The 142,360-nt window shown below is 40.5% G+C and overlaps 6 protein-coding genes across 6 annotated transcripts in view; all 6 read left to right on the top strand.

Annotated features, from left to right (window-relative positions):
- Window positions 1-2,547, top strand: part of LOC307243188 (myosin heavy chain, fast skeletal muscle-like) — a 10,525-nt gene extending 7,978 nt beyond the window's left edge. Inside the window, exons 32-41 of the mRNA XM_080017855.1 lie at window positions 108-273; window positions 419-543; window positions 633-941; window positions 1,034-1,237; window positions 1,328-1,453; window positions 1,563-1,733; window positions 1,833-1,937; window positions 2,077-2,172; window positions 2,248-2,379; window positions 2,472-2,547. Of these exons, the coding sequence (XP_079873981.1) occupies window positions 108-273; window positions 419-543; window positions 633-941; window positions 1,034-1,237; window positions 1,328-1,453; window positions 1,563-1,733; window positions 1,833-1,937; window positions 2,077-2,172; window positions 2,248-2,379; window positions 2,472-2,492 (1,455 nt within the window). The 3' untranslated portion in view covers window positions 2,493-2,547. The remainder of the gene's footprint in view (window positions 1-107; window positions 274-418; window positions 544-632; window positions 942-1,033; window positions 1,238-1,327; window positions 1,454-1,562; window positions 1,734-1,832; window positions 1,938-2,076; window positions 2,173-2,247; window positions 2,380-2,471) is intronic.
- A 20,297-nt stretch (window positions 2,548-22,844) lies between these two features.
- On the top strand, window positions 22,845-36,451 carry LOC307243186 (myosin heavy chain, fast skeletal muscle-like). The gene is made up of 41 exons (XM_080017853.1): window positions 22,845-22,871; window positions 23,520-23,557; window positions 23,680-23,894; window positions 23,981-24,124; window positions 24,224-24,380; window positions 24,472-24,499; window positions 25,203-25,317; window positions 26,129-26,221; window positions 26,323-26,386; window positions 26,472-26,570; window positions 26,734-26,837; window positions 26,935-27,073; window positions 27,197-27,315; window positions 28,385-28,534; window positions 28,642-28,812; window positions 28,905-29,208; window positions 29,494-29,558; window positions 29,662-29,749; window positions 29,878-29,995; window positions 30,077-30,200; window positions 30,303-30,439; window positions 30,526-30,781; window positions 30,878-31,120; window positions 31,205-31,381; window positions 31,471-31,616; window positions 31,705-31,795; window positions 31,902-32,291; window positions 32,376-32,502; window positions 32,675-32,793; window positions 32,961-33,157; window positions 33,229-33,412; window positions 33,502-33,667; window positions 33,821-33,945; window positions 34,091-34,399; window positions 34,734-34,937; window positions 35,091-35,216; window positions 35,424-35,594; window positions 35,694-35,798; window positions 35,910-36,005; window positions 36,109-36,240; window positions 36,347-36,451. The coding sequence occupies exons 3-41, from the start codon at window positions 23,688-23,690 to the stop codon at window positions 36,365-36,367; spliced, it is 5,811 nt and encodes a 1,936-aa protein (XP_079873979.1). The 5' UTR covers window positions 22,845-22,871; window positions 23,520-23,557; window positions 23,680-23,687; the 3' UTR covers window positions 36,368-36,451.
- Window positions 36,452-49,554: 13,103 nt separating this feature from the next.
- Window positions 49,555-64,118, top strand: LOC307243185 (myosin heavy chain, fast skeletal muscle-like). Its single transcript, XM_080017852.1, has 41 exons — window positions 49,555-49,581; window positions 50,110-50,147; window positions 50,271-50,489; window positions 50,578-50,721; window positions 50,821-50,977; window positions 51,089-51,116; window positions 51,586-51,700; window positions 52,577-52,669; window positions 52,771-52,834; window positions 52,920-53,018; window positions 54,345-54,448; window positions 54,546-54,684; window positions 54,810-54,928; window positions 55,892-56,041; window positions 56,153-56,323; window positions 56,416-56,719; window positions 57,005-57,069; window positions 57,173-57,260; window positions 57,389-57,506; window positions 57,588-57,711; window positions 57,814-57,950; window positions 58,037-58,292; window positions 58,389-58,631; window positions 58,716-58,892; window positions 58,982-59,127; window positions 59,216-59,306; window positions 59,413-59,802; window positions 59,887-60,013; window positions 60,186-60,304; window positions 60,472-60,668; window positions 60,740-60,923; window positions 61,013-61,178; window positions 61,332-61,456; window positions 61,611-61,919; window positions 62,237-62,440; window positions 62,721-62,846; window positions 63,092-63,262; window positions 63,362-63,466; window positions 63,579-63,674; window positions 63,776-63,907; window positions 64,014-64,118. Exons 3-41 carry the CDS (start codon window positions 50,283-50,285, stop codon window positions 64,032-64,034), a joined length of 5,811 nt encoding a protein of 1,936 aa, XP_079873978.1. The 5' UTR covers window positions 49,555-49,581; window positions 50,110-50,147; window positions 50,271-50,282; the 3' UTR covers window positions 64,035-64,118.
- A 14,491-nt stretch (window positions 64,119-78,609) lies between these two features.
- Window positions 78,610-94,171, top strand: LOC307243184 (myosin heavy chain, fast skeletal muscle-like). The gene is made up of 41 exons (XM_080017851.1): window positions 78,610-78,676; window positions 79,326-79,363; window positions 79,487-79,705; window positions 79,792-79,935; window positions 80,035-80,191; window positions 81,127-81,154; window positions 81,790-81,904; window positions 82,783-82,875; window positions 82,978-83,041; window positions 83,127-83,225; window positions 83,440-83,543; window positions 83,641-83,779; window positions 83,907-84,025; window positions 85,510-85,659; window positions 85,771-85,941; window positions 86,034-86,337; window positions 86,623-86,687; window positions 86,784-86,871; window positions 87,000-87,117; window positions 87,199-87,322; window positions 87,429-87,565; window positions 87,653-87,908; window positions 88,005-88,247; window positions 88,331-88,507; window positions 88,596-88,741; window positions 88,831-88,921; window positions 89,027-89,416; window positions 89,501-89,627; window positions 89,800-89,918; window positions 90,086-90,282; window positions 90,352-90,535; window positions 90,625-90,790; window positions 90,944-91,068; window positions 91,182-91,490; window positions 92,083-92,286; window positions 92,637-92,762; window positions 92,855-93,025; window positions 93,122-93,226; window positions 93,344-93,439; window positions 93,540-93,671; window positions 93,782-94,171. The coding sequence occupies exons 3-41, from the start codon at window positions 79,499-79,501 to the stop codon at window positions 93,800-93,802; spliced, it is 5,811 nt and encodes a 1,936-aa protein (XP_079873977.1). The 5' UTR covers window positions 78,610-78,676; window positions 79,326-79,363; window positions 79,487-79,498; the 3' UTR covers window positions 93,803-94,171.
- Window positions 94,172-101,840: 7,669 nt separating this feature from the next.
- LOC307243112 (myosin heavy chain, fast skeletal muscle-like) lies at window positions 101,841-114,305 on the top strand. The gene is made up of 41 exons (XM_080017764.1): window positions 101,841-101,868; window positions 102,224-102,270; window positions 102,381-102,599; window positions 102,684-102,827; window positions 102,927-103,083; window positions 103,174-103,201; window positions 103,281-103,395; window positions 103,943-104,035; window positions 104,136-104,199; window positions 104,285-104,383; window positions 104,967-105,070; window positions 105,168-105,306; window positions 105,430-105,548; window positions 105,821-105,970; window positions 106,259-106,429; window positions 106,518-106,821; window positions 107,091-107,155; window positions 107,255-107,342; window positions 107,471-107,588; window positions 107,670-107,793; window positions 107,896-108,032; window positions 108,119-108,374; window positions 108,471-108,713; window positions 108,798-108,974; window positions 109,064-109,209; window positions 109,298-109,388; window positions 109,525-109,914; window positions 110,001-110,127; window positions 110,299-110,417; window positions 110,585-110,781; window positions 110,852-111,035; window positions 111,126-111,291; window positions 111,445-111,569; window positions 111,683-111,991; window positions 112,510-112,713; window positions 113,063-113,188; window positions 113,281-113,451; window positions 113,548-113,652; window positions 113,766-113,861; window positions 113,960-114,091; window positions 114,202-114,305. Exons 3-41 carry the CDS (start codon window positions 102,393-102,395, stop codon window positions 114,220-114,222), a joined length of 5,811 nt encoding a protein of 1,936 aa, XP_079873890.1. The 5' UTR covers window positions 101,841-101,868; window positions 102,224-102,270; window positions 102,381-102,392; the 3' UTR covers window positions 114,223-114,305.
- A 7,677-nt stretch (window positions 114,306-121,982) lies between these two features.
- LOC307243624 (myosin heavy chain, fast skeletal muscle-like) lies at window positions 121,983-134,149 on the top strand. Its single transcript, XM_080018491.1, has 41 exons — window positions 121,983-122,010; window positions 122,365-122,411; window positions 122,522-122,740; window positions 122,825-122,968; window positions 123,068-123,224; window positions 123,315-123,342; window positions 123,423-123,537; window positions 123,929-124,021; window positions 124,122-124,185; window positions 124,271-124,369; window positions 124,933-125,036; window positions 125,134-125,272; window positions 125,400-125,518; window positions 125,790-125,939; window positions 126,227-126,397; window positions 126,486-126,789; window positions 127,072-127,136; window positions 127,238-127,325; window positions 127,454-127,571; window positions 127,653-127,776; window positions 127,879-128,015; window positions 128,102-128,357; window positions 128,454-128,696; window positions 128,781-128,957; window positions 129,047-129,192; window positions 129,281-129,371; window positions 129,500-129,889; window positions 129,975-130,101; window positions 130,273-130,391; window positions 130,553-130,749; window positions 130,821-131,004; window positions 131,096-131,261; window positions 131,415-131,539; window positions 131,652-131,960; window positions 132,361-132,564; window positions 132,914-133,039; window positions 133,132-133,302; window positions 133,399-133,503; window positions 133,617-133,712; window positions 133,811-133,942; window positions 134,046-134,149. The coding sequence occupies exons 3-41, from the start codon at window positions 122,534-122,536 to the stop codon at window positions 134,064-134,066; spliced, it is 5,811 nt and encodes a 1,936-aa protein (XP_079874617.1). The 5' UTR covers window positions 121,983-122,010; window positions 122,365-122,411; window positions 122,522-122,533; the 3' UTR covers window positions 134,067-134,149.
- The last annotated feature ends 8,211 nt before the right edge of the window (window positions 134,150-142,360 follow it).

The following is a 142,360-nucleotide window of genomic DNA, read 5'->3' on the forward strand; positions in this document are numbered from 1 at the left end:
TGATTAATTATCATGACTTCATGGAAACTTATAGTTGTAGATCCAGAAAATTGGCGATTCACTTCCAGTTGCTGAACATTTGTGACTTAAAATTTTTTTTTCTACAGGTTCTGTCAGAATGGAAGCAGAAATATGAGGAGGGTCAGGCAGAGCTTGAGGGAGCTCAGAAAGAGGCTCGTTCTCTCAGCACTGAGCTGTTCAAGATGAAGAACTCCTATGAAGAAGCTCTGGATCAGCTGGAAACCCTGAAACGTGAAAACAAGAACCTTCAACGTGAGTTGATTATTCATGATTTAAGCACAATATGTATTATTTTTAATTTGACACATCATATTTATTTTGGATGGTAGAAATCAACAACATTGCAAGGCCTACTCATGGCTTGCAAATTAATTACAATGTTCAACCCTCAATGCAGAGGAGATCTCCGACCTGACTGAACAAATTGGTGAGACTGGAAAGAGCATCCATGAGCTGGAGAAGTCCAAGAAGCAGGTGGAGACAGAGAAGTCTGAGATCCAGACTGCTCTGGAGGAAGCTGAGGTGAAATAAAGAATTACAAATTCCACGTGCACATATGTCAAAATACACTTGAACAGTCAACCATGGAGTCTAACATTTTTTATCTAAAGGGAACTCTGGAACATGAAGAGTCCAAGATTCTGCGTGTCCAGTTGGAGCTCAACACGATCAAGGGTGAGGTTGACAGGAAGCTGGCTGAGAAGGATGAGGAGATGGAGCAGATCAAGAGGAACAGCCAGAGAGTGACTGACTCCATGCAGAGCACTCTCGACTCTGAGGTCAGGAGCAGGAATGATGCCCTGAGAATCAAGAAGAAGATGGAGGGAGACTTGAATGAGATGGAGATTCAGCTGAGTCATGCCAACCGCCAGGCTGCTGAAGCCCAGAAGCAGCTAAGGAATGTCCAGGGACAACTCAAGGTATGGCACAAAGCAGTTGCACACACCAATGCGTGTGACCCAACAAACAGGTCTATGAGTGACATTTCCCTTACGCAATTTCTCCACATCAGGATGCCCAACTGCACCTTGACGATGCTGTTAGAGCGCAGGAAGACCTCAAGGAGCAGGCTGCCATGGTGGAGCGTAGAAACGGTCTCATGGTGGCTGAAATTGAGGAGCTGAGGGTAGCTCTGGAACAGACAGAGCGAGGCCGCAAAGTGGCTGAGCAGGAGCTGGTGGATGCTAGTGAACGTGTCGGACTGCTGCACTCTCAGGTAAACAAATATAATCTTACCCCCAGTAATTCTCCAGTCAATTACATTTTTTGCATTATTATGTTCATGTCATGATTTTAATTATTTTAGAACACCAGCCTTCTGAACACAAAGAAGAAGCTTGAGACAGACCTGGTCCAAGTCCAAAGTGAAGTCGACGACACTGTTCAAGAAGCCAGGAATGCAGAGGAAAAGGCCAAGAAGGCCATCACTGATGTAAGCTTAATGTTATTTTTTATAATTTTGCAAATCATGCTGCACATCTCAAACAGTTGTGAAACAGATGTGATGTTTTCCTATTTTTTTAATACAATTTCAAATTAAGGCTGCCATGATGGCTGAAGAATTGAAGAAAGAGCAGGACACTAGCTCTCACCTGGAAAGGATGAAGAAGAACCTGGAGGTCACAGTGAAGGACCTTCAGCATCGTCTGGATGAGGCTGAGAACCTGGCCATGAAGGGAGGCAAGAAGCAGCTCCAGAAACTGGAGTCAAGGGTAAAATAATGGAGCTGATCTATACATTACACATTTCTTAGCTGATGTATAGATCTTAATGATTTCATGGGAAACTTAATTCCTCATTCTGCTCTGAAGGTTCGTGAGCTAGAGACAGAAGTTGAGGCTGAACAGAGACGTGGAGTAGATGCTGTTAAAGGTGTCCGCAAATATGAGAGGAGAGTGAAGGAACTCACTTACCAGGTAAGGTACCACACATTTACGATTTACAATAGCCCCATTGGGTGTAAGTGATTAATACTAAATATCAAATGCTTAAGATGATTGATCTTAAACACGATGATGAAGTTAATCTAAATTTGTCTTTTGAAATGTACATTAGACTGAGGAGGACAAGAAGAACGGTGCCAGGCTGCAGGATCTGGTAGACAAGCTGCAGCTGAAGGTGAAGGCCTACAAGAGGCAGGCTGAGGAAGCGGTAAGTTTAAATTAAATAACATTGATTTATTTCATTTATTTCAGTATCAGAATTAATAATGTTCTTATTCAACAGGAGGAACAGGCCAACTCTTACCTGTCCAAGTGCAGGAAGGTTCAGCATGAACTGGAGGAGGCTGAGGAACGGGCTGACATTGCTGAGACTCAGGTCAACAAACTAAGGGCTAAGAGCCGGGACTCTGGAAAGGTAAATGCATTTTAAGTCAATCAAATTTTATATAAATGTACAAAAAACATATTTCCTTTGTATTTTAACTCATTTTTGTGTTTGTTCCCCAGGGAAAAGAAGCTGCTGAATAAGAGTTTACTTTGTTTAACATATTAAAATCATAAAATATGACATTTGAGTTGCAATAAATTCAAGAAATTATTTCTTATCATTTTTCTCTGTCTGTTTTATTCCTGTGATCGGCTGAACGTTATAAGAATACTTTTTGTCAACAAAATTGATTTGCTTAATGTTAAACTTCCCAAAATAATCTTACTTTCCTGTGTCATAGTAATCCATGTTCACCTCATGTATAGTGTAAAGTAATGTTTAAAGTAACCTGCGATGCAATTTTAGTTTCGCAGTATAGCATTATCGCAATCAAGACTACCAGAAACACTTTTAAGCTAAATCTCCTTTTTCTCTTTATCTTTTTTTTTTTTTAATCTTTTATCCTTTTTTTCATGCCAAGTAATTATCATCAGAAAATTTGAAATTGTGAAATTTCAAACAGGTCATTAATTAAAACCATACTCCACAAGACATCAATAAAATAATCAGGGACTTTAATATAAAGTTATATCACTGTGGTGTGGGGATGGTATGATTTGAGCAGCCACACCTGACCTGGTCCTAGACAATTGGGAACCCAGGCTCAAAGTTATTGCATACCTGTTGCTCGTTGGTTGGTCTAACGAACAACAGGAAAAAACTCCATCCCCACACACACTCAGGAGAGGAGCCCTTGTCATTCCACTATGCTCCTGGGCTTATTCCAACTAGCCCACTCTCTACAATAAACTGCTGTATCTACAACCCTGCTGTCTGTGTCTCTGTGCTGGAAGTCCCTGAAAACGTCACTTGGATGGCTGGTGGTAGGCAAAACTGCCACAATCACTCAGATAATGAAAACAATAACTTTAACATTAGCTTATTTTTCGATAGCATCAACCTCCCAAGATTATCCAAATGACAGTGGAACAACCCATGACCTCAAAAGAACTGAGGGAAGCTCTCTTTTCAGTGGTTAGAGCGACGCCAACTGCTATTCACGTAGAGGGAAGCACCACATGGTATCATCTTAACCACTGTACTAAGGTACTGCAAAGGGACATTATACCAGACCATGAGGAGGGACCAGACCCGGACCCTGGCCGCCCGTGGATGGGGAGACTCAAAGAACCCGGAGAAACCGCGGACAGGGAGCTCCCGGAGCCCGTTGAAGGGAGGCATGAGGTGGAACAAACCCTGTCTCCAGACTCTTTGGTTACTCAGGTTGCTGTTGAGGTCAGCTGTTAACCATGACGAATCATGCTGGCTCAAGGGAAAAACGTAGAGGAAGCTGGAATGGGGACCTCACCACCGTCAACTTGGACGACATCCTGGCTTAACAACCAACCGTCACAAAAGAAGGGTAACTATGAGACACATGGCAGCATAATATAACCAGAAAAGGAACAGCTATCTAGACCGAAGAGTGCATTGGAGTTTATAGCAGACAACATAGCCCAAGTGGAAGCCCAAGTGGATATACTCATCTTACAACACATACCGAATTTCCATCAATGGCTCATGGGAATGAAAGACACGAAAATGGACAATTGGCTGCTTGTGGAAGTATAGCACCTGACAAGGGAAATACTGTCTAAAACTCACAATGAGTGCAATCTCACCTTGACAAAATTTGCAGGACATATGAGAGTGGAGAGTGGAATTGGGAACTATATGGAAGGACATATATGTATAGAAATACAGAGATTAGAAGAGGAAGGTGTCACACATCCCCCACCAATCAAAATAGAGTGAGATGTAATAATGTAACTAATGCACCTAAAACTGGGTCTGCGTCCGACTCCGTCCCCCTCAGTGAAAACCACCCCAAAAACCCAAAAGGTTGAAGTTCAAACAGGTGTTGTGGGATGAGTTAAGATTCCAGTTGTTTCAGGAGAACTGACTTGGTTCAGGGTGTTTGAACAGAACAAGTGATCACATCCAAATTGGAAACTGACATTGTTAGTGATAAAAGGACTGTAGAGCAGATGGTGGTTAGTATGCTTATACCAATGTTGTGGTAAATTATTAACCCACATGAAAAGAAACTGATTACATGTTATACCAAACCTCAAATATTCAAGGTATATATATAAAAAACATTTTAAAATTGTATGCTATAAACCCCCAAAAAAGGAAGTCATAAAATAACAGAAATAACTTAAGTGTTCTACAAAAACAGGCCCAAAAAAGAGAAAATCCAATTACAGTTGAGACAAAGAAAACAGGCCATTGTCATATGACCATATATAGCGCATATGACCTTGGCCTGTTTATGAGTTCTAGGAACCATAGAAAAAACTGCAATTGCAAAAATAGAAAAGAAAATTGCAATTGGTTATTTGGAAACTACCCCCAAAAAAGAGAACATCCATGGTAACAAAGCTAGGATTGGTTCCAGGCGCTGAAAGGGGCAGAACACGGGCATTTGAGAAAGTCCAAAAAGATTGGTTAGTTAGTTAGACCACTGAGTCTGTCTCACTGTTTTTTGCTGTACTTGGCGCTCAGACACACATTCAACTTTTTCACATCAGACTTGTTCAGTTCCAGTGTTTTTCTCCCAAGTTTTGTGGCCAGAATAGATCGAAACGTCATCCAGACTTCTTACGAGCCCAGGTCTGGACCTATTTGGTCACAACAATTTTGCGAGCTAGCCAGGAGAGAACGACAACCAGGATCGAGACCGAAGACCTGGGAAAGATCAACCTGCACCTCAGAGATGCTACTGGCCACAAAATTTGAAGGTATGCAGAGCCTTTTTTTCTCGCTTTGTGTCTGAGTGCAGGACTCCTTTCCAGGTTGCAGGTATCGAAAAAGTCTATTCTCCAACGAACCTCAATTATTAACCGAGTTAAAGATTACTATAATTATGAATTGAATCAGAAAAGGGAACTTAAACAGTGGCTGATGCAAATAATCTATGTGCATGTGTGTTTATGAAAAACGATGGTGTGGAACATATGAGTGATCCTCTGTGGAATTTTGCTGTAATCGGTTGGTGTTTGGTTTGTCTTGTGTACGCTGGAGGATTGGTTTGGCTCACACAAACCGCTGCTGAACATGCAGCAGAACCATATGGAAGAGGTGTTAGAGGTCTAGTCACATTTAAAGCACTGAGAAGAAAAGTTTCTTGTGTATGTAGAGTTATATACAAATGTTTGTTATATAAGGTTCAAGAGGAATTTAAGTCGACAAGACTACTGTGGGTATCGCTCTTCGTCCTGTGTGAAGGAGAGGACTGTCCCAACAGCTCTGTCAGCCTGTGGAGATTCCTCAAACAAAGTGGTCATACACTTTCTCCAAACAACTTCACGGCAATCTAGCACAACCCAGACTTTCTGGTTAAAAACAGATCAATAATCTTCAGGTCTTGAAAAAGAAAGGAATTACTAATCTGGAACACATTTTTGAAAACAATTCACTTATATCCTTCCCAACCTTAACCCAAAGGTATAATATTGGTGGCCACAGCTTCCTTCAATTCCTTCAAATAGAGCAGTCTCTAGAAATTTAAATCAAGTTGACGAACAACATTCTACAACCACCTCCAATGACTGAACTCATATTGGTCATTTAAGAAATCGCTTTTCCAGAATTTACAAACTTTTGTTAAAAACAGATGACACTTTACCTAGAATGGAATGTAAAAGATACCCTGCTGTTCCCACCGATATCAACCTGTGGAAGCTTATTTGCAACAACACCTTTTCTATGACACGCAGCTCCAAAATGCAACTCATCCAACATAAGATTCTTAACAGAGTTCATATGACTGAACACAAAATGTTCAAAATGGGATTGTGGATGAAGACGTTTGTGCTCACTGTTCCCTTAATACCAGAGATTACTACTTTCATGTGTTCTGGCTTTGCCCACATGTCCTAGCATTCTGGACCAACATCACCAAGAAGCTATCAACCCTTCTGGGTCGCAGCATTCCAGTCTCCCTGACTATATGTCTCCTCGGTGACCTCTCCTCAGTTCACCCACCACTTAATCACCACCAACCCATTTTGATCGCCTTAACAATTGCCAAAAAAATAATATTACTCAATTGGAAAAACAGAGATAATCTCACCACATCCCAGTGGTTAAATGTATTAATAGAATACATCTCAATGGAAAAACAATTGGGAATATCCAAAAACAATGTTGATTCATTTAATGAAATATGGGCTACTTTTATCACTTTTTATTTTTACTCTAGAAGTTATGTCGACCTGACATTGAATAAGGTAGCTGTTGATATACAGTATAAAACTTAGCAAGTAGGTTAACAGAGAGGGATTTGTTTTGTTTTGTACACTGGAGAGGTAATGGAATGTGTGCGTTCGCTTACTAAAAATTGAAACACTAAAATACTGTGAATGTGAAATCCTTTCGCCGTTTCAATGGCTTTTTATTTGGGCATCCCGAAACTTAAAGTTTTAATTTGAAAATATCTTGTGAATCGATTAATGTTTTAATTGTGTATTGATGGATATTAACCAACCAATTTAGCGTTATATTGCCGCAGTTTTAAGCATTTGAACAGGAATCCACTGGGCAGCAGTTTGACTTTTGACCAGTATAGATGTGACTGCATCTGATTGTGAAGACCTAAAGGATTGACCACAGGTTTGATCAAAAATAATTGCTCTACAACTGAGTAAGGCCATAACATGTCCAGCATTCAAAGGTCCTTGTAAATTATTGATATTATTTCTATTTGTGTCAGGATCCTGCCGTGCTCTTGCATTCTATCTGTCTCTTGCGGTCTCCCTCTAGCTCTCTCTGACTCCCTCTGTCTGTCTCTAGGTTGCTCTGTTCCTTTTTGGCTCCCTCTGTCTGTCTCTAGGTTCCTCGGTCCCTCTCTAGCTCCATCTGTGTGTCTGTGTCTGGTTTCACGTCCCTGCCACTGCACATCTGTCCCCAGTCAGTACTTTCCCCATCTGTCTTCACCTTCCTCGTCACTCCAATTGTATTTAACTGGGTCCCCATTCACTCTGTTGGTGTCAGATCATTGTGTGTGTCTGTGTGGGTCTCTGTGCCTCTTGAACTCGTGGTCCTGTCTACGGTCCTGATTCCTTGCCTGTTCCCTGTTCCTGATTCCCTGCCTGTATCCTGTTCCCGATTCCCTGCCTGTTTCCTTTTCCTGATTCCCTGCCTGTTCCTGGACCCTGATTCCCTATCTATCCCTTGACCCTGATCCTTTGCCCCCACAATGAACCTTACACCTACTCCCAAATCCATTTTGTGTCCTGCATTTAAGTTCACCAGACCGCATCCTTAACAGAACAATCTGAAAGAATTATGAACCTAGTGGACAAGGTTTTTGTAACATTCAGGCAGTTCCTCATCAGGGACCAACTTGGTGATTAAACTGCTAGCCACCAGCCTGCTAGCTATAGGCCTGCTGGTCGCCAGCATGCTTCCCAGCCTGAACGTCCCCTTCAGACACCACGGACTGCTCGCCCCCGCCTGCACTCCCATCAATTAGATGCTGGCTTGTGAGCTGGGTCCTGATTCCCTGCCTGTTTCTGGTCCTGATTCCCTGCCTGGTCCTGGTCCTGATTCCCTGTTTGTCCCTGGACCCTGATTCCCTGTCTATCCCTGGACCCTGATCCTTCGTCTGTCTCAACATTAAACCTTGCACCTAATCCCAAAAACGTTTTGTATCCTGCATTTGTGTTCACCAGACCGCATCCATAACAATTTGTTTTCAACTGATTTGCAAATACGATTTTTTATTAGGCTCAATTGGAATTATTCTGAGATGAAACGCATGCAAGCATATAAATGGAAAGACCTTGACTCAATTTAGCTCTATACCTAATACTGAGTTCCGCCATAAAAAAATAGTTGAGATATTATATTAGATATTATAGAGTGCCCTATAAAACCAGAATAATTTTGATTAGTTCTTATTTAAATGTGAAATCTCGGAAATGTACCTAGTTATTGAAGCAATGTTGAGAAGTTTCGGTAATGGTTACCGTGATGTCACCTCGAGACATTGTTGTCATAGAACCCTGGAGTGAATTTCTTTATGACACTTCCTGTTACTGTGGTAGACCTCTTCCTTCATCGTCTGACAATGTTTGCAGCAAGCATATTAAGTGCCCCGGGGCCCAAAGGGCATTCCAATTCGCCTGATATTCTGCTGGGAGACACTCTACTCCTGCATTGCCGAGAAGGTCTGTATAGACCTTGTGTACAGAGATGCAGTTTGGCCAACATCAGGCTGAATAACTTAGGACATTTTCTGAAGAACGAACAAAGTTCTGTTATAGGAAATGAAATACAAGCGTTGACTTCTGCTCCTCCCCTCCACCCATGAACACAAAGTGTTTGGCCTCCGAGTGCAACAAACGCACAATTGAAAAGCGTGTTCTGCACAGTTGGGGACCCTATGGGCCAACTATGCTCCTCTGGACCTGTATTCTGTGAATTTTATTTTATTATTTTTTTAAATATACCTTTATCAGTCCCACAACGGGAAAATTTGCAATTTTTCTGCATTTACCCATCCTAGTATCTGACATATCTAGGAGCAGTGGGCTGCCATAAAGAGGCGCCTGGGGAGCAGTTAGGGGGCTATGTCACTGCATCAGACAAAACGTCGAACTGGATGACGGCAATCTGGATTTCTTTCTGCTCCAATTGGAAGCTGTGGGATGATTGATCGCCTCAAGTCTTGCTGGAAATTCTATCTTTTTTTTTTTTACCTGTTCTGTCAGCATGTTGGGAATACAACACGTAGAATTTGTATGCTATTGCATCCAGGACAGAGTGGACAAATGGAATTCAAGTTCTCAACCTGCAATGCAACTTTTTATTAATTCTTAAATTGTCAAGAACTGCTGCAATAAGTCTGTCCTGTGGACAACCTGGAGGATGACAAGGGCACATTTTTTCATTGTACAGAACCACCACCAATCCCCTCTTTGGTGATTTATTTTACCATGTTTGGGTCTATAAACAACTAATCACTACTCCAAGAGGGGGAGAATCGCCACAGGTGAGACAAATAAACATACCAAACAACGACATGTACATGGAAAAACATGAACATAGAAACAAACAACAACATGTACCAAATTTACATTGGACAACATTTATTGAAAAAACAGAGTTAATTAGGTGGAACAGCAATTGGGCACGTGGCCTCCTACTGTCATAGTTATGGCAGTAAAGTAGATGCAAGTGACGTGCCTGTGAGGAGACAGCCTGTGTGTGTGTGTGTGTGTGTGTGTGTGTGTGTGTGTGTGTGTGTGTGTGTGTGTGTGTGTGTGTGTGTGTGTGTGTGTGTGTGTGTGTGTGTGTGTGTGTGTGTGTGTGTTTGTGTGTGTGTGTGTGTGTGTGTGTGTATATATTGTGTGTGTGTTTAAGCAATGTATATATTATGAAACCTGATTGACACCTAACAGTATCCACCGATGAGTGTACAGGACTTATCCCAATTGGTTCTGGTGTATGAGGTTGGTATTATGTTGTGGCGCCTGCAAGCAGCGGAAAGAGCCCCGAAGCCACCCCTGAATACCGCAGATGAAGGAAAGCCCCAAGCACCCTGCCCTGAAGCCACAGAAGACCCCTCGGTGCTGGGAGAAGCCGGAAACCTGCGGAGCAACCCCCATGCCTGACCCTGAGGAGCATAACCCAGTCCCAGGCAGCACAAGGAGACCCCGCATCCCTGAGGCGCACACATACATCCCACGTGCAGGCACAAGATGCAGGCAAAGAACCCGGGCCGTGGGTGCCAGGGGCGCAGACCAGGAGCCAATAGGAGCCAGACAGACTCTCACCCCTCCTGAACCGCCTGCCCCACACGCGAGCTAGAGTAACACAGGACCCCGCAAATTATGTCTTTGTGATCCCCAGGGGTCGCTTTTGTGTGTGTTCGCAGCTGTTGTTTAGTTGATCTGTCTATCCTGATAGAACACAGAATTTTAAATTGACCAACCGCAGCGAATCTCACATTGTCACGCATTTCTAAAATCTCCACAAGCCGCCAAATTTTGTTGAAAGTTAAAAGTTGAAAAAACCTTTTTAGAAGAAAAATTAGATTTTTCCAGATTTGTGTTCCCTTGTGGTTTTTTTTTTATCTCTCAACTTATATTCAAAACAAAGTTTGATTTAAAAATAGTAGATAATTGTTAAACTGTCGAGTTAAATATTCCCGTTAGATCACATGGGAAAACAGAGTTCACTTACCAAGATGCTGAACAGTGCGAATGCCCATCTGTCGTTTCCCTTAAAGCAACTGTCCAGGTGAAAATCATTCCTTCATATTTCATGTGATGTGAAGTCACAATGTGAAACCGTTTTGATAGAGTTTAACCTTTAACTCTTACTAGTTTTACACACACCTGATTACATTGTTGTGTAGGTGGCGTAAGCCGCAACGAAGAAAAGCTGACATTGCTTCCGTAAACAGAAGACGAGGACCCTTCAGTTTCAATTGTCTGTGAATACTTTCATCTCCGTGTTGTTATGGATGACAGGGCAGGTGGCAGAAGCTATAAATTATATTGCGGACCTTAATCTGACCTGTGTGATCCAAGTCAGTGTAAGCAGCGTGTACTGGACTTAATTTTCCCCAATGATAGCCAGTTCTTCGACAGCGACGCAGAGTACAACCTTGTTGCTGAATCTGATATCGCTGTTATCACAACCTGAATGTAATGGTGAAACTGAATATTTTCAAGAACCACCAGAGGAGACCGACGCCTGTCACTATTACAACGGAAGAAGTTGATCACATGATGAAGTCCGCTGAGGTTGGTGATGCAGATTATGAACAAGTAGCAATGGATCAGAATAAAAAATGTAAAACTGATAGATACATTTATATATTAAATGAGACACCGAGATTGATGCAGAGACTAATGTGACCCACTGCAGCAAAACCCTCTATCTTATGTATTTCTAAAATCGCCAGGATCAGCCAAATAAGTTGAAAAAACCTTTATAGAAGGGAAATTCTATTTTTCCAGATTTGTGTTCCTTTGTGGGGTTTTTTTTTTATCTCTCAATGCATTTCCTAAAGTGAGTTTGATTTATAAATAGTAGATAAATGCTAAACCATGGAGTTAGATATTCCCGTTAGATTACATGGGGACACACAGTTTACTTACCGAGACGCAGAATAGAACTGAACAACGCAGATCGATCAATTCCTTTAAAGCGACCGTCCAGGTGAAGATCATTCCTCCATATCCCATGTGATGTGAAGTCACAAACTGAAACCGTTTTGATAGAGTTCAACCTTTAAATCATACTACTTTTACACACACACGGAGACATCATTGTGGAGAGGGCGTGTATCAAGATATATCATCGAAGAAGTCACGCTGACATCACTTCCGTAAACAAGCCGGGGATCCGGCTATTTTGTCCGTGAAAACTTTTGTCTCCGTGTTGTTATGGATTATGAGAAGCCGGTGGCTGAAGATATAAATCATATCGCCGACCTTAATCTGACCAGTGCAATAGATACAACGCAGAGAACAACAGCGATGCTGAAACTGATACCGGTGTTATCCCGGACTTTGAAAAAAAATTCAAACAGCGGATTTCAACCTGAATGTGACGATGAAAAAGAATATTTTCAAGAACCACCGGAGGAGACCGACGACATGCCCGTTGTTGTAACAACCGAAGAAGTTGAAGATGTGATGAAGTCCAATGAGGTTGGTGATGCATCTTATGAACAAGTAGTAATGCACAAGATTTTCAAGTTTACCCGCAAATGCAGCCAGAGGTGAAAAGAAAATTAAAAGAGGCACAAACAGGCTCTCAGAGTGTAGCTGGGGTAGGGTTGGGGTTAGTCCACAAAAAAACTCCAACAACTTTGAAATATTTGGCATACGCACATTAATATATTGAAATGACACCAAGGCTGATATACAGAGATTCATGTTATTGATAGACTCTACATTTTGTTGTGTTGGCCTCACTTTTAAACTCCTAAATAATTCCACTTTTCTAAAACATGTATATTCTTACTGTTAATTAAAAGCCTTTTTAAAAACAAAACATGTGATGTGTCGATGACGCTGTTTCATTCACATTCCCTCAAAACACAAGAACAATGCAGAGATTGTCCCATTCATCAGGGTGTCAATTGGCCATGTGACTGTGTTGGTCCTCCAACCATTTGCGTTCTGGAAGCTGACTGGATGAAGCCAAGTGTGGGGAAAACTTTGAAGGTGATTATCTCAGAATCACAGTTTGCCACACCCTTGTCATTAACAAGTCATAGTTTTAAAAATATTTGCTTGATTTGCACAAGTGACATCTTGTTTTGAAGCTCTGTTTCTTCACTCCCAAATGATGCAAAAAAAGTCAAAAGCCACAAAATGTACCTAAAGTCTGCAGTGGGTTACATATTATTGACAGATTATTTGTGACAGAATTCCACTTTTATAAAACAGGTATATTCTTACTTTTAGATAAAAGCTTTTTTAAAAACAAAGATGTTGTTTGTCAAGGACACTGTTCAACATTCTCTATACCATTCAGCATGGTGTCAAGTGGCCATGTGGCAAGTAGCCATGTGGCTTTGTTGGTCCTCCAACACATTTGCATTCTGGGAACTGGCTGAATGGGTCCAAATGTTGGAGAAACTTTGAGGGTGATTATCTCAGAAACACAGTTTGCCGCACCCTTGTCATTAATAAGTGACAGCTTATTAATGACGAGCTTATCAGCTTTAAAAATATTTGCCTGATTTGCACAAGTGACACATTGTTTTGAAGCTCTGATTCTTCATTTTCAAATTATGTGGAAAATAAGTCAAAGGGTAGCAAAAGTACTGGTTTCACTGAGTTGTAGATTTACGTTTACGTAAGTGTTGAACTGTGACCTATGCATGTGACCAGATGGGCTAAGTCTTATATTTCGTTTGAGAGAGAATCCATCCGGCTCGGTTCTCTCCTGGACGTCCCAGGCAAGTCTGGTTTGATGCTGATTTGTGTAATAAAACTATTATTTTAATCAAGTCAGCGTCAGCGGTCACTCCTTCTTCATCAACACATCAAAATCATCCAGAAACTACAAAGTGGCGTCACAAACAGGATCTGTTGGGCCTCAACTGCCACTGTCGCCCCGCTTTAGAAGATACCACTTTAACGCTTCAAGGGTGAGTTTTTACTTACAATACGATCTGTTATGTGGTCTGAAGCGGTTGTGTTTTGTGTGGGTAGGCTGCACTGACAAGAGAAGATTGTGCGGAGATGGAGATGATGTGTTGATGTGTGAAGTGAGTTTCTGTCTAAATTGGGGTTTATTAAGTTGTAAAAGACTTTTGGCTAGCCTCATTGGAGTCCCAGCTATGGAAGAGATTCTGCAGGCAGCAGGCCTTAACAGATACATGGCAACTGTGGTGTATGATCCAGAATTGTTTGCTGCAAGTAGAGGTCGGATGTGGAGAGCATTGAAAGATGCATTTCCAACAAACGTACACCCGGACAACATCTGTATTGAGGCATTGGGCCCACAGGAAAATCCAAGAGCTTATGTGTCAAGAACTCATCAAGTGTGGAGAAATGTCACAGGAAATGATCCAGATTTGAATCAAATGGAGAAATCAATTCTCTGAGCCAAAATACAGAAGGGGCTGCCTCTACAAGTGAGGAGCAAATTGGCAGAAGTGGTTGGTCTTGGAAGCATGACCAAAGGTGTTTATACGGACCACATAGCGCATCAAGTGGAGCTATATCGGAAAAAGGAGCATGACCAGAAGGAACAGGACCAGGAGACTCTCAGAAAACTCAACCAAATACAGTTGGTGGATAATAAGAAGAAGGAAAAGAAACAAGCTGTGGTTATGCAGAGCCAGTAACAACTAAATCAATTACCACCACAACCACAACAAGAACAGATTCAGGTTCTACCACCTGTGGTCCTCACTGCCTCCTTTCCACAGCCAGTTTTTGACCAACCACAAAAATAGAGAGGAAGAGGTCAAGGAAATTTAGGAAGAGGAGGAAATTTCCAACAGTCTTAAGGAGCGTGTCATAATTGTGGATAACTAGGTCATTTTGCACGTGACTGCTACAAGTTCAGAGGAGGCTTCAGAGGAGGCTTCAGAGTACAACCACGGACACACAGGGGACCGGCGAATCCTTACAGGAGTCCGGAACGTGGTTTCTAGGGGTGCCCGGAAGACTCGAAAGGGAGGTGTCAGCTGTCAGTATCAGGGCCGGAGCAAGATCCAAAAATAGAGGTGAAAATAAATGATAAGCCATTGGAAGTAATGGCAGATTGTGGAGCAGGTTTCACCTGTGTTCGGCCTGAAGATGCTATACATCTCCCCATGTCTGACCAATTGGTACGGACAATCGGGTTTGAGGGTGTGAAACAGCTGATTCTTCTCACAAAACCAATTGAGCTCTGCTATAAAAATCGGAAAACACACTACCTATTTTGGTGTCAGAACATACGCCCATTGCACTCTTGGGAAGAGATGCTATGTGTAAACTAAATTGTACAAAACAGTGTACACCGGACGGCTGTCTGGTGGATGTGCCACCTAATGTCTACCACCAATTATTTATCGCACCAGAGACCGAGACTTCTTCAGTATATTGGATTGGAAATCTTAGTCCAGAGCTATTAGAGCCACCCAAGATGTGGGAGAAGTTCATTGTGGCAAATATGCCTGATGATTAGCCCCCTGAGTATCCACATCAGTGCATGCTGAAATATTTCAAGAAAGCTGACCAATTGGATCCGGAAGAATGGTTGAGTAGTCAACCCAAGCCTGTTCAGCTGACCTCGTGCTGCATAATTGTGGGACCACAAGGAGCAGCTATGAAGATAAACACGAATGAGTATCTCCAGAAAGAGTACGACATTGATAAAAGTGTGCCACATGTGACTTTAATGGTGGCTGAGGGATTTGAGCAGAAGCATATAGGAGAAATGATGGCAGAAGCTGAGGAAGCCATTTTTTCACCAATAAAGGAGAATCTTGCTATCTGGATAAGTGAAGAACAGAAGTTCATGAAAATCATGATTTCAGATCAAGGACAAGGACAATCACAAGTGATACAGATGACACATGAGTCAATGTTCAGCACTAAATTGGACTCATGAGGGAGAAGATGCTGCAACAAATTCCAGAATGTTTGTGGTCACGACATAGTACTGACATTGGACTTGTGAAGTCAGCCCAACCGGTGAGAATTGAACTGAGACCAGGAACCAAACCTCCTTGGAAGAACCAATACCCACTAAAGGAGGAGGCAATCAAAGGGATTGAACCACAAATTGAAGGACTGTTAAAAGGAGGTGTAGTGGAAATATATTTGGATCCTCAGAGCAATACGCCTATATTGCCTTTAAAGAAACCAGATGAGTTCTATCGTTTGGTACATGATTTAAGAGCGATAAATGAAGTGGTGCAGGATTTTCCAGCGGATGTACCAGATCCACATACCTTGGGTCAAACAATAACCCATGGACACAGACGCATCTCAGAGAGTCATTTGGAAGCCATTCGAACGGCACCAAAACCTAGAACAGTCAGAGATGTGATGACATTTCTTGGCATTGCGTGTTAATTAACAATACTGATGCACAAAACTTGGACACATCCTCAGTGTTTCCTGGATTCACTGGGTGTTTCGGGTCTTACAACAGACACCCTCCTCCAGGCGACCCGACCGGGGTGTTCAAATCCCCGGCCTGTCTCCAAGGGGCATGCTACACCCACTGCAACCACTGATCTCCCCTTTTCAATCAGAGCCATCTGGAGGCTTGTTCTGCTGCCTCCACGTTGTTGCCTATGGCCTTTCTCCGGTTGGCACCTGTTATGCCTAGTGTGCCGTAGGCTTTGCTCAGGGAGTGGCTCGCGAATCCCCGACTGCCAACCTCCACTGGCATGCACCTGGTCTTCCACCCGTTCCTCCGACAATCCTCCACCAGCTCCTGGTACTTCTCCCTCTTTCTTTCTTGCGGGATATTCTTCAGCCTGGGTAGACAATTATGCATGCCTAACAGGGCCTTTGAGAGCCATGATAAAAGAGACCGGGAATGCTCAACTCCATTGTAACCTCACCTGGACACAGGAAGGTCTTATGGCATTTGAAACGATCAAACAAAGGCTACAAGAAGCTGCAGCGCTAGCGCTGCCAGACTACTCTAAGAACTTTTTGCTGTATGTGGCCACGTCCACTAGAGGCAAATATGCATGTGCAGTTCTTTGTCAGCCCACAGTTACAGGGACAAGTCCTCAACCTGTTTCGTATTATTCTACTGCCTATTCAGAAGTAGAATTGGGGCTACCACAGTGCAACAGAGCAATGGTGGGAGTTCATCTAATGTATGAGAAAGCATCATCAGTAACTATGGTTACCCAGTGACAATTCTTACCCATCATAGTTTCAGAAATCTTTTGAACATTGGTAAATGTACATTGACTATGTCTAGGCTAAGAGACTATCATAGGCTCTTAGAACAGGAAGATGTCACCTTAGTAAGGTGCGTCACGGTAATCCAGCTGAGAATTTGCCAACACCAGAGGATTGAGAGCCACATGATTGTGTTCAGGAAGTAGAGAGAAATGCAAAGCTCAGATCAGACTTGCAAACTTTCCCACTGCATGTATCAGAAGTGGAGTATTGGACTGATGGGTCCCGCTATCAAATAGGAGACACATTGAGTGCTGGTTATGCAGTAGTCAAAGCCCATGGAACTGAATTTGTTGTTGAGAAAGCAGAAGTAATACCACAACTGGCTACTGCACAGCTTGCTGAGCTTGTGGGCCTGACTGAAGCTTGTCTATTGGCCGAAGGCAAGCAAGAGACAATATAAACAGATTCTGCATATGCACATAATGTGTGTCATTTATTTGGATCGGTGTGGAAAAATTGAGGATTTAAGAAAACCGATGGTTCTACGATACAGCATCATGCCCAGATAATGAAATTGTTGCATGCAATGATGAAACCAAAGGAAATAGCTGTAGCTAAGTGTGCAGCACACAAAATGGACACGTCAAGTGTCACACAAGGTAACAAAGCGGCTGATGAGGCTTTAAAAGCAGTTACAGGAGCAAATAAATCAGGCAAGTTTCTTCTGGTCACCCATGAAGTGGACTTGGAAGATAAAATCACACTCAGAGATGTGATCGCGATGCAAGAAGCGGCGTCAGCCATAGATAAACAATTATGGTTGGACCGAGGACCCACACAAGATTCTGCTTGTCTGTGGAGAAATCATGAAGGACTGATGGTAGCACCCCCTGAACTACTAGGTCTGATGATTCAGGAACCACATGGGTTAGCTCATGTTGCAAGGGGGGAGGTAAGAAGAAAAATCACGAAAGAGAATGGTTTTTGGGCACCGTACTTGCCTGAGCAAACTGATTATGTCATAGGCAGATGCACAATCTGTCTTAAAAATAATGTTCAGAGGGGTGTGATGAGTCCCCCCGGTCACATTCCAACTCCAAAAGGTCCTATGCGTAAGTTGGTTGTGGATTTTGTTGATGATAAGACCAATAGGAGGTAAAAGATACATGTTAGTCGTGGTGGATAGATTTTCACGGTGGCCTAAGGCATGTCCAACCAAGCGTAAAGATGCTCAGTCAGTTGCCAAGTTCTTGTGTCGTGAGGTCATAAGCAGGTGGGGACTTCCAGATCGCATATCCTCAGATAATGGGAAAGAGTTCGTGGATAGAACAGTAAAATCAGGAATTAAACAACGTTTAGGAGCTGTTTATCATCTGCAAAGCCAAGGTGTTTGTGAAAAAATGAATGATGTGCTGAAAAATCGCATTGTTAAAATCTGTCAGCACACAGGTCTGAATTGGGTAGATGCGCTAATGCATGGACAAAGGGGGGGAAAGGAAAATGTTAATCATATATTCGAATAATGTTAACGTATAATGCAAAAGTGAAATTATTATACTGAATTTGATGTTTGTGCAAGATACTTGCTGGTGATTCTTTCTTTCAGGATCAGTCAGAGGGTGGCTGTGTCCAGAGATCTTATCAGCCTGATGGACTTGAACACCCAAACATGGACACTCGAAAATGGAGGATGAAAATGGACGGCGGACCCTGAATGAGGACATCATGATCAGATATGTGTCCTGAATGTTTTTATAATATTGGAGTTTGTTTATCACAATGTAACCTGTATTATTGATGAATATCCTGTACGCTACAATAGATATTTTTAGCAAGAAATATTACTTTGATTTGCTATTGGTTTCTTTGAGTTGTCTGTAATAGGATGAAGTGAATACATTGGGACCTCAGGTATTTTCTTTTTTTGCGGATTTTGAGGGACATTGGTGATAGGCAGGGAAAGGTCCACTGGAAGGTCCCATGGGTCGACCAGCCTGACTTTGGACACATTTATTTATTTATTTCTGAGGTTCTAAATGTATGCATTTATATGTAACATCCTATACAGTTTTCTAAACCCTTGGGCTTTTCTGTTAATTTATTTGGAGTACCATAGGTGGTTGCCTGGGGCAGAGGGACCGTGAGAGAATTTTCCTGTCTTGATTGTTTGCTGGATGTTCTAAGAAAGGAAGCTGCTAGATGGGTTTTTCGCTCTCACACTCCACAAATTTGCTGTATTGCTACGACCAAGTATGGTCAGAAGGGTATATTATAACCAATTGTGTTTGTTATTAAGTGATTTCTATTAAGCCAATTAACATCGTATGTTCAATTACTCTTCTCTCTGTCGAGACTTTGTATAATCTCGAAGGGGGGAATATGAGGTGTCTGGAAGGTTTGAGGTGAATAGGTCACTGAGCTCCCAAAGCTGAGATATAGTGCGGTAATAATATTAATGTATGTTACTCTAGATTTATTGCTGCCATGTCATACGGAGAACGGAAATAACAACGGGTCTATTCAGAGACCCTATGGGAGAGGAACTGTGTTGATGCTTCCAGCCTGCCAGAGGAGGAAATGTGTAGATTTACACTGGACAAGTGCTGAACTGTGACCTATGCATGTGACCAGATGGGCTACATGATCCCCATACTTGTATAAAGGACAAGTCTTTTATTTCGTTCGAGAGAGAATCCATCCAGCTCGGTTCTCTCCTGGACGTCCAGGTCAAGTCTGGTTTGATGCTGATTTGTGTAATAAAACTATTATTTTAATCAAGTCCGCGTCAGCGGTCACTCCTTCATCAACACATCAAAATCATCCAGAAACTGCAGAGATTCACACGATTGCTTGGCAGCGATAGCCGTTGTGGCTCCGATCTGGCAAAGCTGTTTTCCTTGACCAGCCCAGTCACCACAAAAGCATAAGTTAAAAAGTTATTTGTTTGAAACGTTAAATGTATATATACTGTATAACAACTTTTTAGCCTCTCATGAATCACCATGTGGTGTCATGACCTTTACCACATGCTAGTACCATTCTAGGGTACAGGGTTGACGAAAAATGTTATTGGCAAACATTACTAGCCAACCACTAGCCATCTAGGATTTCACAGAGTTCTGCGCTGTTATTATCAGGGGTACAACTGATTGCATCTAAGGGGGCATAGAAGATACAACATTAGGCCAAACATGTTCAATAGATGCTTTAATTGTGATGTTATTTCAATATCCTGTCTCTAAAATATATATATTGAATGAGGTTTATGAATGTCCAATAACTGTAACTTGAACAAGCAGTATAACCAATATAGTTGTCAACCCTGTGACTGAAGTGTCAGCCCTGATACTTGTACAGTATTGTAATATAATTTAAAAATGAAAAGACAAATGTAAAATCAACTTATTTTATACAGTATGTTAAGTAAAAGAGACCAATAATAAACTCAAATAAATTTGGGTAATATTATTTTGTTTCCATAACTTTTTTCTTAAAACATAAGATAGTGTGAAAGTGTCACTTGTAAATGAGCATAATGAATATTATCCATCCATGGATAAAATATTAAATATTCTCACTTTCCAAGTGTAAGTGTGAGTGTAAGACGGGGGATTTTATATATCATAGTAAATCAGATAGGTTCTAAATATGTATTTAAAAACTTTTCAAACAGCAATTGTTACGTTGCTAATAGGGTTGAAGAAATACATAGATGCATGTTGTTTATTTGGAAAAAAAAAAAATGAAAATAAGATGAGATGGCAGAGCACATTTTTCTGAGACGTAGGAATCGACTTCATCCAAAAAGGGGCTTAAAGACTTTTAAAACAGTACTTTGATATATTCGATCTGTACTCACTTCCAACTTTTCGAGAGATCACAGCATGCTCCCTTGAGATCTGCTCCGCATGCTCCCTTGAGATCTGCTCTGCTCTGGCACATTTCCGTATAATGACCCACATTGAATTAAATTAATCGTGTGTAAAATGAAGTGAGGTTTCTGTTAATTGCACATACTTAATGTAAATAAACCATATTTCAGGTAAATCACATTTACAGGAATTGATTGCCTTTAAGAGTCTCGTGATTATGAGAAAGTGGCGCCGAGATTTGTATGTGATAAACTGACACATAAATGAGGTTGTGCATCCAATTGTTGCTATTGTAGATGTAGACGTTTCTTTTAGCTGAGAATCTAGATATGAGATACTGTACCTGTGAGAAAATTTAGAGAACTCACACAGTGAGCACTGTGAGACTGTGCACAAAACCTGCTGGTGAAATGAAGATTATTTTCTGAACATTTACATTTACATTTCGTCATTTAGCAGACGCTTTTATCCAAAGCGACTTACAATTGTTCAAACACCGACGGACGCAGCCATCAGGAGCAATTAGGGGTTAAGTGTCTTGCTCAAGGACACTACAGCATGCTAGCAGGAGGAGCCTGGGATCGAACCAGCAACCTTTAGATCACTAGACCACCAGCTCTACCGCCTGAGCTACCATCCCCCAAGTTGCAATATTACAATACGAGCAGTGATACACTACACAGCAACCTCAGCACTAGAGCTCGACTCAGAGTTAGTTTGTAGTGCAGGGTATTTATCCCTGTCCAGCGGAAGGAGGACACGCCCAGAAAGTTAGACAAAGGGTTTACTGATTAGAGGGAGTTGCTTGGCTCACACCCTTGCTGATGGCTGAGCAGTTAGCAGCAGATATGCCGGTACTACCCTGAAACCAGCTAGGACAAAGTAAGTGCCAAATAAGACTGAACCAGCAATAATAACAAGAAAAACAACAGCAAGGGACAACAACAAACGACAACAATAAAACAGATTTAGTCAGTAATGCACTTCTATTTGACGTGCAGAGGTAGACGTGCGTCTTTACACAGAGCGTCTTCACACGAGAGCGACTACAAATGGGCCAACGCTTGAAGCTAACGCTTCAAGGGCAGGACCATAAATAGGTGATAGAATACAGCTGCTCGTGTGATTAGGGTTGCACCTGGCTAAGAGCACGCCCACATAAGAGAGGACTTACCTGAATAGGGGGTGTGTCTGGAACACAAGCTTGTTGGCAGATCAGCAAATAGCAGTGAAATGTACAGAGTCAATCCAGTAGTCCAAGTTGCAATATTACAATACGAGCAGTGATACACTACACAGCAACCTCAGCACTAGAGCTCGACTCTGAAATAGCAATAGCACAGAAAAATGGATTTGACGTGGTTGTCTTGATGTCTGCTATAGGCCTACAGTGGCTCCTTTAACTATGAAAGTTACAGTGAGGGTTCATGTTCATGTTCTTGTTAAAAGCTCACATTATTTGCAGCAACATTTTTTTAAACATTACACTGAACTTAGCAACTGAAATTTACACAAATAAAACAAGTTTTAGCAATTAAAAAGTGTTGTAAAAGTAACCCAAGTACATTATAAATACATGCAATACAACACCCCCAGTCTAATATCAAATCCTCAAGCATGAAGTCATTAAAGTTTATAAGTACTTGCATGTCCAAAGAGCTTTGGAAGGTTATGGTTGCGATGTTGGAAACCCATTAATAAACAATGATCTCATTTATTTATAGATAGAACCTTTTTGAACCATAAAATTGAACTAACATTGATTAAAACATGCATGTTTGTAATGAAAGTCTGTGTTTAAAATATATATTTATACTTTAATTGCAATATACTGTATATTGTGTTCAAAAATTCTGATGTTTAACAATGTTGAATATGTAACGGTGAAAAATATACTGTTTAATCATAGCTACAATTTTAGGATTATTTATTAACTTAAATATTGGTCGTAGTAATAGTATTCCTTTATTTTACACCGAAATTAGGAAAGAAAAGAGCAACATCAGTCATATTGGATTACCTATTAGGACGCCTTACATGGCTCAACATGTGTGCCAATGAAACACCCAATGCAGATCAAAATGCATTTGAGCCCTTTGAAGACATGCCCATGTTGAGTTTGTGCCTGCTCTGCACAATTTCCTCTATATAAGAACGCCCAAGTGGAAATGTAGAGGCTGCAGGGGATTTCAGAGAGTTACAACTGCTGGTAAGTCAAGTGGATGCTTCAGCTGCCATTTTCAGGAAAATTTAATATAGATTGTTGTTCAATATTTTCTTCTGTAATTTGTAAAATTGTCATGAAAAAGGTCAATCGATTCAAGCAAATAAGTAAGCTTTCAGTCAAGGTAAAAACAAATAGTGGTTATGTAATGACAATGAAAATAAAATGAGAAAAGATAACTATTAGTGTTATACTAGAATTGGATAGCTGCTCCCCAATGAGCGCTCATGTTGATGATTTTTTGTGTCCACAACACAATCAATCTTCCGTAGAAGAAGCAGCACTTCTTAATCTTATTTCTAAATTCAAAATTTTATATTTGATTTATTATTTTCTTTGAATTATCCTGCTTTTTGTTATGGTTATTCTGTGCACATGTATCATCTTGAATTTGAAGCATATTTAGGCTGCCATTCATGAGCTGTGCATGCAATTATTTAAATTAGTTTGTTTTCCTTTCATCCCATTTTAATATGAAGCAATTTCAACTGCATTTCATGTATGAAAGGTACTATATAAATAAAATTGGTTATTCTAATTATTGATATTTTTACAGTTATATCATTTTAATGTCGATACTTAAATAGTGGTTAATACTAAAAATATTTACATTAGAAATGTTTTTTTCTTCAGGGGTAACACACGAAAGTTCCCGTAACTGGGTAGGAAAGGTGAGTTTCTGATATTTAATTTTAAGAAATTGCGTGACTCTTAAAATGCTCAGGGATTTTGGAAGGATCAGAGAATACATCCATCTCATGAAAAGAGGTTCATTCTTTCTGTTTCCTTTAAGCCGCCACCATGAGCACAGACGCAGAAATGTCCGTCTATGGCAAAGCTGCCATTTACCTCCGTAAGCCAGAAAGGGAGAGGATTGAGGCTCAAAGCAAACCATTTGATGCCAAAAGTGCTGCATATGTGGCTGATGTTAAGGAGCTGTATCTCAAATGTACTATCACAAAGAAAGACGGTGCCAAAGTCACTGTGAAATTGCTTGATACACAAGAGGTAGGCTGTAGTTGATTTATTAAGAAAATCATAGTCATGCGGTAGGTTTCACCTATCAAAAATAATAATGTAATTCATTTTTTTAGGAGAGAACAGTCAAGGAGGATGATGTTACCCCCATGAATCCTCCCAAGTACGACAAAATTGAGGACATGGCCATGATGACCCATCTCAATGAAGCCTCTGTGCTGTATAACCTCAAAGAGCGTTATGCAGCATGGATGATCTACGTAAGAAAGTCTACCTTCCTACTGATTTATGTGGAATAGTATTTAAATACAGCAACAACAGAAGAGTTGAAATTATCTTTTTGATCCCATCCTTTTCAGACCTACTCTGGCCTGTTCTGTGCCACTGTGAACCCCTACAAGTGGCTCCCAGTGTACGACTCTGAGGTTGTGAATGCCTACAGAGGCAAGAAGCGTATGGAGGCTCCACCCCACATCTTCTCCGTCTCTGACAACGCCTATCAGTTCATGGCCACTGGTATGGCTGTCATGACCAAGTAAATATATATATATATACATATTTGTTTTATGTTCTATAGATAATAACTTCTTAATCTGTTCCTTTACAGATAGAGAGAACCAGTCTGTCTTGATCACGTAAGTTTTGCTTCTGTTGACTAAATGATAGCAAAGCGATATAATTCATACATAATTCAACTGAGGATAGGCTAGACTACACAACTTTCAAAATCCTAAAGTCACTGTGTCACACACTGCACTAAACCTTTTCTACACAACCCTTTTTCCCCAATACTCCCTGTCTCATGCAAAAATCAAATGCGCAATTGGCTATTTCTTTGTTATATAATTTTGCCAAAAATAACAGAGATGGAGTTTAACGTGACATTTTTTTGACAGCTTGCTGTTATTGTTGTGTGGGTGAAAATAAAGAAGAGTACAATATGCTTAATTTGGAGGAGAGAATGGTTGAGGAGATGCAGACTGCATGGTTTGTCACTTCTGCAGAGTTGGAGGTAAATTATAATTATTTAATTTTTAAAATTACAAGTCCTTAATAGTGAAGTGCAATAAAAAATTACATAATCTTCTATACATTCCATCCATAAACAGGCACATATTACTCCTCCTGCTCCTGGTTTCCTTGAGCACAATCATTGGCTATTGCTGATCTTGAAACTTGTCATCACACATCTCAAACTACAAGATCTTGAGTAAAATCGGGACGTCAAGGGTGGCTCAAAAACATTGCTTAGCTGCTCAGACTTAGCAGGTCAATGAACTAAAGTTTTCGAGTCTGAGCCCATCTTAACCATGTTTGAATTTGTATTTATATACCCAGTGGAGAATCCGGTGCTGGAAAGACTGTGAATACCAAGCGTGTCATCCAGTACTTTGCAACAATCTCAGTGGCAGGAGGAGAGAAGAAGAAGGAGCAAGCACCTGGAAAGATGCAGGTACGGTTTCGTAATAATAGTAGTAATCTGTAAATAGATAATATTCCAAAAACCATCATATTTACTTTATAGCCTTTCTGAATATATTATATGTACATATTTTTATTTAATTTTAATTGCTTTACCAGCCCACATTACGTAATGGGAAATTAGTTGACATACCCAGCAGTTAAGCCTGTTTGAAAAGAATGGATGTCATGAAACCTTTGTTCTGGAAAAAATGCAGGAAATCTTCAGGAGGTTATAGAAAGAGGGACATTCCCATGGTTGTGGGTAATGGATAGGCAGTATACAAAATAATTTTTATTAAAGAAAACGTCACAATGAATGTGAATAGGATACAGGCATGTGTAGAGACGTTAAGAGGGGCAGGTGCTCAAAAAAAAAAGACGCATGATGAACCACCTCTGGTTCTAGCGATTTTGCCCTCTGAGAGGGGGATAAGACATCGAGTGAAGAAGTGTCCCTGTTACACACAGTGTTCTTTTGTTTCGTTCAATAAGAAAACGATGCGGCACAGGGATGCACAGCAGAGGGCAGATCAGGGTCTTCCTCATGAATATAAAGAAAATCATAAGGGTCAGGTGCTCGGTGACCCTCCGCCCCCTCCCCTCACCTGCACGTACCTGATAGGATACATAGTATAAAGCATCACATACAACCGCTTATTATCCATACAGCATAATGCCAGTTGAAAATACACAAGAACAGTAGTGCGTTGAAACTGCTTTCAAGGCCAACCAAGTTCTAACAAAATGTTATGTAAACAAACATAATTTGTTTACAGCAGTGTTGAATTTTTAAATTATAGGGTTCACTGGAGGATCAGATTATTGCAGCCAATCCCCTGCTGGAGGCCTACGGAAATGCCAAGACTGTGAGGAATGACAACTCATCTCGCTTTGTAAGTGTGAAATTATTTCACTGTATCTGTTAGTAATCTGTGATGATGTAATAACTCATTAAATAAAAATACAAGATAAAAATGTTTACTATGCAAAACAGGGTAAATTCATCAGAATCCATTTTGGCGCAACTGGTAAATTGGCTAGTGCTGATATTGAGACATGTAAGTATCCAATTCTAGCCATGAATCAATTTTATCCTGATGGTGAGTGAAATAGATTTCAGTTGACCATGAACCATTCTTACAGATCTGCTGGAGAAGTCCAGAGTGACATTCCAGCTTCCTGATGAGAGAGGCTACCACATCTTCTACCAGATGATGACCAACCACAAACCTGAGATTATTGGTGAGATGAGGTTAATTACTAATGACTGTGCAGTGGACTCCCCACACACACACACAGCCCTTTGGTTTTTCCCTTGAGAATGGGGAAATATCTAAACATTGACTAAACATCTGCATTCACAAAATGTATGCGATTAATACATGTTAATGTGTTTAATCCTCAGAAATGACACTCATCACTACCAACCCCTACGACTTCCCCATGTGCAGTCAGGGTCAGATCACTGTGGCCAGTATTGATGACAAAGAGGAGTTGGTTGCTACTGATGTCAGTCATTCTGATCGTTTTTTATCACACATTTGATAAGCTATCACAGTTTTTGATTTTTTTATTGTAAATATGATATGCAAATTATTCCATACAGACTGCCATTGACATTTTGGGCTTCAGCAATGAAGAGAAGATGGGCATCTATAAGTTTACTGGTGCTGTGCTTCACCATTGTAACATGAAGTTCAAGCAGAAGCAGCGTGAGGAGCAGGCTGAACCAGAGGGCAACGAGGGTGAGTTTTGTGTATTTCCAGACCGTGCATGAGTTTGGTTTGATTTAGCATGCAAGTGTATACATACAGGTTTCAACAAACGCTTTCCAAATGTGTTAAATATTTTACAAATTTCTTTGTCAGATGCTGACAAGATTTCCTACCTGCTGGGCTTGAACTCAGCTGACATGCTGAAGGCTCTTTGCTACCCCAGAGTGAAGGTCGGAAATGAGTACGTCACCAAGGGACAGACTGTAGCTCAGGTATGTAAGAAAATTTCGATTTCAATGAATTAAAGAAGTTAATGTTTTTTACAATAGCCAACCAGTTTCAAACAAATGTTAATATACTGTACCTCCATAACTGACATAAGTAATTTAGATCGTTAGATGAGTATTGGATTTTAATAGTTCAATGTTTATCAAAAGGGCCAATGGGTACATAGGGGTATTGCAGGTGGTACTTTGGGGCACTGCAGGTGGTTATCCAAAAATGTAAAAAAAGAAAAAGTGTTGAAAATAAATATATTGGTTATATATAATGTTTAAGAAAACACATAAGACACACATACACTACATCATTTATGTTCATTTTCTTTTTCTTTCTCCCAATAACAGTGAATGGGGTACTTGGTGGAAGAAAAGACCTTAGAGAGGGTACACTTCAAAGAAAAGTTGGAGAACAACTGTACTCGTACATGCCCGTTCAAAATTCAAGACTTTCTTAGAAATTGTAATGGCACAGTTAAACACAATGCAAGTACAACTTTGCTGAAACAAAGCACCAAATGTGAAAGAATAGGCATATTAGAACTTCAGGAGGATCAGTCGAGCCCAGGTTTCTTATGTCAATGATTCAGTCCTGTTTATGCGGACTATAAATCATTTTTCTCCTCAAAACCCCTTCATAAACAACATTGCTGAGAAAGTGTAGCATTTTGAAGACATTTTTGTGACTTTGGGCCCTGAAGCCCCACTCCGGTACTTCACAGAGCTGAGCGGTCTCTTGTTAATAATTAATTTACACATGTCGCGCGCCTATATCGCACCAAATATGACATGCACGTCCTTCGTTCCCCAGCAATAGAGCCGCCAAGTGTAATGTAGATGAACGGTTGTCGATATAATCGAATGAAATATAGACAGACAGACTTACAGTCAGAGAGACAGACAGACAGACAGACAGACAGACAGACAGAGATTCCTTCCTTTATAGTCAGATGATTGAAATATCATTTCAACAAGATTCCTCTCATTTCATAGATTGAAAGAGACAAAATGAAACCACTAACACACTTTCTGACAATATTTTTCATGTATATATTTTTCTCAGGTCTATAACTCAGTTAATGCCCTGGCTAAATCCATCTATGAGAGGATGTTCTTGTGGATGGTCATCCGCATCAACCAGATGTTGGACACCAAGCAGGCGAGGCAGTACTTCATCGGTGTGCTGGACATTGCTGGTTTTGAGATTTTTGATGTAGGTATCAATATTAGTATTGCTAATATTCAAAAATTTCAATCTAATATATTTATGATATTTATTTTAAAAGCCAATAAAAATAATAATCCTATGGCAATGTCCAGTACAACAGCATGGAGCAACTGTGCATCAACTTCACCAATGAGAAATTGCAACAGTTCTTCAACCACCACATGTTTGTCCTGGAGCAAGAGGAGTACAAGAAGGAGGGCATCATCTGGGAGTTCATTGACTTTGGCATGGACTTGGCTGCCTGTATTGAGCTTATTGAGAAGGTACTACTAATGATTAGATATAATGTTACAATTCATTATGTCATTCAAATTATTATTTTATAATATTTCCCTGTAAATTTGCTCCTATTAAGCCAATGGGCATCTTCTCCATCCTTGAAGAGGAGTGCATGTTCCCCAAGGCTTCAGACGTTACTTTCAAGAACAAGCTGTATGACCAACATCTTGGTAAAACCAAAGCCTTTGAGAAGCCCAAGCCTGCCAAGGGCAAAGCTGAGGCCCACTTCTCTCTGGTGCACTATGCTGGAACTGTGGACTATAACGTTTCTGGTTGGCTGGACAAGAACAAGGATCCCCTGAATGACTCTGTTGTACAGCTGTACCAGAAATCTTCAGTTAAGCTGCTGCCTGTCCTCTATCCAGCTGCACCTCCTGAGGGTATGACACAAATTTGGAAGTTTAACTCGGGAAATCATTATTCTATTTACCAGGTAGAATTATTGAAAGTCATTGAAAATTGCTGGAAGAATACAACATATTGAAAACAAAGCATCTAAATCACTAACTGAATAATCCATGAAAATTTAACATCAGCTTTAAAGTCAATTTAACGAATGGCAATCTCCTGTGACTTCCTTTTGTTAAGATATTTTGTGTTATGTTGTTTTCCATCAATGCCTCCAAAACAAACTTTTTAACCTTGAGAAAAATACGATTTTACAGAGGCTGGCAAGAAGGGTGGCAAGAAGAAGGGCGGTTCCATGCAAACTGTGTCGTCACAATTCAGGGTAAGATCAAAGTACACACATACACAATACTTTGCAAAATGTAACTGTTCTACAAAGCAGCTAAAAGAAACAACATGGGTTTTTTTTCATTATGTACCTATAGGAGAACTTGGGGAAGCTGATGACCAACTTGAGGAGCACTCATCCTCACTTTGTGCGTTGCCTGATTCCCAATGAGTCCAAGACTCCAGGTCCAGTGAAAACATATAATATAGAGCTGACTAAAGATGGGCTTTGTTGATTTCATATTACTGAGATGTCATAAATGATGAAAAAAATGATAATAATTACATCATTACTTACATGTATCTCTTCACAGGTCTGATGGAGAACTTCCTTGTTATCCACCAGCTGAGGTGTAATGGTGTACTGGAGGGTATCAGAATCTGCAGAAAGGGTTTCCCCAGCAGAATCCTCTACGGTGACTTCAAGCAAAGGTATTAATAAAATTACCACAGAACATTACGTTCATAGTTGTGAAAATTAGGTTATTAATTCCACAAACTTCCTCATTAAAGGTACAAAGTACTGAATGCCAGCGTCATCCCTGAAGGCCAGTTCATTGACAACAAGAAGGCTGCTGAGAAACTGCTTGGATCAATTGATGTGCCTCATGATGAGTACAAATTTGGACACACCAAGGTAATCAAATCCAAGCACAGATGTTGTACTCATGATATTGCTGGATATTAATTGTATGTATCTTATAAACAAAAGTACCATGATTTCTTTGGGCATTTTCAGGTGTTCTTCAAAGCTGGTCTGCTGGGTCTGCTTGAGGAGATGCGAGATGAAAAGCTTGCTACTCTGGTAACAATGACTCAGGCTCTCTGCCGTGGCTATGTCATGAGGAAGGAGTTTGTGAAGATGATGGAGAGGAGGTACATTTAGTGCAATGAAATCTAAAAGAGCCAAATGTTAAGTGATGCAAAAGTTACTGATTTATTTCAAATGTTTTCTTTCATAGGGAAGCAATTTTCACCATCCAGTACAACGTTCGCTCATTCATGAATGTCAAACACTGGCCATGGATGAAGGTGTACTACAAGGTCAAGCCTCTTCTGAAGAGTGCTGAGACTGAGAAGGAGCTGGCCCAGATGAAGGACAACTATGACAAGATGAAATCAGACCTGGCTGCTGCCCTCGCCAAGAAGAAGGAACTGGAAGAGAAGATGGTTTCTGTTCTGCAGGAGAAGAATGATCTGCAGCTCCAAGTGGCATCTGTAAGTAACTAAAAACCATAGAACTTTGAAGGATAAAGAAGTATTTCCATAGCAAATGTACAACGACCTTCTCCTGCAATTTAAAACATAAACCAGGAATCAGAGAATCTGTCAGATGCTGAGGAGAGATGTGAGGGACTCATCAAGAGTAAGATCCAGATGGAGGCCAAACTCAAAGAGACAACTGAAAGGCTGGAGGATGAGGAGGAAATCAATGCTGAGCTGACTGCAAAGAAGAGGAAACTAGAGGATGAATGCTCTGAGCTCAAGAAGGACATTGATGACCTGGAGCTTACCCTGGCCAAAGTGGAGAAGGAGAAACATGCCACTGAGAACAAGGCAAATTAAGTGTCAATGTCATCATGATCACATAATGGTAACACAATCGAACAATCACAAAAACATATTTTTTTGGACATTTAGGTGAAGAACCTGACTGAGGAGATGGCCTCTCAGGATGAGAGCATTGCTAAGCTGACAAAGGAAAAGAAGGCCCTCCAAGAGGCCCATCAGCAGACTCTTGATGACCTGCAGGCAGAGGAAGACAAAGTCAACACTCTGACCAAGGCCAAGACCAAGCTGGAGCAGCAAGTGGATGATGTGAGTTCAACAAATCTATCACGTCAAAATATGTACATTTATGGAATTATATGCATCATATATTTACAAGCAAAATTATAAAAATGCAGCTTGAAGGTTCTTTGGAGCAAGAGAAAAAGCTTCGTATGGACCTTGAGAGAGCCAAGAGGAAGCTTGAGGGTGATCTGAAACTGGCTCAGGAATCCGTCATGGATCTGGAGAATGACAAGCAGCAGTCCGATGAAAAAATCAAGAAGTAATGTAATACTAAGGAAATTCTCTTTTGTGAGTAAAATATCAGAAAAATATTATTATTAAATGTTATTCCGTAATTCAATCATCAGGAAGGACTTTGAGACAAGCCAGCTGTTGAGTAAGATTGAAGATGAACAATCTTTGGGTGCTCAGTTGCAGAAGAAAATCAAAGAGCTCCAGGTGTGTAATGCTTGCTCTAAAATACCACATATGTGAACATCATGGATACAGACAATTTAATGGTTATATAAATATATGAATCTCATCAATATTATATTTCACAAAGGCTCGTATTGAGGAACTGGAGGAAGAGATTGAGGCTGAGCGAGCCGCTCGTGCCAAGGTTGAGAAGCTGAGAGCTGACCTCTCCAGGGAACTTGAAGAGATCAGTGAGAGGCTTGAGGAGGCTGGAGGAGCCACTGCTGCTCAGATTGAGATGAACAAGAAGCGTGAGGCTGAGTTCCAGAAGCTGCGACGTGACCTTGAGGAGTCCACCCTGCAGCATGAATCCACTGCCTCAGCTCTCCGTAAGAAGCAGGCTGACAGTGTTGCAGAGCTGGGAGAACAGATCGACAACCTCCAGCGTGTCAAGCAGAAGCTTGAAAAGGAGAAGAGTGAATACAAGATGGAGATCGATGACCTCTCCAGCAACATGGAAGCTGTTGCCAAGTCCAAGGTAGAGCCATTACATTTAAAGCAAATTATGTGTAGTGAATATTCTCAAGAAAAAACCCCTAATAAATTAAGCAATTATTCACAGGGAAATCTTGAGAAGATGTGCCGCACCCTTGAGGACCAGCTTGGTGAACTCAAGGCTAAGAATGACGAGAATGTTCGCCAGATAAATGACATCAGTGGTCAGAGGGCAAGATTGTTGACTGAAAATGGCAAGTCTTTATACTTTTTAGCTTCTACCTCAATCAAAAAAAAGTGCAATTCCAGTTTATATAAAACTGTATTTTTGTATATGGTTGTTTGTATATCAATGAGAATGTGGATTATCCCTTTAGTTGTTCTTTTTCAACCAAAGTTATTGAAAATTTAAAAACAATCCATTAGGTGAGAATACTCGTCAACTTGAGGAGAAAGAAGCTCTTGTGTCCCAACTGACCAGAGGAAAGCAGGCCTTCACACAGCAGATTGAAGAATTTAAGAGACAGATTGAGGAAGAAGTGAAGGTAACAAAGAGGTTAAAATATGGTGTTTTCCTATTCAATTGCTCATAAAAAATTAATATTAATTTTACATTTTTTGTGTGTCTGCGTTTACAGTGAGAAAGACGTTCATAGATCAGTTCAGTTTGTTAAGTTTCTCTTCAAAACAACTGTCTCTGGGTGTCTCTTAGGCCAAAAATGCCCTGGCTCATGGTGTGCAATCAGCCCGCCATGACTGTGATCTCCTGAGGGAGCAGTTTGAGGAGGAGCAGGAGGCCAAGGCTGAACTGCAGCGAGGAATGTCTAAGGCCAACAGTGAGGTGTCTCAGTGGAGGAGCAAGTATGAAACTGATGCTATCCAGCGCACAGAGGAGCTCGAGGAGGCCAAGTAAGCTTCTTTCTAAGAGCACAGGATTTGTTTTCAAAGTAAAATACTTAAACTTTGCAATTCATTAACAGGAAAAAGCTTGCCCAGCGCCTTCAGGAGGCTGAGGAGCAGATTGAGGCTGTGAATTCCAAATGTGCCTCTCTGGAGAAGACCAAACAGAGACTCCAGGGTGAGGTTGAGGATCTCATGATTGATGTGGAGAGAGCCAATGGACTGGCTGCCAACCTTGACAAGAAGCAGAGGAACTTTGACAAAGTGTGTTGATGTTGATCATGACATATAGCAAACATTCTAAAATGTTGCAGTCGTAACATATTTATATTGTAAAAATCATTTTTCTACAGGTTCTTGCAGAGTGGAAGCAGAAATATGAGGAGGGTCAGGCAGAGCTTGAGGGAGCTCAGAAAGAGGCTCGTTCTCTCAGCACTGAGCTGTTCAAGATGAAGAACTCCTATGAAGAAGCTCTGGATCATCTGGAAACCATGAAACGTGAAAACAAGAACCTGCAACGTGAGTTCTAATAAGATCCCCTTTGAACAATGACATTTTAAAGACACAAATGTATTAAAAACTTAAAATTGATATTGGTTATCAGGCAAACTGTCAATAAACAAAGTTTACTGACTGGCATATGTGATTTGTAATGTTCTACCCTCAATGCAGAGGAGATCTCCGACCTGACTGAACAGATTGGTGAGACTGGAAAGAGCATCCATGAGCTGGAGAAGTCCAAGAAGCAGGTGGAGACAGAGAAGTCTGAGATCCAGAGTGCACTTGAGGAAGCTGAGGTGAAAAAAGAGAAAGCTTATATATACATGGCCATTCCCTGCATGAACTATAAATATTAAATTGAACTATAAATAATTCATTTAATATTCATTTATAAAAAAAAACATAACCATTAAAATATACATTTTGCAAAAAAAATATTAGGGAACGCTGGAACATGAAGAGTCCAAGATTCTGCGTGTCCAGCTGGAGCTCAACCAGATTAAGGGTGAGGTGGACAGGAAGCTGGCTGAGAAGGATGAGGAGATGGAGCAGATCAAGAGGAACAGCCAGAGGGTGATTGATTCCATGCAGACCACTCTGGACTCTGAGGTCAGGAGCAGGAATGATGCCCTGAGAATCAAGAAGAAGATGGAGGGAGACTTGAATGAGATGGAGATTCAGCTGAGTCATTCCAACCGCCAGGCTGCTGAAGCCCAGAAGCAGCTGAGGAATGTCCAGGGACAACTCAAGGTGTGGCACAAAGCAACTACATGCACCAATATACAATACTGTGCAAAGGTTTTCGGCGTTTTAGAAGTTTCACAAAAACATTTGTCTCACACAGTTATTTTTTGTCTTCTGCATGAGTGTGTCAGGCACACGGTGGTCACACCAAATATTGGTTATATTTTTTATTTCCTTAGTATCGCACTTTGTATGCTGTAAATTAATTGAAATAAATACTATTCATGGCATTAATGATTGAAAGGATCCCCACTTTAGAGCATTTTTAAGCAAGTGCCTAAATCTTTTGCGCAGTACTGTGTATTTGTCCTGTATTTACCTTTCACAATGCCCACATCAGGATGCCCAACTGCACCTTGATGACGCCCTTAGAGCCCAGGAGGACCTCAAGGAGCAGGCTGCCATGGTGGAGCGTAGGAACTGTCTCATGGTGGCTGAAATTGATGAGCTGAGAGTCGGTCTGGAACAGACAGAGAGAGGCCGCAAAGTGGCTGAGCAGGAGCTGGTGGATGCTAGTGAACGTGTCGGACTGCTGCACTCTCAGGTATATTAATAAAGTTTTACATTAATGTATCTTAGAAGGTAAAGAAAAAATAGATGCTAGAGCGGTATTAATCTCAGTAATTCTACAGTGTATTTATTTTGCAATTACATGCACATATGATCCTCTTAATTTCTGAAACAAATTTTCTTTTAGAATACCAGCCTTCTGAACACAAAGAAGAAGCTTGAGTCGGACCTGGTCCAAGTCCAGGGTGAAGTGGACGACACTGTTCAGGAAGCCAGGAATGCAGAGGAGAAGGCTAAGAAGGCCATCACTGATGTCTGTCTTAATTCATATATTCATATATATATATATATATATATATATATATATATATATATATATATATATATATATATATATATATATATATATATTCATATACTGTCTATTCATAAATGTACTTCATGTCGATATGTACTTCATGTCAATAGAAACATTTCTTTTGTGATATTTATAAATATTTTTTTGTATCATAATTTGTAGGCTGCCATGATGGCGGAGGAACTGAAGAAAGAGCAGGACACTAGTTCTCATCTGGAGAGGATGAAGAAGAACCTGGAGGTCACAGTGAAGGACCTTCAGCATCGTCTGGATGAGGCTGAGAACCTGGCCATGAAGGGAGGCAAGAAGCAGCTCCAGAAACTGGAGTCCAGGGTAAATTAATGGAGCTGACCTTATACATTACACTCTGTTTAATTCAGCTGATGTTAATGATTTGATTGGATATCTTAATTTCCATGTTTTGCTCTGAAGGTTCGTGAGCTGGAGACAGAAGTTGAGGCTGAACAGAGACGTGGAGTAGATGCTGTTAAAGGTGTCCGCAAATATGAGAGGAGAGTGAAGGAACTCACCTACCAGGTAGAGTGCAACACTTTTATTATATATGGTATTTACTTTACCTTTGTCAATTTAAAAATATTGAACTCTGCTTTGAAAGTCCATTTAATTTATGATTTGATATCCCACTAGACTGAAGAGGATAAGAAGAACAGCACCAGGCTGCAGGATCTGGTAGACAAGCTGCAGCTGAAGGTCAAGTCCTACAAGAGGCAGGCTGAGGAAGCGGTACGTTTAAATTAATTGCTATTAAATACTTTTTTAAATGTTATTTGTTATTGTTAGTAGTTGACTTTTTTGTCTCACCTTTTTTTAATACAACTTATTACAGGAGGAACAGGCCAACTCTTACCTTTCCAAGAACAGGAAGGTTCAACATGAACTGGAAGAGGCTGAGGAACGTGCTGACATTGCTGAGTCTCAGGTCAACAAGATGAGGGCTAAGAGCCGTGACTCTGGAAAGGTAAATGAATGTTTTTCGTTCCAACTTTCCCAAACATTAACATCTGAACATTTGAATTAACCCATGAACTTTAATTTCTGATTTTATATTTATTTATCTTTCACAGGGAAAGGAATCTGCTGAATAATGTCTCTGATTCAAATAATCTCACAAAGTCATTAAATGCGCTAAAGTTGTGAATTATATTGAATAAATACAAATTCAACCACTATTTTTTTTTTCATTCATTTGTTCAAGAAAGTAATAGCAATGATAAAAGCTTCAGCTGTCCAGGCTATCAAAAACACATGTCCAAATGCTGCTCTGTTTTTGCATCCATCAACACAGCTGCAGTCAAAATATGAACTCCCTGAGCCCCTGACAGCTTTGGTGGACCCAATCATCGGGTGACCTAAAATAATACTGGAAAACGTGCTATGAAAACGCTATGATATGGCTATTCACAATGGAGCGAAATTGACAAGATGTTACTAAAGAGAAGGCAAAATATTATTATTACTATGAATAATAATAATAATAATAATAATAATTATAATAATAATAATAATCCACCCTGTGGCCCCACCACCTGCAGGGATAGGCGTTGGGGTAGGGTGCAATGCCAGCCGGGTGGTGGGCAACGGTGGGGGCCTGGGCCTGCTGATCCTTGGCATCGCAGACTAGTTCTGGGAACGTGGAATGTCACCTCTCTGGCGGGGAAGGAGCCAGAGCTGTTGTGGGAGGTGGAGCGGTACCAACTAGATATACTGTATTTGGGCTCACCTCTACGCACAGCTCTGGCTCTGGAACCAAACTCCTGGAGAGGGGCCGGACTCTCTCCTTTCCTGGAGTTGCCCAGGGTGAGAGGCGCCGGGTGGGTGTGGGGATACTCACGAACCAGATCACATTAGGTCAAACGACTCAGAAAGGGAATGCAGGGCTTGGCTGAGGCTGTGTTCAGCCCGGGAGGAGAACTGCTGACCCGGACTGGGGATATTGTTGGGTGGTGGAAAGAGCACTTTGAGGAACTCCTGAACCCGACCAATACATCCTCAGGGAAAGAGGCAGAGTCTGAAGACTCGGGGGATGTCTCGTCCATATGCCTGGCAGAGGTCTCTGAGGCAGTTAAAAAGCTCCTCGGGGGCAAGGCGCCGGGGGTTGATGAGATTTGCCCTAAGATGCTGAAGGCTCTGGACATTGTTGGGCTGTCTTGGTTGACACACCTCTTCAGTGTCGTGTGGATGTCGGGTACAGTACCTGTGGAGTGGCAGACCAGGGTGGTGGTTCCCATTTTTAAAAAGGGGGACCGAAGCGTGTGCTCCAATTATAGGGGTATTACACTGCTCAGCCTCCCCGGGAAAGTTCACTTTAGGGTGCTGGAAAGGAGGCTCCGGCCGATTGTCGAGCCTCAGATTCAGGAGGAGCAATGCGGATTCCGTCCTAGACATGGAACAGTGGCCCAGCTCTTTACCCTCGCAGTGTTGCTGGGGCGGTCATGGGAGTTTTCCCATCCAGTCTACATGTTTTTTGTGGACCTGGAGAAGGCTTTCGACCGTGTCCCTCGGGGGATCCTGTGGGGGGTACTGAGGGAGTATGGGGTATCGGGGCCGTTGGTACGAGCCATCCGGGCCTTGTACAACCAAAGTGAGAGCTGTGTTCATATTTTCGGCACAAAGTCAAACACGTTTTCAGTGGGTGTTGGACTCCGCCAAAGTTGACCCTTGTCCCCGATTCTGGTTGTGATGCGGGGGTTGTACCGGACCGTTGTGGTGAAGAGGGAGCTGAGCCGGAAGACCCTCATTTATGGTCATGAGCTTTGGGTAGTGACCGAAAGAACGAGATTGCAAATACAAGTGGCCGAAATGAGTTTCCTCCATAGGGTGGCTCGGTTCAGTCTTAGAGATAGGGTGAGGAGTTCGGACATCCGGAGGGAGCTCGGAGTAGAGCCGCTGCTCCTTCGCATCGAAGGAGCCAGTTGAGGTGGTTCAGACATCTGATCAGGATGCCTCCTGGGCGCGTTCCTTTGGAGGTTTTCCAGGCACATCCAACTGGTAGGAGACCACAGGGTAGACCCAGAACACGCTGGAGGATTACATATCCCAGCTGGCCTGGAAAACACCTCGGGGTCCCCCAGGAGGAACTGGAAATTGTTGCCGGGGAGAAGGGGGAGCTCCTTGCTCAGTCTGCTGCCACCGCGACCCATCCCCAGATAAGCGGAGGGAAATAAATGGATGGAAATGGGTGATAATAATAATAATAGCTTTATTTATATAGCACCTTTAAAAACATAGTTTATATAGTGCTTTGACAGATTATATAAAGAGTGCTCAGATCATGAATTTAAAAGGCAAAGGAACATTAATAAACAGTAATTGAATTAATTAATTAAATTGAAAGAAACTGATAAAGAAACAATAAAAATAAATGAATACAAGATAACAATAAGAAATACAAATAAATAGATAAATCAATAAATAGTTTAATAAACAAATAAATACATAAATACATGAATAAATACATAAATTAATTAATTAATATACAACATGGAACATACAAAGAGTTGGACACAAAGAGTGGGACGCATGACGAGTCTTCTTCTTTTGGCTGCTCTCGTTAGGGGTCACCACAGTGGATCATCTGCCCCCAGTACCTTCCGTTCTGCGCATCGTCCTCCCTTACACCAACCGCCTGCATGTCCTCCCTCACCACATCCATAAATCTTCTCTTTGGCATTTCTCTTTTCCTCTTGCCTGACAACTCCATCCTCAGCATCCTTCTTCCAATGTAACTGTCATCTCTCCTACACGTGTCCAAACCATTTCAATCTCGCCTCTCTCACTTTCTCACCAAACTGTCCAGCCTGAGCTGTCCCTCTAATGTATTTATTCTTAATCATGTCCATCCTTGTCACTCCCAATGAAAATCTCAACATCTTCAACTTTGCCACCTCCAGTTCAGCCACCTGCCTCTTTGTCAGTGCCGCCGCCTCTAAATCGTACAACATAGCTGATCCAACTACTGTTCTGTAGACCTTCCCCTTCACTCTTGCAGGAACCCTACTGTCACAGATCACTCCGGACACTGTTCTCCACCCACTCGACCCTGCCTGTACTCTCTTCTTCAGCTCTCTCCTGCACTCCCCGCTGCTTTGGATGGTCAACCCCAAGTACTTGAACTCATCCACCTTCTCCACCTCCACCCCTTGCATTCTCAGCTTTTCGCCACCCTATCTCCCATTCAGGCACATGTATTTAAAAGAAACCACTCGACAGTTGAAAGCGTTGTTCACACGAGAACTGCAGGGGGTTTTATTTCACTAAACAGCTGACAGTTACACTGAGCTGCATCTGAATCATTTTGTCCTGACTGATGGGCCGCTAATGCAGCAAATAAAGAATGAATCCACAGAACTCACTGATCCAAAGAACATGCAAAAGGTACCAGGATGACATACTACATTAAGTGAAATTATCAGATAATGCGATAATTATTGCGATAATGCTAATTCGTCATGACAACAACCAACAATGGTGGAAGGTTGCTATTAAAGTAAGTGTTGCCATCAACCTGCTAAGCTACGTTAGCTTACATTCAAGTCTTTGAATGCGTGCTTGAAACAGGATTTGTTTGGGACTATTAATAAGTGGTAGACACCATGTGCTACAAATATTGTTGCTTGGTTAGTCCCGCTGTTCGGCACACCTTGGTCACATCAATAATATTGGTGTGACAGGGAGAATTGCCATATTATGGGCAATTGCTACCTCCCAGGTTATTCTCACATTGATTTTCGTTGATTCTGAACACTATCGGGCAGGGGACTCATTTTCACCGAGGGCCACATCAGCCTAATGGTTGCCCTCAAAGGGCCAGATGTAACTTTGAGGCAGTATAAATGTAGCTAAATGTAATGTAAAATAAATGCAACTACTCCTTAATGTTAAATAACTCTGGATTTGTATTATTCAACTTCCAAATATTACATATATATATGCATAAATGTAAAAAGAAATGTTTCCTTGTTGCTCTGTTATAACATAAATCCTTTTAATTTGTCAGCTTATGAAACTCACATTACTCCATCAATCAACAATTAAACTATCCAAGTGAATAAGGATAAATAACAAGTTATGACATTAACTTTGTTCAAAACTTTTTTGTCATAGTTGAGAGGGGCAGAATAACGGTCCAACCAACAATTGTGAGCTGCTAAGAACATGTGTGACAGGTGTAGCATTTTACATAAACAAATGGCTGCACACAGCCTTGCAGGGGGATACATCCAACAAATGAGAGATGGTTTGATTACAGTGAACATTTGTCTGCATAAACACATAAACCTGCAAACACTAAATACATTGCTACACATATAACTTAGTATATGTAATAAACTCAAAATAACAACACAAGGGTTGTCTCATTTCACAACTATATTGGTCAAGTTTTAAGGTGAAGTTGATGAGGAGATGCTGCATGTCCTTTAACACACCACATGGATCCCCTCTCCACCATCCTCATCCATTGATCATGTTCTGAAAATAACAAACACAAAGCAAAATGCAAGCACAATCATTAAATTGCACAGTTTAAACTATTCTTGTTCTTGGTTGAAATACATTTTATTATATTTTAATTAGGTTTTTAAAAATGCTTACCTATGTGTTTTCTGACCAGATGTCTGACACCTTTTTTCCATGGCCAGTGTGTCAATGTCTGGTTTTAGGTCTTGTGCTGAGGCAATCCGTAGAACAGCATGGAGGTTGTCATCAGTGATGCATGATCTGTGCTTGGTCTTGTTTAGATTCATGATTGAAAACATCTGCTCGCACAGATAGGTGCTCCCAAACATAGACAGAACACGGGCAGCATGAAGTCGAAGCTGTGGCATCAAACCAGGGGGCAGTTGACGGTAAAAGTCCTGGATTGCAGCATCCTGGAACTTTGCTCTCAGGCCACTATCGCTTTGAAGCTCTATTAACTTGATCTGAAGATGTTGGGGTGCAGTGCCGATATCAGTGGTGAAAGGATTGGCAAGGATGGCAAAGCCTGAGTGCTGTGCTCTAAAGTCAGAGAAGCGACGATCAAACTCATTTATTAACCGGCTCAGTTTGGTAGCTAGCTGAGTACATGAAAAAGTACCAGGAAATGCGGCTGAGATGCTCTGACAAACAGGAAAGTGGGCAAGATTGTCCTGTTTCACTTGATACATCCATAGATCAAGTTTACGCTGGAAAGCTGTGATCATGTTGGACATCTGCATGATGACTTGTTTGCATCCCTGCAGCTTTTGATTCAGTTAGGCGAGATGGTCAGTTATGTCACACAACATAGCAAAGTCACACAGCCAGTTTGGATCTGACAGTTCAGACAAGGGTTTTCCTTTACTCTGCATGAAAAGAGCAATATCTTCCCTAAGCTCAAAAAATCGTTTGAGGACTTTGCTCCTACTCAGCCACCCTACTTCTGTATGGTACAGCACGTCACCGTGCTCTGAGCCCATCTCCTGCAAGAACAGCTGGAACTGACAATGAGGCCACGTGCCTGAATGAAGTTCACTGTTTTCATGACTGTGGTCACTATATCATTCATCACCAGCACCTTCCCACACAAAACTTCTTGATGGATAATGCAATGATACGTTATCAGAGGCGTGTGACAGACACTTTTTTGCATTTTCTCCTTCATTCGTCCAACAAAGCCTGCTTTTTCTCCACACATTGCAGGTGCACCGTCTGTAGTTAATCCCACCAACTTTTCCCAGGGCAATGCATTTTTATTTACGGACTTTGCTCTAGCTTTTTCTTATTCATTTCTACTGAAACTCCCATTTTTAGGAAACCCCAGTATGACCCATTTCTGCAGTTCCTACACCGATTCCAGACCATATTTCCCGGCCAGAAAGTCCCACCCAGTTTACCAGTCAGTTTAATAATATGTTGTGATTAACTGTGTCAAATGCAACACTGAGATCCAGTAATACTAAGACTGATTCAAGAATGCATAGTATGTGTGGAGAGATTGAGGTGGAACTATTGTGCAGTATGCATAGTAGAACTTCAAGTAGTTTTGTGTTCTCACCTTTAACGTGAGTACTTTGTTTTGGGATCGTGTATTGAAGAATCCAGGACAGTCGGTCTGTTCAAATGCTTTCGTCTCGCTTCACTCCTCCAGATTATGGATTTGGTGACAAGGAGGTAAAGCTCCTGAGATTCGACTTCACAGCTGTGCACAGTTTTCGTACGGGAAAGAAAGATAATGAAAAAACATCAAGTTTACGATCCCATCCTCCAAGACTTTTCGTGGAAATTCAACAGCAAACATCTATCTGTACATTCAGCATGCTAATCTACCCAATTGTGAGATAAATCACATAAATATTGTTTACACAACAACTTCTTGTCTTAAGCCTTTATTTTAGATGGTTGCAATCATCGAAGACAGTCCACTCAAAGAGGTGCACCAGAGTGTCTCAGGGAGATCAAGTTAACATACAGCATTTATTGTTCCTCCTTCACGATATGACCTTGAGCGGCTAGACACTGTGTGTCCCTTTTCAGTGAGAAACAGGACTTTACTGTTCATTTTATCTGTTGAAGATTCTGGCTATTCAATAAGATTTCTGGCTATTCCAAGGCGATATCTATAAATTGCAATCACACTAAAATTTCTAAAATTATATTAAATGTTGCAAATAATCTTTAATATAAGTCTATAGGATTCTTTCAAAATATTTTGTCTGAATTTAAACATTATATATTTTAGATATTAAAAGTTAATATACTCTAATTTTCACTAATATTGTTAGGAGTAGTAGTTGTGTAACAATATATCTAAATCCATGTAATCACATAAACATATATGCACACACATAATGAAGAACACAATTTCTTGTAGCTTCCAGTCACACACTTTTATTTCAGCACACAGGGTTAATTCTTTCACAAAAGTTTTAGATTGTGTCCTCCCTTTGGTTCCTGCCAGAATGCTTTCCCCATCCTCAAAGCTTGCCTTATCTTGGCCTGACCAATTATTTTCTGCACCTGTGATGTCAAGCTGACTGTATATTCTCTGTATCCGTAACGTCGAATTGACTATATATTCTCTGGCTCCCTGAAAATAAACTGTTCATCTCAGAGAGCTGTTTCTTAGCACCACTCTGTCCGACCCTTGATTAAGTGAAAACCAACGTCTGTCTTCCTCTTTATTTAAAACCATCGACTGACAAACTGCAGATTAAAGCGACCCTTTAATTTCTGTAACAGTTGTATTACTTCATTTCACATGGAGAAAAATCCTCATTCATCTAGTTAAATCTATTAAACAGCCTTACATGGTGCAACATTTTGCATTACAACATCTGTGCCAATGAAACACCCAATGCAGATCAAAATGCATTTGAGCCTTTTCAAGTTCAAGTTCAAGTTGAAGTTCAAGTTCAAGAGATTATCTTTTGTGGACATGGTCATGTCGAGTTTGCTCTACCCTCTGAATAAGTTAGTCCAGGCAGAGATTTAGAGGCTGCAGGGGATTTGTTACTAGCAGGTAACTCCTGCAGTTGTAACTCCTGAAGGGGAGTTACAACTGGTAACGATGGAACTACACCAGGGACGTTGGCACAGCATACAGGTGCAGGGCGGAGCATGGTTATTTACCTGCTAATTTAGGCTGCTAAGTTATAACAATGAAATTAATCTACTATGAGGCAAAGTTTACTTTCTTCAACTGTCCGTTGTTCACACCATTGTTCATACCGCTGCAATATTGCTCGCGCGAGCAGAGATATTCTGCACGCGGGCACTGTCTGTGAGAGCTCGCATATGCCTCCGCAGCTGTTTGAGTTGCGCGCGCGGCCCCCCTACATCCACGCGCGCTTACAGATGTTGCCACTGATATGCCATCATAAGATCGCTTAGGAAAAGATTGTCGTCCGCCTTCTCATGGCCCGATGGCCTGCACTAACAGAATATGGAATCCGTCTCAGCTTAATAGAATGATTTTGAAATCGCCAAATTACTTGCTTTAACACATTGTTTTGGTTATACAATAAAGAATTGTCAAATATCACTTCAATTAGGCTGTTCTCGGCAGACAGATCATAGGCAATGAATGTTGCCGTGATCTCGACTCTAAAACGCAGTGATGTCTTAAATGACAATCACAAATAAAAAATATTTCATTCAATTTATTTAATATAAACAATTATATCTTAAATTGAATCTTGTGGCAGAAGTAATTTTGTTCTTTGCTTAAAATATTGACAAAGTTCCTGTGACTGGGTAGAAAAGGTGAAATTCTGATATTTGTGGAGTGGTGGAGTGGAGTGACCACTTTTGAAGCCAGATTGAAGTGTATAGAGAAGGTTGTTTCTTGACAGGTATTCTGTAACCTGTCTAGAGACCGCTCTCTCTATGGTTTTGGAAAGGAAAGGGAGGAGTGAGACCGGCCAATAGTTTTCTACTTGAGTGGGATCGAGTGAAGGTTTTTTGAGCAGTGGTGCGACCCTAGCCACTTTGAAAGCAGAGGGGAAAGTGCCGGAAGTTAGGGAAGAATTAATCATATGTGTGATTGCCTGGGTGACAGTCGGTGATATGGCTTGAAGGAGGTTAGATGGGATCGGATCTAGTGGACAGGTATTAGGATGGCTACATGTTAGTAGTTTAGATACCTCACTTTCAGCGAGGGGGGTAAGACCAGGGAACGATGAGCCTAGGGCTGGAGAAGACAGGTTGTGTGTAAGCTGTTTAGTTAAATGGCTGTTGATGGCTGCCACTTTGTTAGTAAAAAAGGAGGCAAGGCAATCAGCAGTGAGGTTAGTAGCTGGAGGAGGTGGTGGAGGGTAAAGCAGAGACTTGAAGGTGGAGAATAACTTACGTGTGTCTGTGGCATCGTTGATCCTATCATTGAAGAAAGCCTTCTTTGCAGTAGTGATGCTGGAGGAGAAGGAGGACAGCAGTGTCTGGTAGCTTGCAAGATCTTCAGTTGTTTTGGATTTGTGCCATTTCCTCTCGGCTGCTCTGAGGTCAGTGCGCGTTGTCCGGAGGGTGTCAGTCAGCTAAGGGTGCGACTGGGTTGATCAAGCAGGTCTGGTGGATAGTGAACACAGGCTATCCAGACATGAGCTCAAAGTGGAGCAGAGAGAATCAGTGGCATCATTAACCTGCAGAGAGGAGAAAGTGCCGTGAGGCGGAAGACAAGAGGAGAGCACAGAGGAGAAGTGGGTGGGAGACAGGTTGCGGAGATTGCGGCGGATGGTAACCATGGGTGGGGAGGTAGGGGGTTGTTTTGGTAGCTGGACATTGAAGTGGATGAAGAAGTGGTCTGAGAGATGAAGAGGGGTGACCCTTAGGTTGTCCATGGTGCAGCTCCGAGCAAGAATGAGATCAAGCTCTTTGCCAGCCTTGTGAGTCGGTGGAGTCGGGACCTGTCTTAGGTCGAATGAGCGAACCAAAGACAGGAAGTCAAACGAGCTCGCACTGTCCAAGTGGATGTTCATGTCTCCGAGGACGACACTCATGCTCAGGAATTGATGACAGCAGGGTGTTAAGCTCATGTAGGAAGTCACCTAGTTGTCCTGGTGGACGGTAGATGACGACCACATAGGCTTTCACCGGAGCAGTCACCAAGACGGCGTGATATTCAAAGGAGACAAAGTTGTTTAAAGGCAGCGGTAGACGTGCGTCTTCACACGAGAGCGAATACAAATGGGCTAACACCTGAAGCTAACGCTTCCTTGGCCGGACCATAAATGTAGCATGACCGGTGATAGAATACAGCTGCTCTCATGATTAGGACTTGCACCTGGATAAAAGCCAGCCCACATAAGAGAGGACTTACCTGAATAGGGGGTGTGTCTGGAAACACAACCTTGTTGGCAGATCAGCAAATAGCAGTGAAATGTGCAGAGTCAAACCAGTAGTCCTAAGTTACAAAGTAACAATACTGCAATACTAGATAGCATAAACAGAGCACTAATACACTACACAGCAACCTCAGCACTAGAGCTTGTCTGAAGAGAGAGTTCCAAAGTCACTGTGAAAGTGCTTCACTCACAAGTGGTAGGCAGGAATTGATTTATTAAAAATTCAAGTACAAGGTATACAGAAGGTTTCACTGTTTAAGACAAAAACTGTGTTTCCATTTTCATAACAGACATGATGATGTTACCCTTGTGAATCCTCCTAAGTATGACAAAATTGAGGACATGGCCATGACCCATCTCAACGAAGCCTCTGTGGTGGAGGTATGGAGGCTCCACCCCACATCTTACACCTACCAGTTCATGGTCACTGGTATGACTACGTCATTAACAAGTAAACAAATATAGTTTAGGTGTATGTTCCATAAAGATTTGTATTATAATAACTTCTTTCATTTCCTTTACATATAGAGAGAACCAGTCACCAACTCCAACAGAAGGCAAGGGATAGGTAGGAGGGAGTAACAATTCTTATTTCTAATACACACTCAAAGAATACTAAATATAAAAAACTGAACTAAAAAATTTCAACCATAATGTCCCATCCTGGCGTCACACGCTTGCTCCTTGGGACACCGGTCGCTCCTCCTGCCGTTCACCACACACCTTGCAGAAGGCAGCTGTGAAGTGGGGGAAAACCAAAACAAAAAGAAATCGTTAATGTCAGCGTTGTTAAACATGCACACTGCCGCCCAAATAACAATCACCTCCCTTTATGAGAGTAGAGGAAAGAATACCAAATGTGCACGGTCCGGTCATGTAGGTCCTTGAAGCAGGGAGATGGAGAGGGGACGCTATCCGGATTCAACCTAAGCCTTTTTGTGAACAGGAAAGTCTACAATCAGCAAATGACATTATAGAAAAGTGGGTAGGAGGTGTAGGTAGTAAAGTGTTCATGTACAGATGTCAATGAACTATAGGACATGGACAATAGCCCATACAAATCAAAACATGAGAATCAAACACAGCTCCGAGAGGTGTTCTCCGTCTGGTTACTGCACAAAATAAGGATTCGGGCTGTGCCTAAATAGTCGACCGTACTTTAGTGGAGGGGGAAAAAAATCCATTCAGGCTATATAGCTATGCCTCTATGGCTTGACCCATTTATGAAACGCTAGAGGGCTTTTAATTTGAAACCAATTTTGACAAAAATAAATGTTCAGTTTCCTTGCTGTTTGACATTCAGAAAAATAATTACAGCTTTTTCTGAGCAGCTTTTGCCAATTATTAACATAGCGTGCGCACCGTGCAGTGCTTGTAAATAAAATTTATATTTTAAAAGCTTGTTATAAGTAATTGTGTTTGTGTTACTGATAAATTAACAAAATGTCCAGTCCCCTTTCTGGTTGTTCCGACACATTCAGAATATATTTATTAAAAAAAATATATATATATATTCAAAAAAATATTGCATATATTTGGGAGTCATTTGAAACCGTTAATCACATCCTTCAATCACCAAATTGTATTTCAAATGTCCCAACGGACTGGGCGGAGGCCGGCGTGTGGTGCGCCCGAGCACCGGGGGGCTAGGGACAGGGAAGGTGCAGCAAGTAAGCGAGTCTGTGGCCCCGGGAAGAGGCAAGGTGGGGGCGGAGTAAAGCCTGTGGCCTGGAATCTCGCCAGGCTGGATGTCCATGACAACCACACAACGGGACTTTCCCAGAAACTGGTTTCTACATTACACTACGCCCCATAACGGGATCAGATCGTCTGTGTCTGTTGCTGAGTCTGTCTTCTTTTTTTTCGCTGGATTATTGCAGTCCTGATCGTCTTCCATGACGTACTCGTTATAAAAAAAATTGATATGATCCTCGAGGTCTGCTTAGTTAATTTGCTTAGTTATTTGTCTGAGTTGGAGGGAATTGTCGATGTTTGAGTGTTTAAGCAGGGTGCCGCCATATTCAATCTGTACTCACTTCCAACTTCTCGAGAGATCACAGCATGCTCCCTTGAGATCTGCTCCGTATGCTCCAGTGAGATCTGCTCTGCTCTGGCACGTTTTCGTAAAATGACCCACATTGAATTTAATTAATCGTGTGTGAAATGAAGTGAAGGTTCTTTCAATTGCACATACTTGATGTAAATTAGCCATATTTCAGGTAAATCACATTTACAGGAATTGATTGCCTTTAAGAGTCTCCTGATTATGGAAACGTGGTGCTGAGATTTGTATGTGATAACCTGACACATAATTGAGGTAGTGCATCCAATTGTTGATATCATATTGGGACTCAATTGAAAGCTTGCACTACGCTATTTTTTCTTTTAGTTAACAATCTAGATATGACACACCTGTGAGAAAATGTTCAGAACTCACACAGGGAGCACTGTGAGACTCTGTGTACAAAATCTCTCTTTGGTCTTGACTATTGCAATTTTTTGTTGAGGATATGTAAATGTGACATAAAGGAGATCTCATCTTGAATTTTCCTTTGCTATGCGTTTTTCCTCCACAACCCTCTTGTGAAATGAAGCATCCTTTCTGAAATAGCAATAGTACAGCAAAATGGATTTGACATGCCTTGTCTTGGTGTCTGCTATAGGCCTACAGTGGCTCCTTTAACCATGAAAGTAACGGTTTGGGTTCATCTTCATGGGGGTTCTTGTTGAAAGTTCACATTATTTGCAGCAACATTTTTGTTTTTAAACATTACACTGAAGTTAGCAACTTTTTAGAACTTTTTAGAAGTTGTAGAATTAAAACATATTGTAAAGGTAACCCAAGTACATTATAAATATATGCAACACTACACCCTCAGTCTAATATCAAATCCTCAGGCATGAAGTCATTAAGTTTGTTAGTACTTGCATGTCCAAAGAGCTTTGCCAGTTATGGTTGCAATGTTGGAAACCCATTAATAAACACTGATCTAATTTATTTATAGATAGAACATTTTTGAATCTTACAAATGAAACTAACATTGATTAAAACATGCATGTTTGAAATGAAAAAGGGTGCTTAAATATATATGTATATTTATTTATTTTTTTAACATTGCAATAAACTGTATATTGTGTCCTAAAAATTCTGATGTTGAACAATGTTGAATATGTAACGGTGAAAAATATACTGTTTAATCATAGCTACAATTTTAGGATCATTTATTAACTTAAATATTGGTCGTAGTAATAGTATTCCTTTATTTTCCACAGAAGTAAGGAAAGAAATTAACATCATCAGTCATATTGGATTACCTATTAGGATGCCTTACATGGCTCAACATGTCTGCCAATGAAACGCCCAATGCAGGTCAAAATGCATTTGAGCCTTTTGAAGACATGCCCATGTTGAGTTTGTGCCTGCTCTGCACAATGTCCTCTATATAAGAAGGCCCAAGTGGAAATGTGAGGCTGCAGGGGATTTCAGAGAGTTACAACTGCTGGTAAGTCTTATGGATGCTTCAGCTGCCATTTTAGGAAAATAGATTAAAGATTGTTGTTCAATATTTTCTTCTGTAATTTGTAAACTTGTAATAAAATAGTCTAATTAATTCAAGCAAATAAGTAAGCTTTCAGTCAAAGTAAAAACCAATTGTGGTTATGTAACAACAATGAAAAGAGAATGAGAAAAAAATAACTATTAGTGTTGTGCTAGAGCTGTATAGATGCTCCCCAATGAGCACTCATGTCCCCTGTTGCTGACTTTCAGTGTCCACAACACCATCAATCTTGTTTAGAAGTAGCAGCACTTCTTAATCTTCTTTATTTATTTATTTTACTTTTTATATTTCATTTATTCTTTCCTTTGCATTATCCTGCTTATTTTTATGCTTATTCTGTGCATATGTATCATCTGTTGAATTTGAAGCATATTTAGGCTGCCATTCATAAACTATGCATGCAATTATTTAAATTAGTTTATATTCGGTTCATACTAAAAATATTTACATTACAAATGTTTTTTTCTTCAGGGGTAACACAAGAAAGTTCCGGTGACTGGGTAGAAAAAGTGAGTTTCTGATATTTAATTTTTTAGAAATAGCATGGCTCTTTAAATGCTCAGGGATTTTGGAAGGATCAGGGAATACATTCATCTCATAGAGAAACGTTCATTCTTTCTGACTCCCTTCAGTAAGCCGCCATCATGAGCACAGATGCAGAAATGGCCGTCTATGGCAAAGCTGCCATTTATCTTCGTAAGCCAGAGAGGGAGAGGATTGAGGCTCAAAGCAAACCATTTGATGCCAAGAGTGCTGCATATGTGGCTGATGTTAAGGAGCTGTATCTCAAATGTACTATCACAAAGAAAGACGGTGCCAAAGTCACTGTCAAAGTGCTTGATACACAAGAGGTAGGCTGTACTTGATTTATTAAGAAAATCATAGTCACGCAGCAGGTTTCACTTGTAAAAAATAAAGATGTAATTCATTTTTTTTTAGGAGAGAACAGTCAAGGAGGACGATGTTACCCCCATGAATCCTCCCAAGTACGACAAAATTGAGGACATGGCCATGATGACCCATCTCAATGAAGCCTCTGTGCTGTATAACCTCAAAGAGCGTTATGCAGCATGGATGATCTACGTAAGAAAGTCTACCTTCCTACTGATTCATGTGGAATAGTATTTAAATACAGCATCAACAGAAGAGTTGAAATGCTCTTTTTGATCCCATCCTATTCAGACCTACTCTGGCCTGTTCTGTGCCACTGTGAACCCCTACAAGTGGCTCCCAGTGTACGATCAATCAGTTGTGAATGCCTACAGAGGCAAGAAGCGTATGGAGGCTCCACCCCACATCTTCTCCGTCTCTGACAACGCCTATCAGTTCATGGCCACTGGTAAGCTGTCATGAACAAGTAAAAAAAAAAAAAAAATATATATATATATATATAGATATATATTAGTTTTATGTTCTATAGATAATAATGACTTAATTTCTTCCTTTACAGATAGAGAGAACCAGTCTGTCTTGATCACGTAAGTTTTGCATCTGCTGACTAAATGATAGCAGAGCAATATAATTATAATAATTCAACCGAGGATAGGTTAGACTACACAACTTTCAAAAAACTGCACAAAACCTTTTCTACACAACCCTTTTCCCCAATAATCCCTATCTCTTGCAAAAATAAAAAGTAAACAGAGATGAAGTTTAACATGACAATTTGACAGCTTGCTGTTATTTTTGTGTGGGTGAAAATAAAGAAGAGTACAATATGCTTAATTTGGAGGAGAGAATAGTTGAGGAGATGCAGACTGCATGGTTTTTCACTTCTGCAGAGTTGGAAGTAAATTATAAGTCCTTAATAGTGAAGTGCAATGAAAACATTTTAAATATAATATTACTCCTCCGTCCGGGACGTCAAGGACTTAGCAGGTCAATGAGGTAAAGTTGTCTAGTCTGGGCCCGTCTTAACTATGTTTAAATTTGTATTTATATACCCAGTGGAGAATCCGGTGCTGGAAAGACTGTGAATACCAAGCGTGTCATCCAGTACTTTGCAACAATCTCTGTGGCAGGAGGAGAGAAGAAGAAGGAGCAAGCACCTGGAAAGATGCAGGTACAGTGTCGCAATATTAATAGTAATCTGTAAAAGGATAATATTCTAAAAACCATCATATTTACTTTATAGTCTCTCTGAATATATTATATGAACATATTTTATTTTATCTAAATTGCTTTACCAGCCCACATTACATAATGGGAAATTAGTTGACATCTCCAGCAGTTAAGCCTGTTGGAAAAGAATGAATGTCATGAAACCTTTGTTGAAGGAAATCTTCAGGAGGTTATAGAAAGAGGGACATTCCCATGGTTGTGGTAATGGATCGGCAGTATACAAAATAATTATTAAAGAAAACTTCACAATGAATCTAAATAGGATTCAGGCATGTGATCGATCCAAGAGGACGCTTGAGACGTTAAGAGGGGCAAGTGCTGAAAAAAAAAAAAAGGCACGTGGAAGCAGTTTTGTTTCTAGAGATTTTGCTGCTGGAGAGCGGGGTAAGACAGTGAGTGAGGAAGTATCCCTGTTACACACAGTGTTCTTTAGTTTCGTTCAAAAGGAAACAGAGCGGCACAGGGATGCACAACAGAGTACAGATCAGGGGGTTCCTCATGAATATACTTATCTTGCCCAGAAATTCCGTTGCCTCGATGTCCATTCACGCTTAGAAAAAAAATGCGCCTGATAAAAAAGCCACCATGGACATCAGGGTCAGGTGGTTGGGAACCCTCCGCCCCCCCCCTCATCTGCACGTGGCTGATAGGATTCATTGGATAATGCATCACATACAATCCATACAGCATAATGCCAGTTGAACATACACAAGGGTGGTAGTGCGCTGAAACTTCTGTCAAGTCCAACCTAGTTCTAACTAAAAATGATGAAAACAAATGTAATTTGTTTACAGCAGTGTGGATTTTAAAATTATAGGGTTCACTGGAGGATCAGATTATTGCGGCCAATCCCCTGCTGGAAGCCTACGGAAATGCCAAGACTGTGAGGAATGACAACTCATCTCGCTTTGTAAGTGTGAAATTATTTCACTGTATCTGTTAGTAATCCGTGATGATGTAATAACTCTTTAGATAAAAATATAAGATAGAAATGTTTACTATGCATAACAGGGTAAATTCATCAGAATCCATTTCGGCGCAACTGGTAAACTGGCTAGTGCTGATATTGAGACATGTGAGTATCTAGTTCTAGCTATGAATCAATTTAACCCTGATGGTGAGTGAAATAGATTTCAATTGACCATGAACCATTCATACAGATCTGCTGGAGAAGTCCAGAGTGACATTCCAGCTTCCTGATGAGAGAGGCTACCACATCTTCTACCAGATGATGACCAACCACAAACCTGAGATTATTGGTGAGATGAGTAACAAAAGACAGGGGTGTAACATGATGGTGATAGGACACGGTGCACATATATTTTTGGACCCTCCCCTCCCCACACACACACCGAACCTTTTTGATTGTCCCTTGACAAGGGGCATTTCTGTGGGAAATATCGCTATCGAAATACGCTTTGAACCTCGCAGCTTAAATAATGACGCGGCTAATTTAGGGATTTTTCCCGCTTTCACAAGCTTAAAAAAAACCGAGCAAAAAACACATTATGTGATGGTGCTCAGTTTTTTGGCGGCATGTAGCTTTCATTAGACCAATGAAATTACCGAATGGGTTAAGGTGAAATAATGTAACTGTTTAGTTTACTGTTTAGATTAAATCGAGCGCTCTTAAACTTCCCATCATTTACAGTAGTAAATGACACAAAGAAATGCATATGATGCAGCTTTCAAGTTGAAGGCGATCGATCTGGCTGTTGGAAAAGGAAATAGAACTGCTGCATGGTAGCTTGGCCTGAATAAGTCGATGATAAGATGTTGGAAACAGCAGCGTTAGGAACTGACTCAGTGCAAAAAGACAACAAAAGCTTTCAGAGGGAAAAAAGCAGATGGTCCGAACTGGAAAATGAGCTCGAAGACTGGGTCAACACACAGAGAGCAGACGGCCGAGGTGTTTCAACTGTGCATATCCGACTGAAAGCCAAAACAATCGCCACCACAATGAAGTTTGAGGATTTTAGAGGTGGACCATCGTGGTGTCTACCAGTGGGTCCTGACAGCGTGGAGCACTGTCAAAAAATCCACTCTCATCAACGGGTTTCTAAGGGTGGACTGCTGCGTGTTGAAGAGGGCAGCATGAGCTCAGCGGGGAATTTGCCTCCGGATGAAAGTGACGAGAGCGACAGTGAAAACGATCCAACATCGGATGAAGCAATCCTGAGGCTATTCAACTCCGACACTGAAGGAGATTAATTCAGTGGTTTGAGTGTGCAGGATGAGGAAGATAGTGACCAATGACTTTCTTGGTAGGCTACTGTTTACGGCAATTTTTTTATTTTTGTTACAAGCCGTGTTTCGTTAAAGCCTTTTTATTTTTGTTACAAGCCGTGTTTCGTTAAAGCCTGTGTGAAGTTCATTTGTTTCAATGTACTGGTAGGCACCTGCGGCTTATAGAAATGTGCGGCTTATCTATGTTCAAAATAATTATTTTTTTCAAATTCAGTGGATGCGGCTTATATTCAGGTGCGCTTAATAGTCTGGAAATTACGGTAAACATTGACTAAACATCTGCATTCACAAAATCCATTTAATTAATACATGTCAATGTATTAATAAATAATCCTCAGAAATGACGCTCATCACCACCAACCCCTACGACTTCCCCATGTGCAGTCAGGGTCAGATCACTGTGGCCAGTATTGATGACAAGGAGGAGCTGGATGCTACTGATGTTAGTCATTATTATCCTTCCTTTTCACACATTTCATAAGCTATCACAGTTTTTGAAATTTTTATCTTAAATATGATTTCCAAATCTTTCCATACAGACTGCCATTGACATTTTGGGCTTCAGCAATGAAGAGAAGATGGGCATCTATAAGTTTACTGGTGCTGTGCTTCACCATTGTAACATGAAGTTCAAGCAGAAGCAACGTGAGGAGCAGGCTGAACCAGAAGGCAACGAGGGTGAGTTATATGTTTTTCCAAACAGTGTGTGTTTGGCTTAATTTAGCATGCAAGTGTATCCATAGATTCTAGTTTCCACAAACACTTTCCAAATGTGTTAAATATTTTCCAAATTACTTCGTCAGATGCTGACAAGATTTCCTACCTGCTGGGCCTGAATTCAGCTGACATGCTGAAGGCTCTTTGCTACCCCAGAGTGAAGGTCGGAAATGAGTACGTCACCAAGGGACAGACTGTACCACAGGTAAATAAGAAACATTTTGATTTCAATTAATTAAAGAAGCTAACGTTTTTTACTATAGCCAACCAGTTTCAATCAAATGTTTATATACTGTACCTCCATAACTGACAGAATTAATTGAGATTGTTGGTGAGTATTGGATTTTAATAGTGCAGTGTCTCTCAAATGGGCCAAGGGGTACTTGGGGGTACTGCAGGTGGTACTTTGGGACACTGCAGGTGCTACTCGAAATGTTAAAAAGAAGTGTTGAAAATACTTGGTTGAAGAAAAGACCTTAGAGAGGGTGCACTTCAAAGAAAAGTTGGAGAACCATTGTACTCGTACATGCCCATTCAAAATTCAAGACTTTCTTAGAAATTGTAATGGCACAGTTAAACACAATGTAAGGACAACTTTACAGAAACAAAGCACCAAATGTGAAAGAATAGGTATATTAGAACTTCAGGAGGATCAGTCGAGTCCAGGTTTCTAATGTCAATGATTCAGTCCAGTTTATGCAGACGGTAAATCCTTTATCTCCTCAAAACCACTTCATAAACAACATTGCTGAGAAAGTGTAGCTTCTTGAAGACATTTTTTGTGACTTTGGGCCCTGAAGCCCAACTCCAGTTCTCCACAGAGCTGAGCTGTCTCTTGTTGTTAATTAATTTACACATGTCGCGCGTCTATATCGCACCAAATTCAACATTGCACATCCTTCGTTCCCCAGCAATACAGCCGGCAAGTGTAATGTAGATCAGATTAATGGTTATCGAGATAATCTAATGAAATATAGACAGACAGACTTACAGACAGAGAGACAGACAGACAGACAGACAGACAGACAGACAGAGATTCCTTCCATTATAGTCAGATGATTGAAATATAATTTCAACAAGATTCCTCTCATTTCATAGATTGAAAGAGACAAAATGAAACCACTAACACACTTTCTGACAATATTTTTCATGTATATATTTTTCTCAGGTCTATAACTCAGTTAATGCCCTGGCTAAATCCATCTATGAGAGGATGTTCTTGTGGATGGTCATACGTATCAACCAGATGTTGGACACCAAGCAGGCGAGGCAGTACTTCATCGGTGTGCTGGACATTGCTGGTTTTGAGATTTTTGATGTAGGTATCAATATTAGTATTGCTAATATTCAAAAGGTTATTTCAATCTAATATATTTATGATATTTATTTTAAAAGCCAATAAAAATAATAATCCTATTGCCATGTCCAGTACAACAGCATGGAGCAACTGTGCATCAACTTCACCAATGAGAAATTGCAACAGTTCTTCAACCACCACATGTTTGTCCTGGAGCAAGAGGAGTACAAGAAGGAGGGCATCATCTGGGAGTTCATTGACTTTGGCATGGACTTGGCTGCCTGTATTGAGCTTATTGAGAAGGTACTACTAATGATTAGATATAATGTTACAATTCATTATGTTATTCAAATTATTATTTTATAATATTTCCCTGTAAATTTGCTTCTATCAAGCCAATGGGTATCTTCTCCATCCTTGAAGAGGAGTGCATGTTCCCCAAGGCTTCAGACGTTACTTTCAAGAACAAGCTGTATGATCAACATCTTGGTAAAACCAAAGCCTTTGAGAAGCCCAAGCCTGCCAAGGGCAAAGCTGAGGCCCACTTCTCCCTGGTGCACTATGCTGGAACTGTGGACTATAACGTTGCTGGTTGGCTGGACAAGAACAAGGATCCCCTGAATGACTCTGTTGTACAGCTGTACCAGAAATCTTCAGTTAAGCTGCTGCCTGTCCTCTATCCAGCTGCACCTCCTGAGGGTATGACACAAATCTGGAAGTTTAACTCAGAAAATCTTTATTTTATTTACCAGGTAGAATTATTGAAAGTTATTGAAAATTACTGGAAGAATACAACATATTGAAAACAAAGCATCTAAATCACTCACGGAATAATCCATGAAAATTAAACAACAGCTTTAAAGTTAATTTAACGAATGGCAATTCCCTGTGCTGTCCTTTTGTTAAGATATTTTGTGTTATGTTGTTTTCCATTAATGCCTCCAAAACAAGCTTTTTAACCTTGAGAAAAATACAATTTTACAGAGGCTGGCAAGAAGGGAGGCAAGAAGAAGGGCGGTTCCATGCAAACTGTGTCATCACAATTCAGGGTAAGATCAAAGTACACACATACACAATACTTTGCAAAATGTAACTGTTCTACAAAGCAGCTAAAAGAAACAACATGGGGTTTTTTTCATTATGTACCTATAGGAGAACTTGGGGAAGCTGATGACCAACTTGAGGAGCACTCATCCTCACTTTGTGCGTTGCCTGATTCCCAATGAGTCCAAGACTCCAGGTCCAGTGAAAACATATAATATAGAGCTGACTGAAGATGGGCTTTGTTGATTTCATATTACTGAGATGTCATAAATGATGAAAAAAATGATAATAATTACATCATTACTTACATGTATCTCTTCACAGGTCTGATGGAGAACTTCCTTGTTATCCACCAGCTGAGGTGTAATGGTGTACTGGAGGGTATCAGAATCTGCAGAAAGGGTTTCCCCAGCAGAATCCTCTACGGTGACTTCAAGCAAAGGTATTAATAAAATTACCACAGAACATTACGTTCATAGTTGTGAAAATTAGGTTGTTAATTCCACAAACTTCCTCATTAAAGGTACAAAGTACTGAATGCCAGCGTCATCCCTGAGGGCCAGTTCATTGACAACAAGAAGGCTGCTGAGAAACTGCTTGGATCAATTGATGTGCCTCATGATGAGTACAAATTTGGACACACCAAGGTAACCAAATCCAAGCACAGATGTTGTACTCATGATATTGCTGGATATTAATTGTATGTATCTTATAAACAAAAGTACCATGATTTCTTTGGGCATTTTCAGGTGTTCTTCAAAGCTGGTCTGCTGGGTCTGCTTGAGGAGATGCGAGATGAAAAGCTTGCTACTCTGGTAACAATGACTCAGGCTCTCTGCCGTGGCTATGTCATGAGGAAGGAGTTTGTGAAGATGATGGAGAGGAGGTACATTTAGTGCAATGAAATCTAAAAGAGCCAAATGTTAAGTGATGCAAAAGTTACTGATTTATTTCAAATGTTTTCTTTCATAGGGAAGCAATTTTCACCATCCAGTACAACGTTCGCTCATTCATGAATGTCAAACACTGGCCATGGATGAAGGTGTACTACAAGGTCAAGCCTCTTCTGAAGAGTGCTGAGACTGAGAAGGAGCTGGCCCAGATGAAGGACAACTATGACAAGATGAAATCAGACCTGGCTGCTGCCCTCGCCAAGAAGAAGGAACTGGAAGAGAAGATGGTTTCTGTTCTGCAGGAGAAGAATGATCTGCAGCTCCAAGTGGCATCTGTAAGTAAATAAAAACAATAGAACTTTAAAGTATAAAGAAGTATTTCCATAGCAAATGTACAACGACCTTCTCCTGCAATTTAAAACATAAACCAGGAATCAGAGAATCTGTCAGATGCTGAGGAGAGATGTGAGGGACTCATCAAGAGTAAGATCCAGATGGAGGCCAAACTCAAAGAGACAACTGAAAGGCTGGAGGATGAAGAGGAAATCAATGCTGAGCTGACGGCAAAGAAGAGGAAACTAGAGGATGAATGCTCTGAGCTCAAGAAGGACATTGATGACCTGGAGCTTACCCTGGCCAAAGTGGAGAAGGAGAAACATGCCACTGAGAACAAGGTAAATAAAGAGTCAAAGTCATCGTTATCACATAATGGTAGAACAATCGAACAATCACAAAAACTTATTTTTTTGGACATTTAGGTGAAGAACCTGACTGAGGAGATGGCCTCTCAGGATGAGAGCATTGCTAAGCTGACAAAGGAGAAGAAGGCCCTCCAAGAGGCCCATCAGCAGACTCTTGATGACCTGCAGGCAGAGGAAGACAAAGTCAACACTTTGACCAAGGCCAAGACCAAGCTGGAGCAGCAAGTGGATGATGTGAGTTCAACAAATCTATCATGTCAAAATAGGTACATTTATGGAATTATATGCATCATATATTTACAAGCAAAATTATGAAAATGCAGCTTGAAGGTTCTCTGGAGCAAGAGAAAAAGCTTCGTATGGACCTTGAGAGATCCAAGAGGAAGCTTGAGGGTGATCTGAAACTGGCTCAGGAATCCATCATGGACCTGGAGAATGACAAGCAGCAGTCCGATGAAAAAATCAAGAAGTAATGTAATACTAAGGAAATTCTCTTTTGTGAGTAAAATATCAGAAATATATTATTCTTGAATGTTTTTCTGTAATTAAATCATCAGAAAGGACTTTGAGACAAGCCAGCTGTTGAGTAAGATTGAAGATGAACAATCTTTGGGTGCTCAGTTGCAGAAGAAAATCAAAGAGCTCCAGGTGTGTAATGCTTGCTCTAAAATACCACAGAAGTGATTATCATGAATACAGAAAATTTAATAGTTATATAAATATATGAATCTCTTGAATATTATATTTTACAAAGGCTCGTATTGAGGAACTGGAGGAAGAGATCGAGGCTGAGCGAGCCGCTCGTGCCAAGGTTGAGAAGCTTAGAGCTGACCTCTCCAGGGAACTTGAAGAGATCAGTGAGAGGCTTGAGGAGGCTGGAGGAGCCACTGCTGCTCAGATTGAGATGAACAAGAAGCGTGAGGCTGAGTTCCAGAAGATGCGTCGTGACCTTGAGGAGTCCACCCTGCAGCATGAATCCACTGCTTCTGCTCTCCGTAAGAAGCAGGCTGACAGTGTTGCAGAGCTGGGAGAACAGATCGACAACCTCCAGCGTGTCAAGCAGAAGCTTGAAAAAGAGAAGAGTGAATACAAGATGGAGATCGATGACCTCTCCAGCAACATGGAAGCTGTTGCCAAGTCCAAGGTAGAGCCATTACATTTAAAGCTAATTATGTGTAGTGAATATTCTCAAGAAAAAAACCCTCACTAATTAAGTAATCATTCACAGGGAAATCTTGAGAAGACGTGCCGCACCCTTGAGGACCAGCTTGGTGAACTCAAGGCTAAGAATGACGAGAATGTTCGCCAGATAAATGACATCAGTGGTCAGAGGGCAAGATTGTTGACTGAAAATGGCAAGTCTTTATACTTTTTAGCTTCTACCTCAATCAAAAAAAAGTGCAATTCCAGTTTATTTAAAACTGTATTTTTGTATATAGTTGTTTGTATATTAATGAGAATGTGGATTATCCCTTTAGTTGTTCTTTTTCAACCAAAGTTATTGAAAATTTGAAAACAATCCATTAGGTGAGTATACTCGTCAACTTGAGGAGAAAGAAGCTCTTGTGTCCCAACTGACCAGAGGAAAGCAGGCCTTCACACAGCAGATTGAAGAATTTAAGAGACAGATTGAGGAAGAAGTAAAGGTAAGGAAGAGGTTAAAAAATGGTGTTTTCCTATTCAATTGTTCATAAATAAGAAATATTTATTTTACATTATTTGTGTGTCTGCGTTTACAGTGAGAAAGACGTTCATAGATCAGTTCAATTTGTTAAGTCTCTCTTCAAAACAACTTTCTCTGGGCGTCTCTTAGGCCAAAAATGCTCTGGCTCATGGTGTGCAATCAGCCCGCCATGACTGTGATCTCCTGAGGGAGCAGTTTGAGGAGGAGCAGGAGGCCAAGGCTGAACTGCAGCGGGGAATGTCTAAGGCCAACAGTGAGGTGTCTCAGTGGAGGAGCAAGTATGAAACTGATGCTATCCAGCGCACAGAGGAGCTCGAGGAGGCCAAGTAAGCTTCTTTCTATGAGCATTGGATTTGTTTTCAAAGTACAACACTTAAACTTTGCAATTCATTAACAGGAAAAAGCTTGCCCAGCGCCTTCAGGAGGCTGAGGAGCAGATTGAGGCTGTGAATTCCAAATGTGCCTCTCTGGAGAAGACCAAACAGAGACTCCAGGGTGAGGTTGAGGATCTCATGATTGATGTGGAGAGAGCGAACGGACTGGCTGCCAACCTTGACAAGAAGCAGAGGAACTTTGACAAAGTGTGTTGATGTTGATCATGACATATAGCAAACATTCTAAAAAGTGGCGATCATAATATATTCATATTGTAAAAATTATTTTTCTACAGGTTCTTGCAGAGTGGAAGCAGAAATATGAGGAGGGTCAGGCAGAGCTTGAAGGGGCTCAGAAAGAGGCTCGTTCTCTCAGCACTGAGCTGTTCAAGATGAAGAACTCCTATGAAGAAGCTCTGGATCATCTGGAAACCATGAAACGTGAAAACAAGAACCTGCAACGTAAGTTCTAATAAGATCCCCTTTGAACAATGACATTTTAAAGACACAAATGTATTGATAATTTAAAATTGATATTGGTTATCAGGCAAACTGTCAATAAACAAATTTTACTGACTGGCATATGTGATTTGTAATGTTCTACCCTCAATGCAGAGGAGATCTCCGACCTGACTGAACAGATTGGTGAGACTGGAAAGAGCATCCATGAGCTGGAGAAGACCAAGAAGCAGGTGGAGACAGAGAAGTCTGAGATCCAGAGTGCACTTGAGGAAGCTGAGGTGAAAAAGATTAGAAAGCTAATATATACATGGCCATTCCCTGCATGAACTATAAATACTAAACTGAACTATAAATAATTCATTTAATATTAATTTTTTTTTAAAAACATAACCATTAAAATATACATTTTGCAAAAATGGGAACGGATATTAGGGAACGCTGGAACATGAAGAGTCCAAGATTCTGCGTGTCCAGCTGGAGCTCAACCAGATTAAGGGTGAGGTGGACAGGAAGCTGGCTGAGAAGGATGAGGAGATGGAGCAGATCAAGAGGAACAGCCAGAGGGTGATTGACTCCATGCAGACCACTCTGGACTCTGAGGTCAGGAGCAGGAATGATGCCCTGAGAATCAAGAAGAAGATGGAGGGAGACTTGAATGAGATGGAAATTCAGCTGAGTCATTCCAACCGCCAGGCTTCTGAAGCCCAGAAGCAGCTGAGGAATATCCAGGGACAACTCAAGGTATTGCACAAAGCAACTACATACACCAATATATAGTACTGTGCAAAGGTTTTCGGCGTTTTATAAGTTTCACAAAGTTATTTTTTGTCTTCTACATGAGTGTGTCAGGCATACGGTGGTCACACCAAATATTGGTTATATTTTTTATTTCCTTAGTACCACACTTTGTCCGTCCTAAATTAATTGAAATAAATACTATTCATGGCATTAATGATTGAAAGGATCCCCACTTTACAGCATTTTTTCACAAGTGCCTAAATCTTTTGCGCAGTACTGTGTATTTGTCCTGTATTTACCTTTCACAATGCCCACATCAGGATGCCCAACTGCACCTTGATGACGCTCTTAGAGCCCAGGAAGACCTCAAGGAACAGGCTGCCATGGTGGAGCGCAGGAACGGTCTCATGGTGGCTGAAATTGATGAGCTGAGAGTCGGTCTGGAACAGACAGAGAGAGGCCGCAAAGTGGCTGAGCAGGAGCTGGTGGATGCTAGTGAACGTGTTGGACTGCTGCACTCTCAGGTATATTAATAAAGGTCCAAAGCGACTTGCAATAAGCACGATTGTCCCAGTCTCAAACCAACTGTATGTCACAGTCACAGCCAAGTAAACATTCTCTAGAAACTAGTAGTATTAGTAGAGTTAGAGAGAGCTTTATTTTTTATTTGTATGAACGTATCTTAGAAGGTAAAGAGAAAATAGATGCTAGAGTGGATTTAATCTCAGTAATTCTCCAGTGTATTTATTTTGCAATTACATCCACATACGATCCCCTTAATTTCTGAAACAAACTTTCTTTTAGAATACCAGCCTTCTGAACACAAAGAAGAAGCTTGAGTCGGACCTGGTCCAAGTCCAGGGTGAAGTGGATGACACTGTTCAGGAAGCCAGGAATGCAGAGGAGAAGGCCAAGAAGGCCATCACTGATGTATGTCTAAATCAGAATCAGAAATACTTTAATAATCCCAGGGGGAAATTACTTAAATTATTTAAATTCAAATATTCATATATATATATATATATATATATATATATATATATATATATATTCATATACTGTATATTCATATACTGTATATTCATATATGTACTTCATGTTGATATGTGCCTTATGTCAATAGAAACATTCCTTTTGTGATATTTATAAATATTTTTTTGTATCATAATCTGTAGGCTGCCATGATGGCTGAGGAACTGAAGAAAGAGCAGGATACTAGTTCTCATCTGGAGAGGATGAAGAAGAACCTGGAGGTCACAGTGAAGGACCTGCAGCACCGTCTGGATGAGGCTGAGAACCTGGCCATGAAGGGAGGCAAGAAGCAGCTCCAGAAATTGGAGTCCAGGGTAAATTAATGGAGCTGACCTTATACATTACACTCTGTTTAATTCAGCTGATGTTAATGATTTGATTGGATATCTTAATTTCCGTGTTTTGCTCTGAAGGTTCGTGAGCTGGAGACAGAAGTTGAGGCTGAACAGAGACGTGGAGTAGATGCTGTTAAAGGTGTCCGCAAATATGAGAGGAGAGTGAAGGAACTCACCTACCAGGTAGAGTGCAACACATTTATTATATATGGTATTTACTTAAACTTTGTCAATATAAAAATGTTAAAGTCGGCTTTTGAAAGTCCATTTAATTTATGATTTGATATCCCACTAGACTGAAGAGGATAAGAAGAACAGCGCCAGGCTGCAGGATCTGGTAGACAAGCTGCAGCTGAAGGTCAAGTCCTACAAGAGGCAGGCTGAGGAAGCGGTACGTTTCAATTAATTGCTATTAAATACTTTTTTAAATGTTATTTGTTATTGTTAAAAGTTGATATTTTTGTCTCAACATTTTAATGCAACTTATTACAGGAGGAACAGGCCAACTCCTACCTGTCCAAGAACAGGAAGGTTCAACATGAACTGGAAGAGGCTGAGGAACGTGCTGACATTGCAGAGTCTCAGGTCAACAAGATGAGGGCTAAGAGCCGTGACTCTGGAAAGGTAAATGCATCTTTTTCGTTACAATTTCCCCAAACATTAACATCTGAACATTTGAATTAACTCATAAACTTTAATATCTGATTTTATATTTATTTATCTTTCACAGGGAAAGGAATCTGCTGAATAATGTCTCTGATTCAAATAATCTCACAAAGTCATAAAATGTGCTAAAATTGTGAATTATATTGAATAAATACAAATTCAACCACTATTTTTTTTCATTCATTTGTTCAAGAAAGTAATGGCAATGATAAAAGCTTCAGCTGTCCAGGCTATCAAAAACACATGTTGCTGCTCTGTTTTTGCATCCATCAACACAGCTGCAGACTCAGTCACAGGTGCAACATAAGAAGCAAAATATGAACTCCCTGAGCCCCTGACAGCTTTGGAGGATCCAATCATCGGGTGACCTAAAATAATACTGGAAAACGTGCTATGAAAACACTATGATAAGGCTATTCACAAAGGAGCGAAATTGACAAGATGTTACTAAAGAGCAGGCACAATAATAATAATGGTAAAAATAATAATAATAATAATAGCTTTATTTATATAGCACCTTTTAAAAGAGACAATAAATATAAATAAATACAAGATAACAATAAGAAATAAAAATAAATAAATAAATAAATAAATAAATAAATAAATAAATAAATAAATAAATAAATAAATAAATAAATAAATAGATAAATAGATAAATACATAAATAAAATGCATGAACAAATAAATAAATAAATAAATATACAACATGGAACATACAAAGAGTGGGACACAAAGAGTGGGACATATGATGAGCCTTCTTCTTTCGGCTGCTCCCGTTAGGGGTCGCCACAGCAGATCATCTGCCCCCAATGCATCCTTCTCCCAATGTAACTCTCATCTCTCCTCCACACGTGTCCAAACCATCTCAATCTTACCCCGCTCACTTTTTCACCAAACTGTCCAACCTGAGCGGTCCCTCTAATGTACTCATTGTTAATCATGTCCATCCTTGTCACTCCCAATGAAAATCTCAACATCTCAACTCTGCCACCTCCAGTTCAGCCACCTGCCTCTTTGTCAGTGCCACCGCCTCTAAATCGTACAACATAGCTGATCTCACTACTGTTCTGTAGACCTTCCCCTTCACTCTTGCTGGAACCCTTCTGTCACAGATCACTCTGGACACTCTTCTCCACCCACTCCAACCTGCCTTTGCTCTCTTCTTCACCTCTCTCCCACACTCTCCGCTGCATTGGATGGTCGACCCCAAGTACTTGAACTCATTCGCCGTCCCCACCTACACTTCTTGCATTCTCAGCTTTTTGCCACCCTCCCTCCCAATCAGGCAGATGTATATAAAAGAAACCACTCGACAGTTGAAAGTGTTCTTCACATGAGAAATGCAGGGGGTTTTATTTCACTAAACAGCTGACAGTTACACTGAGCTGCATCTGAATCATTTTGTCCTGATCGATGGGCCGCTAGTTCAGCAAATATAGAATGAATCCACAGATCTCACTGATCCAAATCGCATGCAAAATGTACCAGGATGACATACTACATTCAGTGAAATGATCCGATAATGCGATTATTATTGTGATAATACTTATTTGCCATGACAACAACCAACAATGGTGGAAGGTTGCAACTAAAGTAAGTGTTGCCATCAACCTGCAAAGTTCTTAAAGAAAGTGAGGCAGTGTCAGAAAGGCCATTGTTCTCTTTACTAACATATTCAAGCATCGCATTTTGGGAGGATGAAGTGCAAAAACTTTTCAACTACACAACTAAGAACCAATTGTCATACAGAGCCATACTTTTGTTTGAAGTTGAATTTATTTTCTTTTTATTATTTGTTTTTGGTCCAATAAAAGGCCCATCCATAACATTGAGAACAAGAGAGTCCACTGACCAACAGTGTATACATGTCCATGTAGACAATATGAGGATGAGCTAAGACAATACTGATACCTCAATTAAAAAACAATGTTCACTGCACTGATTCATTATCAACTCCATCATGCAAACATTTTGTTGTTTTATTTTTCGCAACAATAGGTTAAGTTGTCTTTTCATAAATTACATTGAAGTAAGTAATTTAAGCAATTTACACAACGTAAACTAGTTTGAGAAATTATACCATATAGTGGAGGTAACCCAAGTAAATTATGAATATGAAACACTACACCCCCAGTGTAATATCAAATACTCAGGCATGAAGTCATTAAAGTTTATACATACTGTATAACTGCCCAAAGAGCTTTGCCAGTTATGGTTGCAATGCTGGAAACACATTCATGAACACTGATCTAACTTATTTATAGATAGAACCTTTTTGAATGCAATACATTTGAGTAGCTTTGATTAAAGTATGTGTGATTGTAATCAAATTGTGTGTAGCACACATCTGTTAAAATTTTCAAATTGATAGATAAATTGCATATTAATGTGGAAATTTCACAGCATGCTTCTGAATTTATACTAATGGATCCAAGTGTGATAGACATATACATATACATATTGATTACACAACAAATTCTTGACTTAAGCCTAAGTTTACTTTAAATTGCTGCATTCATCAAAGACACTGCAATCGAAGAGGTACACCAAAGTGTCTCAGGGAGACCAAGTTAACATATAGCTTTTATAGTTGCTCCTTCTCAAGATGACCTTGAGTGGCTAGACACTGTGTGCTCTTGTTCTTTGGGAAACAGGTCTTCCTTAGGAGGATTCCTTTCGGGTTTAAGAGTGGCAACAAGCGGTATCGTCACACCAAAACAGTCTAGTAATTTTCCATTTATACTTGGTTAAAGGTACTGTGTGTGTTTTCCTATCCAGCAGGAAAACGCAAAGGCAGAGTTTTATTGGTAATGGCAGTATTACTGGATTTTCCAAGCCAATGTCTATAAATTGCCATCACATTCCCCCCCTTTGATCATTCTAATGATCAAAAAATACAATAAAACACATCATCAATATAGTCCATAAAACAGTTCATATTATCCTTAAACATCCATAATTATACATTTCAATAATCACCATAGTTGCGTTATTAATATGCAACACATTAACAGAAATCACTTAAGTAATTGTTTCATCATCATCATCATCACTGGCATTACCTGTAAGGCTACATTTGCAGAGTCTTTGTATGCGTGCTTCTACCAGGATTTGTTTGGGCCTATTATTAGTGGTTGACACCATGTGCTATAAATATTGTTGCTTGGTTTGTCCCGCTGTTCGGCACACCTTGGTCTGATTCTCCCTGTCATATCAATAATATTTGGTGTGACAGGGAGAACTGCCATATTATGGTCAATTGCTACCTCCCAGGTTATTCTCACATGCATTTTTGTTGATTCTGAACACTATAGGGAAACACAATAACCTTACAGGGGCGGAACAGGAAACCTTTTAGTCAACCTACTTTGTTCAAATTGTTGCCAATCAGTCTCTTTGGTGATCGTTTTCAAAGTGCAGTTTCCTTTAGCACAGTATTGTGGTGGGCAGTCAAAACCCCTGAAACCTCTGTCGCTGAGCTGCTGTCATTGTCTCTGCAGCTGTGGTGACAGCACAGGTGATGTGATCATGGTGTTACCTTGTGGTGCATCAGGAGACTCATGTTGTGTTTCTCGTGATACTATACCGGGGCAGGACGGTGAGCAGGGAGATACCAAGCAGCACACAAAGCAATCCCCTCATGCCCCCGGGCATTTGACAGAACGGGGACCAGGGTCTTCATTTCCTACCTTGGAGGGGCAAAGCAGCTGAGCAGAGTCGGGTCTTCAATTGTCACTACAGGGGACAGTAATGCCGGTAAGAAGAGTGGTTCTAGATGGGGTTTTCGTGGGCCTTCTATGCTTCAGGTTTTCACTTCTTGTGGCAGACAGGAAAAATAAGTGCAAAAATTGGAGGAAATCCTTGGAGGGGCTGCGCTTGTGCTATGCCAAATCCTGACAGGGGGGGTTTCGTGGGACACCTGATGACCCCCGGCAGCCGATAAAGCCACACAATCGCTTTGTGAATTCACCCCCTTAAGTTTTCTTTGAGGGCGGCATTAAAAGCTGCTGGGGACTCAGTGTAGGCTTCGGGCATTTATGTCCACATGTAATGCTTCCCTTAAAGGGTGAATGCAAACTAATACTGAGATTCCTTTTCTGCCCGTATGCTGAAACCAAAAAATAAAAGTGTTGGCCAAAAAATATTTTCATTCACCCGGGACCTGTGAGAGTACAGTGATTGGATTAGGTATTTGGTGGATGGGATGGCTTGAGCAGCCACACCTGTCGCTCATTGGTTGGGCTAACGAGCGGCAGGTTGAAAAACCTCATCCACACACTCAGTCAGGATAGGAGCCCTGTCATGACATGTATCATGACATCCATCTGCACCTGGCTAATTCCACCTAGCCTCATCTCTACAATAAACTGTTGTTTACAACTCCCCGTCGTCTGTGTCTCTGTGCCGGAGGGCCCTGGAAACACCACTTGGCTGGCATGTGGCGGCAAAGCTGACACAGTGGCGCCCAATGTGGGGATCTAGCATTGGAAAGGGACACAGACGGGCCATCCAAAGACATCCTGGAGCCACCAGCGGTTCCCTACTGCCAACCCTCTCCCTACTGGCAGCAGCAGCCTCCAGGGGGTCCGGCGGAGGACCGGGGGGGAAGCAGTGCAGCAACCACCACAGGTAACCGCTGGCAGCTAGCTTCTCCGCCCTGCAGCCATCACCGGGATCATCCAGCAGCCCAGCAGCCAGGCCACCCCTCCAAGTATCCCCCGCAGCAGCCAAGTCTCCTCTTGTACAAGATTAAATACTTTATTAACCTAATGTATTTGTCTCCGATTTCCTCTGTAACGATTAGTCCGTCCATGAACAAAGTTTATAACAATTAAACTTTAACAATCCGGATCGTTCACTACCATCTGGTTGGCGTTCTCAGTGGATCGTAAACAATTTGCAGTGGAATGATAACAATGTTCTACCCACATACCAACGCTCTCCCAAGTTGTACAAGGGTCTTTGCAGAGTGAAATGTGGGAAATGCCGCCTGGCATGTTAAAGAACCGCTGCGCACATTCAGACAAACACACAGACAATGCATAGTAATTCCCCTGAGATAGATTCTGTATATTGTCAAATTGTCCCTGCATTAAATCTACCTATTTCCCCTTTTCAAACCATCTTTTCTCATAATCTGTATCTGGTGTGGCTACAGTTTTTTGGTGACCAGTTAGGAGCATGACATCAGGGTTATATCCCTACAGAGTGTGGGCTTTATCTAACAGGTCTTGAGAAATGTAGTGGGGGCCCTCGGGAATCAAATCTCACACATAGTAATACACTAGTTCACCTTTACAGTATGTTACTCATTGTCACGATGACCCCGTCTGTGCGGATCATGCACCATCTTTCCAGACATTGTCTTCGTTCAGCCTTTTTACCCTTCTCATATTGCTCTAGCTATTTCTCATTGATTTCTACTAAAACTCCCATCTTTAGGAAACCCCAGTATGTCCCATTTCTGCAGTTCTTCCACCGATTACAGACCATATTTCATGACCATGCATTTTGCTGGTCCTTGCCAAATGGAAGGGTCTTTCTTACTCATTTTGGAACCCATTTTATCAAACTCTAAATTTATGGATTATGTTTTTATGTGGTCTGTACAATTAGTTTTAACACACTGTACTCCTCTGGTTTTTATCCTGTTATCACTATGGTATTTTCTATCGTTCTTAGTAATTACCCCGCCTATCTGAAAGGCGTTCACGATGGTTTTATTTTTTAACAATTATTATGCCTATTCCAAGAATATCATTTTACCTTGTCAAGGCGATATCCTAGCCCCGGAGAACCGGTCTGGAGATCTTTTCCTAGCGCTCTAAGTGTCCCAAATACTTCAAGGCAAGGCAAGGCAAGTTCATTTGTATAGCACATTTTAACAACAAGACAATTCAAAGTGCTTTACATAAAAGATAAAAAGCATCAAGACAAAGTGCCGAGAAACATTAGGACATAGAATAAAAAGTAAAAAAATAGAATACATAGAATTTGTAGTGCAAAAGAAACACATTGTAAAAGGAAGAACACATTCAAAAGTTAAGAAATAGAATACATTAAATCAAGTGAAAGTGACAGAGCAATGTAAGAAATTTATATTTGGCTCAATGAAAAGCAGCGGTAAACATAAAAGCCTCCAGCCTTGATTTAAAAGAGATGAGAGTTGCAGCAGACCTGCAGTTTTATCGGAGTTTGTTTCAGATACGGGGTGCATAAAAACTGAATGCTGCTTCTCCATGTTTAGTTTTGACTCTGGGGACAGAAAGCAGATCTGTGTAATTACCTATAGACAGAAAGAAGTCCCTGTCCTTAAATTCGGATTTAAACCAGTTTAGTACTGTGCCAGAACATCCCACCCAGTTTAATAATATGTTGTGGTTAACTGTGTCAAATGCAGCACTGAGATCCAGTAATACTAAGACTGACTCAAGAATGCAGCACTGAGATCCAGTAATACTAAGACTGATACAAGAATGCAGCACTGAGATCCAGTAATACTAAGACTGATACAAGAATGCAGCATTGAGATCCAGTAATACTAAGACTGATACAAGAATGCAGCACTGAGATCCAGTAATACTAAGACTGATTCAAGAATGCGTAGTTGCTTAGTAGAACTTCAAGTAGTTTTGTGTTCTCACCTTTTAACATGAGTACTTTGTTTTGGGATCCTGTACAGCCGGTCCGTTCAGACGCCTTTGTCTCGCTTCGCTCCTCCGGTTATGGATTTTGTAAGAAGGAGGTAGAGCTCCTGAGATTCGAGATCCCAGCTGTGCACAGTTTTCCTACAGGAAAGACAGATAATGAAAAAACATCAAGTTTACGATCCCATCCTCGTCAAGACATCTGTAAGTTCAGCTCTCTAATGTACCCAATTGTGAGATAAATCACATAAATACTGTTTACACAACAACTTCTTGTCTTAAGCCTTTATTTTAAATGGCTGCAATCACCGAAGACAGTGCACTCAAAGAGGTACAGTGAAGTGTCTCAGGGAGATCAAGTTAACATACAGCATTTATTGTTGCTCCTTCACGATATGACCTTGAGCAACTAGACACTGTGTGCTCCTTTTCAGTTAGAAACAGGTCTTTACTGTTCGGTTTTTCGGTTGAAGATTCTGGCTATTCGATAAGATTTCTGGCTTTTCCAAGGCGATATCATTAAATTGCAATCACACTAAAAATTCTAGATAATAGATTAAAGATTCTAGATAGATAAAAGATTCTAGATAAAGATTATATCAAATGTTGAAAATAATGTTAGTCAATGTTAGGCAATTAATATTAGTCTATAGGATTGTTTCAAATAATTTATTTGAATTTTAACATTATATATTTTAGATATTTAAAGTTAATATACTCTAATTTTCACTAATATTGTTAGGAGTAGTAGTTGTATTACTTCATTTCACACGTAGAAAAATCCTCATTCATCTGGTAAAATCTATTAAACAGCCTTACATGGCGCAACATTTTGCATTACAACATCTGTGCCAATGAAACACCCAATGCAGATTAAAATGCATTTGAGCCTTTACAAGTTGAAGTTCAAGTTCAAGAGATTATCTTTTGTGGACATGGTCATGTCGAGTTTGCTCTACCCTCTGAATAAGTTAGCCCAAGCAGAGATTTAGAGGCTGCAGGGGATTTGTTACTAGCAGGTAACTCCTGCAGTTGTAACTCTTGAAGGGGAGTTACAATTGGTAACGATGAAACTAAACCGGGCACGTTGGCGGAGCATACGGGTGCAGGTATTTTATCTGCAAATTGAACCTGCTAAGTTATTGAAATCAATCTACTCTGAAGCAAAGTTAACTTTCTTCAACTGCCCATTTTTCACATCATTTTTCATACAGCTGCAATATTGCTCGTGCGAGCAAAGATATTTTGCACGCAGGCGCTGTGTGTGAGAGCTTTCATATGCTTGCATATGCGTGCACGGCTGTTTGAGTTGCACGCGCGGCTCCTCTACATCCACGTGCGTCAATCTAATTTGCGCATACAGATGTTGCCACTGATATGCTATCATAAGATTGCTTCTGAAAAGATTGTCGTCCGCCTTCTCATGGTCCGTTGCCCTGCCCTAACAGAATATAGAATCTGTCTCAGCTTAATACCCCAAATTATTTGCTTGAACACATTTCTTTGGTTATACAATAAAGAATTGTCAAATATCACTTCCATGAGGCTCTTCTCGACCAACAGATCATAGGCAATGAACGTTGCCTGTCTCAACTCTAGAATGTAGTGATGTCTTAAATGACAATCAAAAATAAAAAATGTTTCATTTAATTTATTTAATATAAACAATTATGTCTTCAATTGAATCTTGCAGCAGGAGCAATTTTGTTCTTTGCTCAAAATATTTTATTTAAAATATAATTATTTATAACATTTTAACGTTTGTGGAACAGCCGCCAGTGGGCAAGGGGTTCAGATGAGCATCCCACCCCTAACGCCCAGCCTGTGGGCAGTGCAGCACCAACGGTGGATTAACTGGGATTTAATAATAAGTGCACTTTACGGCACTCCGCCCCGTGCCTGTACGCTGCACCAATGTGATGAAATCTTAGCTTATTTATTCAAGCAAATATACATTCTTTCAGTCAAGGTCAAAATAAATATGGGTTCAGCTGGGGACTTTTACACTCACATTTAATGACAGTGAAAATAGACTGCTAACTATTCGCTTTTTACGACAGTTATATAATTTTAATGGTAAGTAACTGTGGGGTTTATACTTGAACTAAAAAATACAATTTTAATTCAAAATTAAGTTAAAAATCAGGGGCAATACTTGACAAAATTCCTGTGACTTTGTAGAAAGTTGAAATTCTGATATTTAATTTGAAGAACATGGCTGTTGAAATGCTCAGGGATTTTGGAAGGATCAGGGAAAGCATCCACCTCATGAAGAAAGCTTCCTTCTTTTTAACTCCCTTAAGTAAGCCACCATCATGATTACAGATGTGGAGATAGGCGTTAATGGCAAAATCTCCTTTTACCTCCGTAAGCCAGACTCCAAACAGCCCTTTGACGTTAAAGCAGCAGTCTATCTGGCTGTATGTCAAATGTACACAAGGAACTGTACGTGAAATGTACAATCCTGAAGAGAGAGTGCCAAAGTCACTGTGAACGTGCTTCACTCACAAGTGGTAGGCAGGAATTGATTTATTAAAAATTCAAGTACAAGTCACAAAGAAGGTTTCACTGTTTAAGACAAAAACGGTGTTTCCATTTTCAGAACGGACATGATGATGTTACCCTTGTGAATCCTCACAAGTATGACAAAATTGAGGACATGGCCACGATGACCCATCTCAATGAAGTCCCTGTGCTGTATTACCTGTGCTGCCTATGTGGCTGATGTTAAGGAGCTGTATGTCAAATGTACTATCACAAAGAAAGACAGGGCCAAAGTCACTGTCAAAGTGCTTGATACAGAAGAGGTAGGCTGTAGTTGATTTATTAAGAAAATCATAGTCACGCAGCAGGTTTCACCTATCAAAAATATAGATTAAATTCATTTTTTTAGGAAAGAACAGTCAAGTAGGAGGATGTTACACCCATGAATCCTCCCAAGTATGACAAAATTGAGGACATGGCCATGATGACCGATCTCAATGAAGCCTTTGAGGTAATACAGCTGTGCTTTATTACCTCAAAGGGCATGGATGATCTGCTGATTCATGTGGAATAGCATTTAAATACAGCATCAACAGAAAGTTCAAATGCTCTTTTTTGATCTCGTCCTTTTCAGACCTAGTTTGGCTCCCAGTGTACGATCCTGACGTTGTGAATGCCTACAGAGGCAAGAAAGGTATGGATGCTCCACCCCACATCTTACACCTATCAGTTCATGGTCACTGGTATGTCTATGTCATGAGCAAGTAAACAAATATAGCTTAGTTGTATGTTCTACAACAAATTACTATAATAATAACTACTTTGAGTTCCTTTACAGAGAGAACCAGTCACCAACTCCAACAAAAGGCAAGGGATGGGTAGGACGGAGTAATAATTTTTTTTTCTAAAACATACTCAAGGAATACAAAATATAAAAAACTGATCAAAAAAATGAAAACTATAATGTTCCATCCTGGCGTCAGATCCTGGCTCCTTGAGACTCCTTGCTCCTCCTGTTGTTCACCACACACCTTGCAGAAGTCAGCCGTGAAGTGGGGGGAAAACTAAAACAACAAGCAATCCTTAATGTCATCTTACACCTATCAGTTCATGGTCACTGGTATGTCTATGTCATGAGCAAGTAAACAAATATAGCTTAGTTGTATGTTCTACAACAAATTACTATAATAATAAATACTTTGATTTCCTTTACAGAGAGAACCAGTCACCAACTCCAACCAAAGTCAAGGGATGGGTAGGAGGGAGTAACAATTCTTATTTCTAAAACATACTTTCTATTTCTAACGGGGATGGTAGCTCAGGCGGTAGAGCTGGTGGTGTAGTGATCTAAAGGTTGCTGGTTCGATCCCAGGCTCCTCCTGCTAGCATGCTGTAGTGTCCTTGAGCAAGACACTTAACCCCTAATTGCTCCTGATGGCTGCGTCCGTCGGTGTTTGAACAATTGTAAGTCGCTTTGGATAAAAGCGTCTGCTAAATGACTAAATATATATAATATAAATATAAAACTCCTTGAGACTTCTTGCTCCTCCTGTTGTTCACCACACACCTTGCAGAAGTCAGCTGTGAAGTGGGGGAAAACCAAAACAACAAGCAATCCTTAATGTCAGTGTTGTTAAACATGCACACTGCCGCCCAAGTAACAATCACCTCCCTTTATGAGAGTAGAGGGAAGCCTATCAGCACATCAAATGTGCACGGTCCAGTCACGTAGGTCCTCGAAGCAGGGAAATGGAGAGGAGACGCTATAAGGATTTTACCGAAGCCATTTTGTGAACAGGAATCTCTACAACCAGCAAATGACATCATAGAAAAGTGGGTAGGAGGTGTAGGTAGTAATGAGTTCATGTACAGATGTCCATGAACTATTGGACATGGACAACAGCCCATACAAATCAAAACATAAAAAAATCAAACACAGTTCCGAGAAGTGGTCTCCTTCTGGTTACTGCACACCATAAGGATTAGGGCTATGCCCAAATAGTCGACCAAACATTAGTGGAGAAGGAAAAAAATCCATTCAGGCTATATAGCTATGCCTCTATGGCTTGATCCGTTTATGACACGCTAGAGGGCTTTTAATTTGGAACAAACTGCAGCCCACATCGCAGCAGATGCACAACCGGACACAACTAGCACAACCAGCGGATGCACAACCAGATACGGGAGGTGGGCATGCTAGGGCGCGGTCAGTTCCAGAGTCGGGTCCGTAAGGTCGCTCCCCGGTTACTTTCAGTTCACGTCCTTTGCTTTCAACCAGCTCCTTGTGCTTGAAGTTTTCAAACTTGGCAATGATGGAGCAGGGATGGTTACGCATACGGTGTCTAAGTCGGTGAAGCCGGTGGAAGGTGATCCGCTTCATGGAGTCCATGGGGAGTTCCAGGGCGGTGTGGAGGAAGTCTTTCACCATGTTTTCTAGGGACTCTGTGTTGTTTTCTGGGATCCCAGAAAAGATGAGGTTGTCCCGCAAACTTCTACATTGTATATCCAGGATAGTCTCTTTCATTATTTTATTTTATATTTTTAGAACCTCCACCTCCGTTGTGAGACGCTTCGCGGAGGATTTTTAATCTGCGTTGTCTTTCTGCGTCTCGCCGACTGTGCGGTGCAGGAAATCAAGGCTTTGATCTCAGTAATGTCTCAGAGAAGCGGACCAAGCATCTCCAGCTTCTTGTTAATCTCATCCAAAACACTAACCTCTAGGGCACTAGGGATTAGATAGTCTGTGTCTGTTGCTGAGTATGTCTTCCTTCTTTTCGCTGGATTATTGCAGTCCTGATCGTCTTCCATGACGTACTCGTTATAAAAGAAATCTATATGATCCTCGAGGTCTTGGTTTCACGCAGTGTTCCTATTTCTTCTATTATTTATATATATATATATATATATATATATATATATTTATTTATTTATTTATTTATTTTTATTTTTTTTATAATTCCTTTTTATTTTTGGAATTTCGCTTACCGTAATTACCGGACTATGAGCCGCTACTTTTTACCCACGCTTTGAACCTCGCGGCTTAAACAATGACGCGGCTAAGTTATGGATTTTTCCCGCTTTCACAAGCTTCATGCCGCCAAAAAACTGAGCAAAAAAAACACACTATGTGACGGTGCTCAGTTTTTTGGCGGCATGAAGCTTTCATTAGACCAATGAAATTGCCGAATGGGTTAAGGTGAAACAATGTAACTGTTTAGTTTACTGTCTAGATCAAATCGAGCACGCTCAAACTTCAATCATTTACGGTAGTCATTTCGTCACCCTCATCATGGCAAAGACACAAAGAAATGCATATGATGCAGCTTTCAAGTTGAAGGCGATTGATCTGGCTGTTGGAAAAGGAAATAGAGCTGCTGCACGGTAGCTTGGCCTTAATGAGTCGATGATAAGACGTAAACAGCAGCGTTAGGAACTGACTCAGTGCAAAAAGACAACAAAAGCTTTCAGAGGGAAGAAAAGCAGATGGCCCGAACTAGAAATGAGCTCGAAGACTGGGTCAACACACAGAGAGCAGACGGCCGAGGTGTTTCAACTGTCTAGATCCGACTGAAAGCCAAAACAATCGCCACCGCAATGAAGTTTGAGGATTTTAGAGGTGGACCATCGTGGTGTCTGCCAGTGGGTCCTGACAGCGTGGAGCATTGTCAAAAAATCCACTCTCATCAACGGGTTTTGAAAGGCTGGACTGCTGCGTGTTGAAGAGGGCAGCATGAGCTCAGCGGGGAATTTCCCTCCGGATGAAAGTGACGAGAGCAACAATGAAAACGATCCAACATCGGATGATCAATTCTGAGGCTCTTCAACTCCAACACCCAAGGAGATTCAGTGTTTTCAGTATACAGAAGGAGGAAGATAGTCACCAATGACTTCTTGGTAGGCTACTTTTTTATTTTTGTTACAAGCCGTGTTTCGTTAAAGCCTGTGTAAAGTTCATTTGTTTCAATGTACCAGTAGGCACCTACAGCTTATAGACATATGCGGCTTATTTATGTTCAAAATAATTAATTTTTAAAAATTCAGTGGGTGCGGCTTATATTCTGGTGCACTTAATAGTCCGGAAATTACAGTAGTTATTTGTTTGAGTTGGAGTGGATTGTCGATGTTTTAGTCTTGCAGCAGGGTGCCACCATATTCGATCTCTTCTCACTTCCGCCTTCTCAAGAGATCACAGCATGCTCCCTTGAGATCATGTACCCTTGAGAAAATGTACCCTTGAGAAAATGTAAATTTTTTTTACATGGTACTTTTTTGTATATTGACCCACATAGAATTAAATTAATTGTATGTGAAATGAAGTGAAGGTTCTTTCATGCACATACTTGATGTAAATTAACCATGTTTCAGGTAAATCACATTAACATGACTTGAATGCCTTTAAGAGTCTCCTGATTATGGGAAAGTGGCACTGAGATTTGTATGTGATAAATTGACTCAAAATTGAGGTAGTGCATCCAATTGTTGATATCATATTGAGACTCAATAGAGAGCGTGCACTACTAATTTTTCTTTTAGCTAAGAATCTAGATATGACACACCTGTGAGAACATTTTCCGAACTCACACAGGGTGCACTGTGAGACTGTGCACAAAATCTATCATTTTCTTGTTGAGGATATGTAAATGTGATATAAAGGAATTTTCCTTTGCTATCGTTTTTCCTCCACAACCCCCTTGTGACATGAAGCATCATTTAATGAAATAGCAATAGTACAGCAAAATGGATTTGAGGTACCTTATCTTGGTGTCAGCTATAGGCCTACAGTGGCTCCTTTGACTATGAAAGTAACGCTTTGGGTTCATCTTCATGGTGGTTCTTGTTAAAAGTTCACATTATTTGCAGCAACATTTTTTTTTTGACATTACACTGAAGTAAGCATTTTTTAAGTATTTTTTAGAAGTTGTAGAAATTAAAACATATGACAAAAGTAAAAGTAACCCAAGTACATTATAAATATATGCAACGCTACACCCACAGTCTAATATAAAATCCTCAAGCATGAAGTCATTAAAGTTTGTGAGTACTTGCATGTCCAAAGAGCTTTGCCAGTTATGGTTGCAATGTTGGAAACCCATTAATAAACACTGATCTCATTTATTTATAGATATAACCTTTTTGAATCGAACAAATGAAACTTACATTGATTTAAACATGCATGTTTGAAATGAAAAAGTGTGCTTAAAAATATATATATTAAATATATATATATATATATATTTTGTGTCCTAAAAATTCTGATATTGAACGACGTTGAATATGTAATGATGAAAATATACTGTTTAGTCATAGCTACAATTTAAAGATTGTTTATTAACTTAAATTTTGCTCGTAGTAATAGTATTCCTTTATTTTACACCGAAATAAGGAAAGAAATGAACATCATCAGTCATATTGGATTACCTATAAGGATGCCTTACATGGCTCAACATGTGATGCCCTATGCAGATCAAAATGCATTTGAGCCTTTTGAAGACATGCCCATGTTGAGTTTGTGCCTGCTCTGCACAATGTCCTCTATATAAGAAGGCCCAAGTGGAAATGTGAGGCTGCAGGGGATTTCAGAGAGTTACAACTGCTGGTAAGTCATATGGATGCTTCAGCTGCCATTGTAGGAAAATAGATTAAAGATTGTTGTTCAATATTTTCTTCTGTAATTTGTAAACTTCTAACGAAATAGACTAATTAATTCAAGCAAATAAGTAACCTTTCAGTCAAAGTAAAAACCAATTGTGGTTATGTAACGACAATGAAAATAGAATGAGAAAAAATAACTATTAGTGTTGTGCTAGAGCTGTATAGATGCTCCCCAATGAGCACTCATGTCCCCTGTTGCTGTTTTTCAGTGTCCACAACACAATTAATCTTGTTTAGAAGTAGCAGCACTTCTTAATCTTTTTTATTGATTTATTTTACTTTTTATATTTAATTTATTCTTTCCTTTGCATTATCTTGCTTGTTTTTATGCTTATTCTGTGCATTCTGTTGAATTTGAAGCATATTTAGGCTGCCATTCATAAACAATGCATGCAATTATTTAAATTAGTTTGTTCTCCTTTTATCCCCTTTTAATATGAAGCAATTTCAACTGCATTTTATGTATGAAAGTTACTATATAAATAAAATGTATTAAATATACAAAAGCAATGGTTAATACTTACTTACTTACTTACTAAACAAATAGTGGTTCATACTAAAAATATTTACATCGTAAATGTTTTTTTCTTCAGGGGTAACACAAGAAAGTTCCGGTGACTGGGTAGAAAAAGTGAGTTTCTGATATTTAATTTTTTAGAAATAGCATGGCTCTTTAAATGCTCAGGGATTTTGGAAGGATCAGGGAATACATTCATCGCATAGAGAAAGGTTCATTCTTTCTGACTCCCTTCAGTAAACCACCATCATGAGCACGGACGCAGAAATGGCCGTCTATGGCAAAGCTGCCATTTATCTCCGTAAGCCAGAGAGGGAGAGAATTGAGGCTCAAAGCAAACCATTTGATGCCAAAAGTGCTGCCTATGTGACTGATGCTAAGGATCTGTATGTCAAATGTACTATCACAAAGAAAGACGGTGCCAAACTCACCGTCAAAGTGCTTGATACACAAGAGGTAGGCTGTACTTGATTTATTAAGAAAATCATCGTCACGCAGCAGGTTTCACCTATCAAAAATAATAACGTAATTCATTTTTTTAGGAGAGAACAGTCAAGGAGGATGATGTTACCCCCATGAATCCTCCCAAGTATGACAAAATTGAGGACATGGCCATGATGACCCATCTCAATGAAGCATCAGTGCTGTATAACCTCAAAGAGCGTTATGCAGCATGGATGATCTACGTAAGAAAGTCTACCTTCCTACTGATTCATGTGGAATAGTATTTAAATAAAGCATCAACAGAAGAGTTGAAATTATCTTTTTGATCCCATCCTTTTCAGACCTACTCTGGCCTGTTCTGTGCCACTGTGAACCCCTACAAGTGGCTCCCAGTGTACGACTCTGAGGTTGTGAATGCCTACAGAGGCAAGAAGCGTATGGAGGCTCCACCCCACATCTTCTCTGTCTCTGACAACGCCTATCAGTTCATGGCTACCGGTAGGGCTGTCATGACCAAGTAAAAAAACTATATATACAGTGGTACTTTGACTTACAAGTTTAATTTGTTCCGTGACAGAGCTCGTAATTCAATCTGCTCGTATAGCAAATAAATTTTCCCCATTGAAATTAATTGAAATGCCATAAATCCGTTCCAGCCCCCAAAAAACCACACCAATTTTTTTTTGTTACGTGTTTTTAAATAAGAAAAATGTATTTATAAATTACAAATATTGTATAAAAACTTAATATTACATAATAAAAGAGAATGTGTTGATCATTTTTGCCTTCTTGCAGATGATACCCTCCATCACGTTGTCTCCTGTGAGCTGCTTCTCCGTCAACCACACCAACAGCAGATTCTCCATCCTTTCATGGACAGCGGTCCGCAGTTTAGACATGATTTGGCTGGTGTCATACCCTTTATCGCCTCCTTCTGCTTCAGTATGGTACATATCGTAGAAGTTCTACGCTCGTACTGCCTCGCCAATTCCATCACACGCACACCTCGCTCATGTTTTTCTATTAATTGCGCTTTAAGTCAATGGACATCATCCGCTTCTCCTTCTCAGCACTTACTTTTTTCGCACCCATGGTTCTAAAAAATTTTTTGGGCAAAATAACTGCACAAAAAGCACAAAACGCGAGCACAAAACACAAAAGAGATGCTTCCACGGTCAGGCCACCACGTGAAGTGAAAGAGTGAGACGCGGGATGCTGCCCACATTCGCTCGCCACGCTAACCAGCGGCGGCACGTGAAGCTCGCTCCTCGCAACTCAAATTTTTGCTCGCAAATCAATACAAAAAAACGACGGAACAATGGCTCGTAACTCGGGAAACTCGTATGTGAGTGCACTCGTAACTCAAGGTACCACTGTATTTATATTAGTTTTATGTTCTATAGATAATAACTACTCCATTTCTTACTTTACAGATAGAGAAAACCAGTCTGTCTTGATCACGTAAGTTTTGCTTCTGCTGACTAAATTAGAGCAGATTGATATAATTTTAATATTTCAACAGAGGCTAGGTTAGACTACACAACTTTCAAAATCCTAACGTCGCTATGCTACACACTGCACAAAACCTTTTCTACACAACCCTTTTCCCCAATAATCCCTGTCTCATGCAAAAATCAAATGTTCAAAAAAGTAAACAGAGATGAAGTTTAACATGCCAATTTTTTGACAGCTTGCTGTAATTGTTGTGTGGGTGAAAATAAAGAACATTATGCTTAATTTTGGAGGAGATAATGGTTGAGGAGATGCAGACTGCATGGTTTGCACTTCTGCAGAGTTGGAGGTAAATTATAAGTCCTTAATAGTGACGTGCAATGAAAATAGATAATCTTCCATACATTCCCTTCCATATTCATATCCATAGTCACATATTCCTCCTCCTGCTCCTGGTTTCCTCGAGCACACTCATTGGCTATTGCTGATCTCTAAACATGTCATCACACATCTCAAACTACAAGATCTTGAGAAAAATCAGGACGTCTGGGATGGCTCAAAAACATTGCTTAGCAGGTCAATGAGGTAAAGTGGTCTGGTCTGAGCCCGTCTGAGCCATGTTTAAATTTGTTTTTTATACCCAGTGGAGAATCCGGTGCTGGAAAGACTGTAAATACCAAGCGTGTCATCCAGTACTTTGCAACAATCTCAGTGGGAGGAGGAGAGAAGAAGAAGGAGCAAGCACCTGGAAAGATGCAGGTACGGTGTCGTAATATTAGTAGTAATCTGTAAAAAGATAATATTCTGAAAATCATCATATTTACTTTAAAGCTTTTCTTAATACATTATAAATACATATTTGTATTTTATTTAAATTGCTTTACCAGCCACATTATATAATGGGAAATTAGTTGACACCCCCAGCAGTTAAGCCTGTTGGAAAAGAATGGATGTCATGAAACCTTTGTTTGGGAAAAAATGACGGAAATCTTCAGGAGGTTATTGAAAAAGGGACATTCCCATGGTTGTTGTAATGGATAGACAGTATACAAAAACATTATTAAAGAAAACTTCACAATGAATCTAAATAGGATACAGGCGTGTGTAGAGACGTTAAGAGGGGCAGGTGCTCAAAAAAAAAAAAAAGGCATGTGGAACCAGTTCCGGTTCCTGGGATTTTACTGCTGGGAAGGGGGGTAAGACAGTGAGTGAGGAAGTATCCCTGTTACACACAGTGTTCTTTAGTTTCGTTCAATAAGGAAACGGAGCGGCATGGGGATGCACAGAAAGTGCAGATCATGTGCTTCCTCACGAATATACTCATCATGCCCAGAAAATCTGCCACGATGCCAATTTAGAAAAAAAAATGGGCCTGATGAAAAAGCCACCATTGACATCGGGTCAGGTGGCTGGGCACCAACCGCCCCCCCCCCCCTCACCTGCACGTGCCTGATAGGATACATAGCATAATGCATCACATACAATTCATACAGCATAATGCCAGTTGAAAATACACAAGGGGAGAAGTGAGTTGAAACTTCTGTCAAGTCCAACCTAGTTCTAACTAAATTTGATGAAAACAAATATAATTTGTTGATGTTCGTTGATTTTAATTACTTAATTAAAATTAATTATAGGGTTCGCTGGAGGATCAGATTATTGCAGCCAATCCCCTGCTGGAGGCCTACGGTAATGCCAAGACTGTGAGGAATGACAACTCATCTCGCTTTGTAAGTGTGAAATTATTTCACTGTATCTGTGAGAAATCCGTGATGATGTAATAACTCTTTAGATAAAAAATATAAGATAGAAATGTTTACTATGCATAACAGGGTAAATTCATCAGAATCCATTTCGGCGCAACTGGTAAACTGGCTAGTGCTGATATTGAGACGTGTGAGTATCTAGTTCTAGCTATGAATCAATTTTACCCTGATAGTGAGTGAAATAGATTTCAATTGACCATGAACCATTCTTACAGATCTGCTGGAGAAGTCAAGAGTGACATTCCAGCTTCCTGATGAGAGAGGCTACCACATCTTCTACCAGATGATGACCAACCACAAACCTGAGATTATTGGTGAGATGAATAACCAAAGACAGTGGTTTAACATGATGGTGATAGGCCCCGGTGCACATATATTTTTGGACCCTCCCCTCCCCACACACACACCAAACCCTTTTGACTGTCCCTTGAGAAGGGGGATTTCTGTAGGAAATATCTAAACATTGACTAAACATCTACCTCCACAAAATCCATGTAATTAGTACATGTTAATGTGTTTAATCCTCAGAAATGACGCTCATCACCACCAACCCCTACGACTTCCCCATGTGCAGTCAGGGTCAGATCACTGTGGCCAGTATTGATGACAAAGAGGAGCTGGATGCTACTGATGTTAGTCATTATTATCCTTTCTTATCACATATTTCATAAGCTATCACAGTTTTTGAAATTTTTATCGCAAATATGATATGCAAATTGTTCCGTACAGACTGCCATTGACATTTTGGGCTTCAGCAATGAAGAGAAGATGGGCATCTATAAGTTTACTGGTGCTGTGCTTCACCATTGTAACATGAAGTTCAAGCAGAAGCAGCGTGAGGAGCAGGCTGAACCAGAGGGCAACGAGGGTGAGTTTTATGTTTTTCAAAACAGTGTGTAAGTTCGGCTCAATTTAGCATGCAAGTGTATCCATAGATTCTAGTTTCCACATGCAATTTCCAAATGTGTTAAATATTTTCAAAATTACTTTGTCAGATGCTGACAAGATTTCCTACCTGCTGGGCCTGAACTCAGCTGACATGCTGAAGGCTCTTTGCTACCCCAGAGTGAAGGTTGGAAATGAGTATGTCACCAAGGGACAGACTGTACCACAGGTAAGTAAGAAACATTTTGATGTCAATGAATCTAAAAAGTGAAGGTTTTTACTATAACCATAACTTAATTGAGATCAGTGGTGAGTATTGGATTTTAATAGTGCAGTGCTTCTCAAATGGGCCAATGGGAACTTAGGAGTACTGCAGGTGCTACTCGGAAAGTTAAAAAGAAGTGTTGAAAATAAATATATTGGTAATATATAAGGTAATGTATAAAAAACACATACGACGCACATATTGTACATCATTTGTTCATTTTCTTTCTCCCAATGCTAATGAATAGGGTACTTGGTTGAAGAAAAGACCTTAGAGAGGGTGCACTTCAAAGAAAAGTTGCAGAACCATTGTACTCATACATGCCCGTTCAAAATTCAAGACTTTCTTAGAAATTGTAAGGGAACAGTTAAACACAATGCAAGGACAACTTTGCAGAAACAAAGCACCAAATGTGAAAGAATAGGCATATTAGAACTTCAGGTGGATCATTCGAGCCCAGGTTTTTTATGTCAATGATTCAGTCCTGTTTATGCGGACTGTAAATCATTTTTCTCCTCAAAACCCCTTCATAAACAACATTGCTGAGAAAGTGTCGCTTCTTGGAGACATTTTGTGACTTTCGGCCCTGAAGCCCCGCCCCATTGCTGCACAGAGCTGAGCGGTCTCTTGTTGTTAATTAATTTATACATGTCGCGCGTCTATGGCGCACCAAATTCGACATTGCACGTCCTTCGTTCCCCAGCAGTACAGCGGCCAAGTGTAATGTAGATCGGATGAACGTGTCACGACCAGAACTGGGAGAGACCCAAACGCACGACACAAGGAGATGGAAGGCAGGCAAAGGATGTTTATTAGCCGGGACGGTGGAGCTGGCCGGGGGGACCCGGTCGGGTGGGGAGCAGGGCAGGGCAGGGATGATGATGACCAGGAGATGGGGTCCAGGATGGAGATGGACGGGCAGCCTTGGTCGACGAGCGGAGACAGGCAGGTAAACCGGGCTGGCTAGATTTGGAGAGACAGACTGGGTCGACAAGAGGAGACAAGCAGGTAAGGGGAAGACGAGACATAAACTAGGAATAGGCACTAGGAACTTGGAAGGGAGCCAATAGCGATACAACTCGGGGAAAGCTAGTTGACGGTCTGGCAAGGAATGACTAGGAAGCTGGGACTAAATACTGTGCAGGTAATTGATCCCAGGTGTGTGCAATCGGGCTTGAGTAGGGAGCTGCAGATGGGGCCTCTAGTGGCGCTGGGAGGCCGTGGGCCTAACAGAACGGTTGTCGAGAAAATCAAATAAAATATAGACAGACAGACTTACAGTCAGAGAGACAGACAGACGGACAGACAGACAGAGATTCCTTCCTTTATAGTCAGATGATTGAAATATAATTTCAACAAGATTCCTCTCATTTCATAGATTGAAAGAGACAAAATGAAACCACTAACACACTTTCTGACAATATTTTCTATGTATATATTTTTCTCAGGTCTATAACTCAGTTAATGCCCTGGCTAAATCCATCTATGAGAGGATGTTCTTGTGGATGGTCATCCGCATCAACCAGATGTTGGACACCAAGCAGGCGAGGCAGTACTTCATCGGTGTGCTGGACATTGCTGGTTTTGAGATTTTTGATGTAGGTATCAATATTAGTATTGCTAATATTCAAAAGGTTATTTCAATCTAATATATTTATGATATTGATTTTAAAATCCAATAAAAATAATAATCCTATTGCCATGTCCAGTACAACAGCATGGAGCAACTGTGCATCAACTTCACCAATGAGAAATTGCAACAGTTCTTCAACCACCACATGTTTGTCCTGGAGCAAGAGGAGTACAAGAAGGAGGGCATCATCTGGGAGTTCATTGACTTTGGCATGGACTTGGCTGCCTGTATTGAGCTTATTGAGAAGGTACTACTAATGATTAGATATAATGTTACAATTCATTATGTTATTCAAATTATTATTTTATAATATTTCCCTGTAAATTTGCTTCTATCAAGCCAATGGGTATCTTCTCCATCCTTGAAGAGGAGTGCATGTTCCCCAAGGCTTCAGACGTTACTTTCAAGAACAAGCTGTATGATCAACATCTTGGTAAAACCAAAGCCTTTGAGAAGCCCAAGCCTGCCAAGGGCAAAGCTGAGGCCCACTTCTCCCTGGTGCACTATGCTGGAACTGTGGACTATAACGTTGCTGGTTGGCTGGACAAGAACAAGGATCCCCTGAATGACTCTGTTGTACAGCTGTACCAGAAATCTTCAGTTAAGCTGCTGCCTGTCCTGTATCCAGCTGCACCTCCTGAGGGTATGACACAAATCTGGAAGTTTAACTCAGAAAATCTTTATTTTATTTACCAGGTAGAATTATTGAAAGTCATTGACAATTGCTGGAAGAAAACAACATATTGAAAACAAAGCATCTAAATCACTAACTGAATAATCCATCAAAATTAAACAACAGCTTTAAAGTCAATTTAGCGAATGGCAATCCCCTGTGACTTCCTTTTGTTAAGATATTTTGTGTTATGTTGTTTTCCAGCAATGCCTCCAAAACAATCTTTTTAACCTTGAGAAAAATACAATTTTACAGAGGCTGGCAAGAAGGGAGGCAAGAAGAAGGGCGGTTCCATGCAAACTGTGTCATCACAATTCAGGGTAAGATCAAAGTACACACATACACAATACTTTGCAAGATGTAACTCTTCTACATAGCAGCTAAAAAAACATGTTTTTTTTATTATGTACCTATAGGAGAACTTGGGGAAGCTGATGACCAACTTGAGGAGCACTCATCCTCACTTTGTGCGTTGCCTGATTCCCAATGAGTCCAAGACTCCAGGTCCAGTGAAAACATATAATATAGAGCTGACTGAAGATGGGCTTTGTTGATTTCATATTACTGAGATGTCATAAATGATGAAAAAAATGATAATAATTACATCATTACTTACATGTATCTCTTCACAGGTCTGATGGAGAACTTCCTTGTTATCCACCAGCTGAGGTGTAATGGTGTACTGGAGGGTATCAGAATCTGCAGAAAGGGTTTCCCCAGCAGAATCCTCTACGGTGACTTCAAGCAAAGGTATTAATAAAATTACCACAGAACGTTAGGTTCCTAGTTGTGAAAATTTGATTATTAATTCCACAGACTTCCTCATTAAAGGTACAAAGTACTGAATGCCAGCGTCATCCCTGAGGGCCAGTTCATCGACAACAAGAAGGCTGCTGAGAAACTGCTTGGATCAATTGATGTGCCTCATGATGAGTACAAATTTGGACACACCAAGGTAAACAAATCCAAGCACATATGTTGTACTCGTAATATTGCTGGATATTTATTATATGTATGTTGTATGTAAACAAAAGTACACTGATTTGTTTGGGCATTTTCAGGTGTTCTTCAAAGCTGGTCTGCTGGGTCTGCTTGAGGAGATGCGAGATGAAAAGCTTGCTGCTCTGGTAACAATGACTCAGGCTCTCTGCCGTGGCTATGTCATGAGGAAGGAGTTTGTGAAGATGATGGAGAGGAGGTACATTTAGTGCAATGAAATCTAAAAGAGCCAAATGTTAGGTGATGCAAAAATTTGCTGATTTATTTCAAATGTTTTCTTTCATAGGGAAGCAATTTTCACCATCCAGTACAACGTTCGCTCATTCATGAATGTCAAACACTGGCCATGGATGAAGGTGTACTACAAGATCAAGCCTCTTCTGAAGAGTGCTGAGACTGAGAAGGAGCTGGCCCAGATGAAGGACAACTATGACAAGATGAAATCAGATCTGGCTGCTGCCCTCGCCAAGAAGAAGGAACTGGAAGAGAAGATGGTTTCTGTTCTGCAGGAGAAGAATGATCTGCAGCTCCAAGTGGCATCTGTAAGTAAATAAAAACAATAGAACTTTGAAGTACAAAGAAGTATTTCAATAGCAAATGCACAACGACCTTCTCCTGCAATTTAAAACATAAAACAGGAATCAGAGAATCTCTCAGATGCTGAGGAGAGATGTGAGGGACTCATCAAGAGTAAGATCCAGATGGAGGCCAAACTCAAAGAGACAACTGAAAGGCTGGAAGATGAAGAGGAAATCAATGCTGAGCTGACTGCAAAGAAGAGGAAACTAGAGGATGAATGCTCTGAGCTCAAGAAGGACATTGATGACCTGGAGCTTACCCTGGCCAAAGTGGAGAAGGAGAAACATGCCACTGAGAACAAGGTAAATTAAGTGTCAATGTCATCATTATCACATAATGGTAGAACAATCGAACAATCATAAAACATATTTTTTTGGACATTTAGGTGAAGAACCTGACTGAGGAGATGGCCTCTCAGGATGAGAGCATTGCTAAGCTGACAAAGGAGAAGAAGGCCCTCCAAGAGGCCCATCAGCAGACTCTTGATGACCTGCAGGCAGAGGAAGACAAAGTTAACACTCTCACCAAGGCCAAGACCAAGCTGGAGCAGCAAGTGGATGATGTGAGTTCAACATGTAATGTATCAAAATTATGCATAATTAAGAAATTATGTATGTTGTATAATCACAAGCAAAATTATAAATATACAGCTTGAAGGTTCTTTGGAGCAAGAGAAAAAGCTTCGTATGGACCTTGAGAGAGCCAAGAGGAAGCTTGAGGGTGATCTGAAACTGGCTCAGGAATCCATCATGGACCTGGAGAATGACAAGCAGCAGTCCGATGAAAAAATCAAGAAGTAATGTAATACTAAGGAAATTCTCTTTTGTAAGTAAAATATCAGAAAAATATTATTATTAAATGTTTTTCCTGTAATTAAATCATCAGGAAGGACTTTGAGACAAGCCAGCTGTTGAGTAAGATTGAAGATGAACAATCTTTGGGTGCTCAGCTGCAGAAGAAAATCAAAGAGCTCCAGGTGTGTAATGCTTGCTCTAAAATACCATAGAAGTGATTATCATGGATACAGATAATTTAATAGTTATATAAATATATGAATTTCATCAACATTTATTTTACAAAGGCTCGTATTGAGGAACTGGAGGAAGAGATCGAGGCTGAGCGAGCCGCTCGTGCCAAGGTTGAGAAGCTGAGAGCTGACCTCTCCAGGGAACTTGAAGAGATCAGTGAGAGGCTTGAGGAGGCTGGAGGAGCCACTGCTGCTCAGATTGAGATGAACAAGAAGCGTGAGGCTGAGTTCCAGAAGCTGCGTCGTGACCTTGAGGAGTCCACCCTGCAGCATGAATCCACTGCCTCTGCTCTCCGTAAGAAGCAGGCTGACAGTGTTGCAGAGCTGGGAGAACAGATCGACAACCTCCAGCGTGTTAAGCAGAAGCTTGAAAAGGAGAAGAGTGAATACAAGATGGAGATTGATGACCTCTCCAGCAACATGGAAGCTGTTGCCAAGTCCAAGGTAGAGCCATTACATTTAAAGCTAATCATGTGTAGTGAATATTCTCAAGAAAAAAACCCTCACTAATTGAGCAATCATTCACAGGGAAATCTTGAGAAGATGTGCCGCACCCTTGAGGACCAGTTTGCTGAACTCAAGGCTAAGAATGACGAGAATGTTCGCCAGATAAATGACATCAGTGGTCAGAGGGCAAGATTGTTGACTGAAAATGGCAAGTCTTTATACTTTTTAGCTTCTACCTCAATCAAAAAAAAGTGCAATTCCAGTTTATATAAAACTATATTTTTGTATATGGTTGTTTGTATATTAATGAGAATGTGGATTATCCCTTTAGTTGTTCTTTTTCAACCAAAGTTATTGAAAATTTAAAAACAATCCATTAGGTGAGTATACTCGTCAACTTGAGGAGAAAGAAGCTCTTGTGTCCCAACTGACCAGAGGAAAGCAGGCCTTCACACAGCAGATTGAAGAATTTAAGAGACAGATTGAGGAAGAAGTCAAGGTAAAGAAGAGGTTAAAAAATCGTGCTTTCCTATTCAATTGATCATAAAAAATAAAAATAAAATTTACATTATTTGTGTGTCTGCGTTTACAGTGAGAAAGATGTTCATAGATTAGTTCAGTTTGTTAAGTCTCTCTTCAAAACAACTTTCTCTGGGCGTCTCTTAGGCCAAAAATGCCCTGGCTCATGGTGTGCAATCAGCCCGCCATGACTGTGATCTCCTGAGGGAGCAGTTTGAGGAGGAGCAGGAGGCCAAGGCTGAACTGCAGCGAGGAATGTCTAAGGCCAACAGTGAGGTATCTCAGTGGAGGAGCAAGTATGAAACTGATGCTATCCAGCGCACAGAGGAGCTCGAGGAGGCCAAGTAAGCTTCTTTCTAAGAGCACAGGATTTGTTTTCAAGTACAATACTTAAACTTTGCAATCATTAATAGGAAAAAGCTTGCCCAGCGCCTTCAGGAGGCTGAGGAGCAGATTGAGGCTGTGAATTCCAAATGTGCCTCTCTGGAGAAGACCAAACAGAGACTCCTGGGTGAGGTTGAGGACCTCATGATTGATGTGGAGAGAGCCAATGGACTGGCAGCCAACCTTGACAAGAAGCAGAGGAACTTTGACAAAGTGTGTTGATGTTGATCATGACATATAGCAAACATACTAAAATGTTGCAGTCGTTATATATTCATATTGTAAAAATTATTTTTCTACAGGTTCTTGCAGAGTGGAAGCAGAAATATGAGGAGGGTCAGGCAGAGCTTGAGGGAGCTCAGAAAGAGGCTCGTTCTCTCAGCACTGAGCTATTCAAAATGAAGAACTCCTATGAAGAAGCTCTGGATCATCTGGAAACCATGAAACGTGAAAACAAGAACCTGCAACGTGAGTTCTCATAAGATGCCCTTTGAACAATGACATTTTAAAGACACAAATGTATTGATAACTTAAAATTGATATTGGTTATCAGGCAAACTGTCAATAAACAAAGTTTACTGACTGGCATATGTGATTTGTAATGTTCAACCCTCAATGCAGAGGAGATCTCCGACCTGACTGAACAGATTGGTGAGACTGGAAAGAGCATCCATGAGCTGGAGAAGACCAAGAAGCAGGTGGAGACAGAGAAGTCTGAGATCCAGAGTGCACTTGAGGAAGCTGAGGTGAAAAAAGATTAGAAAGCTAATATATACATGGCAACTTCATGCATGAACTATAAATATTCAGTTTTAATATTACATAACCATTAAAATATACATTTTGTACAAAATGTTAGGGAACTCTGGAACATGAAGAGTCCAAGATTCTGCGTGTCCAGTTGGAGCTCAACCAGATTAAGGGTGAGGTGGACAGGAAGCTGGCTGAGAAGGATGAGGAGATGGAGCAGATCAAGAGGAACAGCCAGAGGGTGATTGACTCCATGCAGACCACTCTGGACTCTGAGGTCAGGAGCAGGAATGATGCCCTGAGAATCAAGAAGAAGATGGAGGGAGACTTAAATGAGATGGAGATTCAGCTGAGTCATTCCAACCGCCAGGCTTCTGAAGCCCAGAAGCAGCTGAGGAATATCCAGGGACAACTCAAGGTTTGGCACTAAGCAGCTATATACACCAATATACAGTACTGTGCAAAGGCTTTGGGCACTTTAGATGTTTCACAAAAACATCCGTCTTAGACAGTTATTTTATATCCTCCGCATTAGTGTGTTAATATGTCTGTAGCATGACAACGACCCCAAACATACAGCCAGTCAAAAATAACTATCTACAGCGAAAAGAAGAACAAGGTGTCCTGCATCAGATGGTATGGCTCCCACAGAGCGCTGATCTCAACATCATCCAGTCAGTCTGGAAGAACTGTGGCAGTTCTCAGAGATGCATATAACAACCTATCTGCCGAGTACCGTGAAAACTTTGGGCAAGTGTACCTAGGAGAATAGGTGCTGTTTTAAAGGCAAAGGGTGGTCACACCAAATATTGATTCGATTTTTCTTTCTTAAGTTCCGCACTTTGTTTGTCGTTAACTGATTCAAATAAAAACTCTTCATGGCATTATTATTGAAAGCATCCTCACTTTACAGCAATTTTTCACAAGTGCCGAAATCTTATGCACAGTACTGTGAATATATACAAACTGTGTATATGTCCTGTATTTACCTTTCACAATCTCGACATCAGGATGCCCAACTGCACCTTGACGACGCCCTCAGAGCCCAGGAAGACCTCAAGGAGCAGGCTGCCATGGTGGAGCGCAGGAACGGTCTCATGGTGGCTGAAATTGAGGAGCTAAGAGTAGCTCTGGAACAGACAGAGAGAGGCCGCAAAGTGGCTGAGCAGGAGCTGGTAGATGCTAGTGAACGTGTTGGACTGCTGCACTCTCAGGTATACGAATAAAGTTTTTCATTACATTCCATTATATCATTTATCAGATGCTTCTGTCCAAAGTGACTTACAATAAGTACATTTGTCCAGTCTCAAACCAACTGTATGTCACAGTCACAGCGAGCTAAACATTCTTTAAAAAAACTAGTAGTACTAGTGTAGTTAAAGAGAGTTTTATTTTTTATTTTTATGAAGGTGTATTAGACAGTGAAGAGAAAATACTGTAGATGCTCATGGGGTAGACAGCTCAGTGCAGAGCGGTTTTATTCTCAGTAATTATCCAGTATATTCATTTTGCAATAACACGCACACATGATCCTCTAAATTTCTGAAACAAATCCTCCTTTTAGAACACCAGCCTTCTGAACACAAAGAAGAAGCTTGAGTCTGACCTGGTCCAAGTCCAGGGTGAAGTGGACGACACTGTTCAGGAAGCCAGGAATGCAGAGGAGAAGGCCAAGAAGGCCATCACTGATGTATGTCTAAATTCGTTCCTTATCTACTTCATGTCAATAGAAACACCAATTTTGTGATATTCATAATTACTATTTTGTATCATAATTTGTAGGCTGCCATGATGGCGGAGGAACTGAAGAAAGAGCAGGATACTAGTTCTCATCTGGAGAGGATGAAGAAGAACCTGGAGGTCACAGTGAAGGACCTTCAGCATCGTCTGGATGAGGCTGAGAACCTGGCCATGAAGGGAGGCAAGAAGCAGCTCCAGAAACTGGAGTCCAGGGTAAATTAATGGACCTGTCCTCTTAGTATACTCTGTTTGCTTTAGTTGATGTTAATGATTTGATTGGATATCTTAATTCATCGTTTTGATCTGAAGGTCCGTGAGCTGGAGACAGAAGTTGAGGCTGAACAGAGACGTGGAGTAGATGCTGTTAAAGGTGTCCGCAAATATGAGAGGAGAGTGAAGGAACTCACCTACCAGGTAGATTGCAACACATTTATTATATATGGTTTTTACTTTAACTTCCATTGTCCATTTAAAAATGTTAAACTCTGCTTTTGAAAGTTCCATTTAAATTGTGATTCGATATCCCACTAGACTGAAGAGGATAAGAAGAATAGCGCCAGGTTGCAGGATCTGGTAGACAAGCTGCAGCTGAAGGTCAAGTCCTACAAGAGGCAGGCTGAGGAAGCGGTAGGTTTACATGAAACGCTATTAAAGACTTTTTTAAATGTTAATTGTTATTGTTTGTTGATTTTTTTGTCTCACCTTTTTTTAATACAACTTATTACAGGAGGAACAGGCCAACTCTTACCTGTCCAAGAACAGGAAGGTTCAACATGAACTGGAGGAGGCTGAGGAACGTGCTGATATTGCCGAGTCTCAGGTCAACAAGTTGAGAGCTAAGAGCCGTGACTCTGGAAAGGTAATTGCATGTTTTTAATTTGTACTTGCTGTTTCCCCAAACATTAACATACAATTAAATGAATAATTTAAGTAGTTGCAGTAAAGTATATTTCTGTTTTGTTTTTACAGGGGAAGGAAGCTGCTGAATAAGTTTGCTGGTTTGCTGCTGGTTCAAATCATCTCACAGTCATAAAATATGATAGACCAATGAATAACATTTAATAAATGATACCCCAAATTTGAATGGATACTCCTTCTTTCATTCATGTGTCAAAGAAAAACAATCACTCTTTGCCTTGTCAACGTTAGGATACATGTGTTACCTTACCCTACTACTAGTTCCGAGATGATGTGCTATTACTTTATGGAAATTTTCGGCCAACTGTTTACAAAGTATTCAACATTTTATGACAATATATTGCCCAAGAGATTTCCTATGGTGCAATAGATAATATCGGTTTGCGTCTTTTTGAAGATCAGGTTGTTAACAAGTGACTCAATAAAAAGATTTGTTCAATTTGTAGACTTTTCATTTAGCTTGATTCAGTTTGTGTAATGAGTCAGAAGAGTTGAAGCCTTCACCCTTTTTTCACATATTATACAGTATAAACAGTATTTCATAATATATTTCATAAATTATGATTTCATCTTCAGTAATTATTTTCTCTTTGTTCGTAGAAGATTAACAGATATGGAAAGACACGATTAGAATTGCTGGTACATAAATCTGTTGTGTCAGGTTTCAAGCAGTGTATGTGTAAATTCCTTTCAATATGTATTTCCCCCCCCCCCTGTTCTTCCTGCGTGGCTGGTGAGGTTAAAGGAAAACAAACTGAGAGTATTAAAGATATTTATTCTGCAAAATAAAGAGAAAGATACAGAGCTGCTTCAAAGCAGTGATGCAAGTCTGCCTCTGCTTCTGTTGAAGAGGTCTTTATACAGATGAAAGCTTGTGTGTACCAATGTTCAGCTTGTCATTTACAGGTCTATGCCACCTCAATCATATCCGCGGGTGTTAACCTCATACAGTGATTTAACAGTCAAACACCGGTCACAGATAGAATCTAACCGTGTTATTAAACAAACCACTTTGCTCTGTTAAGCCCCCTGGGGGATATCCTTATCTCCACACAAGGTTGAGTGAAGAAGGAATGTGATCTGGTCTTCATTCGACAGAGGAATTGTTGGAAAGAACAAGTCTCTTCATATAAGCTCTGAGAGACTCATTAAACCCCAAGGCAATGTGTTTTAAAAGCTACGTAACATACAAAAAAAGGCTATTGTAAGATATAAAACATGTGAAACATCATTCAAAGAATTTATCATCTGCATTTTTCTCTCACACCCCTCAAAATGAGATAGTTGATCTTGATGGGTACATCCTAAATATGAAGTCTTGTGAACCTGCCACAATTGCAAAGTGTCAATTGTTTGTGACTGATGTATTTGAATTGTGTGATTAGTGGTAGTTACAGTGCAACAGAATAATCTCTGTACTTTGAATGTTGACTGATGGGTACATCCAGGGTGCATGTGGCAGCATCAGTCAGCAGAAATCCCTTGAGCACGCACAGTCGTCTTTTACTTCTTGTATTAACATCTGGCACCAGTAGCAATTTGTCAAGCACAGTTCTTGACTGACAGGGAGAGCCCTTTTTTCAGTACAAGACTGAAAAAAAGTCTCTGATTCTCTGCCTGTTTTCCCAGATCCTGATTATCTGTCTGTTCCCGAAGTTTTCCTTCTCCGACTGATCTTCTGTAACTTTTGACTGAAAAATTATATATTACATTATATATATATGTATATGAACATTTCAACAAAGCAACAATTACCTATGTACATCTCTCTTTTTCTTTCGGCTGCTCCTGTTCGGTGTCGCCACAGCTGATCATCTCCCTCAAATACCTTCTGTTCTGCACATCTTCCTCCCTTACACCAACCACCTGCATGTCCTCCCTCACCACATCCATAAACCTTCTCTTTGGCCTTCCTCTTTTCCTCTTGCCTGGCAGCTCCATCCTCGGCATCCTTCTCCCAATGTAACTCTCATCGCTCCTACACACGTGTCCAAACCATCTCAATCTGGCCTCTCTCATTTTTTCACCAAACTGTCCAACCTGAGCTGTCCCTCTCATGTACTCATTCTTAAACCTGTCCATATTTGTCATTCCTAATGAATATCTCAACATCCTCAACTCTGCCACCTCCAGTTCAGCCACCTCGCTTTTTGTCAGTGCCAGCACCTCTAAATCAACATAGCTGGGCTCACTACCGTCCTGTAGACCATCCCCTTCACTCTTGCTGGAACCCTTCTGTCACAGATCACTCCGAACACTCTTCTCCACCCACTCCACCCTGCCTATACTCTCTTCTTCACCTCTCTCCCACACTCTCCGCTGCATTGGATGGTCGACCCCAAGTACTTGAACTCATCCCCCTTCTACACCTCCACTCCTGGCATTCTCAGCTTTTCGCTGCCCTCCCTCCCATTCAGACACATTCTGTCTTACTCCTGCTGACTTTCATTCCTCTTGTCTCTAATGCATGCCTCCACTTCTCCAGGCTCTCATCAACCTGCTCCCTACTCTTGCTACAGATCACAATTTCATCTGTTAACCTGTCCATCGCCATTGCAAACAAGAAAGGGCTCAGAGCTGATCCTTGATGCAATCCCACCTCCACTTTAAATGCCTTTGTCATAGCTACCACACACCTTATTACTTTCTGACTGCCCTCATACATATCCTGTACCACTCTTGTGTACTTCTCTGCCACTCCGACTTCCTCATGCAATACCACACTTCCTCTCTCGGCACCCTATCATATGCTTTCTCTAAATTCACAAAGACGCAGTGCAACTGCCTCTGGCCTTCCCTGTACTTTTCCATCAGAATTCTTAAAGCAAACATTGCATCTGTAGTACTCTATCCTGGAATGAAACCATACTGCTCCTTGCTGATCCCCACCTCTCCTCTTATCCTAGCCTCCACTACCCTTTCCCATAGCTTCATACTGTGGCTGATCAACTTTATTCCCCTGTAGTTACTACAGCTCTGTACGTCTCCCTTATTCTTGAAGATGGGTACCGGTACACTTTTTCTCCACTCCTCCGGCATCCTGTCCCTTTCCTGGATGGTGTTAAACAGTCTCGTTATGAACGCCACTGCCGTCTAACCAAAACATTTCCATGCTTCCCCAGGTATATCATCTGGGCCAACTGCCTTTCCACTCGTCATCATCTTTAATGCTGTTCTCACCTCATCCTTGCTAATTTTCTGCACTTCTTGATCCATTATCCCCACATCATCCACTCTTCTCTCCCTCTCATTTTCTTCATTCATCAACTACTCAAAGTACTCCTTCCATCTTCTCAACACACACTCCTCACTAGTCAGCACATACTCATCATTATTGTAGTTTCTTGATGAATGTGATGTGTTGATGAAGAAGGAGTGACCGCTGTTTTATTACACAAATCAGCTGCAAACCAGACTTGCCATGGACGGCCTGGGAAAGAACAGGAGCCGGATATATTCTCTGCCAAGCGACGCTCTGCATTCGCTTTTAAAGCTGTACAGAAATAACATACTACATCTGGTTCCAACCCATGGCTGCCCGCTCAGCCTCTGTCTTGCCATAAATGTAAACATTTCCTCCTCTGGTCAAGCTGGAAGAATCAACACAATTCCCTTTCCAAGAGGGCCTCTGAATAGACCCTTGTTGTTTTCGTTCTCCGTATGACATAGAGGCAAAAAATCTACTGTAACATACGTTAATATTATTACCGCACTATATCTCAGCTTTGGGAGCTCAGTGACCTATTCACCTCAAACCTTCCAGACACCTCATTATCTTTCAACACCCTAACCTGCTGTACATCCTTCCCAGCTTGGTCCCTTTGTCTTGCCAATCAATACAAGTCCTTTTCTCCTTCCTTATTGTCCAACCTCTCATACAACTCGTTGTATGCCTTTTCCTTTTCCTTTGCCACTTCTCTCTTCGCCTTGCGCCTCATCAGCTTGTACTCCTGTCTACTTTCTTCATTTCTCTGACAATCCCATTTCTTCTTCGCCAACCTCTTCTGCTCTATGCTCTCCTGTACTTCCTCATTCCACCACCAAGAGTCATTGTCTTCCTTCCTCTTCCCGTATGATACACAGAGTACCTTCTTGGCCATCTACCTCACCACTTCTGCAGTTGTTTCCTAATTATCTGGTAACTGTTCATTTCCACCTATTGCCTGCCTTACCCCTTCCCTAAATTGCATGCAACCCTCCTCCTTTTTCAACTTCCACCATTTTATCTTTGGCTTTTCTCTCACTCTCTTCCTCTTCTTGGCCTCCAGAGTCATCCTACAGACCACCATCCGATGCTGCCTAGCAACACATTCCCCTACGACCACTTTACAGTCACTAGTCTCTTTCAGATTGCACCTCCTGTATAAGATGTAGTCCACCTGTGTGCACCTTCCTCCACTCTTGTATGCCACCCTGTGTTCCTCACTCTTCTTGGAATACATATTCACAACAGCCAATTCCATCCTTTTGGCGAAATCCAACACCATCTGTCTTTCCGCATTCCTCTACTTGACACCATACCTACCCATCACCTTCTCATCACCTATGTCTTTGATCCCTTTGCTGCTCCAACAACCACTCTCTCTCCCTTGGGGACCCTCTCCACCACTACATCCAACTCACTAAAGAATTGTTGTTTCTCTTCCATCTCTCACCCAACTTGGGTAGCATATGCACTGACCACATTCATTATCACCCCATCAATTTCCAGCTTGATTGTCATCACTCTATCTGACACTCTCATCACCTCCAAAATACTCTTTACATATTCTTCCTTCAAGACTATCCCTACTGCATTTCTCCTGCCATCCACTCCATGGTAGAACTGTTTGTACCTGGCACCGATACTCCTGGCATTACTCCCCTTCCACCTGGTCTCTTGTACACATAGTACATCTACCTTCCATCTCTCCATCATGTCAGCCAGCTCTCTCTCTTTACCCTTCATAGTGCATACATTCAAAGTTTCTACTCTCAACTCTACTCTCCTACCCTTCTTCTTCTCCTGCTGTCTCCGGTCATGCCTTCCCCCTCTTCTTCTTCTGACAGTCGCACAATTTCCACTGGCACCCTGTTGACAAACGGCACCATTGGCGGTCGTTGTTAACCCTGAGCTCAACCGATCCTTTTTGGAAATCTGATTTGTTGTCCTCATTTTTGATTTGCCATTGTTTTTATGCCGGATGCCTTTCCTGACGCAACCCTCTCTATTCATCTGGGCTTGGCACTGGCACTGATGATACACTGGCTTGTGCACCCCCACTGGTTGGATTGATTTCCTATGTATATCAGGAAAAAGAAACAATGAAAAAAAAAAAAAATATATATATATATATATATATATATATATATATATATATATATATATATATATAGTATAACTGTGGTGATAGATTTTTTTTTTTACATAATCCTTGATGTTTAATTGATCAAATTATGTTGAATTATGTGAATTAGTGACAAGGTTTGAATGAATTCCCTTACAGCAGGGGTTCTCAAACTGTGGGTCCCAACCCCCCAGGGGGTCGCCAGATTATGTTTTGGACATACACAAAAATAAGGAAAATGTGGGGGTTTTTTTAAATAAATATTTTTTCACAAAATAAAAATAATTTTTCCGATATAACTGTCCCAGTTAAATTATTCAGTAGATTCACAATGACAAACTTTTCAGTAGAGTGCATTTTCGTAAGAGGGACAGAGAGAAAGACTGTGTGTGTGTGTGTGTGTGTGTGTGTGTGTGTGTGTGTGTGTGTGTGTGTGTGTGTGTGTGTGTGTGTGTGTGTGTGTGTGTGTAACCATAGAAGCTCACTCCCAATCCTGTCCCAGAGTCCAACACAGCAGGTAAAGAGAAGACACTTTGCTCACAGAAAATCTGTTGCTGCGCTGACTCTGCGCAGCATGGCTGGGAATAACGTCAGTATGATAGAAATATATACATTATATTGCAATTTACGATCTTCAGTTGGTCAAAATGCATGTCAGTCGCCCACAAATCGGGACGTTAGGTCACCCATTGAGTCATATGGATGATGATGGGGTGGAAAGTCACACAACAGCTTAGGAAATATAATGTTTAATATATCAAAATCCCAAATTATAACTTTTATGCCACAAATCAGAACCAATGCAGCACGAATGGGAATGATTTTATTCCAATTTAGTTCAATTAAATTATTATTTGAATCACTTGGGGGGCCAAAGACACAGAGTTTTGTACGTGTTCTTAATTATGGTGTTGTTGGATCGAACATCTGCAAGTCGGAATGACGGGGTCACAAGATATTTCTTTTCTTTCTTTATTAGCAGTAGCCAGCCAAAAACATTTGAGAGCCCCTGCCTTTTTGCATTGACATTAAGTATCAATCAGGCCTCATCCACAGTCTAAAGCTGGTACAAAATGCTAGGGCCAGACTTTTGTGCAGACGCAATTTTATGATTTTATCATTTTATGATACATTTTCAAAGTAGCATTAAGTAATCTTTGGTGTTTGGGATTTGGCATCCCCAAAGTTTCTGAGTGCAATATAACTTTTACACCACTGTCGTAAAACTAGGTCCAGTGTACGAAAATCATTTATTTTCCCGTACAAATTTGACCTTATCGGCAACATTTCAAGAACAGTTTATGTTACAAACGCCAATATTATGTACCCCTAGGTTACAGCGGCCCTTGCACGGATCTCGCTGCTCCAGCGAGCACTCATTCCACGGCTCCCAGAGCCTCACTTCCTGCGGCTCCGGAGAGCATGGGGATCGCCCCCCTTCTACCAGATGTGCTCGGCCTGGCAGATCGGCTCACATGTGTGAGTCAGAGGGTGAAACAAATCCCGTGGTGCATTGTAAGTAAGGGCCGCGGGTGCCGGGCCAGTCTCACCATGAGGGGATTGGAGGGGTTACATTTTATATGACCATTATTACTGGACATTAGAACCGGCAAGTTTGTATTTCATCTTTTTTTTATTTGTTTTATTTTACCAGGACAAATAAAAAGCTAATAAGAAGGAGCAAATAAGAAGTGACATAGTGCAAGAAGAGGCATTCAGGGGGGTGGGTGGGAATGAAAGATGTTCAATTCTCCCAAATACAAGTCAGTGTACCATCAAAATTATTTTAAAGGTGATGTTTTAAGATTAAAAAACTAGTGAAATAGTGTTGCTTTAAAATATACATATTTTTTAATAATATAATAATATGGTCATTCTCCTGTATGAATTAAAATAATAATAAAATATACGAATTGCATTCGATTTTTTTTTTTTTTATATTATACAGTTTATATGTATTTACTATTTTTGAAGTACAATAGCTGAAGTGACTAATACAACACATTTGCACACGTAAAACAAGTTGATGAAATGAAATCACATACTAAGTCAACCATGTCAATTATAAATATATGCAACACTATACCCAGAGTGAAATATCTAGTCACTGATAGGCTCTAATACGCATTAGGCATGCCCAAAGACCATTGCCAGTTATGGTTGCAATGTTGGAACACCAAACACTGATCTCATTTATTTATAGATAGACTTTTTTTAATCTGATGAATGAAACTAACATTGACTGTAACATGTAGTGTGCTTTGAATAAAAAAAAAAATATTGTTCACAAGATCTCAAGGAATACATTTAAAAAAAATAGGTAAAATCAAAAAATGTACTATTTAATTAGGGCAACATATTTAAGATTGCTTATTAACTTTTAAATTAACAAATTAACTTCAATTATATGAGCATCTTAGTTGAATTTCAACATGACATAACAGAGAACAATAGTTCATATATATATATATATATATATATATATATATATATATATATATATATATATATATATATATATATATATATATATATATATATATATGTTTTTGCTTTTTTGTGTTATTTATTATTTTTAACAAAAAAGATCACCAGTCATCTTGTTTAAATAATTTAATAGCCTTGCATGGCACAGCATTTTTACCAACAACATGTGTGCCAATGAAATATCCAATGCAGATCAAAATTCATGTCAGCCTTTTGAAGACATGGCCATATTGAATTTGTGCCTGCTTTGCACAATGTCCTCTATATAAAAAGGTCCAAGCGGAGATGCAGAGACTGCAGGGGATTTCAGAGAGTTGACTGCGGGTAAGTCAGATGCTTCCTTGCTTCCATGTTTCCCTTTGAGCCTCTTTGTTGTCAACTCTTATTTTTTGCAATTTCTAAAGAAAGTGGAATGTTAACAGAAATTAATTAAAGTTAGGCCATTTTAATAGGTTTTAACAGCAAGGATCCAGGCAATAAATGTAAAATTTTAGGCAAGAATTGGGCTTAGGTTGACAAATATGTAACCATTACACAAGTAGAGTTAACTACTACTAATCCTATACTGCTATATCCTCAGTTGTATGTAATGTATAAACGCTACACTATATATGAGTTACATCATAACTAACAATTCATTGTCACTAAAAATATTCCTTTACAAATACTTTTCCTTCAGGGGTAAGACTTGTGGAAAGTTTCTCTTTGACTGGGTAGGAGAAAAAGGTGAGCTTCGGATTATTAAATTGGAGAAGAAACAAGTTTTGCATGCTCTAAGATATCTTAATAAGCAGAACAATAATGTTATCAGGTGTATTTCTATTTCCCTGTGACAGTAAGCTGCCATCATGAGTACGGACGCGGAGATGGCCATTTATGGCAAAGCTGCCATTTACCTCCGTAAGCCAGAGAAGGAGAGGATCGAGGCTCAAACCAGACCATTTGATGCCAAAAGTGCTGCATATGTGGCTGATGCTAAGGAGCTGTATCTCAAATGTACTATCACAAAGAAAGATAGTGGCAAAGTCACTGTGACAGTGCTTGATACAAAGGAGGTAGGCTGTAGTGCATTAAAGGATAAAAAATAAAAGATTTGACAACTGGTTTTACTGTTTACAACTATGTGTTTCCATTTTCAGGAAAGAACAGTCAAGGAGGACGATGTTACCCCCATGAATCCTCCAAAGTACGACAAAATTGAGGACATGGCCATGATGACCCATCTCAATGAAGCCTCTGTGCTGTATAACCTCAAAGAGCGTTATGCAGCATGGATGATCTACGTAAGAAAGTCTACCTTCCTACTGATTCATGTGGAATAGTATTTAAATACAGCATTAACAGAAGAGTTGAAATGCTCTATTGGATCTCATCCTTTTCAGACCTACTCTGGCCTGTTCTGTGCCACTGTGAACCCCTACAAGTGGCTCCCAGTGTACGATCAAGCAGTTGTGAATGCCTACAGAGGCAAGAAGCGTATGGAGGCTCCACCCCACATCTTCTCTGTCTCTGACAACGCCTTTCAGAACATGCTTGTTGGTACGCGCATGATAAGAATAAATACAAATGATCAATTAAACCAAACACATTGTATATAACAGAAAATATTAATTGGATTTTGTTTTACAGACAGAGAGAACCAGTCAGTCTTGATCACGTAAGTATGTATTGGAATCATATAAATAAAACACTTAGCAATGAAAAAAAAGTCTATAAATGAATCTCTCTTCAACTAGTGGAGAATCCGGTGCTGGAAAGACTGTGAATACCAAGCGTGTCATCCAGTACTTTGCAACAATCTCTGTGGCAGGAGGAGAGAAGAAGAAGGAACAAGCACCTGGAAAGATGCAGGTACAGTATCGCAATCTTAATAGTAATCTGTAAAAGGATAATATTCTAAAAACCATCAAATTTACTTTATAGTCTTACTTAAAATATTTGACATACATAATTTTATTTTATTTAAATTGCTTTACCAGCCCACATTATGTAGAGGGAAATTAGTTGACATCCCCAACACTTAACCCTGCCTGAGAAGAACAGATGTCACAAAACCTTCTTTATGGAAGAAAATGCAGGAAATTTTCAGGAGGTTATAGAAAGATGGACATTCCCATGGTTGTGGCTAAAGGATGGGCAGCATACAAAAAGATTATTAAGGAAAATTCACAATGAATCTTAATAAGATACATACTGTAGTATAATGCATCACATACAACCACTTATGATCCAGCCTAATGCCAGATGAACATACACATCGGTGGTGGTGTGAGATAGTCATAGTCACAAAACATAATTCTTTGAGTTGAAACTTCTTTCAAGGCCAAAATAGTTATAATTAATTTTGACAAAAATAAACATAATTTGTTTTCAGCAGTGTTGATTTTTTAAATTATAGGGTTCACTGGAGGATCAGATTATTGCGGCCAATCCCCTGCTGGAGGCCTACGGTAATGCCAAGACTGTGAGGAATGACAACTCATCTCGCTTTGTAAGTGTGAAATTATTTCCCTGTATCTGTTAGTAATCCGAGATGATGTAATAACTCTTTGGATAAAATATGAGACAAAATTGTTTATTCCGCAAAACAGGGTAAATTCATCAGAATCCATTTCGGCACAACTGGTAAACTGTCTAGTGCTGATATTGAGACATGTAAGTATCCAGTTCTAACCATGAATCAATTTAATCCTGATGGTGAGTGAAATAGATTTGAATTGACCACGACCCATTCTTACAGATCTGCTGGAGAAGTCCAGAGTGTCCTTCCAGCTTCCTGATGAGAGAGGCTACCACATCTTCTACCAGATGATGACCAACCACAAACCTGAGATTATTGGTGAGATGAATATCTGATGACTGTGTCTTACTGTAGTGGAAGGTACTCTTTTAATTTTTTACCACTTTTCATTTTTCTTTTTATCATCTGTTTTATCTTTTATCGGCTTTTTATCCTCATTATCAGCTTTTGAAATTAAATGAATGAGTTTAATTCCTGTTTATTAATTTTGTTTTACATTTTAAAGTTAAGATCTGAGAACTCTGCATTTTTGTATGTCAAAGCACTTTGTAAACTGTGTTTTTAAAGGTGGTATATAAAATTTGCTATTATTATTATTATTATTATTATTATTATTATTATTATTATCATTATTATTATTATTATTATTATAGTCTGGGATAATAAACCTCCCAATTGTATCCATAATATAAATTTCGCAGGTTGATTAAAAATGGAAACAAACAAGCCTTATTTCAACAATGACCTGTAAATGAAGGCCCTTGAACGGGGATTTTTGCCCTTTTGTTTGTCCCTTGAGCAAATTGCTGTAAATAAGGGGGATTTCTGAAGAAAATGTCTAAACATTGACTTAACATCTGCATTCACAAAATCCATACATGTTAATGTGTTTAATCCTCAGAAATGACTCTCATCACCACCAACCCCTACGACTTCCCCATGTGCAGTCAGGGTCAGATCACTGTGGCCAGTATTGATGACAAAGAGGAGCTGGATGCTACTGATGTAAGTCATTCTTATTCTTTCTTTTCAGACATTTCTTAAGCTATCACAGTATTTGAATTTTTTATCGTAAATATGATGTGCAAATCTTTCCATACAGACTGCCATTGACATTTTGGGCTTCAGCAATGAAGAGAAGATGGGCATCTATAAGTTTACAGGTGCTGTGCTTCACCACTGTAACATGAAGTTCAAGCAGAAGCAGCGTGAGGAGCAGGCTGAACCAGAGGGCAACGAGGGTGAGTTTTATGTATTTCCAAACCGTGCATGAGATTGGTTTGATTTAGCATGCAAGTGTATACATAGAGGTTTCCACAGAGGCTTTCCAAATGTGTTAAATATTTTTCGAATTACTTTGTCAGATGCTGACAAGATTTCCTACCTGCTGGGCCTGAACTCAGCTGACATGCTGAAGGCTCTTTGCTACCCAAGAGTGAAGGTCGGAAATGAGTATGTCACCAAGGGACAGACTGTACCACAGGTAAGTAGAAAACATTTTGATTTTAAGGAAGTAATTAATTAAAGCATAGACAGATTTTTTTTTTACTAATAACCAACCGGCTTTATTAAAATGTTGATCTAGCTCCATAACTGACAATAAATTGAGATCGTTAGTTATTATTGGATTTTAATATATGATTGAAATATCATTTAATTCAAATAGACTCCTCTCATTACATAGATTGAAAGATACAAAATGAAATAACTTACAAAGATTCTAACAATATTTTCTCATGCACATATTTTTCTTAGGTCTATAACTCAGTTTATGCCCTGGCTAAGTCCATCTATGAGAGGATGTTCTTGTGGATGGTCATCCGTATCAACCAGATGTTGGACACCAAGCAGGCGAGGCAGTTCTACATTGGTGTGCTGGACATTGCCGGTTTTGAAATCTTTGATGTAAGTTTGTAAATTATGCATTTTGTTGATAAAAATAATTTCTGGACAGATATGATGGAAAGTGTATCTGCATAATGAACACTCATTGCTCAATCATTTATTTTAGTGGCATGTTATTTATTATTCATTCAGGGATACTCGATGAAGGTCCTTTCTTTCTTTTAGTTTTTTTTTTAATTATTCTAATTTGGATTGAATCTCAACAGCAATATATTATTTTCTGATTTTGCGGATATTTTATTTTGTCATTGAATTCAAGAAAATCTTCTAATGCTTCCTTCCTAACAGTTCAACAGCATGGAGCAGCTGTGCATTAACTTCACCAATGAGAAACTGCAACAGTTCTTCAACCACCACATGTTTGTCCTGGAGCAAGAGGAGTACAAGAAGGAGGGCATCATCTGGGAGTTCATTGACTTTGGCATGGACTTGGCTGCCTGTATTGAGCTTATTGAGAAGGTACATAGATTGTCACCTTACACCAGTAATCACTGTTTATTTGAAGAGATTACCCCAATAATGTTTTCCAATTAATTTTCTTATGAAGCCAATGGGCATCTTCTCCATCCTTGAAGAGGAGTGCATGTTCCCCAAGGCTTCAGACACTACCTTCAAGAACAAGCTGTATGACCAACATCTTGGTAAAACCAAAGCCTTTGAGAAGCCCAAGCCTGCCAAGGGCAAAGCTGAGGCCCACTTCTCCCTGGTGCACTATGCTGGAACTGTGGACTATAACATTTCGGGTTGGCTGGACAAGAACAAGGATCCCCTGAATGACTCTGTTGTACAGCTGTACCAGAAGTCTTCAGTTAAGCTACTGCCTGTTCTCTATCCAGCTGCACCTCCTGAGGGTATGACACAAATTTAAAGTTTAACTCAGAAAATCATTACTCTATATACGAGGTAGAAGTATTTTTATCGGTCATTTTAATAATCTTAAAATATATTTTGTATTGAAAGCTGATAAGAATACAACATACTGAAAGCAAAATATCAACTTTGAAATACATTTAACTAATGGCAATGATCTGTGAAGTAGTTATTTTGTCTAACCTGATTTTCCATTAATGTCTTCAAAACAAATGTTTTAACCATGAGAAAAATAACATTTTACAAACAGAGGCTGGCAAGAAAGGAGGCAAGAAGAAGGGTGGTTCCATGCAGACTGTGTCATCACAATTCAGGGTAAGACCAAAGTATCATACACAATACTTTTGTGAAATGTAATTATTCTATATCGCTGCTAAAAGAAACATGTGGTTTTTTTTCATTATGTACCAATAGGAGAACTTGGGCAAGCTGATGACCAACTTAAGGAGTACTCATCCTCACTTTGTGCGTTGCCTGATTCCCAATGAGTCCAAGACTCCAGGTCCAGTGAAAACATATAATATAGAGCTGACTGAAGATGGGCGTTGTTGATTTCATATTACTTAGATGTCATAAATGATGAAGAAAATAATAATAATTACATCATTTCTTACATGTATCTCTTCACAGGTCTGATGGAGAACTTCCTTGTTATCCACCAGCTGAGGTGTAATGGCGTACTGGAGGGTATCAGAATCTGCAGAAAGGGTTTCCCCAGCAGAATCCTCTATGGTGACTTCAAGCAGAGGTGTGAAAAAAATTACCACAGAACTTTGCGTTCATAATTTTGAAAATTAGGTTATTAATTCTGCAGATTTCCTCATTAAAGGTACAAAGTACTGAATGCCAGCGTCATCCCTGAGGGCCAGTTCATTGACAACAAGAAGGCTGCTGAGAAACTGCTTGGATCAATTGATGTGCCTCATGATGAGTACAAATTTGGACACACCAAGGTAAACAAATCCAAGCACATATGTTGTACTCATGATATTGCTGGATATTAATTGTATCTATGTTACAAACAAAAGTACCATGATTTCTTTGGGCATTTTCAGGTGTTCTTCAAAGCTGGTCTGCTGGGTCTGCTTGAGGAGATGCGAGATGAGAAGCTCGCTTCTCTGGTAACAATGACTCAGGCTCTCTGCCGTGGCTATGTCATGAGGAAGGAGTTTGTGAAGATGATGGAGAGGAGGTAAATTTATTACAATTAAATCTAAACGAACCAAATGTTAAGTGATGCAAAAGTTACTGATTTATTTCAAATGTTTTCTTTCATAGGGAAGCAATTTTCACCATCCAGTACAATGTTCGCTCATTCATGAATGTCAAACACTGGCCATGGATGAAGGTGTACTACAAGATCAAGCCTCTTCTGAAGAGTGCTGAGACTGAGAAGGAGCTGGCCCAGATGAAGGACAACTATGACAAGATGAAATCAGACCTGGCTGCTGCCCTCGCCAAGAAGAAGGAACTGGAGGAAAAGATGGTTTCTCTTCTGCAGGAGAAGAATGATCTGCAGCTCCAAGTGGCATCTGTAAGTAAATAAAAACAAAAGAACTTTGAGGTACAAAGCAAATAAACCAGAGCAAAGAAACATTGACATTCTCCTGCAATTTAAAACATAAACCAGGAATCAGAGAATCTGTCAGATGCTGAGGAGAGATGTGAGGGACTCATCAAGAGTAAGATCCAGATGGAGGCCAAACTCAAAGAGACAACTGAAAGGCTGGAGGATGAGGAGGAAATCAATGCTGAGCTGACTGCAAAGAAGAGGAAACTAGAGGATGAATGCTCTGAGCTCAAGAAGGACATTGATGACCTGGAGCTTACCCTGGCCAAAGTGGAGAAGGAGAAACATGCCACTGAGAACAAGGTAAATTAAGTGTCAATGTCATCATTATCACATAATGGTGGAACAATCAAACAATCATAAAACATCTTTTATTTGGACATTTAGGTAAAGAACCTGACTGAGGAGATGGCCTCTCAGGATGAGAGCATTGCTAAGCTGACAAAGGAGAAGAAGGCCCTCCAAGAGGCCCATCAGCAGACTCTTGATGACCTGCAGGCAGAGGAAGACAAAGTTAACACTCTGACCAAGGCCAAGACCAAGCTGGAGCAGCAAGTGGATGATGTGAGTTCAACAAATCTATCATGTCAAAAAATGTCCATTTATGGAATTATATGCATCATATAATTACAAGCAAAATTTTGAAAATGCAGCTTGAAGGTTCTCTGGAGCAAGAGAAAAAGCTCCGTATGGACCTTGAGAGAGCCAAGAGGAAGCTTGAGGGTGATCTGAAACTGGCTCAGGAATCCATCATGGACCTGGAGAATGACAAGCAGCAGTCCGATGAAAAAATCAAGAAGTAATGTAAAACTAAGGAAATTCTCTTTCGTGAGTAAAATATCAGATATGAATTATTATTAAATGTTATTCCGTAATTCAATCATCAGGAAGGACTTTGAGACAAGCCAGCTGTTGAGTAAGATTGAAGATGAACAATCCTTGGGTGCTCAGCTGCAGAAGAAAATCAAAGAGCTCCAGGTGTGTAATGCTTGCTCTAAAATACCATAGAAGTGATTATCATGAACACAGATCATTTAATAGTTATATATATATATATATATATATATATATATATATATATATATGAATCTCATGAATATTATATTTTACAAAGGCTCGTATTGAGGAACTGGAGGAAGAGATTGAGGCTGAGCGTGCTGCTCGTGCCAAGGTTGAGAAGCAGAGAGCTGACCTCTCCAGGGAACTTGAAGAGATCAGTGAGAGGCTTGAGGAGGCTGGAGGAGCCACTGCTGCTCAGATTGAGATGAACAAGAAGCGTGAGGCTGAGTTCCAGAAGTTGCGTCGTGACCTTGAGGAGTCCACCCTGCAGCATGAATCCACTGCTTCTGCTCTCCGTAAGAAGCAGGCTGACAGTGTTGCAGAGCTGGGAGAACAGATCGACAACCTCCAGCGTGTCAAGCAGAAGCTTGAAAAGGAGAAGAGTGAATACAAGATGGAGATCGATGACCTCTCAAGCAACATGGAGGCAGTTGCCAAGGCCAAGGTAGAGCCATTACATTTAAAGCTAATTATATGTAGTGAATATTCTCATGCAAAAAAACATATAAGTAATTAAACACAAATCAACAGGGAAATCTTGAGAAGATGTGCCGCACCCTTGAGGACCAGCTTGGTGAACTCAAGGCTAAGAATGACGAGAATGTTCGCCAGATAAATGACATCAGTGGTCAGAGAGCAAGATTGTTGACTGAAAATGGCAAGTCTTTATACTTTTTAGCTTCTATCTCAAACAAAAAAAAGTGCAATTCCAGTTTATATAAAACTGTATTTTGAATATAGTTGTTTGTATATTAATGAGAACGTGGATTATCCCTTTAGTTGTTCTTTTTCAACCAAAGTTATTGAAAATTCTAAAACAATCCTTTAGGTGAGTATATTCGTCAACTTGAGGAGAAAGAAGCTCTTGTGTCCCAGCTGACCAGAGGAAAGCAGGCCTTCACACAGCAGATTGAAGAATTTAAGAGACAGATTGAGGAAGAAGTCAAGGTAAGGAAGAGGTTAAAAAATGGTGTTTTCCTATTCAATTGCTCATAAAAAAGAAATATTTATTATACATTTTTTGTGTGTCTGCGTTTACAGAGAGAAAGATGGTCATAGATCATTTCAATTTGTTAAATCTCTCTTTAAAACAACTTTCTCTGGGCGTCTCTTAGGCCAAGAATGCCCTTGCTCATGGTGTGCAATCAGCCCGCCATGACTGTGATCTCCTGAGGGAGCAGTTTGAGGAGGAGCAGGAGGCCAAGGCTGAACTGCAGCGGGGAATGTCTAAGGCCAACAGTGAGGTATCTCAGTGGAGGAGCAAGTATGAAACTGATGCTATCCAGCGCACAGAGGAGCTCGAGGAGGCCAAGTAAGCTTCTTTCTAAGAGCATAGGATTTGTTTTCAAAGTACAATACTTAAACTTTGCAATCATTAACAGGAAAAAGCTTGCCCAGCGCCTTCAGGAGGCTGAGGAGCAGATTGAGGCTGTGAATTCCAAATGTGCCTCTCTGGAGAAGACCAAACAGAGACTCCTGGGTGAGGTTGAGGACCTCATGATTGATGTGGAGAGAGCGAACGGACTGGCTGCCAACCTTGACAAGAAGCAGAGGAACTTTGACAAAGTGTGTTGATATTGATCATGACATATAGCAAACATTCTAAAAAGTGGCGATCATAATATATTCATATTGTAAAAAAACATTTTTCTACAGGTTCTTGCAGAGTGGAAGCAGAAATATGAGGAGGGTCAGGCAGAGCTTGAGGGAGCTCAGAAAGAGGCTCGTTCTCTCAGCACTGAGCTGTTCAAAATGAAGAACTCCTATGAAGAAGCTCTGGATCATCTGGAGACCATGAAACGTGAAAACAAGAACCTGCAACGTGAGTTCTAATAAGATGCCCTTTGAACAATGACATTTTAAAGACACAAATGTATTGATAATTTAAAATTGATATTGGTTATCAGGCAAACTGTCAATAAACAAAGTTTACTGACTGGCATATGTGATTTGTAATGTTCAACCCTCAATGCAGAGGAGATCTCCGACCTGACTGAACAGATTGGTGAGACTGGAAAGAGCATCCATGAGCTGGAGAAGTCCAAGAAGCAGGTGGAGACAGAGAAGACTGAGATCCAGAGTGCACTTGAGGAAGCTGAGGTGAAAAAAGATTAGAAAGCTAATATATACATGGCAATTTCATGCATGAACTATAAGTATTTCAGTTTTAATATTACATACCATTAAAATATACATTTTGCACAAAATGTTAGGGAACTCTGGAACATGAAGAGTCCAAGATTCTGCGTGTCCAGTTGGAGCTCAACCAGATTAAGGGTGAGGTGGACAGGAAGCTGGCTGAGAAGGATGAGGAGATGGAGCAGATCAAGAGGAACAGCCAGAGGGTGATTGACTCCATGCAGACCACTCTGGACTCTGAGGTCAGGAGCAGGAATGATGCCCTGAGAATCAAGAAGAAGATGGAGGGAGACTTGAATGAGATGGAGATTCAGCTGAGTCATTCCAACCGCCAGGCTGCTGAAGCCCAGAAGCAGCTGAGGAATATCCAGGGACAACTCAAGGTATGGCACTAAGTAGCTACATACACCAATATACAGTACTGTGCAAAGGCTTTAGGCACTTTAGTCTGTAGCATGACAACGACCCCAAACATACATCCAGTCAAAAAGAACTATCTACAGCGAAAAGAACAACAAGGCGTCCTCCATCAGATGGTATGGCTCCAACAGAGCCCTGATCTCAACATCATCCAGTCAGTCTGGAAGAACTGTGGCAAGTTCTCAGAGAGCATGAAACCACCTACCTGCCGAGTACCTTAAAAACTTTGGGCAAGTGTACCTATGAGAATAGGTGCTGTTTTAAAGGCAAGGGTGGTCACACCAATATTGATTCGATTTTTCTTTAACTTCCGCACTTTCTATGTCATTAACTGATTTAAATAAAAACTATTCATGGCATTATTTTTGAATCCTCAATTTACAGCAATTTTTCACAAGTGCCTAAATCTTTTGCACAGTACTGTGAATATATACAAACTGTGTATATGTCCTGTATTTACCTTTCACAATCTCGACCTCAGGATGCCCAACTGCACCTTGACGACGCCCTCAGAGCCCAGGAAGACCTCAAGGAACAGGCTGCCATGGTGGAGCGCAGGAACGGTCTCATGGTGGCTGAAATTGAGGAGCTGAGAGTAGCTCTGGAACAGACAGAGAGAGGCCGCAAAGTGGCTGAGCAGGAGCTGGTGGATGCTAGTGAACGTGTTGGACTGCTGCACTCTCAGGTATACGAATAAAGTTTTTCATTACATTCCATTATATCATTTAGCAGATGCTTCTGTCCAAAGTGACTTACAATATGCAAATTTGTCCCAGTCTCAAACCAACTGTATGTCAGAGTCACGGCCATCTAAACATTCTTTAGAAACTAGTAGTACTAGTGTAGTTAAAGAGAGTTTTATTTTTTATTTTTATGAAAGTATCTTAGACAGTGAAGAGAAAATACTGTAGATGCTCATGGGGTAGACAGCTCAGTGCATAGCGGTTTTATTCTCAGTAATTTTCCAGTCTATTTATTTTGCAATAACACACACATATGATCCTCTAAATGTCTGAAACAAACCTTTCTTTTAGAACACCAGCCTTCTGAACACAAAGAAGAAGCTTGAGTCTGACCTGGTCCAAGTCCAGGGTGAAGTGGATGACACTGTTCAGGAAGCCAGGAATGCAGAGGAGAAGGCCAAGAAGGCTATCACTGATGTATGTCTAAATTCATTCCATATCTACTTCATGTCAATAGAACCCCCAATTTTGTCATATTTATAATTACTATTTTGTGTCATAATTTGTAGGCTGCCATGATGGCGGAGGAACTGAAGAAAGAGCAGGATACTAGTTCTCATCTGGAGAGGATGAAGAAGAACCTGGAGGTCACAGTGAAGGACCTTCAGCATCGTCTGGATGAGGCTGAGAACCTGGCCATGAAGGGAGGCAAGAAGCAGCTCCAGAAACTGGAGTCCAGGGTAAATTAATGGACCTGTCCTCTTAGTATACTCTGTTTGCTTTAGATGATGTAAATGATTTGATTGGATATCTTAATTCATGGTTTTGTTCTGAAGGTCCGTGAGCTGGAGACAGAAGTTGAGGCTGAACAGAGACGTGGAGTAGATGCTATTAAAGGTGTCCGCAAATATGAGAGGAGGGTCAAGGAACTCACCTACCAGGTAGAGTGCAACACATTTATTATATATGGTATTTACTTTAACTTTCTCATTTTTAAAATGTTAAAGTCTGCTTTTGAAAGTTCCATTTAAATTGTGATTCGATATCCCACTAGACTGAAGAGGATAAGAAGAACAGCGCCAGGCTGCAGGATCTGGTAGACAAGCTGCAGCTGAAGGTCAAGTCCTACAAGAGGCAGGCTGAGGAAGCGGTACGTTTAAATGCTATTAAAGACTTTTTTAAATGTTAATTGTTATTGTTAGTAGTTGATTTTTTTGTCTCACCTTTTTTTAATACAACTTATTACAGGAGGAACAGGCCAACTCTTATCTGTCCAAGAACAGGAAGGTTCAACATGAACTGGAGGAGGCTGAGGAACGTGCTGATATTGCAGAATCTCAGGTCAACAAGTTGAGGGCTAAGAGCCGTGACTCTGGAAAGGTAAATGCATGTTTTTGATTTGTACTTCCTTTTTCCCCAAACATTAACTTACAATTAAATTTATAATTTCATTGCAGTAAAGTGTATTTCTGGTTTGTTTGTTTTTACAGGGGAAGGAAGCTGCTGAATAAGTTTGCTGGTTCAAATCATCTCACAGTCATAAAATATGATAAACCAGTGAATAACATTTAATAAATGATACCCCAAATTTGAATGGATACTCCTTCTTTCATTCATGTGTCAAAGAAAAACGATCACTCTTTGCCTTGTCAAAGTTAGGATCCATGTGTTACCCTACCCTACTACTAGATCCGAGATGATGTGCTATTACTTTATGGAAATTTTCGGCCAACGGTTTACGAAATATTCAACTTTTTATGACAATATTTTGCCCAAGAGAATTGTTGTTGTTAACAAGTGACTCAGTAAGAGATTTGTTCAATTTGTGGACTTTTCGTTTAGCTTGATTCAGTTTGTGTAACGAGTCAGAAGAGTTGGAGCCTTCACCCTTTTTTCACATATTATACAGTATAAACAGTATTTTATAATATATTTCAAATATTATAATTTCATCTTCATTTCGTAGAAGATTAACAGACATGGAAAGACACGATTAGAATTGCTGGTACATAAATCTGTTGTGTCAGGTTTCAAGCAGTGTATGTGTATATTCCTTTCAATATGTATTTTCCCCCCTTCCTGCGTGGCTGGTGAGGTTAATCTGTCTGCTATAGGAAAATAAACTGAGAGTATTAAAGATATTTATTCTGCAAAATAAAGAGAAAGATACAGAGCTGCTTCAAAGCAGTGATGCAAGTCTGCCTCTGCTTCTGTTGAAGAGGTCTTTATACCGATGAGATGTTGTGTGTACCATTGTTCAGCTTGTCATTTACAGGTCTATGCCACCTCAATCATATCCGCGGGTGTTAACCTCATACAGTGATTTAACAGTCAAACGCTGGTCACAGATACAATTTTACTGTGCTATTAAACAAACCACAGTGCTCTGTTAGGCCCCCTGGGGGTTATCCTTATCTCCACACAAGGTTGAGTAATTACTTTTTTTTATTTTTTATTACATTACATTTAGCAGATGCTTTTATCCAAAGCGACTTACAATTATTCAAACACCGACGGACGTAGCCATCAGGAGCAATTAGGGGTTAAGTGTCTTGCTCAAGGACACTACAGCATGCTAGCAGGAGGAGCCTGGGATCGAACCAGCAACCTTTAGATTAGACTAGACAACCCCATCCCCAGTTGAGTGGAGAAGGAATGTGATCTGGTCTTTATACGACAGAGGAATTTTTGGAAAGAACAGTCTCTTCATATAAGCTCTGAGAGACTCATTAACCCAAAGGCAATGTGTTTTAAAAGCTACGTATCATACAAAAAAAGGCTATTGTAAAATATAAAACATGTGAAACATCATTCAAAGAATGTATCATCTGCAGATGAGATGGTTGATCTTGATGGGTTTGATCCTTCATATGAATGCATGTCAATCTCAAGTCTTACGAACCTGCCACAATTGCAAAGTGTCAATTGTTTGTGACTGATGTATTTAAATTGTGTGATTAGTGGTAGTTACAGTGCAACAGAATAATCTCTGTACTTTGAATGTTGACTGATGGGTACATCCAGGGTCCATGTGGCAGCATCAGTCGGCAGAAATGAGCACCTTGAGCACACAGAGTTGTCTTTTACTTCTTATATTGACATCTGGCACTGGCAGCAGTTTGTCAAGCACAGTGCTTGACTGACAGGGAGAGCACTTTTTTCAGTATAAGACTGTGATAAGTCTCTGATTCTCTGCCTGTTTTCCGGGAACCTGATTATATGTCTGTTCCCTAAGTTTGCCTTCTCCGACTGATCTTCTGAAATTTTTGACTGGAAAATTATATATTATATTATATATATATGAACATTTCAACAAAACAACAATTTCCTATGTACATCTTTCTTTTTCTTTCGGCTGCTCATGTTAGGGGTCGCCACAGCGGATCATCTGCCTCCAATATCCTCCCTCACCACATCCATAAACCTTCTCTTTGGCATTCCTCTTTTACTCTTGACTGGCAGCTCCATCCTCAGCACCATTCTCCCAATGTAACTCTCATCTGTCAAGACCGGGGCTCGGAGAGACTCAAACGCACGACACGGGGAGACGGGAGGCAGACGAAGGATGTTTATTAGCCCACACGGTGGAGCTGGCCGGGGAGACCCGGTCAGGTAAGGATGGAGCAGGGCTGGGCAGGGATGATGATGACCGGGAGGAGGGGTCCAGGATCCAGGTGGAGAGATGGGGAACCGGGCTGGATGGAGAGGGACGGAGAGCCTTGGTCGACGAGTGGAGACAAGCAGGTAAACCGGGCTGGCTGGAGAGGGACGGACGGACTGAGTCGACAAGAGGAGACAAGCAGGTAAGGGGAAGATGAAACAAAGAGACATAAACTAGGGACTTGAAACAAGCACCAGGAGCTAGGAACTTGGAACTAGGAATGGAGCCAGTAGCTGTACAACTCGGGTAAGCTAGTAGAGGGTCTGGCAAAGAATGACTGGGAAGCTGGAGACTAAATACTGTGTGGAGTGATGCAGGTAATTGATCCAAGGTGTGTGCAATGGGCTCAAGGGGGGAGCTGCAGATGGGGCAAGAGCGGCCTCTAGTGGCGCTGGGAGGCCGTGGGCCTAACATCATCGCTCCTACACACGTGTCCAAACCATCTCAATCTGGCCTCTCTCACTTTTTCACCAAACTGTCCAACCTGAGCTGTCCCTCTCATGTACTCATTCTTAATCCTGTCCATCCTTGTCACTCCTAATGAATATCTCAACATCCTCAACTCTGCCACCTCCAGTTCAGCCACCTGCCTCTTTGTCAGTGCCACCGCCTCTAAATCGTACAACATAGCCGGTCTCACAACCATCCTGTAGACCTTCCCCTTCACTCTTGCTGGAACACTTCTGTCACAGATCACTCCGGACACTCTTCTCCACCCACTCCACCCTGACTATACTCTCTTCTTCACCTCTCTCCCACTATCTCCGCTGCATTGGATGGTCGACCCCAAGTACTTGAACTCATCCGCATTCTCCACCTCCACTCCTTGCATTCTCAGCTTTCCGTGCCCTCCCTCCCATTCAGGCACATGTATTCTGTCTTACTCCTGCTGACTTTCATTCCTCTTGTCTCTAATGCATGCCTCCACTTCTCCAGGCTCTCCTCAACCTGCTACCTACTCTTGCTACGGATCACAATGTCATCCGTGAACACCATAGTCCACAGAGACTCCTTCCTGATTTCATCTGTTAACCTGTCCATTGCAAACAAGAAAGGGCTCAGAGCTGATCATTGATGCAATCCCACCTCCACTTTGAATGCCTTTTTCATGCCTACCCCACACCTTACTACTGTTTGACTGCCCTCATACATATCCTGTACCACTCTTGTGTACTTCTCTGCCACCCCGACTTCCTCATGCAATACCACACTTCCTCTCTTGGCACCCTATCATTTGCTTTCTCTAAATTCACAACCAGAGGCAGTGTAACTGCCTCTGGCCTTCCCTACACTTTTCCATCAGAATTCTTAAAGCAAACATTGCATTTGTAGTACTCTTTCCTGGCTGATCCCCACCTCTCCTCTTATCCTAGCCTCCACTACCCTTTCCCATAGCTTCATACTGTGGCTGATCAACTTTATTCCCCTGTAGTTACTACAGCTCTGTACGTCTCCCTTATTCTTGAAGATGGGTACCGGTACACTTTTTCTCCACTCCTCCGGCATCCTCTCCCTTTCCAGGATGGTGTTAAACAGTCTCGTTAGGAGCGCCACTGCCATCTCACCTAAAAATTTCCATGCTTCCCCAGGTATGTCATCTGGGCCAACTGCCTTTCCACTCGTCATCATCTTTAATGCTGTTCTCACCTCATCCTTGCTAATTTTCTGCACTTCTTGATCCACTATCCTCACATCATCCACTGTTCTCTCCCTCTCCTTTTCTTCATTCATCAACTCCTCAAAGTACTCCTTCCATCTTCTCAACACACTCTCCTCACTAGTCAGCACATTCTCATCATTATCCTTCAATGCACCTAACCTGTTGTACATCCTTCCCAGCTTGGTCCCTTTGTCTTGCCAATCGATACAAGTCCTTTTCTCCTTCCTTACTGTCCAACCTCTCATACAACTCGTCATATGCCTTTTCCTTTGCCTTTGCCACTTCTCTCTTTGCCTTGCGCCTCATCAGCTTGTACTCCTGTCTACTTTTTTCATCTCTCTGACAATCCCATTTCTCCTTCGCCAACCTTTTTTGCTCTATGCTCTCCTGTACTTCCTCATTCCACCACCAAGAGTCCTTGTCTTCCTTCCTCTTCCCGTATGATACACAGAGTACCTTCTTGGCCATCTACCTCACCACTTCTGCAGTTGTTTCCTAATTATCTGGTAACTGTTCATTTCCACCTATTGCCTGCCTTACCCCTTCTCTAAATTGCATGCAACACTCCTCCTTTTTCAACTTCCACCATTTTATCTTTGGCTATTCTTTCACTCTCTTCCTCTTCTTGGCCTAAGAAGTCATCCTGACCACCATCCGATGCTGCCTAGCAACACATTCCCCTTCCACCATTTTGCAGTCACTAATCTCTTTCAGATTGCACCTCCTGTATAAGATGTAGTCCACCTGTGTGCACCTTTCTCCACTCTTGTATGCCACCCTGTGTTCCTCACTCTTCTTGAAATACATATTCACAACAGCCAATTCCATCCTTTTGGCGAAATCCAACACCATCTGTCTTTCCGCATTCCTCTCCTTGACACCATACCTACCCATCACCTTCTCATCACCTATGTCTTTGATCCCTTTGCTGCTCCAACAACCACTCTCTCTCCCTTGGGGACCCTCTCCACCACTACATCCAACTCACTAAAGAATTGTTGATTCTCTTCCACCTCTCACCCAACTTGGGGAACATATGCACTGACCACATTCATTATCACCCCATCAATTTCCAGCTTGATCCTCATCACTCTGTCCGTCACTCTCATCACCTCCAAAATACTCTTTACATATTCTTCCTTCAAGACTATCCCTACCCTATTTCTCCTGCCATCCACTCCATGGTAGAACAGTTTGTACCCAGCACCAATACTCCTGGTCTTACTCCCCTTCCACCTGGTCTCTTGTACACATAGTACATCTACCTTCCATCTCTCCATCATGTCAGCCAGCTCTCTCTCTTTACCCTTCATAGTGCATACATTCAAAGTTTCTGCTCTCAACTCTACTCTCCTACCCTTCTTCCTCTCCTGCTGTCTCCGGGCATGCCTTCCCCCTCTTCTTCTTCTTCTTCTTCTTCTTCTTCTTCTTCTTCTTCTTCTTCTTCTTCTTCTTCAGCCGACAGTCGCACAATTTCCACTGGCACCTGTTGACTCACGGCACCATTGGCGGTCGTTGTTAACCCTGGCCTCAACCGATCCGGTATGGAAATCATATTTGTTGTCCGCATTTGTGATTTGCCATGCTTTTTATGCCAGATGCCTTTCCTGATGCAACCCTCTCTATTCATCTGTGCTTGGGACCGGCACTGATGATACACTGGCTTGTGCACCCCCACTGGATAGATTGATTTTCTGATCAGGAAAAAGAAACAATAAAAAAATTATATATATATATATATATATATATATATATAACTGTGATGAAAGAAAAAATCTATGACATGATCCTTGATGTTTAGTTGATGGAATTATCTATAATTATGTGAATTAATGACAAGGTTTTAATAAATCCTTTCGCTTTGTTATATTGAAATTTACGATCTTCAGTTGGTCAAAATGCGGGTCAGTCGCCCACAAATCGGGACGTTAGCTCACCCATCGAGTCATATGGATGATGATGGGGTGGGAAGTCACACAACAGCTCAGGAAATATAATGTTGAATATATCAAAATCCCAAATTATAACTTTTATGCCACAAATCAGAACAAATGCAGCATGAATGGGAATGATTTTCGAACATCTGCAATTCGGAATGACGGGGTCACAAGATATTTCTTTTCTTTCTTTTTTAGGGCTAGCCAGCCAAAAACGTTTGAGAGCCCCTGCCTTTCTGCATTGACATTAAGTATCAATCAGACCTCATCCACAATCTAAAGCTGGTACAAAGCTGGTACAAAGCTAGGGCCAGACTTTTGTGCAGACGCAATTTTATGAATTTATCATTTTATGATACATTTTTAAAGTAGCATTAAGTAATCTTTGGTGATTTTGCATCCCCAAAGTTACTGAGTGCAATTGAACTTTTACACCACTGTCGTAAAACTCGGTCTAGTGTCCGAAAATCATTTATTTTCCCATACAAATTTGACCTTAGAGGCCACATTTCAATAACAGTCTATGTTACAAACGCCAATATTATGTACCACTAGGTTACAGCAGCCTTTGCACCTGCTCCAGCGAGCACTCATTCCACGGCTCCCAGAGCCTCGCTTCCTGCGGTTCCGGAGAGCATGGGGATCGCCCCCCTTCTACCAGATGTGCTCAGCCTGGCAGATCGGCTCACATGTGTGAGTCAGAGGGTGAAACAAATCCCGTGGTGCATTGTAAGTAAGGGCCGCGGGTGCAGGGCCAGTCTCACCATGAGGGGATGAGAGGGGTTACATTTAATATGATCATTATTACTGGACATTATAACCGGCAAGTTTGTATTTCATCTTTTTTTCATTTGTTTTATGTTACCAGGAAAAATAAAAAGCAAATAAGAAGTAACAAATAAGAAGTGACATAGTGCAAGAAGATGAAAGGATTTTAAAGCTGATGTTTTAAGATTTTAAAAAAAGTGAAATAGTTTCTTTAAATTATACATATTTTTTAATAATATAATAATATGGTAATTCTCCTGTATGAATTCAAATAATAATAAAATATACGAATTGCATTAGAATTTTTTTTTACATTTTATACGGTTTATATGTATTTACTATTTTTGAAGTACAATAGCTGAAGTGACTAATACAACACGTTTACACACGTAAAACAAGTTGATGAAATGAAATCACATAGTAAGTCAACCATGTCAATTATAAATATATGCAACACTATACCCAGAGTGAAATATCTAGTCACTGATAGGCTCTAATACGCATTAGGCATGCCCAAAGACCATTGCCAGTTATGGTTGCAATGTTGGAACACCAAACACTGATCTCATTTATTTATAGATAGACCTTCTTTAATCTGATGAATGAAACAAACATTGACTGTAACATGTAGTGTGCTTTGAATAAAAAAATAAATATTGTTCACAAGATCTCAAGGAATACATTTTAAAAAAATAGGGAAAACCAATAAATGTACTATTTAATTAGAGCAAAATATTTTGAATTGCTTATTAACTTATTAAGTTAACATATTAACTTCTATTATCTGAGCATCTTAGTTGAATTTCAACAAGACATAACAAAGAAAAATAGTTCATATATATATATATATATATATATATATATATATATATATATATATATATATATATATATATATATATATATACAGTATATATATATATGTACATATATATATATATATATATATATATATATATATATATATATATATATATATATATATATATAGTATATATATATATATGTTTTTGCTTTTTTTGTGTTATTTATTATTTTTAAGAAAAAAGATCACCAGTCATCTTGTTTGAATTATTAAATAGCCTTACATGGCACAGCATTTTTAACAACAACATGTGTGCCAATGAAATATCCAGTGCAGATCAAAATTCATGTCAGCCTTTTGAAGACATGGTCATATTGAATTTGTGCCTGCTCTGCACAATGTCCTCTATATAAGAAGGTCCAAGCAGAGATGCAGAGACTGCAGGGGATTCCAGAGAGTTGACTGCGGGTAAGTCAGATGCTTCCTTGCTTCCATGTTTCCCTTTGAGCCTCTTTGTTGTCAACTCTTATTTTTTGCAATTTCTAAAGAAAGTGAAATGTTAACAGAAATTCATTAAAGTAGGGCCATTTTAATAGGTTTTAACAGCAAGGATCCAGGCAATAAATGTAAAATTTTAGACAAGAATTGGCTTAGGTTGACAAATATGTAACCATTACACAAGTAGAGTTAACTACTACTAATTGTATACTGCTATATCCTCATGTGTATGTAATGTATATACACTACACTATATATGAGTTACATCATAACTTACAATGTATTGTCACTGAAAATATTCCTTTCCAAATACTTTTCCTTCAGGGGTAAGACTTGTGGAAAGTTTCTCTTCGACTGGGTAGGAGAAAAAGGTGAGCTTCGGATTATTAAATTGGAGAAAAAACAAGTTTTGCATGCTCTAAGATATCTTAATAAGCAGAACAATAATGTTTTCAGGTGTATTTCTATTTCCCTGTGACAGTAAGCTGCCATCATGAGTACGGACGCGGAGATGGCCATTTATGGCAAAGCTGCCATTTACCTCCGTAAGCCAGAGAAGGAGAGGATCGAGGCTCAAACCAGACCATTTGATGCCAAAAGTGCTGCATATGTGGCTGATGCTAAGGAGCTGTATCTCAAATGTACTATCACAAAGAAAGATAGTGGCAAAGTCACTGTGACAGTGCTTGATACAAAGGAGGTAGGCTGTAGTGCATTAAAGGATAAAAAATAAAGGATTTGACAACTGGTTTTAGTGTTTACGACTATGTGTTTCCATTTTTAGGAGAGAACAGTAAAGGAGGACGATGTTACCCCCATGAATCCTCCAAAGTACGACAAAATTGAGGACATGGCCATGATGACCCATCTCAATGAAGCCTCTGTGCTGTATAACCTCAAAGAGCGTTATGCAGCATGGATGATCTACGTAAGAAAGTCTACCTTCCTACTGATTCATGTGGATTAATATTTAAATACAGCATTAACAGAAGAGTTGAAATGCTCGTTTTGATCTCATCCTTTTCAGACCTACTCTGGCCTGTTCTGTGCCACTGTGAACCCCTACAAGTGGCTCCCAGTGTACGATCAAGCAGTTGTGAATGCCTACAGAGGCAAGAAGCGTATGGAGGCTCCACCCCACATCTTCTCTGTCTCTGACAACGCCTTTCAGAACATGCTTGTTGGTACGCGCATGTTAAGAATAAATACAAATGATCAATTAAACCAAACTCATTGTATATAACAGAAAATATTAATTGGATTTTGTTTTACAGACAGAGAGAACCAGTCAGTCTTGATCACGTAAGTATGTATTGGAATCTTGTAAATAAAACACTTAGCAATGAAAAAAAAAGTCTATAAATGAATCTCTCTTCAACTAGTGGAGAATCCGGTGCTGGAAAGACTGTGAATACCAAGCGTGTCATCCAGTACTTTGCAACAATCTCTGTGGCAGGAGGAGAGAAGAAGAAGGAGCAAACATCTGGAAAGATGCAGGTACAGTGTCGCAATATTAATAGTAATCTGTAAAAGGATAATATTCTAAAAACCTTCTTTATGGAAGAAAATGCAGGAAATTTTCAGGAGGTTATAGAGAGAGGGACATTCCCATGGTTGTGGCTAAAGGATGGGCAGCATACAAAAAGATTATTAAGGAAAATTCACAATGAATCTTAATAAGATACATACTGTAGTATAATGCATCACATACAACCACTTATGATCCAGCCTAATGCCAGATGAACATACACATCGGTGGTGGTGTGAGATAGTCATAGTCACAAAACATAATTCTTTGAGTTGCAACTTCTTTCAAGGCCAACATAGTTCTAATTTTGAGAAAAACAAACATAATTTGTTTACAGCAGTGTTGATTTTAAAATTATAGGGTTCACTGGAGGATCAGATTATTGCGGCCAATCCCCTGCTGGAAGCCTACGGTAATGCCAAGACTGTGAGGAATGACAACTCATCTCGCTTTGTAAGTGTGAAATAATTTCACTGTATCTGTTAGTAATCCGAGATGATGTAATAACTCTTTGGATAAAATATGAGACAAAATTGTTTATTCCGCAAAACAGGGTAAATTCATCAGAATCCATTTCGGCACAACTGGTAAACTGTCTAGTGCTGATATTGAGACATGTAAGTATCCAGTTCTAATCATGAATCAATTTAATCCTGATGGTGAGTGAAATAGATTTGAATTGACCACGACCCATTCTTACAGATCTGCTGGAGAAGTCCAGAGTGTCCTTCCAGCTTCCTGATGAGAGAGGCTACCACATCTTCTACCAGATGATGACCAACCACAAACCTGAGATTATTGGTGAGATGAATATCTGATGACTGTGTCTTACTGTAGTGGAAGGTACTCTTTTCATTTTTTTACCACTTTTCATTTTTCTTTTTATCGCCTGTTTTATCTTTTATCGGCTTTTTATTCTCATTATCAGCTTTTAAAATTAAATGAATGAGTTTAATTCCTGTTTATTAATTTTGTTTTACATTTTAAAGTTAAGATCTGAGAACTCTGCTTTTTTGTCTGTCAAAGCACTTTGTAAACTGTGTTTTTAAAGGTGGTATATAAAATTTGCTATTATTATTATTACTATTATCATTATTATTATTATTATTATTATAGTCTGGGATAATAAACCTCTCAATTGTATCCATAATATCAATTTCGCAGGTTGATTAAAAATGGAAACAAACAAGCCTTATTTCAACAATGACCTGTAAATGAAGGCCCTTGAACGGGGATTTTTGCCCTTTTGTTTGTCCCTTGAGCAAATTGCTGTAAATAAGGGGGATTTCTGAAGAAAATGTCTAAACATTGACTTAACATCTGCATTCACAAAATCCATACATGTTAATGTGTTTAATCCTCAGAAATGACTCTCATCACCACCAACCCCTACGACTTCCCCATGTGCAGTCAGGGTCAGATCACTGTGGCCAGTATTGATGACAAAGAGGAGCTGGATGCAACTGATGTTAGTCATTCTTATCTTTTATTTTCAGACATTTCTTAAGCTATCACAGTATTTGAATTTTTTATCGTAAATATGATGTGCAAATCTTTCCATACAGACTGCCATTGACATTTTGGGCTTCAGCAATGAAGAGAAGATGGGCATCTATAAGTTTACAGGTGCTGTGCTTCACCACTGTAACATGAAGTTCAAGCAGAAGCAGCGTGAGGAGCAGGCTGAACCAGAGGGCAACGAGGGTGAGTTTTATGTTTTTCCAAACAGTGTGTAAGTTCGGCTCAATTTAGCATGCAAGTGTATCCATAGATTCTAGTTTCCACATGCAATTTCCAAATGTGTTAAATATTTTCAAAATTACTTTGTCAGATGCTGACAAGATTTCCTACCTGCTGGGCCTGAACTCAGCTGACATGCTGAAGGCTCTTTGCTACCCAAGAGTGAAGGTCGGAAATGAGTATGTCACCAAGGGACAGACTGTACCACAGGTAAGTAGAAAACATTTTGATTTTAGATTTTAAGTAATTAATTAAAGAAGATAAAGATTTTTTTACGATTTCCAACCGGCTTTATTGAAATGTTTATCTAGCTCCATAACTGACAATTAATTGAGATCGTTGGTTATTATTGGATTTTAATATATGATTGAAATATCATTTAATTCAAATAGACTCCTCTCATTACATAGATTGAAAGATACAAAATGAAATAACTTACAAAGATTCTAACAATATTTTCTCATGCACATATTTTTCTTAGGTCTATAACTCAGTTTATGCCCTGGCTAAGTCCATCTATGAGAGGATGTTCTTGTGGATGGTCATCCGTATCAACCAGATGTTGGACACCAAGCAGGCGAGGCAGTTCTACATTGGTGTGCTGGACATTGCCGGTTTTGAGATCTTTGATGTAAGTTTGTAAATTATGCATTTTGTTGATAAAATACATTTCTAGACAGATATGATGGAAAGTGTATCTGCATAATGAACACTCATTGCTCAATCATCTATTTTAGTGGCATGTTATTCATTATTCATTCAGGGATACTCGATGAAGGTCCTTTCTTTCTTTTAGTCTTTTTTTAATTATTCTAATTTGGATTGAATGTCAACAGCAATATATTATTTTCTGATTTTGCAGATATTTTATTTTGTCATTGAATTCAAGAAAATCTTCTAATGCTTCCTCCCTCACAGTTCAACAGCATGGAGCAGCTGTGCATTAACTTCACCAATGAGAAACTGCAACAGTTCTTCAACCACCACATGTTTGTCCTGGAGCAAGAGGAGTACAAGAAGGAGGGCATCATCTGGGAGTTCATTGACTTTGGCATGGACTTGGCTGCCTGTATTGAGCTTATTGAGAAGGTACATAGATTGTCACCTGACACCAGTAATCACTGTTTATTTGAAGAGATTACCCTAATTATGTTTTCCAATTAATTTTCTTATGAAGCCAATGGGCATCTTCTCCATCCTTGAAGAGGAGTGCATGTTCCCCAAGGCTTCAGACACTACCTTCAAGAACAAGCTGTATGACCAACATCTTGGTAAAACCAAAGCCTTTGAGAAGCCCAAGCCTGCCAAGGGCAAAGCTGAGGCCCACTTCTCCCTGGTGCACTATGCTGGAACTGTGGACTATAACATTTCGGGTTGGCTGGACAAGAACAAGGATCCCCTGAATGACTCTGTTGTACAGCTGTACCAGAAGTCTTCAGTTAAGCTACTGCCTGTCCTCTATCCAGCTGCACCTCCTGAGGGTATGACACTAACTTTGAAATTTAACTCAGAAAATCATGATTCTACCTACAAGTTAGAACTATTTTTATCGGTCATTTTAATAAGCTTAAAATATATTTTGTATTGAAAGCTGCTAAGAATACAACATACTGAAAGAAAAGTATCAACTTTGGAATAAATGTAACTAATGGCAATGTCCTGTGAAGTAGTTTTCCTCAAGATATTTTGTCTAACCTAATTTTCTATTTATGTGTTCGAAAACAAATGTTTTAACCATGAGAAAAATAACATTTTACAAACAGAGGCTGGCAAGAAAGGAGGCAAGAAGAAGGGTGGTTCCATGCAGACTGTGTCATCACAATTCAGGGTCAGACCAAAGTATCATACACAATACTATTGCGAAATGTATTTATTCTATATCGCTACTAAAAGAAACAACATGTTTTTTTTTCCATTATGTACCTATAGGAGAACTTGGGGAAGCTGATGACCAACTTGAGGAGCACTCATCCTCACTTTGTGCGTTGCCTGATTCCCAATGAGTCCAAGACTCCAGGTCCAGTGAAAACATATAATATAGAGCTGACTGAAGATGGGCGTTGTTGATTTCATATTACTTAGATGTCATAAATGATGAAGAAAACAATAATAATTAAAACATTACTTAAATGTATCTCTTCACAGGTCTGATGGAGAACTTCCTTGTTATCCACCAGCTGAGGTGTAATGGTGTACTGGAGGGTATCAGAATCTGCAGAAAGGGTTTCCCCAGCAGAATCCTCTATGGTGACTTCAAGCAGAGGTATTAAAAAAATTACCACAGAACTTTACGTTCATAATTTTGAAAATTAGGTTATTAATTCTGCAGATTTCTTCATTAAAGGTACAAAGTACTGAATGCCAGCGTCATCCCTGAGGGCCAGTTCATTGACAACAAGAAGGCTGCTGAGAAACTGCTTGGATCAATTGATGTGCCTCATGATGAGTACAAATTTGGACACACCAAGGTAAACAAATCCAAGCACATATGTTGTACTCATGATATTGCTGGATATTAATTGTATCTATGTTACAAACAAAAGTACCATGATTTCTTTGGGCATTTTCAGGTGTTCTTCAAAGCTGGTCTGCTGGGTCTGCTTGAGGAGATGCGAGATGAGAAGCTCGCTTCTCTGGTAACAATGACTCAGGCTCTCTGCCGTGGCTATGTCATGAGGAAGGAGTTTGTGAAGATGATGGAGAGGAGGTAAATTTATTACAATGAAATCTAAACAAACCAAATGTTAAGTGATGCAAAAGTTACTGATTTATTTCAATTGTTTTCTTTCATAGGGAAGCAATTTTCACCATCCAGTACAACGTTCGCTCATTCATGAATGTCAAACACTGGCCATGGATGAAGGTGTACTACAAGATCAAGCCTCTTCTGAAGAGTGCTGAGACTGAGAAGGAGCTGGCCCAGATGAAGGACAACTATGACAAGATGAAATCAGACCTGGCTGCTGCCCTCGCCAAGAAGAAGGAACTGGAGGAAAAGATGGTTTCTCTTCTGCAGGAGAAGAATGATCTGCAGCTCCAAGTTGCATCTGTAAGTAGATAAAGACAATAGAACTTTGAGGTATAAAGCAAAGAAACCAGAGCAAAGAAACATTGACATTCTCCTGCAATTTAAAACATAAACCAGGAATCAGAGAATCTGTCAGATGCTGAGGAGAGATGTGAGGGACTCATCAAGAGTAAGATCCAGCTGGAGGCCAAACTCAAAGAGACAACTGAAAGGCTGGAGGATGAGGAGGAAATCAATGCTGAGCTGACTGCAAAGAAGAGGAAACTGGAGGATGAATGCTCTGAGCTCAAGAAGGACATTGATGACCTGGAGCTTACCCTGGCCAAAGTGGAGAAGGAGAAACATGCCACTGAGAACAAGGTAAATTAAGTGTCAATGTCATCATTATCACATAATGGTGGAACAATCAAACAATCATAAAACATCTTTTATTTGGACATTTAGGTAAAGAACCTGACTGAGGAGATGGCCTCTCAGGATGAGAGCATTGCTAAGCTGACAAAGGAGAAGAAGGCCCTCCAAGAGGCCCATCAGCAGACTCTTGATGACCTGCAGGCAGAGGAAGACAAAGTTAACACTCTGACCAAGGCCAAGACCAAGCTGGAGCAACAAGTGGATGATGTGAGTTCAACAAATCTATCATGTCAAAACATGTCCATTTATGGAGTTATATGCATCATATAATTACAAGCAAAATTTTGAAAATGCAGCTTGAAGGTTCTCTGGAGCAAGAGAAAAAGCTCCGTATGGACCTTGAGAGAGCCAAGAGGAAGCTTGAGGGTGATCTGAAACTGGCTCAGGAATCCGTCATGGACCTGGAGAATGACAAGCAGCAGTCCGATGAAAAAATCAAGAAGTAATGTAAAACTAAGGAAATTCTCTTTCGTGAGTAAAATATCAGATATGAATTATTATTAAATGTTATTCCGTAATTCAATCATCAGGAAGGACTTTGAGACAAGCCAGCTGTTGAGTAAGATTGAAGATGAACAATCCTTGGGTGCTCAGCTGCAGAAGAAAATCAAAGAGCTCCAGGTGTGTAATGCTTGCTCTAAAATACCATAGAAGTGATTATCATGAACACAGATCATTTAATAGTTATATATATATATATATATATATATATATATATATGAATCTCATGAATATTATATTTTACAAAGGCTCGTATTGAGGAACTGGAGGAAGAGATTGAGGCTGAGCGTGCTGCTCGTGCCAAGGTTGAGAAGCTGAGAGCTGACCTCTCCAGGGAACTTGAAGAGATCAGTGAGAGGCTTGAGGAGGCTGGAGGAGCCACTGCTGCTCAGATTGAGATGAACAAGAAGCGTGAGGCTGAGTTCCAGAAGTTGCGTCGTGACCTTGAGGAGTCCACCCTGCAGCATGAATCCACTGCTTCTGCTCTCCGTAAGAAGCAGGCTGACAGTGTTGCAGAGCTGGGAGAACAGATCGACAACCTCCAGCGTGTCAAGCAGAAGCTTGAAAAGGAGAAGAGTGAATACAAGATGGAGATCGATGACCTCTCCAGCAACATGGAGGCAGTTGCCAAGGCCAAGGTAGAGCCATTACATTTAAAGCTAATTATGTGTAGTGAATATTTTAATGCAAAAAACACATGAGTAATTAAACACAAATCTACAGGGAAATCTTGAGAAGATGTGCCGCACCCTTGAGGACCAGCTTGGTGAACTCAAGGCTAAGAATGACGAGAATGTTCGCCAGATAAATGACATCAGTGGTCAGAGAGCAAGATTGTTGACTGAAAATGGCAAGTCTTTATACTTTTTAGCTTCTACCTCAATCAAAAAAAAGTTCAATTCCAGTTTATATAAAACTGTATTTTGAATATAGTTGTTTGTATATTAACGAAAGCGTGGATTATCCCTTTAGTTGTTCTTTTTCAACCAAAGTTATTGAAAATTCTAAAACAATCCTTTAGGTGAGTATACTCGTCAACTTGAGGAGAAAGAAGCTCTTGTGTCCCAGCTGACCAGAGGAAAGCAGGCCTTCACACAGCAGATTGAAGAATTTAAGAGACAGATTGAGGAAGAAGTCAAGGTAAGGAAGAGGTTAAAAAATGGTGTTTTCCTATTCAATTGCTCATAAAAAAGAAATATTTATTTTACATTATTTGTGTGTCTGTGTTTACAGAGAGAAAGGTAGATCATTTCAATTTGTTAAGTCTCTCTTTAAAACAACTTTCTCTGGGCGTCTCTTAGGCCAAGAATGCCCTGGCTCATGGTGTGCAATCAGCCCGCCATGACTGTGATCTCCTGAGGGAGCAGTTTGAGGAGGAGCAGGAGGCCAAGGCTGAACTGCAGCGAGGAATGTCTAAGGCCAACAGTGAGGTTTCTCAGTGGAGGAGCAAGTATGAAACTGATGCTATCCAGCGCACAGAGGAGCTCGAGGAGGCCAAGTAAGCTTCTTTCTAAGAGCACAGGATTTGTATTCAAAGTACATTACTTAAACTTTGCAATTCATTTACAGGAAAAAGCTTGCCCAGCGCCTTCAGGAAGCTGAGGAGCAGATTGAGGCTGTGAATTCCAAATGTGCCTCTCTGGAGAAGACCAAACAGAGACTCCAGGGTGAGGTTGAGGATCTCATGATTGATGTGGAGAGAGCAAATGGACTGGCTGCCAACCTTGACAAGAAGCAGAGGAACTTTGACAAAGTGTGTTGATATTGATCATGACATATAGCAAACATTCTAAAATGTGACGGTCATAATATATTTATATTGTAAAAAAAACATTTTTCTACAGGTTCTTGCAGAGTGGAAGCAGAAATATGAGGAGGGTCAGGCAGAGCTTGAGGGAGCTCAGAAAGAGGCTCGTTCTCTCAGCACTGAGCTGTTCAAAATGAAGAACTCCTATGAAGAAGCTCTGGATCATCTGGAGACCATGAAACGTGAAAACAAGAACCTGCAACGTGAGTTCTAATAAGATGCCCTTTGAACAATGACATTTTAAAGACACAAATGTATTGATAACTTAAAATTGATATTGGTTATCAGGCAAACTGTCAATAAACAAAGTTTACTGACTGGCATATGTGATTTGTAATGTTCAACCCTCAATGCAGAGGAGATCTCCGACCTGACTGAACAGATTGGTGAGACTGGAAAGAGCATCCATGAGCTGGAGAAGTCCAAGAAGCAGGTGGAGACAGAGAAGACTGAGATCCAGAGTGCACTTGAGGAAGCTGAGGTGAAAAAAGATTAGAAAGCTAATATATACATGGCAACTTCATGCATGAACTATAAATATTCAGTTTAAATATTACATACCATTAAAATATGCATTTTGCACAAAATGTTAGGGAACTCTGGAGCATGAAGAGTCCAAGATTCTGCGTGTCCAGTTGGAGCTCAACCAGATTAAGGGTGAGGTGGACAGGAAGCTGGCTGAGAAGGATGAGGAGATGGAGCAGATCAAGAGGAACAGCCAGAGGGTGATTGACTCCATGCAGACCACTCTGGACTCTGAGGTCAGGAGCAGGAATGATGCCCTGAGAATCAAGAAGAAGATGGAGGGAGACTTGAATGAGATGGAGATTCAGCTGAGTCATTCCAACCGCCAGGCTGCTGAAGCCCAGAAGCAGCTGAGGAATATCCAGGGACAACTCAAGGTATGGCACAAAGCAGCTACATACACCAATATACAGTACTGTGCAAAGGCTTTAGGCACTTTAGATGTTTCACAAAAACATCCGTCTTAGACAGTTATTTTATATCTTCTGCATTAGTGTGTCAATATGTCTGTAGCATGACAACGAACCCAAACATACAGCCAGTTTAAAAGAACTATCAAACCAGCATCACCAAATATTGATTCGATTTTTCTTTCTCAAGTATCGCCCTTTGTATGTCGTTAACTGATTCAGATAAAAACTCTTCATGGCATTATTTTTGAAAGCATCCTCACTTTACAGCATTTTTTCACAAGTGCCTAAATCTTTTGCACAGTACTGTGAATATATACAAACTATGTATATGTCCTGTATTTACCTTTCACAATCTCGACCTCAGGATGCCCAACTGCACCTTGACGACGCCCTCAGAGCCCAGGAAGACCTCAAGGAGCAGGCTGCCATGGTGGAGCGCAGGAACGGTCTCATGGTGGCTGAAATTGAGGAGCTGAGAGTAGCTCTGGAACAGACAGAGAGAGGCCGCAAAGTGGCTGAGCAGGAGCTGGTGGATGCTAGTGAACGTGTTGGACTGCTGCACTCTCAGGTATACGAATAAAGTTTTTCATTACATTCCATTATATCATTTAGCAGATGCTTCTGTCCAAAGTGACTTACAATTAGCAAATTTGTCCCAGTCTCAAACCAACTGTATGTCAGAGTCACAGCCATCTAAACATTCTTTAGAAACTAGTAGTACTAGTGTAGTTAAAGAGAGTTTTATTTTTTATTTTTATGAAAGTATCTTAGACAGTGAAGAGAAAATACTGTAGATGCTCATGGGGTAGACAGCTCAGTGCATAGCGGTTTTATTCTCAGTAATTTTCCAGTCTATTTATTTTGCAATAACACACACATATGATCCTCTAAATGTCTGAAACAAACCTTTCTTTTAGAACACCAGCCTTCTGAACACAAAGAAGAAGCTTGAGTCTGACCTGGTCCAAGTCCAGGGTGAAGTGGATGACACTGTTCAGGAAGCCAGGAATGCAGAGGAGAAGGCCAAGAAGGCTATCACTGATGTATGTCTAAATTCATTCCATATCTACTTCATGTCAATAGAAACCCCAATTTTGTCATATTTATAATTACTATTTTGTGTCATAATTTGTAGGCTGCCATGATGGCGGAGGAACTGAAGAAAGAGCAGGATACTAGTTCTCATCTGGAGAGGATGAAGAAGAACCTGGAGGTCACAGTGAAGGACCTTCAGCATCGTCTGGATGAGGCTGAGAACCTGGCCATGAAGGGAGGCAAGAAGCAGCTCCAGAAACTGGAGTCCAGGGTAAATTAATGGACCTGTCCTCTTAGTATACTCTGTTTGCTTTAGATGATGTAAATGATTTGATTGGATATCTTAATTCATCGTTTTGTTCTGAAGGTCCGTGAGCTGGAGACAGAAGTTGAGGCTGAACAGAGACGTGGAGTAGATGCTGTTAAAGGTGTCCGCAAATATGAGAGGAGGGTCAAGGAACTCACCTACCAGGTAGAGTGCAACACATTTATTATATATGGTATTTACTTTAACTTTCTCAATTTAAATGTGCTAAAGTCTGCTTTTGAACGTTCCATTTAAATTGTTATTTGATATCCCATTAGACTGAAGAGGATAAGAAGAATAGCGCCAGGCTGCAGGATCTGGTAGACAAGCTGCAGCTGAAGGTCAAGTCCTACAAGAGGCAGGCTGAGGAAGCGGTACGTTTAAATGCTATTAAAGACTTTTTTAAATGTTAATTGTTATTGTTAGTAGTTGATTTTTTTGTCTCACCTTTTTTTAATACAACTTATTACAGGAGGAACAGGCCAACTCTTATCTGTCCAAGAACAGGAAGGTTCAACATGAACTGGAGGAGGCTGAGGAACGTGCTGATATTGCCGAGTCTCAGGTCAACAAGTTGAGGGCTAAGAGCCGTGACTCTGGAAAGGTAAATGCATGTTTTTGATTTTTACTTCCTGTTTCCCTAACATTAACTTACAATTAAATGAATTTTTTAATTGTAGTAAAGTGTATTTCTGTTTTTTTAACAGGGGAAGGAAGCTGCTGAATAAGTTTGCTGGTTCAAATCATCTCACAGTCATAAAATATGATAGACCAATGAATAACATTTAATAAATGATACCCCAAATTTGAATGGATACTCCCTTTTTTATTCATGTGTCAAAGAAAAACGATCACTATTTGCCTTGTCAAAGTAAGGGTACATGAGTTACCCTACCCTACATGTGGTGAATGTGTGATGTGTGTTTTTATAAACAAAGGGATGCCCCATAAATTCAGTGAAATTTAAACCCACACAATCAAAATCAAGTCAACTTTAATTTTCAAACTGCTGTCATCCGAAGCCTGTGTCAAAGGACTTTATATACCACATTATTTACTATACTACATCATAATATACAATATAATATAGACATAGTCCACTTGAGGTGTTAATAATAAATTATAATAAAATAATAATAGGGTTACCTTTACAACCATAATTCAATTTCACAGATAGATTCCAGGCATTGTTACATAGAGATTAAAAATTGTCAGCACATGTGTACCATTTATTAAATTACAGTAATCCATAAAGACTAACCACCCTGCGAAGTGGCCACCCAGTCACAGTCACGTTTAATATGAATGATGCCAAATGCCTTCAACCTTTTTTTCACATATTATACAGTATACACAGTATTGTAAAATATATTTCATGCATTATAATTTTATCCTCAGTAATTATTTTGTGTTTGTTTGTAGAAGATTAGCAGACATAGATAGACAAGATTAGAATTGCTGGTACATAAATCTGTTGTGTCAGGCTTCAAGCAGTGTATTTGTGGCACGTGTGGCACGGTGGCGCAGTGCATTTGCACTGCTGCCTCACAGCAAGAAGTTCCTGGGTTCGATTCCCGCCTGGGGCGCTGTTGGCACCGTGCTCCGGCAGGTTATCTCCCACATAGGAGCCTTTCTGTGTGGAGTTTGCATGTTCTCCCCGTGCTCACATGGGGTTTCCTCCACCTCACGTCAGTAAGGACCCCCACCAAAAACATGCACCCATCATCGTCTGACCAGCGATGGACACTTATCACCTGGTCCCCGGGCGCGTCCACGTCTGCTGCCCACTGCTCCTGGCTGTGCCCCCGGAGGAAGGACAAGCCAGGATGGGTCAAAAGCAGAGAATCCATTTCACCGGCCACCATCAAAAGCGTGTGTGTGTGTGCAAGCATGTGTTGTAGTGTGGTGTGTTGCGTGACTAATAAAGACTGTTTTTTCTTTCTTTTCTGTATTTGTAAATTCCTTTCAATGTGTCTTTTTGTCTTAAGACCCCCTTAAAAATGATATGGTTGATTTTAATTAGTTTATCCTTTCTATGAATGCATTTCAATCTCAAGTCTTCAACCTGCCACAATTGCAAAGTGTAAATTGTTTGGGATTGATGTATTAAAATTGTGTGGTTAGTGGTAGTTACAGTGCAACAGAAAAATCTCTGTACTTTGAATATTGACTGATTGGTACATCCAGGGTGCATGTGGCCGCATCACTCAGCAGAAGCCCCTTGAGCACGCAGAGTCGTCTTTTACTTCTTTGACACATATTGACATCTGCAACCGGCAGCAGTTTGTCACGCGCAGTGCCTGACAGACAGGTGCCCTTGTTAGACACTATTTGGACCTGTAGGTTGGGGTGTTAGAATATTTATGTTCACCATTGCCACTGACACTGTCGTGAAGAAAACCCCACTATTAGGTTAGAAAAAACTGTTTAAACTCAACATGATGGATACAATTATGCAAAACCATCTTTTCTGTGGTATAAACAGAAAAAGATGACCAAATATAGACCTTCAAATAGCCAAAAGTAAAATACAGACAATTCACTGAAAATCACAACACATGTCTTCTATTTGTGGATGTCTTCTTTCTTCTTTAGCTGTGCAGTATTGTACACAGCTCCTCCACCACCCTTACAAGCCCTAAGAACACCACGCAACTGCAGTGCTGGGCTGGGGCAGTGGGGCTTCTTCTATACGGTTGCTTCTCGGCTGTTGATATGCAGAACCATCGGTGCGTGGGCTCTGCATGCTGCTTCAGCATTAGCTCCGAATGGCCATACACAATCAGGATTACGGTTAGTCAAGGGGTCCTCCATGTCCACTACAGGGGAGACCAGAAACTGTGACATACTCTCCTGGCTAGCTCGCCAAATATGTCGTGGAGAAAATCTCTCTCTTAGGTTCTCTTAGGTTCTTAGGCTAATTGAAATTACACCACTGGGGATGAGCGCGCACTCTCAGTGTCTGAGCACAATGTCAGGAGCGCTCTGATGCATGTGAATACCAGGAAAGCTGCGGGCCCAGATGGCATATCTGGACAAGTACTGAAGACCTGTGCTAACCAGCTAGCCACGGTACTCACAACGATATTCAACATCTCCCTGGCTGAATCAGTGGTCTTGTCCTGCTTTAAGAAGTCCACTGTCGTTCCTGTCCCGAAGACCGCCTCTCCTGCCTGCCAGAATTACTACCGTCTGGAGGCCCTCACCTCGGTGGTCATGAATTGTTTTGAGAGGCTGATTAGATTACATCTGCGCCTCCCTCCCACCTTGGACCCGCTGCTGTTCACGTACTGGCAGAACAGATCCACAGATGACGCGGTCCCCCAGGTACTTATAGTTCAGCTTTCAATACCATAGTCCTCACCAGACTGGCTGTCGAGCTGCAGGAGCTAGGATTGAACATTCTACTGTGGGTCTGGATCCTGGACTTCCTTACAGCCCGGCCCCAGGTGGTTAGGGTGGGGAGGCACATGTCCAGCTCCCTCACTCTGAACACAAGATCCCCTCAGGGCTGTGTCCTCAGCCCGCTTCTGGGGCTGAGGACACAGCCCTGTGGGGATCTTGTGTGACTGACCTGTCACTTTGGTGCCAGGACAACAACCTCCTCCTGAAAGTCAGCAAAACTATGGAGCTGATTGTGGACTTTAGGAGAGGATTACAACCGAGGATGCATGCGCCGTTGGTGATTAATGTGACTTCTGTCAACAGGGTGAGCAGCTTCAAGAACTTGGGAGTCCACATTACCAAGGATTTAACATGGACTTTACATACAGATACTCTGGTGAGAAAGGCGAGGCAGCGTCTTTACCACCTTAGGCAGCTGAAGAAATTCCGGGTCTCGGTGAGGATCGTCAAGTTCTTCTACTCTGAAGCGATGGAAAGCATCCTGACAGGCAACATCACAACAACCAGGCCTGGTTTTGGGAACTGTACTGTTCAGGACAGGTGGGCCCTGCAGAGGGTGGTGGGTTCAGCTGAGCGTACCACTGGAACTACCCTCCCCTCCCTACAGGATTTATATACCAAGAGGTGTAGTAGCAGAGCCTGTAGGATCGTGATGGATCCTCACCACCCCAACAACGGACTGTTCCATCTGCTACGGTCAGGCAAGCCTCTCCGCAGTCACAGCAAGAACAGAGAGACTGAGATGGAGTTTCTTCCTGCAAGCCATAAGAACTGTGAATGCTGACCAGGGGTTCTCACTGAGACACACACATAGGCTCCAATACCTTACTGTACTGTATGTAGTATACTGTACTGCATACTGTATCCCTGTTCTGGGTTACTGCATACTGTGCTGTATTTCTGTTCTGTTCGGTGTTACTGTATTGCTGTGCAGTACTGTTGTATACTGTACTGTATATCTCCACACACACTACCTACCAAGCCTGGCACAGTCACCAGTTTCAAGTGTTCCTCCGGCACCTGAGGAATGAGCAGGGACTTTCATACCCTGGCACTCGATTTGATCATCTGGTCAAATCAAGAAGCATGTGTTTTGGTGTCATATGATATGCCTGGAGTTTCAAACTTCAGGGTGATGAAATAGCCATCAAAGCACCACTTTGATTTACTGGCTGTTTTTGAGATAACATTCGATAATGTGGGGCACATACAGAAGCTGTGCTATTTGTCTGTGCTCCAAAGCACTATTGGCTATTCAAGCCAAGCTTTCAGTCAAACACTATTGCACTGAACACACGTGATGTTGAATATAGGTTTCCTAGAACAAAATAATACTTTTGTTATATAACATTGTTACTGAAGTCTCAAATGTATTGTAGCGTGTTGGGGAAAGAGGTTGGCGGAGATTTCCCAGCATGCTTTGTTTAATGTGTGTTTTGGGGTTGTCGGGGAAGGGGATTGTTTTACATATTGTTAGTTACAGTGTTGTTAATTGTTATGCCATTGTTAGTCTTAGTTAGCCATGTTATATGTGTCATGATAGATTATTACTTTTATGATTGTTGCACCAGTAGTGAGAGTGTGTGTGTCGTTACTTAAATGCCTGCCGTGATAACACTGTCAGTGTATAATGCTGTATATTAAAAAGATCACTAGGCTGAGAAGTCAAGTCTTACGCTGCTTACTTAGAGAAGCCCGAACTTCCTACAGTATGATTTTCTTTTGAGAGGTCAATTCTTTTTGCGCTCGGGTTGGCATGTTTTGTCTTATGCAAAAGCAAGCAGTTCAACCAATCCGATGCTCTTGATCTACACATGTACTGAATGAGATGTTAATCGTCAAGGTTTCATTGCATTCATCTTAGCAGTTCCTGGGTGCAGGCTTTGATGAACAATAACGGTGCGGTCACAACGCCGGCGACGTGGCGTGGCTACCTGCAAGGGACGGAGAGGCAAGGAAAGTTGTGCAGGTTTAGCTTTATGCAAATGAGCAGCGCCGAGCGCCGGGCGACAGCCAATAGGATGAAAGATACGCTGTCAATGGCGCTGAGGCTTGGAATATGGACGCTCGGACCACCGCAGTACTTCTATTAAAAACGTCTCTTAAACTATCGATAAAATAAGTAACACGTCATTCATCACTAACTCTAACCCTAACCACGTCATTCGATTACTTGCGTATTTTTTTCAAGAGGTTATTTATTTGGCCGAGTAAGCACACTACACCATTTTTATAAAAAAAAAAAAATAAGTAGACACGGCACCGTCTGTCTATATAAAGTTTACTAAATCTAGAGAACGCGCCCACAACAGCCAATCGATTTTGAGCCGACGCGCCCGCAAACGCCAGGGGCACAGGAGCTTAGTCGCCGGTGGTGTGAGCGCACGGCGGCGCGACGAGAGCTGCCCCGGCTTCACGCTGCAGCCCCCTCGTCGGCGGTGTGACTCCGGCGTAAGACACTCTAACTGGCTGTTGAACGGATGGCTTGAGACGGGGCTTTCCAGGACCACACCAGGGGCGTTGGCGCAGAGCACGGGGGCGGCGCGGAGCGCGCGTTTCCACCGGCTCCACCGGCTGCGCGTGAAGCGTCCCAGGCGCGGAGATGTTGTGACGAATTTTGAAAACAGCGATTTAAATTATATATATATATTTTTTTTTTTTTTAACAAACCATTTGATAGTTAGTCTTATGTCTGAAATACCACCAATGCTTTTATTAGTTATTGTGTGAAACCTAAGAATAAATCTGAACTCTGTGATTTTTTTTTCTTATTCCTTTAAATACTTATTACTTAAAAATGCCCTAATTATGCACATTTTAGTATTTTTAGAGCTTAGAGAGCTTATTGTGCGTAATCACCGGGTGTCATGACATTTCACTGCATATATGTATGACTGTATGTATATGTATGTGACAAATATTCTCTTGACCTTGAACTTGAACAAGATCAGCACAACATGTTGATCTCGTTTAGACTGTCTCACAATATGTCCACAAAAAAATATGTTTATACAGTAGTCATCCATAAATAAAATGTAAAAATTATTTAAATGTGAGCTATCACATTGTTGAAATTGGCCAGTGGGACGTGTTTATACTGTGTCGCATTACTTCTAGGCACTACGTGTGTGTTAGTTCGCTCTATTTAAAACGGGTCTTGATCAATAAGCAACATCCGACGTCAGCTCTAGGTCTCTGGTAAAATATAGACTCATACAAACACCTTTGAATTGATTGCACGCAAAACAATATTTCTATGTAGTTGTATCTCGTCTTTCCAAGGAGAAAGCCATGCGCAGTCGGCGAAAAAAATAGAGCCCTCGGACCAAGCCCCTACACCACACCCCGTGCGACGTGGTGCGGTGTAGCTCCAGCAGTGGATTCACATGGATTTAGCAGGAAGCGTGCACTTGCAGCGCTCGGCGCCACGCTCGTACGCTGTGCCAACGCCCCTGGTGAAGTTCTACCGTGAGACTTTCCTGGACAATCTATTCTGGGAAAGTGTGAAGGAACATCTCTTGCATGCAGCAGGGTTGAATAGCTGCTGCCTTGTACATGTACACCTTTTTATTTGACAATATACCATAGCAACAAGGGAACTGACAATGACCTACAACTTCTAGACAAGCCAAAGAATGTTATGATATTCCACAGGTTGCTACTACACAATACATAGTATATTGCAAAACAGAAATGTTGGCACTTTTTGTCACTTAACGGCACCATTTATATTTCTCAAAATCGCCAATGTAGTCAGCTTTTTATACTGTATTGGTATTTTTATGGCTCCCATTATTGGCTGTCATATCATTAATAAAAGGTATACAATGCATAGATTATACGCCAACAATACAGTTAGCTCCCTTTTAAAATTAAATTAAATAAAGCTTAAATATCTACAATCAAATTGTAGGTATCAATAGTGTAAATAAACAACACATCAGCTCTGCAATACAGGTCAAGTTTATGTGTTTATGATAAAATTGTGTCGATTTTTTTAATACATCTATACAAATCATCTCTGTTTTAAAGATTTACTGGGATATCTAAATTTACCACATATATACAATAAATTGCTAAGGCTAGATAATTGTTGTGCTAAAACAGAAAAATAGTTTTCCTCTTCCAATAACCAAACGGTAACCCAACATTTATCAGGACTGATAATTGATTTCACGATGCGCGTCCCACGCTCTTTTTAGAATGAGACTCGTCAACACAACATTTTCAGAACGGCACGAACTTCACAATGAGAGCGATGGTGATAATGAGCGTCTCAAGTGACACTGTCACCGGGCCACGCCGCGCTCGCTGGGTTCCTTCCCCCCCGGGATCAACTTCCGCCGTTGGGGCAGTTTTTAATAGCCACCGAGAAATGAGAATTTCAAATGACGCATGACGCTGCCAGCTGGCCGCTCCAAGTTCCCCAGCTCTGTGCGCCACAGTAAAATCATCAGCGGCACAGCGGACATTCTGACACCATTCCGTTTCACTTATTACATATTTTATTAGGCTGGCGACATGCAGGGGTATCAACGGTTTCTGTGTTCAACATCTTTTCGGCGATTGTGTGATTAAAATATTCTCAATATAACATACAGTATACAATTTAACAATATTAACACGTACTTTTGTGAAGCACTGGCTGAATTAACAACGTTATTATTCAGACTAAATAATCCTATTCTCATGCAGATAGGGAAATACATACAATGAAAATACACAAATATACAAATGCTCTTTTTGAGCAATTTCAAATTACAATCGATTTCTTAAACTGCTGATTTTTTTCTGCTGTATGTATAATTGTATAGTTTCTAAGTGGTTTTTAGTGGGGGTTTTTTTGTTCCCTACTAACTTTACAATTCATATTTATTACAGTTAATGCTGGGAGAACTAATAATTGCAACCAAGGACTGAACATTTCTAGCTCTTTTGAAGAAATTAAATGAAAAATATTCCTGAAATGTATTTTCCAGTTCTAATGAATTGGTCTGAAGAGTTGTGACATTTACGCCGTAGAGTTTCTTCTGTTACCGGGCGTCTCAGACTTAGATATGGTTCCATGTTCACGCGGTATATTTTAATGAACTACAGTGCCCTCTTGAGGAAAACCCTGTCCAGAGGAAAGGAGGGACATTTAATACATGCATCAGGCTGCTGTTAAAATCTGCAAAACTAGATTGTAAAACAGGATATTACATAACATAAGTGTATAATATTACACAGATTATACATATTATTATGCAGATGTTTAAATAAACAGCCTCATTAGGAGTTTTTCTTGCATTTGCAGTTGGTGGTGGGAAAGAAAGAAACGTGGCAACTTAATTGTTTTACACTCAAATATTCTCTCCTATACATAAGCAAACTGTCCATGTTTTGGGATTAACATCGCAAAAGAAAACCCCAAAAAGATGCTTGGATGCAAACCTGTTTTCTGAAGCCTCCATATTCTACATCATTAAGGTCGTCGTCCGATTGATGCCTCAGTGAACAACCTCTGGGAAACATAATGCCTTATTGTGAACAATGGTTTTCTGTCTGGTGACAATATTTACGTAGTTTTGTCTGACTTTTCTGACCTCAAAAAATGTATGAAAAATATAATTTTCTC

This window comes from Zeus faber (genome assembly GCF_960531495.2).
Source record: "Zeus faber genome assembly, chromosome: 17".
NCBI lineage: Eukaryota > Metazoa > Chordata > Actinopteri > Zeiformes > Zeidae > Zeus > Zeus faber.

What these genes read in the sequence shown, in the direction of transcription:
- LOC307243185 (XM_080017852.1), top strand. Translation starts at nt 50,283, where the DNA reads ATGAGCACAGATGCAGAAATGGCCGTCTATGGCAAAGCTGCCATTTAT. An exon ending in TCCAGCTGCACCTCCTGAGG is followed by an intron (nt 56,720 to 57,004) that starts GTATGACACAAA and finishes ACAATTTTACAG; the next exon opens with AGGCTGGCAAGAAGGGAGGC. An exon ending in CAATGAGTCCAAGACTCCAG is followed by an intron (nt 57,261 to 57,388) that starts GTCCAGTGAAAA and finishes ATCTCTTCACAG; the next exon opens with GTCTGATGGAGAACTTCCTT.
- LOC307243186 (XM_080017853.1), top strand. Translation starts at nt 23,688, where the DNA reads ATGAGCACAGACGCAGAAATGTCCGTCTATGGCAAAGCTGCCATTTAC. An exon ending in AACCAGTCTGTCTTGATCAC is followed by an intron (nt 24,500 to 25,202) that starts GTAAGTTTTGCT and finishes TTATATACCCAG; the next exon opens with TGGAGAATCCGGTGCTGGAA. An exon ending in TGAACCAGAGGGCAACGAGG is followed by an intron (nt 27,074 to 27,196) that starts GTGAGTTTTGTG and finishes TTTCTTTGTCAG; the next exon opens with ATGCTGACAAGATTTCCTAC.
- LOC307243184 (XM_080017851.1), top strand. Translation starts at nt 79,499, where the DNA reads ATGAGCACGGACGCAGAAATGGCCGTCTATGGCAAAGCTGCCATTTAT. An exon ending in TCCAGCTGCACCTCCTGAGG is followed by an intron (nt 86,338 to 86,622) that starts GTATGACACAAA and finishes ACAATTTTACAG; the next exon opens with AGGCTGGCAAGAAGGGAGGC. An exon ending in AGATTGAGGAAGAAGTCAAG is followed by an intron (nt 89,919 to 90,085) that starts GTAAAGAAGAGG and finishes GGCGTCTCTTAG; the next exon opens with GCCAAAAATGCCCTGGCTCA.
- LOC307243624 (XM_080018491.1), top strand. Translation starts at nt 122,534, where the DNA reads ATGAGTACGGACGCGGAGATGGCCATTTATGGCAAAGCTGCCATTTAC. An exon ending in AGAAAATCAAAGAGCTCCAG is followed by an intron (nt 129,372 to 129,499) that starts GTGTGTAATGCT and finishes TATTTTACAAAG; the next exon opens with GCTCGTATTGAGGAACTGGA. An exon ending in TCAAGGAACTCACCTACCAG is followed by an intron (nt 133,504 to 133,616) that starts GTAGAGTGCAAC and finishes ATATCCCATTAG; the next exon opens with ACTGAAGAGGATAAGAAGAA.
- LOC307243112 (XM_080017764.1), top strand. Translation starts at nt 102,393, where the DNA reads ATGAGTACGGACGCGGAGATGGCCATTTATGGCAAAGCTGCCATTTAC. An exon ending in CTTTCAGAACATGCTTGTTG is followed by an intron (nt 103,084 to 103,173) that starts GTACGCGCATGA and finishes TTTGTTTTACAG; the next exon opens with ACAGAGAGAACCAGTCAGTC. An exon ending in AGGGACAGACTGTACCACAG is followed by an intron (nt 105,549 to 105,820) that starts GTAAGTAGAAAA and finishes TATTTTTCTTAG; the next exon opens with GTCTATAACTCAGTTTATGC.